Consider the following 144,179-nt stretch of genomic DNA (forward strand, 5'->3'; position numbering starts at 1 on the left):
AAATGAAGGTAAGATGAACTTGAAGCTATCTATTCTATATACACTAATTGAGAAACCTTAAAAATAGAAATAAAAAGAAAAGAAAATAGTAAAGGCGAACGGAGCAGATAAGCAATGGGCTCTTGGCCTGAGGAACCTGCACTACATGCTGCTGCTCCATTGCTACTATTTTACAGAATATAATGAAAGTTATAGTGGGCAAGTTGGAAAGAGGAGTCAAAATTACTGTCAAATCAAACATGATCTTATTGAATGACAAGTGGAACAGGCTTGAAGGGCTGAACAGCCTCCTCTTGCCCAGGTTTCTTATATTCTTATTATTGAATAGAAATGGACTGGACACTATGAGAACATTTGATCCAGGCTTTTAAAAATATTACAGAGTATTGATAATGGAGATGTACATTAATGTGTGGTTATGGATATGTAGTAAAAAGATTGATAAGATTCAAAAGGTCCTGGTAGTTTGAGGATTTCTCCCCCATGGATTGATATCTGTGTGGTATAAAGGTCAAGTTACCATAGTCCCACTCTCTCATTAGAGAGAGAGAAAGAGATGATTGGTGGTGGTTTAAACCTGAGGGTCACCACTCCTCAGGTGAGGGGAGAGGTTGAGTAGGAGAGTCCTTCGTAGGAACCCCAGCTGGTGTGGAATCATACCCACATCGTTGATATCATTCTGCATTGAAACCCAGCTGTCCAGCAAACTGAGCTGACCAACATTCCAGGATAGACACCCTTGGGAAAGATTTCAGTCAAAATGGTTCCAATAAACAGTCTAGCTTTACTCACTAACTCTCTGTCTTTCTACAGATGCTACCAGACCTGCTGAGTGTCAGAGAGTTGTATAGCATTGAAACAGTTTCTTCAGTCCAACTCCTCTGTGCCAACCAGATATCCTAACCTCATCTAGTCCCATTTTCCAGCACTTGGCCCATATCCCTGTAAACCCTTCCCATTCATATATTATCAAGATGCCTTTTAAATGTTGTAATTGTACCAGTCTCCACCACTTCCTCTGGCAGCACATTCCATACACGCACCACCCTCTGTGTGAAAAAGTTGCTTCTTAGGTCCCATTTAAAACTTCCTCTGCTCACTTTGAACCTATGGTCTCTAGTTTTGGACTCCCTCACCCCAGGAAAAACAACTTTGCTATTCACCCCATCCATGCCCCTTATGATTTTATGAACCTCTATAAGGTCACCCCTCAGCCTCCAATGCTCCAGGAAAAACAGCCCTAGCCTATTCAGCCGCTCCCTATAGCTCAAACCCTCCAATCCCAGCAGAATCCTATAGCAGGAAGACCAGAATTGAACACAGTATTCCAAAAGTGTTGTAACCAAAGTCCTATACAGCTGCAGCATGACCTCCCAACTCCTATACTTAATGCACTAATCAATAAGGGCAAGGATACCAAATGCTTTCTTTACTATTCTGTCTACCTGTGACTCCACCTTCCAGTAACTCTGAACCTGCACCACAAGATCTCTTTATTTGGCAACACCCCTCACAACCTTACCACCAAGTGTATAAATCCTGCCTTGACTTGCCCCACCAAAATGTAGCACCTCATATTTATCTAAATTAAACTCCACCTGCCACTCCTTGGCCCATCAAATCCTGAAGAAGGGCTTATGGCCGAAACGTCGATTCTCCTGTTCCTTGGATGCTTCCTGACCTGCTGCGCTTTTCCAGCAACACATTTTCAGCTCTGATCTCCAGCATCTGCAGTCCTCACTTTCTCCATCAAATCAAGGTCCCATTGTACTCTGAGATTACCTTCTTCACTGTCCACTACACCTCCAATTTTGGTGTCATCTGCAAACTTACTAACCATACCTCTTATATTCATAACCAAATCATTTATATAAATGACAAAAAGCAGTGGGCCCAGTACCAATCCAAATGGCAAACCGCCTGTTGGTTTCCCAAGTCCTTCTTTGTTTCTATCACTACAATGAGGCTTGGTAGCCTCCATCTATCTGTACCTTAACACTAAATGCAGCTGTGCATTTATTGAATAAGCAATGAATGGTGACAAAAGGTTATGATCTCATAACAATTAAGACAGTTAAAGCCACTGACAAAAGCTAAGCAGTGACTCTAAAATTGTGATTGAATTGAGAAGCAAAAGAATGGGCTTTGGCTGTGCACCTATCTGGTCAAACAGCTTATTGATGTCCAATGCAAGCCTCAAATGCAATGAAAGACCACTTGCTTCTCTAGCAATGGCTGCAAGAAATTGACAAACTGGAGCTCAGCATCAACCAACACATAAAGGAGAGAAGGTGGCAAGATAGATGTGTTAGTGGGTGTGGGGCTGGGTGGGATGGAGAGGAAAGGTAGACAACAGAATTTGGTAACTAGATGTTAGAGCTCGGTGTATTGAATAGAATTTGGGGCCTAGTTTCCTTTAATCCAGCTTTTCAGTTAAACCATGAAATAAATTTTCAAAAATGTTTGAAATCAAGCCTCCCACGGTTTCCTAAATTCCTTGATTCCAAACGCCATACGCATGGTGCACATGTATCTAATTAAGGTGATTTATAGAGCAGTTTTGGTAAAAAAGGAAATTATGTTGCAATATATCATGGTTAATGTCAGTCTTTATTACTCCACATTTCCTTTCTATGAAGACACAGGAGAGTCTGTTAATCAGCAGTGAACTTAAAATTGGTAAAGAAATAGGATTAAAAAAGGAGTAAGATTTCTTTATCTGTAAATATTACTTCAGGTACAGATGGCAGGGGTAAAGGCAAGCATAGTGTTTTATTGATAAACCTCATAGAGCTGAATAGTCACCATATCAAGAACCTTCATCATCAGCACCAGTGTTCAAGGATTTAGGTTTAGTTGGAATATACATCCATTTTTTAAATTTCATTTTTCTCTATTCCTCTATCATTTTCTTCCTTTTTGCCTTGTTCATTGTATTGGTTTTTATATTGTTCAGTCTCCAAAGTCTGCTGTAAGCAACCTTTATTCACCCAGCAGTCTGCATTAGCAGATTATTTGGCCAGAGGGAGGCTGAGTGTTAAATTCAATCCTGTCTCATTCAATGTTCACAAGCCCACTATCAGCTAACGAGACATGGAGAGTAGTCAGGAGTCAGGATTCAGTTCCATATTCCCCATTTGGACCCCTCCTGTACTGAGAGTCATTGTAGTGAACCCCACCTAACCCCCAGCAACCACCCCACTCCCACCACCAACCTGCCCCAGTTAGTCAGCTCAGCAGAAACCCTGGACTGAAATTGGGAGTGAGAACCTGTCGGCAGAATAATGGCAAGTTTATCGGTCATCACAGTTATTGCTTTGAACATGGAGCAGCTAATGACAGGGAAGAAATATGTCACATGTTGTCAATCGCCACAAATTGCTGGATAATGTTTGCTGCTCCACCCCCTCCACCAGTTCCACAAATAAGGCACATCACCCTCTATGTCCTCTTGATTTTCAACAACTTGCTCTATTAAAACAACTTGTGTAAAATTCATGCACACATTGTGGTCATTAAGCACTTATTACCTTCCATTATTGACATTAAGGTTGTGGAGAACTGGCTCCTTGAACTGCTGCAATCCATGTGGTCCCATTGTGCTGCTAGGGAGGGAGGTCCAGGGTTGTATGCCAGTTACAGTCAAAGATATAATACATTCCCAAGACAGGATGGTGTATGTCACAGAGGTTGCATTATTACCAATCTCATGGCAGAAAGTTTGACATTTGTACTTAATTTCACTCTAATTCATCTTTATTCTTCTCTGTTCTGCTATTTCTTTCTCTTTCCTTATACCTAATTGGATAAAGAGTTAGAATGCTGACTCTTTCAACAACTTTTAGTGCAAGTTTGTTGACAGAGCTGAAGGGTGATGAGCAAATTGAACAAATGGGAGATGCTGCAAGATGCCTGATACAAGCAAATTCGAAGTCTTGTATCTTGACTTCAGAGTCTTTAGTGTATGGAGGGAATCGACCAGCTATTAATGTACATTGCTGATATGATTCTCTGAATTTCTAGTGTAATAACTTGTTAAATCACAACAATGGCATTTTAGGCAAGACATCAATCCATGCCCCATACTTTATGAGACTGCTCTATGGAGAAAGCAGCAGCATCAAAGTAATGTTAATAGCCAACTGCCCATGGAGTGAGGATACTGAGAAAGAAGTTAAACCAGGCAGTACATGAATCGTTGAGGCACTCATTGGTCTTTTTGTGGTCTAATGTTTTCTTCCCACTCTGAGCAGTCAGGAAGAAGCAAAGTGCAGGGAAAACAAGAGAACATTTTTCTCTCAATTGGGAACAAGAGTCTCACTAATACCCAGCCTGCTAATGTAACCTTGCCTTATTGAGAAAGACCCTGGAGAACTAATTAACTCACAATTTTGAAATCCACTCCTGTTAATGGCTGAGAAAATGTTTGTAAAGTTACACCCTACCTGGAGAGTTGGAATCGAAATAAAATGATTATATTACAAATGAGTCACTGTCAGGGCCCTGTTAAAGAATCATTTTCACTGATTAGAATTTCCTGATCTTGGTGTTGTGCTCACTGTTCATAGCAATAGAAAGAAGATTGACTAAAATGTAGAGTGTGCAGGCAATGCAGACAGGCTCCCAACAGTGCTTAAGGAAATCAATCATAACATAATACTGATTAACATCCTTTAAATCATTTAAACATAGTTTAACTAATTCAGTATATGTGAATGGTAATATTGGATTTAAATATCCATGGTGCCAGAAATACCATTAGCAAAGCGTGGTACAGATATTTTCTAATCAAACGTCTCTGGAGCGGATGGGACTTGAACCCAGGCTTCTTAATCCAAAGGTAGGGACATTACCACAAGAATCCGAAAGTCTACTGCTCTTGGCATTCTCAGGCAGACTCCCATCCAACCACTAACCAGGCTCGACTCTGCTTAGTTGTCAAAAGCAGATTACATCAGACATTTTTAGACTAATATAGCCGTAGGCAGCAAAGTATGCTGGAAACTCTGGGATGACTGAATAACAACTCAGTCTGTTAGTTGTGATCCATTGACTGATTCAACCCTGCAGTCTTTCCAAGTCAGCAACACTACGCGCCTCAACTGCACATTTCCAATACACCCATATTTTGGAACAAACACACATGCACACTCTTCAGAAACAAAGACATATAAATACATACTCAAAGCCAAAGACACGCATAGCAGAATGCATAATAGTGCTTACCTGAGATGGAGGCAGATTTACAAACACATTCTCACACTACAGGATCAAATAACTCTTCTTCCCAAAAATATAAAACTTATATTTTGGTGATAACATTTCTAAGAATATATTCCAAAATAATTGACTTGAAAATTGCAGAAATGGCAGTAAAATTCAGTGTGTCTCCATGTAGAATGTTTTACTTTTATGTGCTTTAATATAATTGTAATTCTTTCAATATGTACAACATAGATTCCACATCAGGTATACAATCCAAGGGCATAACTTTTCAATTTGAAATTAGAGTGCAATAAAAATAAGCTTTTAATACACCATGTTCTGAATTGCTTCAATACAGTGTTAAAACTCTTCATGTCTACAATGTATATTTTTTGTCAAGTAAATGGTTTGCCGTTCCCAACCTTCTACAGAATCTCACACACGCCAAGAAGCAGAGACATATAGACACAATAGGAATATACACCACAGAAAAATACAGGGACACACACATTCATATACTCATATTACAGAAACAGACATGCATACATGAACTAGGGGGACACTCATATACATGTCACACATATATACATACAAATATAAATACTCTTTCTAAATAACAGGTTTTCAAAAGTTAACAAAGTTAGATGGAATGCAAGAGAATATTGCTATTAATTATAATTACTTTGATCAAGTTTAAAACACTCCCACTTTCCAAAAACTGGCATACGAATTATTTCTTCAGTTGCCTGTGTAACTGTAAAGGGTTATCTTCACAAGACTGTTCAAATGCCCCAGTGGTGAAGCCCATCCTCCCTCCTTCAGTTTAAAACTATAATTTTCCAGTCACACTCAGAGCCCTGTGGACAGTCAGGGTATCAAAGATAAGCCAGTTATTTCCACAGCGAAGAGAAAGATCAAAGAAGAATGAGAATAATTTCATTGAATGTGTGCTTATTCTCTCATATAATTACAACACCATTAGGACAAGGCACATGAAACTTTCAAATCACTGAGGGAGGTCTAAGGAAGGAATCAGAATAATATATTTTAGAAAATAGAAAATTCAGTTATAACTACATCTATTTTGCAGATGTCAGATGATGGAAACCATGCAGAGTTGAAGAGCTGGAGAGGAAATTCCATATCTTACTGCTCAAGTGTGTAAAGATCACAATTCACCCTATTACATCAGTGCTAAAAAAATCCAGTCTTAACATCAAGCTGAATTAGGGTCGCCAGCTTCCCAGTCTTGCCCTGGAGAGTCTATAAAATAGAAGTTATTCTCTAGCAACAGTGCCACAAACAACTTTTGAGGAAAGGGGATAAAGTCACAGGAAAAAGTTTTTTAAAAATTGGGATCTTTTTTCATTTTTTTCATGTTTATTGAAATATATTGGAGATTAAATGAAAAAATCCATGGAAGTATTATTAAAGTTTGTTTTCAGTTTGATTGGTCCCAGGAAAGTGGGATTCTGCAGGATAGTCATGTTGGGTGACCAATGACCAGAAGGTAAGAGCAGGGCTGTTGGAAGAAGGATGTCTAGGACAGAAGGCATAGTATCAGAATAAAGATTAGATTACTTAGTGTGGAAACAGGCCCCTCGGCCCAACAAGTCCACACCGACCCTCCAAAGAGCAACCCACCCAGACCCATTCCCCTACACCTAACACTACAGGCAATTTAGCTTGGCCAATTCACCTAACCTGCACATTTTTGGCTGTGGGAGGAAACCAGTGCACCTGGAGGAAATTCACGCAGACCCAGGGAGAATGTGCAAACTCCACACAGACAGTTGCCTGAGGTGGGAACTGAACCCGGGTCTCTGGCGCTGTGAGGCAGTAGTGCTAACCATGGTGCCACTGTGCCACCCAAAGGGCACCAATTTAAGACTTGAGATGAGGAAGAATTTCTTCGCTCAGAGGGTTGTGAGTCTTTGGAACTCCTTGTCACAGACAGCCAGTCTTTGTATAGTTTCAGACTGAGATAGATAAATTCTTGATCAATAAGGGAATCAAAGATTTTGGGGAATAGGCAGGAAAGTGGACTTGAGGAAAGTCAGATCAGTCATGATCTCATTGAATACCACAGCAGGTCACCTGATGCAATCTCTCAGAATACTTGGAACAAGAAAGTACTGGGAAAACTTCATTGTGAACACTTCATAATCCAAGCAAGATGACATTCCCGTAGAAAATGTTGGAAAACCAATTGCTATTTTCGGAGATCCTGATTAAAGCAAAGTTTTTGCCCTTTTGTTCAAAGTTCAGAGTCCTGGGTGAAAGGTCACGGATGGAAGGCAGAAACCAGATTGAAAAGAGTAGGATAAAGCACATCAGCAAGCAATGGACTAACCTTGGGTTTTAAAAGTCTGTAGCTGATTGTGAGAAAGAAAACAAGACTTCCGCAGGTAAGGAGGTGTGAGGTCAAGCAAGTGCTTTTTATTAAGCCTCTTATGCGCTATCTGAGATCGATGGTTTATTATTTGATTTGTTAAGCCAGAAAGATTTAATACCAATTAAAACACCAATGAACATTCTATTGCTGATTTTGCTGATTTCAGCCAGAAAAGGAATGAGTTAGCTCTGCATCAAATTAACGACCCAGTCCAGGAAATAAGTAGCCTGATTTGCCTCACCCCTTCACTGTCCATCTGCCACTCTTGTAGGTGTAAATCATACAGTACTGAAAAGGTCCTTCACACCATCAAGTCTGCACTGACAAAATCTGCTCTAATGAAGGTTTCTGCCTCGATCAGCCTTTCAGGCAATGAGTTCCAGATTCCCACCACCTTCTTGGTGCAAACATTTTTCCTCACATTCCCTCTAAACCTCCTGCCCCTTGCCTTAAATCTATATCCTCTGGTCATTGATCCCTCCATTAAGGGAAAAATTCTCTTCCTATTTACCCAGTCTATGCTCCCCATAATTTTATACATCTCAATCATGCCCCCCTCAATCTCCCCTTTTTTTAAGGAAAATGACCCCAGTCTATCCAATCTCTCTTTGTAACTAAAACTCTCCAAACCAGGCAACATCCTGGTAAATTTCCTTCCCCTACACTCTCTCCAGTGCAAACACATCCCTTCTATAATATATGTTCCTGAACTACTCACTATCATTTAGTGGTGGCTTGCCTAACCAAGGTTTTATGCAGTTCCAGCATCACCTCCCTTCTCCTAAACTCTATGCCTCAGATAATAAAGGCAAATATCCAATATGTCCTCTTAACCGCTTTATTAACTTGTCCCAAAACCTTAAGGGAATGGTGAACATGAACATCAAGGTCCCTCTGATTTTCAGTGTACCCTAGGGTCCTAATGCCTATCTTGCATTTCCCATCCCTTGTTTGTCCTGCCCAAGTGCATCACTGCACGTTTATCCAGATTGAATTCTATTTGCCTTGATCAGCTCATCTGACCAGCTCATCTTGGTTCTCCTGTAATCTAAGGCTATTCTCCTCACTCTTTTCCACCCCACCAGTTTTCATATTACATGCAAATTTCTACTTTCAAGTCTAATTGATTTATGTATACAAGTCAGATATTTGATATGCCAGATGATGCTTACTGACTCTGTTACATTTTGAAGGATGTATAATGTGTTAGCATGTGATTCAGAATAGCACCAACATCATGAGTTCATTTTCCATTCTGGTTGAAGGAAACTTGGGCCCTCACTCCTCAGCCTGCTGCTAAGAGTGGAAAGTAATGCTAAAACAGAATGTGAAAGAAACTGGCATGGAAATAGCTCACGATAAACTGTCAGCTGACAACAAGCCAAGGACCTGACATTTGGCACAGCACATACAGACATTGAGTCATACAACATGGAAACAGACCCTTTGGTCCACCCAGTCTATGCCGACCATAATTCCAAACTAAACTAGTCCCACTTACCTGCTTTTGGCTCATATCCCTTCAAATATTTCTGCTTTGAAAATACATTATTCTGTGTATATTCTGATGGAATATTCCCAAAGATTGTTGATACTAATGTAGAAATCTGCTGAATGTTTTGTCACAAATAGCCTTAAATCTGATGAACAGAATAAGTACTCGATTGTTCTCATCTCAGACATATTTAGAAAGAAACAGGTTCAGAAGCTCATGCTGCGAAGAGCTGCAATATGATTTCTTCAGAGTTCAATGCTGACAATAATAGATTTTCTAAGATATTATTAAAACTCTTTGCTGAGTCACTTGTAAACAATACCATGGTAATTGTGAACTTGTGTTGGATTGTGCTTATCCTGGACAGTAGGGATGTGCTTACATTGAGCAAGGGTTATTTTGTGACACCTCTAACTCCAACTCCAACAGATTAAGCGTTATAAAGTTTTTGCAATTTGTGATATCTTGCTATCGTCAAACTGGCTGCTGGATTTCCTATATTTTAGCAACAACAGGGTAGATGCTGAATGGTTGCTTTTTCCTGGCTGGAGAGTCCACAGCTGGAGGTTATGGTTCCAGAATATTTAGCACTAAAATTAGGACAAATGTGTTCATTCTAGAGTTGTGAGTATTTAGAATTCTCTAACCCGAAGATTTGTTCATATTTACACTTTGTGTTTATTCAAGATATAAATCAACAGATATTTGGATTTTGAGGGAATCAAGGAATATAGTGATCTTTGGGGTGGAGTGAGCAGAAGTGGAAGTTCAGTCAAGATCTTATCGAATAGTGGGATAGGCTTGAGGGGCTATATGGATTACTCCAGTAGGGGGGTTCATGTATTCAAGAGCAGTTCATTGATTGCACATTTGATATTAGGTAGGAGGGAGCCTTGGTTTATTACATTACCACAATGACTGCACCTCAAAGATAAAGGGCAGAATGTCAACAATGTTTAATTGAGTTTCATTGAGGATTTCTCTCCATGATGCCTTGCAAGTTTCTCTCCAAGAGGCCTTGCAGGTTTTCTCATCCAATCTTCCCAACCATGCCTCATTAACTTGCTACCCACTCTACCTACCCCACTAGCTGGATTCTCCTACTTGCTGTAGCCGGAGGAACTTGCCGATGGCCAGATATCCCAGAATGCACTAGCATTTGTGGCATTGGTGCCGTCTTTAAAATTCTGCATGACAAAGCAAACTCCCAGATGAAGGGAAATTGGCACTGCGATTTGCCGACGGGGACCTCGCTGTCTCGGTGGACAAGGTGGTGCTGAGGAAGCCTGTCCTCTTCCCCCAGGAGGTGGCCATGACACCCGGTCCTGCCAACTTGGATCAAGGTGGCTACCCGAGTCAATGCAGTCTCAACTGTCTGGTGGAATGCAGGAAGAAGTTGGTCCCTTCAGCTGTTGAAATGCTCTCTGCCTCCACTCCCTACCACTAAGTTGTCCAGTCTCTCTATCACCCCAAGGTAATCCCCTCACCCTTGATATTTTAGTGGACAGACCCAAAAACTCCCCCTCTCCTCCTCAAGATTGACCGTGGCCTACCTCCTTCAGTAACTTTGTCAGACAGACAGTCTGATGCTGAGTAGTCAGCCCCCTGACTGATATCTTGATATCTCCCCAACTATATTCCTACAATTGTCCAGACTAATTGTGCTGGACATACAGAGCTGACTGAGAACCACTTCCTCACTTGAAGAGGTAAGGAAGAGCACCTCAGTCAACACATGATCATGCTCAAGTCTCTGCTCTGACAACTTGAACCAATATGTAGATAGGCCAGCTAGGGGTGGGGAGACCATATTTGATTTGGTGCTAGGCAATGAGCCAGGCCAAGTACCAGATCTTTCCGTGGGAGAGCATTTTGATGACAGTGACCATAGCCGCCTCACCTTTACCATAGCCATGGAGAGGGATAGGAGCAGACAGTATGGGAAGGTATTTAACTAGGGGAGGGGAAATTATACCACTATTAAACTGGAGCTGTGGAGTATAAATTGGGAATAATTGTTCTACTGGAAAGGCAGATGGAGAACAGAATGTGGAGGATGTTTAAGGAGCACTTGTTGCGAGTGTCGGATACCTTTGTCCCACTGAGACAGGCAAGGAATGGTAAGGTGAAGGAGCCTTGGATGACAAGAGTAAAGGAGCTTCTCGTCAAAAGGAAAAAGGAAGCTTATTTAAGGTTAAGGAAGCAAGGATCTGGCACAGCGTCAGAGGATTACAGCGTAGCTAGGAAGGAACTCAAAAATGGACCGAGGAGAGCTGTGGGGGGCACGAAAAAGCCTTGGCAGGAAGGATTAAGGAAAACCCAAAGACATTCTACATGCACATGAGGAACAACAGAATGATCAGAGAGAGGGTAGGGCCAATCAAGGGTAGTGGAGGGAACTTGTGTCTGGAGTCTGAAGAGGTAGGGGAGGCCCTAAATGAGATTTTTGTTTCAGTGTTCACTAGACAGAGAGACCTTGTTGATAGTGAGAACCACCTTAGACCAGGTTAATAGGCTTGAACAGATTGAAATTAAAGAGGTGGATGTGCTGGAAATTCTGGGAAGCATTAAGATAGATAAGTCACTAGAGTTGGACCAGATATATCCGAGGTTACTATAGGAAGCAAGGAATGAGTTGCTGAGCCTTTGGCAATGATCTTTGCATCCTTACTCTCCATGGGAGTAGTAGCGGCTGATTGGAAGGAGGCGAATGTTGTTCCTCTGACCAAGAAAGGGAATAAGGAAATCCCTGGGAATTACAGACCAGTCAGTCTTACGTCTGTGGTAAGCAAAGTACTGGAAAGGATTCTGAGAGATAGAATTTATGACTATTTGGAAAAATGTACTTTGATTAAAGATGGTCAGCATGGCTCTCTGAGGGGCAGGTCATGCCTCACAAGCCTTATTGAGTTCTTTGAGGATGTGATGAGACAAATTGATGAAGGTCGAGCAGTGGATGTTGTATATATGGATTTCAGTAAGGCATTTGATAAGGTTCCCTACTGTAGGTTCATCCAGAAAGTTAGGAGGTATGGGATACAGGGAAAATTGGCTATCTGGATACAGAATTCGCTGGCCAAAAGAAGACACTACGTGGTTTTGGATGAAAAGTATTTTGCCTGGAGGTCACCAACCAGAGACCCGGGTTCAATTCCCGCCTCAGGTGACTGACTGTGTGGAGTTTGCACATTCTCCCCGTGTCTGCGTGGGTTTCCTCCGGGTGCTCCGGTTTCCTCCCACAGTCCAAAGATGTGCCGGTCAGGTGAATTGGCCATCCTAAATTGCCCGTAGTGTAGGTAAGGGGTAGATGTAGGGGTATGGGTGGGTTGCGCTTCGGCGGGGCGGTGTGGACTTGTTGGGCCGAAGGGCCTGTTTCCACACTGTAAGTAATCTAATCATCTGTTCGAATCTAAAAACCAGTGGTGTCCAGCAAGGATCTGTTCTTGGGCCACTGCTGTTTGTAGTTTTTATAAATAACTCGGATGAAGACATGGAAGGGTGGGTTAGTAAGTTTGCCGATGACACAAATGGTTGGTGGTGTTGTAGATAGTGTCAAGGGCTTTTGCAGGCTTCAACATGACATTGACAGGATGCAGAGCTGGGCTGAGAAGTGGCAGATGGAGTTCAACTTGAATAAATGCGAAGTATTCATTTTGGAAGGTCAAATTTGAATGCTGAATACAGGGTTAAAGACAGGGTTCTTGGCAGTGTGAAGAAACAGCAGGATCTTGGGGTCCATGTACATAGATCCCTCAAAGTTGCCACCCAAGTTGATAGGGTTGTTAAGAAGGCGTGTGGTGTTTTAGTTTTCATTAACAGGGGGATTGAGTTTAAGATCTGCAAGGTTTTGCTGAAGCTCTATTAAACCTGGTTAGACCACACTTGGAATATTGTATCCAGTTCTGGTCACCTCCTTATAGGAAGGACGGAGATGCTTTAGAGAGGGTGTAAAGAAGATTTACCTGGATGCTGCCTGGATTGGAGGGCTTGAATTATGAAGAGAGGTTGAGTGAGCTTGGGCTTTTCAACTGGAGAGTAGAAGGAAGAGAGGTGACTTGATAGAGATGTACAGGTAGTGAGAGGCATAGATAGAGTAGTTAAACAGAGACTTTTCTCCAGGGCAGAAATGGCTGTTATGAGGGGTCATAATTTTAAGATGATTGGAGGAAAGTATAGGGGAGATGTTAGAGGTAGGTTCTTTACACAGAGTGTGGTGGGTGCGTAGAATGCACTGCCAGCGGTGGTAGTGGAGTTAGAGACATCAGCGACATTTTAGCAACTGCTGGACAAGTACATGGAGAGGTGTGTAGGTTAAGTTGATTTTAGATTAAGATAAATGCTTGGCACAACATCGTGGGCCAAAGGGGGTTGCACTGTGCTGTACTGTTCTATGATATCACTTGCTTCTTTTGACATACTGAAGGGGGGGGATCCCCTGACCCCTAACTGACACATGCCACCCTGGACATTAGTGAGGACTTTGAGACATGGCCGTTTGTTTGCAGCTGGCACATGGTGCAAGCGTGTAATTAATATAACACAGTGCTGTCCAGCTACATGTCCACCCCCTTGACTGCTGACTGCTAACACCTAAGCTGTCTAAATTCATGTCAGCACTGAGTAGCAAGGTCAAACAGCAGCATCGAGAGCCTTTAAGTTCTTCCTGAAGGGACCTAGCACTAAAAAGCAAAGCAAAGCAAAATGTGTGAGAATCAATGTAGGCGCAAAGTAAGTGAGCAGTAAGAAAGCAGATGAGCAGCCCTGAGATACAAGCTCTGTTAGAGTTGAGTCTTTGCAAGAGCATTTCAATGATAGTTGCCAGCACACTCCATAGTGCAGCATTGAAGTGCAGCAGTGATCTGCAAGTACATGAGCACTGATGGCTTGGAGGTGCTGGTGCATGTTAACTGACAGTGTCTGTAGATGTGGGGTGCATGCAGCTGCTGTCTGGGAGTGTGTTCTGAGACTTTGGTGTCCGATGTCCAAAACAGCAGACCACAAAAGCAAAAGGTGAGCAGAAGTCGCCAGGTACCCATGCAGTCATCCATTTCAGGAACTTTCTACTTTCTATTCATCCCATGGTATGAAGGAAGCTGTATATTAATCAGCCAACATTTCCAATTAATTAGGGTGAGAACAAGTGATAATCCCTGTGAATAGGCCTCTCAGTGCTCATGATTAAGAATCACATCTCAGCATCCAGAACTCTGTTTGGAAATGCAATTAGTTGCTCCCGAAGTTGAGAAAGGCCTCACTGTACTTCTCACGCAATCCTCCCAAATTTATTACCATCACCCAAATCGTTCAGGACCTGATAAGCTTCTGTCCAAAATATCTAAATGAAGTACAAAGCACTTTGGGACATCTAGAGGTCATAAAAGCCACTACTAAAAATTCAAGTTGTTCTCTTTCTTCCACTAAAAAAAGGAGTCATGAGAGAAGCACAAAGTCTATCAGTGTGAAGAGAAGTTATAAAATAATAAACTGTACAGAATAATAATTAAGTGAATAAAACTCTTCACTAACTAATCAGAAATCGTTGACTATTAAGCAGCCTTTAACTTTCTCATCCTCTTTTTTTAAAAATTACTAAGCAGAAATGTTAAAAGGAATAAAGCACAACTTTTTTATTGCTTCTAGATTTTTCTCTTAATTTTGCACACGCAGGTGTCCTAGGAATTAATTTTTAATTCATGAACTCTAATGTAGCCTTTTCTTGATTCTCTGCTCAAGTCTCTGACTTTGGTTTCAAGGGTCACATTATTTGGCGAGAGTGCATAAACTAGGCTCGTTTTCCCTGGAATATGAAGGATTAAGGAATGATTTTGTTGAGCCTATGTGTAAACATAAGATTTAGGTGCAGCAGTAGGCCATTCAGCCACTTGAACCTGCTTTGCCATTCACGGCTGACCGGCTTGTGTTTCAAATTGCACATTCCCACCTACCTGATAACTTTTGATGCACTTGCCTATCAAGAATCTACTTATTTCCATCTTAAAAATATTCACTGACCCTCCCTTCACCGATTTCTGCAGCAGTGTTCTAAAATCACGCAAGCTCCAGACAGGAAAAAAAATTCTCATCTCTGTCTGGAAAGGATGGCTCTTACCTTTTAAAGTATGCTCCCTACTTCTGGACTCACGAAAATGAAGAAGTATCCTGTCCATGTTCATCTTGTCAAGATGTTCAGGATTTTTTACACTTCAATCAAATCACTTTCATTTTCTAAATATCAGTGGTAATAAGCCCAGTCTGTCCAATCTTTCCTCATAAGACAGCACATCAATCCAGATTTCTATCCAGGACCTCTCCCTGAACCACCTCCAACGTACTTACTTCCTTCCTCAGATAATAAGAATAAAACTGCATGCAGTATTTGAGATGTGTCCACCACCACATGTCCTGTATAAAACTTTATTTAATTCACCCTCGGGATGTAGGCATCGCAGGCTGTCAACCTTTATTCCCCAATCTTAGTCACCCTTGAGAAAGTGGTAATGAATTGCTTCATAAAACCCCTTAGTCCATTTCATTTAGGTAGACAGGGTATGCCAGGATCTTGACCCAATGACACTGAAGAAACAGCAATATATTTCCAAGTCAGGAATGTAAGTGGCTTTGAAGGAAAGTTGCAAATAGTGGTGTTCCATGCATCCACTGCCCTTGTCTTTAAGTGCTGTCAAAGGATTCTTAGAACAATTTCTGCACAAATTCACAGAATCCTCTGGAATTCTTCTCATCTCCATCCTGCTTTTATCGTCCTCTAAGAGAGGAATCTCATCGTTATCTCAACATGCTGTTCAGAAAAATAATTTCCAAACACTTACAACTACTCTCCTGACTGTCCACCCACTTATCACCATCAACATGAACTAATTGAAAACTTACCTGCCTTGATCCTTGCTCACATTAAATGCTACTCAACCATCAGCACTATGTTCACTGAGTTGTGTTGTTTCGTCCTACAACAGATCGAGCCCATTTCGGAGTGATGATAGAAAACACTTCTTTATGTAAATGGTGACAGAAATGTGGAATTTCCTCCCACAAACAGTGGTCAGTGTTAAGTTAATCAATTGTTTTAATTCCAGGATTGGTAGTTTTTTTGCGAGCCAAGTGCATTAAAGAAGACAGAACTAAGGAAAGAGGGTGGAGTTCATCTACTGATCAGCCATGATAACAGTGAATGGCAGGACATGCTTGAGGTGTTGAATGGTCACCTTCTGTTCTTATGTTTCTATATTTATCCTTTCCAGACCTGCCTGAATCAGTGTGGAAGGTTCAATGGCCAGGATGTGAATCAGAGTTATCCCGGTTTAACAACATTGCTCGTGATGGACATTCCAAATTATACACACTACTAACTAGATTGATTCCATGGCACTGGGAACCCCAGCACTTAGCAGGTACAATTCTGCATAAAGAGGAAATGACCGATGAAAGGACCAAAATCGCCAACATTAAAACTGGCTGTCTCAGAACCCATTGGCTGATTCTTTAATGTTTCAAAATAATTGTTTCTTTTGTGTGTAATCTTCCTTAGCACCTTAACTGTGACTTAGTCTCCAATAAATCCAATAAGGAATTCAGCAGAAAGTTCTTTACTCAGAAAGTGATTTGAATGTGACACATTTATTGGGGAAGGACTAATAGAAGTGGTCAGGCCATGAGGAAGCCCTCTGTGTTGGTCTGTTGCGGACAGCTCTTGGAGAGAGACTATGATGTCTGTCTTTTAACTTTGCTTCTTGTTTTTCTTTACCTCTGTGTAATTTTTTTCTTCATTTCTCTATTCTGTAACTAAGGATCAGACCCTTGTACCTAAGATGGCGCGTGTGTTGGTGATATTGTTACACTTTAACTAAGTTTTTAATGCAAAAATATACTTTTTTCATAGAAGAAAATCTTTATGTACATACACAGTTAATGAAGCCATTCAGATCTATACTGTCTTCATTTACAGAGAAGAAAACAAACAATGGGATCCAGCTCTCTATATTTACAAATAAACTCTTAGTATTTAGCTGAGGCATCAGGAGAGTCCGATTACTGAATGGACCCCGGGGATGCTTTGGCAGAAAGACCTTAGACAGTGGTCCTTCCCCACTGCAGCTTGACTGAAACTGCCCCAAGCTTTACTACGTCCCTCAGCACATAGCCCTGGACTTTGGAATGTGCCAGTCTACAACACTTGGTTAGGATCAATTCAACCAATCTTTTAACTCAAGAAGCTGTACCTAGGTATCTTTTACCTAAGATGATGCTGTAAGTGGCGACTTATAAACTTTTCACTGTACTCATTTGGTACATGTGACAATAAAGCTAATTAGCAATTCAATTCAATCAGAAAGCAAGCACTCAAAGGGCCAAAAGGTTTCCTTCTGAACTGTAATTATCCTATTCCATGAGTGGTTCAGATGAATAGTAAGGGAAAGTATAAAACACGTGAAGGAGAAAGGCATCAGGAAAAATGCAAACCATGTGGTAGAGTAAGATGGGAGGAGACTGGTGTGGAACTTAAACATCAGAATTAATCTTTTGGGCTGAATAATCTACTCTTCTGTTGCAAATTGTATCATTGGAAATATACTTGTATTTGATGGTGGTCCCACACTTTGGATATTTCCCAATCCTCTCAGATAAGCCCTTTCCAACATCTGTTGGACAATACACATGGGAGTTGAATAGAGCGATACAGGTGGTGGGGGTTGGAGGGCACAATGACACCATGGACTACAGATGGAGGAATCTCTGGTGGTTAAAATACTGATATGTAAATCGCCTTCTCAATTTTTTTTCTTTGTAAATCATTCATCTGACAGTTCCTTGACCTCTGGCAGTTTCCTTTTTTCTTGGCTGTGCACTCTGAGACGGTCTTTGGCTGTTGTAGCTGCTGGTTGACAGGGTTATTACAAACAGCTGACACACTCCTGATGGCAGTCGCAGTCACAGAACATGCTATCCACCTGTTTAAGACTCAATCATGTGCATTTCTCCCTCATACTGGTCCCTTATTCCATCCACATAATTACATTTGTTATGTAAATCTGGTTAACAACAGAGACAAGCTGCTGTCTTCCCTTCGCCAGTATCACAAAGAGATGGGTAGATCTTGGCTACAATTCATACACTGGTTTTTAGTAGTAAGATTCTGCAGCTATAAAAACTCATATATATATATATTTATATATATATAGCATTTATATATTATATGCCCAAGATCGGATCATAGGAAATAGATGCAAGAGGAAGTCATTCAGCCCATTAGCACCACTTCTCCATTCAAAAGAACATAGCTGATCTTCTATGACATTTTCGCAATTATCCACATACCCCTTGATATCTCTAATATCTAGGACCTTATCAACCTCTATCTTGTCTATGTTCAATGACTGAACCTCCACAGCTTTGTATGAACATATAAAATGGGAGCAGAAATAGACCATTCGGCCTGTTGGCCCTTTTCCAATTAGGCCATGACTGATCTGTTTGTATTTTGAAACTCACATTCACATCTACCCAAGATAACCTTTGATATGACTGCCTAACAAGAATTTGTCTGACTTTATCTTTAAAAACATTCAATAACTCTGTCTCCACCACCTTCTGTCCTGCATTTGCCAACCTCTAAGACAGGAGTCTCATCCTCACCTCAACACATTGTTCAGAAAAATAATTTCCCACCACTTTCAAGTATTATCCTGACTGACCAACCATTTAGAGTCATTGAGTCATACAGCATGGAAACAGACCCATTGGTCCAACTCGTCCATGCCAACCAGGTTTCCTAAACTAAACTAATTCTATTTGCCTGTATTTGGTCCATTTCACTTTAAACCTTTCCTATCCATGTACCTACCAAAATGTATTTTAAGTGTTGTAATTGTACACACCTCTATCACTTTCTCTGGCAGCTCATTTCATACATGCACCACCCTGTCTGTGAAAATGTTGCCTCTTATATCCCTTTTAAATCTTTCCCTTCTCAGCTTAAGTGTATGACCTCTACTTCTGGATTTCCCTACACTGGGGAAAGGACCTTGGCTATTCACCTTATCTATGTCCCTCATGATTTTATAAACCTCTATAATGTCATCTGTCAGCCACTTATGCTCCAGGGAATAAAGATCTAGCCTATCCAGCCTCTCCTTATAACTCAAACCTTCCAGTCTCATTAACATCCTTGTAAATTTCTTTCGCACCCTTTCCAGTTTAATCACATTCTTTCTATAGAGGACGACCAGAAATGTACACAGTACTCCAAATATAGCCTTACCAATGTCTCCTACAGCTGTAATATGGTGTCCCAAGTCCTATACTCAATGTTCTGACTGATGAAGGCAAACTTGCCAAATATATTCTTCACCATATACACAAAATTATTAAAAGCTTTCCTGTCCAAGTTTGCACCAAATTCTGTTCACACATCAGCACTGTTCTCACTGACTCATGCTGCTTCTCAAACTGGAAACATGTTGATTTTAAATTCCACATCTTTGTAATCAATCTCACCAGGACACTTGTGCCCATGAGTCAGAAGCTTGGTTGTTCAAGCATCATCTTAGAGATTCAAGCAAAGATATCCAAGCTCATATTCTCAGAACTGCACTGAGAGAGGACCCCTTACTACAGATATTTCTTTTTTTTCACATAAGATGCCCTCGGAGATAAACGTAAAAGAAGACATGGCACTATTTCAAAGACCAGTGCAAAAACAAAATACTTTGTCGGCTGCAAATCTGAAATTAAGATATAAGATGCTGAAAGCACTTAGTAGGTCTGACAACATCTGTGGAAAGTGAAACTGTTAAACATTTCAGGTTGCTGTCTGTTCTGTTGTATGCAACAAATAAATTGGGCCCATAAATTCTCCAGTTTAGAGGAATGAGAGGTAATATAACTGAAATATATAACATTCTTATAAGGTATGCCAGGATAGATACTGAGAAATTGTAGATATTTTAATCAACCTGTTCAGATGTGTTACAATTCACACCATCCTTTTGAAAACTCCTTACACCGTCTGCACAACATACTTTTCTAACAAGGCATTTGGCACATTGGTCTTTATTTGAATGGGGGATTGCAGATTAAGAATGAGGTTACAACTGTACAGAGCTTTGGTAAGACTACATTTTAGAGCACTGCGATCAGTTTTATCTCCATATTTACAGATGTACTTGCATAGGGAAGTGATACAGCGAATGTTCATTTCGAGTTATGGAGTCATAGAGGTGTACAGCATGGAAACAGACACTTTGGCCCAACTCATCCATGTCGACCAGATATCCTAAATTAATCTAGTCCCATTTGGTCTAAATCCCTCTAAACCTTTCCTTTTCATATACCCATCCAGGTGCCTTTTAAATGTTGTAATTGAACCAGCCTCCACCACGTCCTCTGGCAGCTCATTCTATGCATGCACCACCCCATGTGAAAAAGTTGCCCCTTAGATCCCTTTTAAATCTTTCCTCTCTCACCTTAAACTTTTGCCCTCTCTAGTTTTAAACTCTGCTATGCTGGGGAAAAGACCTTGCATATTCACCGTATTCATGCCTCTCATGATTTTATAAACTCCTCACCCGGCAGCCTCTGACACTCCCGGGAAAAAAGCCCCAGCCTTTCAGCCTCTCCCTAAAGCTCAAATCCTCCAAACATGGCAAACAACCAGGATTGTTTCTCCAGCTGGAAAATCTAGAACACAAGGATGCAACCTCAGAATAGAAAGTCAATCATTTAGCACTGTAACGCGAAGAAGTGTTTTTTTTTAACTCAAAGAGTTATGAAGCTTTGTAATTCTCTATCATAAAAGAATGTTGTGGATTGTTAAAAATATGTGAGACTGGGCTTGATAATGAATCAAGGCATTATGGGGAACTGCTGTTCTGATTTTTTCACGTTCCAAAATTATTTTTAGTTTAAAGAACAGCTCACAACTTTTTTTATTGGAGATTCTTGTTTTTTAAAAGTTTCAACTGATTTTGTATAAAATCATTTAGGAGAAAGGGTTAGAGTTAACCATTTAGAGTTAGGCTTCTCATTTGCATTCAGTTTCGGTGCAAACTCATCCCCCGAGGATTCTTTTCTGACTCAGACCGAGAGAACAAGAAAAGGAAACAACAAAGCGGAGGCTCTCGGGAGTTGTAGTCCACCGGCTCCCAGTGTGCGTAATGACAAGGGGGCCGTGGTGCTGGGAAAAACCACAGCCCCCAGCGTGCACCTGGGAGGCAGCGGCTGTCACTTCGCCCTAGCTGCTGGTTTGTGACGGAATCGGCCTCTCATAAAATACAACATTTTCAAGTTTTTTTCAGGAAAAAAACCTGGGCCGGCGGCAGAAAAGTTTGTGTGTTTTTTTTTAAAAGTAAAAAATGGTTCCCCCTCCCTTTTCAAATTTTAGTTAAACTTTGTGATGTGTAAGTGCGTAGTTGCTTGTTAAAGATTCTCCCTTTTGCTTTCAGTTTTTAAACCTGGTGTCAGTCAGCTCTGTTTCGAAGTCTTTACTTCGGTAAGTTTTGCTTCAGTCGGATTTTATTCTCGGTATTATATGGTTACTGACGATAACTTTGTATATCATGATGTTGGGAAGCAGGTTAAGATAAGTTTGAGGTCTGTTCGAGTTCAGATACAATTCTGGTTTTATTTTAAACGGAAGACCGGCTTGTGATGAGCTCCAGGTTGCTATTAAAGACTGATCGACTTGAAAATATGCTATTTTTATTTAATTCTCATCATTTGAAAGCGTTGTCAGTTAATTGGCATACAGTTCCATGGCTTAGTAGTCTTTTCTGGTTTCCAAGCCAATTGCCTTGCTCAGTGCTTATGCTGGAAAGGATCTGTGTATACAAGAGTATATCAAGAATCAATCAGGGCACTTAGTGAGGCAGGGAACGTTGGATCAATATTAGAGTTATAGAGTCGTATAGCATGGAAATAGGCCCTTTGGCCCACATTGTCCATGCCAACCAGTTTTCCTAAACCAAACTAGTCCCATTTGCCTGTGTTTGGCCTATATCTCTCTAAATCTTTTCTGTCTATTGGTTGCTATATCTCACTAGAGTGGTTACTGGGATCAAAAAACAGAAATTGCCAGAAACGTTACTCAACTCAAAATGTGAACTTTTAATTTCTGTCCACAAGACCTACCAGACCTGCTGCACTTCCAGCATTTTCTATTTTAGTTTCTGATTTACAGTATCTGGTTTTACTTTGTTACTGGGATGTTAGAATTGGACTGTGGGGAGAGATTGAGTGGATTGATCTGATTTCCAGGGGTTTAGAGAATGAGCAGTGATATTATTGAATCAGTATTCTAAGGAACTTGACTATACTGCAGGATGCTTCCATGACTAAGAATCAAGATTGTGGGTTTGAAGCTGCAGAAGAAGGTGCTGACCATTTAGGACTGTGATGGAGAAAAATGCCTTTTATTCACAGGTTTGCAAATCTTTTGAACTCTGAAGGCTAGAGAGCTGTGGATGCTTTTTTTTATTTGGATGTGTACATCACTGGCTGTTGCCTTTGATGTTGGTGGTGAGTATGTTTAAGACAAAGTGTCACAGAGCTTTGAGTACTAAGGGATATAGGGTTAGATTATAGGGTGGAATGAGGCAGGAAAATAATCCCTGATCAAGTTGAATGGTGAAGTAGATTGAAAGGGCCAACTGGATAAATTTATCGTGATGAAATCCCATCCATTGTTTGGAGATGCTGGTATTGGACTGGGCTGTACAAAGTTAAAAATCACACAACATTTAGGTTATAGTCCAACAGGTTTAGTTGGAAGTACTAGCTTTTGGAGCGCCACATGATGAAGGAGCAATGCTCCGAAAGCTAGTGCTTCCAATTAAACCTGTTGGACTATAACCTGGTGTTGTGTGGTTTTTAACTTTCCCATCCGTTGTGTGTCAGTATTAAGATATTTATCCTGCTTCGTTATTCTATTAGATTAGGCTGACCTGTGCCTCAACTCTACTTACCTGCCTTGGTTCCAATCTCTTTGATACCTTACCCAACAAATTCCTGTCATTCTTGGACCTGAAAATTTTAATTGACCACTGGTTTTCTGGGTGAATAAATTCCTGGTTACCATGATCCTTTGTGACAGCAGAGTGTTCAACATGTCTTACCTTATCTTCTCCTCATCTAGGTGTACTTCCAGGCAAGGATCACTGGTGCTCGAAGGGCAGAATGGCCTACTCCTGCATCTATTGTCTATTGTCTATTGTCTATTGTCTATTGATCTGGAATTAGATTTTGGGCTTCCCTTCCTTTCACTTCTGTGCAAACTGAATTTCTTTATCCCCAACTGTTTTGTGTTTCTGTATGTAATTCATTGCCACCTCTGCTTTGAATGTTAATACACTCTGTTTCCCAGCCTGACAATGTATTGACATTAAAACTATCATCCTTGTTTTAAGCCCCTCCATGGCCTTCTCCCTGTCTCTGTAAACTTCTCCCAATAACCTCTATAATTCTTTCATTTGTCCACTACTGCACTGCTGCAATTCCTCAGTTTATATTGCACTGCCAATGGCAAGGTCCCTTCATTGCTTATTGTCTAAACTTTAGAATTCTCTCCTTTAAAGATGGTCCTTACATCCTACTTCTTTGATAACCTGCCATTTCTTTTTCTATAGCTTGATGTTAAATTTTCTTGAACAGCTTCCCCTGAAGCATCTTGGAATGTTTTACTATACCAGTGATGCTATAAAAATACAAGTTATTGTTGAATCAAAAATTTCTACATAAATTTGGAGATGCATATTAGTATAATACACTATAATTAATACAAATGTTAGGGATACTCTTATGAACTTTGTTCAGAAACCGTTAACCAGTACTGCTGTGTGCAGTATCATTTTTATACCAGAGTAAGAACATTTCTGTTGAATTAATGGATTTGTTTTTTTCCTCTAGAACCAACTTTGATTCCATGCCAAACCCTCAATCAGGTTGCTGTAATCCCTCAAACTGTTTTTTTTCTTCAATTGTGGATCACAATAGTTCACAATTAGCCTCAAGCCTGTGGAAAAATGGAGTAGAAACCCCAAGGCCCAGGTGGTAGGCATTGACTGGTTTCAAGTGTATTATGTCAGAAGGTTCTTGAGGTGCAGTGTAGCGTCCTGGGTTCAAGTACCACCTGAACAGGTTGATTTAGAAAATATCTGTGTTATGTCAGAATATTGTATGCAATCAGTTTTAAGAATTTTCCTCAACTTATTGTTCAAAGTTTGAGAGAAGATTTGTAGCTCGGGTGCTCGTTGTTGTGGTTCTGTTCGCCGAGCTGGGAATTTGTGTTGCAGACGTTTCATCCCCTGTCTTGGTGACATCCTCCGTGCTTGGGAGCCTCCTGTGAAGCGCTTCTATGTTGTTTCCACCGGCACTTATAGTGGTTTGTCTCTGCCGCTTCCGGTTGTCAGTTCCAGCTGTCCGCTGCAGTGGCCGGTATATTGGGTCCAGGTCGATGTGTTTGTTGATAGAATCTGTGGATGAGTGCCATGCCTCTAGGAATTCCCTAGTGTTGTTCTACTATTATAGGACAAGCCAAACAGAGAACAGCCAGGGAATTCCTAGAGGTGTGGCACTCATCCACAGATTCTATCAACAAACACATCGAACTGGACCCAATATACCGGCCACTGCAGCGGACAGCTGGAACTGACACCCGGAAGCGGCAGAGACAAACCACTATAAATGCCGGAAGAAACAACATAGAAGCGCTTCACAGGAGGCTCCCAAGCACTGAGGATGTCACCTAGACAGGGGATGAAACGTCTGCAACACAAATTCCCAGCTCGACAAACAGAACCGCATCAACTTATTGTATTGTGTCCATCTCTTTACTACAGAAACTTGCCACTGCTCTGACACAATAGACACGTACTGTGATAGACACATTGTCTGTATTCTTTCAGGCTGGCTACCATGAATGAAAATCAAGAAAATCAACAGACCGACATTTCATTGCTGTATTCCAGCACCTTTGCCCAGGTTATCTTTGTCAATGTGGAAAAGGTGTACATGACAGATGTTCCTGTGAAATGCAACTACACACTGACACCCAGGATCATTGCCCATAAGAAAGACTGGATTGGAATTTTCAAGGTAGGTCTAATATCTTATTAGAGCTGGATTCTGACAGTGAAAACTTTAGTTCTATCTTAGAGTGGCAGCCAGGTTTTGGAGTTAAGTCCACTTGAACACATAACCATCTGATCCCAAGGTGAGAGTACTACCACTGAGTGCAAGAAGTAGTTGTGAATTATGAGGGGCATGGATAGGATAAATAGACAGTCTTTTCCCTGGGGTCGGGGAGTCCAGAACTAGAGGGCATAGGTTTAGGGTGAGAGGGGAAAGATATAAACTGCCATCCCAACTGCCATCTTGACCACCTTATTTACCTATTTTGCTGCCTTTTAAGGATCTATGGACATTCACACCAAGAAATTCTCTCTGATCTTCTGTACATCCTTCAGTCCTGCCATTCATTGTCGACTCCCTTGCCTTTTTGGTCCTACCAAAATACAGCACCTCTTAATTTTCAGTATTGAATTCCATATGTCACTGTTCAGCCCATCTGACGAGTCTGTCTATATTGTCCTACAGTCTGAGGCTTTCCTCCTTGCTATTTACCACATTACCAATGTTCATATATGGCAGGAGACATAAAACATAGAATATTACAGCGCAGTACAGGCCTTTCGGCCCTCGATGTTGCACCGTCCTATCATACTAACCTGAAGCCCATCCCACCTACACTATTCCATATACGTCCATATGCCTGTCCAATGACAACTTAAATACACTTAAACTTGGCAAATCTACTACCGTTGCATGCAAAGCATTCCATACCCTTACTACTCTCTGAGTAAAGAAACTACCTCTGACATCTGTCTTATACCTATCTCCCCTCATTTTAAAGTTGTGTCCCCTCGTGTTTGCCGTTCCCATACTCAAATGTATTGACCATACCTGCTGCGTTCGCTCCTATATCATTAGTACCAAAACTTACGGCAGACCATTGGACACAGGCATCAGTGACAAAAATATTCTTTGACCTTTTAACTCCAACTTTTTCCACTAAGCCAGTTTTGGATCCAATTTGACCAATTGCCCTGAATCCCTGGCCTCTTCCTTTCTTAACCAATGTGCAGTTTGAGACTTTGTCAGAGCCTTACTAAAGTTCAAGTATACTACATCAACTGCGCTGTTAAGAGATGATCTTCCCTTTACAAAGCACTGCTGACTATCCTTAATTAATTCAGAATTTTTTCCAATAGTTTTCTACTACGGATGTTAGACTCACTGTCCAGTAGCTTCTTAGGACCGTGTTAGCTGAACTCCAATCCTCTGACACCCCTCCTGTGGTCAGAGGGGGATTTGAAATTAATTTCAGACCACAAACAATCTCTGCTCTTGCCTCCCACAGCAGCCTTGCATACATTTCATCTTGGCCTGGGAATTTATCTACTTTCAAGACTGCTAAAACCGTTAATATATCCTCCCTGTCAATTCTAATTTGTTTAACTGTATCACAGTTCTTCCTCCTTAGTCCTAGATTTATATAGTCCTTCTGTATAGAGAATACAGATGCAAAGTACTCATTTAAAACTCATGTTTTCTGTCTCCACACACAGATTGTCACTAAGGTTCCTGATGCACCCTACTCTTTCCCTGGTTATTCTCTTGCCCCTAATATACTTAGAATGCTTTTGGATTTTCCTTAATGTTATCCACCAGTTTTCTTCATGTTCCTTTCTCACTCTTCTACTTTTATTTAAGCAAGTTTGTGCATTTTAGATTAGATTAGATTACTTGCAGTGTGGAAACAGGCCCTTCGGCCCAACAAGTCCACACCGACCCACCAAAGCACAACCCACCCAGACCCATTCCCCTACATTTATCCCTTCACCTAACACTATGGGCAATTTAGCATGGCCAATTCACCTAGCCTACACATTTTTGGACTGTGGGAGGAAACCCACATTCTTCTAGGGCATTTATTAGAGTCATAGAGATGTACAGCATGGAATCCGACCCTTCGGTCCAACCCGTCCATGCCGACCAGATATCCCAACCCAATCTAGTCCCACCTGCCAGCACCCGGTCCATATCCCTATTCATATACCCATCTAAATGCCTGTTAAATGTTGCAATTGTACCAGCCACCACCACTTCCTCTGGCAGCTCATTCCATACACGTACCACCCTCTGCGTGAAAAAGTTGCCCCTTAGGTCTCTTTTATATCTTTCCCCTCTCACCCTAAACCTATGCCCTCTAGGTCGGGACTCCCCGACCCCAGGGAAAAGACTTTGCCTATTTATCCTATCTGTGCCCCTTATAATTTTGTAAACATCTAGAAGGTCACCCCTCAGCCTCCGACACTCTAGGGAAAACAGTCCCATCCTGTTCAGCCTCTCCCCATAGCTCAAATCCTCCAACCCTGGCAACATCCTTGTAAATCGTTTCTGAACCCTTTCAAGTTTCACAACATCTTTCCGATAGGAAGGAAACCAGAATTGCATGCAATATTCCTACAATGGCCTAACCAATGTCCTGTACAGCTGCAACATGACCTCCCGACTCCTGTACTCAATACTCTGACCAATAAAGGAAAGCATACCAAAAGCTGCCTTCACTATCCTATCTACCTGCGACTCCACTTTCAAGGAGCTATGAACCTGCACTGCAAGGTCTCTTTGTTCAGCAACACACCCTAGGACCTTACCATTAAATGTATGAGTCCTGCTAAGATTTGCTTTCCCAAAATGCAGCACCTCGCATTTATCTGAATTAAACTCCATCTGTCACTTCTCAGCCCATTGGCCCACCTGGTTCAGATCCTGTTGTAATCTGAGGTAACCCTCTTCGCTATCCACTACATCTCCAATTTTGGTGTCATCTGCAAACTTACTAACAGTTCCTCTTAAGCTCGCATCCAAATCATTTATGTAAATGACAAAGGTAGAGGGCCCAGCACCGATCCTTGTGGCACTCCACTGGTCATAGGCCTCCTGTCTGAAAAAGAACACTCCACCACTACCCTCTGTCTTCTTCCTTTGAGTGAATTCTGTATCCAAATGGCTTGTTCTCCCTGTATTCCATGAGATCTAACCTTACTAATCGGTCTCCCATGGGGAACCTTGTCGAACGCCTTACTGAAGTCCATATAGATCACATCTACTGCTCTGCCCTCATCAATCTTCTTTGTTACTTCAAAAAACTCAATCAAGTTTGTGAGACATGATTTCCCACGCACAAAGCCTTGTTGACTATCCTGAATCAGTCCTTGCCTTTCCAAATACATGTACATCCTGTCCCTCAGGATTCTCTCCAACAACTTGCCCACCACCGATGTCAGGCTCACTGGTCTATAGTTCCCTGGCTTGTCTTTACCTCCCTTCTTAAACAGTGGCACCACGTTTGCCAACCTCCAGTCATCCGGCACCTCACCTGTGACTATCGATGATACAATATCTCAGCGAGAGACCCAGCAATCACTTCTCTAGCTTCCCACAGAGTTCTCGAGTACACCTGATCAGGTCCTGGGGATTTATCAACTTTTAACCGTTTCAAGACATCCAGTACTTCCTCCTCTGTAATCTGGACATTTTGCAAGGTGTCACCATCAATTTCCTACTGTCTATATCTTCCATATACTCTTCCACAGTAAATACTGATGCAAAATATTCATTTAGTATCTCCCCCATTTTCTGTGGCTCCACACAAAGGCCGCCTTGCTGATCTTTGAGGGGCCCTATTCTCACACTAGTTACCCTTTTGTCCTCAATATATTTATAAAATCCCTTTGGATTCTCCTTAATTCTGTTTGCCAAAGCTATCTCATGTCCCCGTTTTGCCCTCCTGATTTCCCTCTTAAGTATACTCCTACTTTCTTTATACTCTTCTAAGGATTCACTCGATCTATCCTGTCTATACCTGACATATGCTTCCTTCTTTTTCTTAACCAAACCCTCAATTTCTTTAGTCATCCAGCATTCCTTATACCTACCAGCCTTCCCTTTCACCCTGACAGGAATATACTTTCTCTGGATTCTTGTTATTTCATTTCTGAAGGCTTCCCATTTTCTAGCCATCCCTTTACCTGCGAACATCTGCCTCCAATCAGCTTCGAAAGTTCTTGCCTAATACCGTCAAAATTGGCCTTTCTCCAGTTTAGAACTTCAGCTTTTAGATCTGGTCTATCCTTTTCCATCACTATTTTAAAACGAATAGAATTATGGTTGCTGGCCCCAAAGTGCTACCCACTGCCTTATTTCCCAAGAGTAGGTCAAGTTTTGCACCTTCTCTAGTAGGTACATCCACATACTGAATCAGAAAATTGTCTTGTACACACTTATCTGCTTTACTTGCAAGATTCCTTGCCTTAAAATAAATGCCATCCAGCCTTGCCATGCCCCCTTGTTCCTTAGCCTGACTATATTTTCACTGCCCTTCTAGAATAACAGAATCTGATTTGAGTTACCTCTAGATTCTCATTGAGTTAATGACTGCTTTACAACAATTCAAGCATCACTAATAGTCTTGATTCATTTTGATGTATAGGCACTGTCTGACTCCCCAGCATTTCACTAGAGTAGCCAGTGTTCATGGAAAAGCGCAGCAGGTCAGGCAGCATCCAAGGAGCAGGAAAATCGACATTTTGGGCATAAGCCCTTCTTCAGGTCCTGAAGAAGGGCTTATGCCCGAAACGTCGATTCTCCTGCTCCTTGGATGCTGCCTGACCTGCTGCGCTTTTCTGTCAACACATTTTTCAGCTCTGATCTCCAGTATCTGCAGTCTTCACTTTCACCTAGCCAGTGTTCATGTTTGCTTGAGGTTCAGGGTATGTTAACAGGCTCTGTTACCTATGGGGTCTTGATGACTATCCTCTGTCCTGTAAATTGTGCACTTCCCAAGAGAAGTTATTGTCCAAATTATTGAAGATGCAAATCCAGCTATTTCTTTCACATCAGTTGAACAATCTCTGCTAGGGAGTTTTCGTTCGTCAGCTTAACCTGATACTGAACTTTGCAACGAGTCAGTTGATTCTGAATTTTCAGTGCTATCATTGGGGGACAAATAGCCCAAACCTTCTAATATAGCTCAGAATCTCCCAATTCCAGTGCAGAACAGGCAAAATAGGGTGCATGGTGGCTCAGTGGTTAGCACTGCTTCCTCACAGCACCAGAGACCCGGGTTCAATTCCAGCCTCTGGCAACTGTCTTTGTGGAGTTTGTCTGCATGGGTTTATTCCAGGTACTCCGGTTTCCTCCCACAGCCGAAAGATGTGCAGGTTAAGTGAATTGGCCATGCTAAAAATTGCCCATGTTGTTCAGTGATGTGTAGGTTAGGTGCATTAGTGAGAGGGTAAATATAGAGTAATGGGGAATGGGTTTGGGGGGAGGGGAGGGGGGTGGGGGTGATATTCTTCAGAGGGTCACTGTGGACCTGTTGGACTGAAGGGCCTGTTTCCCCACTCTAGGCATTTCATAATTATTTGCCTCCAGTTTTCTGGCTGATATCAAGTAAAGGATCCTTCGAAACACACGCACCGCACCCCACGCATGCACCGCACCCCACGCACGCACGCATTCCACGCACGCACCCCACACACGCGTGCACCCCGCACGCACCCCACACACGCGTGCACCACGCACGCACCCCACGCACGCACCCCACGCACACACCACGCACCCCACACACGCACCCCACACACGCGTGCACCCCACACACGCGCGTACCCCGCACGCACCCCACCCCACACCCCACACCCCACACCACACACCACACACGCACGCGCGCACCCCGCACCCCACGTACGCACGCACCCCACGTACGCACGCATCCCACACACACCACGCACGCACCCCCCCCCCCCACGCGCACCCCCCCACACACACGTAGATACCATGCTCTCAGTGCCCGGTACTGACTGCCATTGCCACTGCATAAATGCCCAAAGTCTTTTTGAGACACAATGGATAGAAGTTAAAAGTGTCAACTAAATGGTGAAAAGATGGGCGGGCAGGTGCATGGATGAGAGAGTGGGTTTATATGTCGGTAACGCAAATTGGGTTGGATTGAGGAGGTAGCCATGAGACTGTTGGTATTGTTGAACTGTATAAGGGAGTGTTGGGGTAAGGTCAGGTGGTGAGGGGGTGTTACCCAAGCGTTAGAATGGTTTATTATTGTCTAATGGGCAACTATCCAAGCAAATCAACTTGAACCCTCAGAATTCTCTAACTCTATAATTCACAGCTCGAGATGTTTTTGAAGGGTTTTGAACGCAGAGTAATTGCCCATTGGAAGTTTAAACTTCTTGGGCAGTTTCCATGTGGCTATTGCACAGGGACTTTTGAGAGCTGTACCTTTGTGGGTTATATCCTATTTCCAACTGCACAGAAACCAGAAGATCCGGCTGATGATTTAGGTGTCACATACCTCAGATAAGCTTAGTCTTTTGAACACCATAATCAGGTTTACGGAAATAGAAGCAGGAGTAGGCCATCAGGCCCCTCGAGCCTACTCCACCACTATTCAGTAAGATAATGGCTGATCTTTTTGTGGACTCAGCTCCACTTACCCAGCTGCTCGCCATAAGCTTTAATTCCATACTTTTCAAAAATCTATCTTTGCCTTAGAAACATTCAGTGAGATAGCCTCAACTGTTTCTCTGAGCAAGGAATTCCATAGATTCACAACCCTTCAGGTGAAGAAGTTCCTCCTCAATGCAGTCCTAAATCTGCTCCCCTTTAGTTTGAGGCTATGCCCCTTAGTTCTAGTTTCACCCTCCCTGCTTCTAGCTTATCTATTCCCTTCATAATTTTACATGTTTCTATAAGAGCCCCCCCATTCTTCTTAATTTTTATGAATACAAGGATAAGAATATTCCAATAGTTGAATCTTTTGACCCACAATCTCAACGATTGTCGGCAATAATGAAAAGCTGTCTGAATTCCCACTGCTCGCAGCAAATCTTGAACCTCAAAGTTAATTTGTTAAGAAACACTATATTGATCAAGAAGGCTAATTTTATATTTTAAAGAAAGGAGGGTTGGGGGAATCTTGAATGAAATAATGATACCCCCCTGCTTGTTACACTTCCCAGACTTTGGATTTATTTCCAACTCAATGTTTTCACAAGGTAAAAGCAAATTTCTGCAGGATCAGGAAATTTGAGGTGAAATCAGAAAATGCTGGAGAAATTCAACAATCTGGCAGTATTTGTGGAGACAGAAACAATTAACGTTTTGAGTCCAAATGATTCTCTTTGAAACAATCTTTATTAATATGCTTTTGTTGCTAATTTTGGGCATGTTTAATACAGATTGGAAAGAAAGTCTTACAAAAATCCCTAGAGCGTCGGAGGCTGAGGGGTGACCTTATAGAGGTTTACAAAATTATGAGGGGCATGGTCAAAGTCTTTTCCCTGGGGTCAGGGAGTCCAGAACTAGAGGGCATAGGTTTAGGGTGAGAGGGGAAAGATATAAAAGAGACCAAAGGGGCAACTTTTTCACGCAGAGGGTGGTACGTGTATGGAATGAGCTGCCAGAGGATGTGGTGGAGGCTGATACAATTGCAACATTTAAGCAACATTTGGATGGGTATATGAATAGGAAGGGTTTGGAGGGATATGGGCTGGGTGCTGGCAGGTGGGACTAGATTGGGTTGGGATATCTGGACGGCATGGACGGGTTGGACCGAAGGGTCTGTTTCCATGCTGTACATCTCTATGACTCTAAAAACCTTAGTTATCTACTCTAAAGTAAGCTCAACTTAATCTTGGTTAGATTCTATTATGTGACTAATTTGACAGAAATTCTTTAACTTCTATGGTGGGTTTAGAGGTTTCATTTATCAGCTATATCTACCTGTCTTTCTCATAATGCAGCTATCCATTATCTGTCTTGTACCCATTATGAATTTATCCTGGGTGCAATTCAAGTTATATTAAGATGATGCTGTAAGACCAGAGGTGCTGTTCTTTTTATGAGATTTTAAACTGTGGCCCTGAATATCTAATTACTAGTAATTAGTTTTGAAATGTCATCGTAATTACAAAGTGGGAAACATAGCAGTCAGTTTGCACACAGTAAGGTGCCACAATGTGGTAATCACCAGATAATTCGTTTTAGTGAATTGGGACTAGCCCCTCTTCACCTACGGTCTCATTCTCCTTACCTCTTCAACTGTTGAGTTTTCTGAGAAGGTAATAAACCTTAAGGAAACAAATTGCCTTTGGCATTCCTATTTTTGTTACCTGGATACATTTTGACAGCTGTTTGCAGTGAGACTATTTTAGCAATGTGGTTCTTTTAATCAAGGTTGGTTGGAGTACAGCTCGTGATTACCACACTTTTGTTTGGGCTCCCCTCCCAAAGGAAGACAATCAGGTGGAGCGACAGCAGCAAGTGACATTTGAAGGTAATTTTCTTTTTACAAAAAAACTGGAACAAATGTGTGCATTTACCGAATCGTGCAGTCTTCCAGTATTATGAAATCAGAGTTCCAGATTCTTTTAAAACAAGTTAATGTTTCCAAACTGCCTGCGATGGGATTTAAGCTCACGTTACTTGATAATAAATTTGTGTCATGGTCTCTGGAGAAATTTATGTCTAGACCTATGAGGGGAAAAGAAAGTAAATGTGTTCTCTCACAAGATTTCTCATCCTCCTGCTCACGATGGAAGGCTGCTGCCTAAGACCCTTTGATAATAGGATTGGACTGCAAGTTGAACCAACCAACTAACTGGTGTAATCTTTGAAACACAAATGCATAAAACTTGAAAGATGCTGCTCTCACACCACCACCCTGTAGGAGGACCAATAGGTATGGCTCCTACATGGAGGCAGTGAAAAATTGTTTCCCTGCAGGAGGATCAGTTACCAAGAGATGCATTGAAAAGGTAATGAGAGGAGGTCTCATTGAGGTATATAAAATGATTGAAGAGGATTAACAAAATAGACATGAAGTGAATGTTTTCCCATGTGGGAAAGTCTAGAATGAGAGGTCAGAATTATAGGTTGAGGGATGGCAGATTTAAAACAGGTGAAGCATAATTTATTTCAAAGAGTTGTGAATCTGTGGAACTCACTAGCCCAAAATGCAATGGACAGTGGGATGTTGAGTAAATAGACAGACTTTTAATTAGTAATGGGCGAAAAGATTATGGGAAGCAGGCAACAAAGTAGAATTGAGGCTTCGATGAGATCAGCCCTGATCACATTATCTGGAAGAACAGGCTTCAGTGGTTGAAATAGGCAGAAGTGGGTACTGCAGATGCTGGAGATCAGAGTCAAGATTAGAGTGGTGCTGGAAAAGCACAGCAGGTCAGGCAGCATCCGAGGAGAAAAAAATCGATGTTTTGGGCAAAAGTCCTTAATCAGGAATGCTTCTTCGGGGGCTGAATTGCCTATTCCTGCTTCTAGTTCTGATAGGAATTTCTTTGCAGCCACCTCCACTTATTGTCGATAAACTGGTCAAAAACGTAACCGGTTTGAATAAGAGTTGATTGGCTGCTTTCACCTACGACACTCCATGGTCTTATTTGATTGTAAAATTGGAAAGGAGTTGAAAGAAAAAAAATGGGTGTTGATGCTAGTTGGAAGAATTGAGAAGAGATGGTGTTTGGATTCTTGGCTTTTGAAAAAGATTTTAATTCAAAGTAAATGATTAACATAAACTATATTTCTTAATTGTGTCAAATGATGGAGCAGGCTTGAAGGGCTGAATTGCCTACTTTAGCTCTTAGTTCTTAGGTGCTTAAACAGATATGCACAAGCCTGACAATATTTTCCTTCTGTTCTAGCTTACTACCTTCCAAAGGACTATAATGACTTTTACCAGTTTTGCTATGTTACTCAGAAGGGGGAAATTCGTGGAGCCAGTACACCTTTTGGATTCAAACAGGCTCATTCTAACTTGTCTGACCACCTGGACAATGATTTCAGTCAGGAAATGCTCATCATCACAACCCAAGTGAGTCGCCTTTACGATAGTACGCACTCCATCTAGTTTTGAAGCTTTTTATATGTAAGTAGGGTTATTATGAGGAGAGCTCCACGTGGTACAAATGATTTGATCTCTTAAAGGATAAAATCACCAAATTGTTAATTATATTCAAGAGAATTATTATTTTTGAGATCAAATTTTGCGATCCAGGCTGAGAACCCTCCAAGAGCTCTATATCTCTCCACTTTTGTTTCCTTGTGCATTCCCAATTTATGTTGGTCTGACATTGATCCTGCCTACAAATGCCAAGGCTCTAAACACTGCAAGTCTTAACCTTATATACCAATGTCTGACTACTTCACTCTTTCATACCTATCTCTTTCAGTCATCTCTTCTAGTATTTTCTCCTCTGGATCAGTGTCAGATCTTGATTTCCTTTGTTTTCACTGAATCTTGGAGGTGTATGATTATCTAATATGTGCATTCTAATGTGTGTTTGGAGTTCAATTGCAGATGAAAATAGCTTTTTGCAGTGTGGGCAAGGATGGATTGATTAGTTTTGTTGGGACTGCCTGGTCTTTTCAGCTTGCTTTCTGTCCTTGTTAGACAGGTAGGAGGCTGGAAGAACACAGCAAGCCAGGAGCATCAGGATGTGGAGAAGTTGATGTTTTGTGTGTAATCCTTCTTCAGGACTGGAGATGGGTGTAAGGGGAGCTGCAGATAAAGGGGGTGGTGGGGGCAGGGTGGTGAAGTGGGGATAGGTGAAGACAGGCAGAAGGTACGACCTGGTTGATCAGTGAGAGGAATGAATCCAGTTGGTGGCTGGGAGCATAGAAGGGAGAGGGAGGGGCTGGGAAGGAAGGGAGGGGAGGTTATTTGAAATTGGGGAACTCTGTGTTGAGTCCTCACGCTGTAGTCTGTCAGGTGGAAGATGAGGTGTTGTTTCTTCACTTTGCAGTTTGGTACATTATGGCAATGGAGGACGCCAAGGATGGTCATGTCGGAAAAGGAGTGGGAAGGGGAATTGAAATGGGCAGTGACTGGGAGGTTGGTCCAGGCTGAGATGCTTGGTGAACCGTTCCCTGAGTTTGTGTTTGGTCTCCCAAAGTACAGAAGACCACATTGGGAGCACATGATGCAGTAAACTAGGTTAGAGAAGAGGCAGGTGAACCTCTTTCACACCTAAACGGATTATTCGGGCCCCTGGATTGTGGTGTGCTGGCAGGTTTTGCATCTTTTCCAGTTGCAGGGAAAGGAACCTGGGGGTTCAGGAGGGTTGGTAGGGAGAGTAGTGCAAACCAAGAACTGTGGAAGGGAACAGTCCTTGCAGAAGGCAGACAGGGGTGGGGAGGGGAAGATTTTCTTGGTGGTGGGGTCTAGTTGGAGTTGGTGGAAGTTTTTAAGGATGATGCGTTGGATGCGGAGACTGGTGGGGTGGTAGGTGAGGACAAGGGCACCCTGTCTTTATTGTGTTTGAAGGGGGCTTGGTTTAGAGCAATGGAATGGGGAATGGAGGTGGTGCGGTGGAGGACTGTTTGGATGACCAAGGGGGAAAAGCATGTTGTTTGAAATAGGTGGACAGCCAAGATGCTTAGAAGTGGAATGACTCATTGTCTGAGCAGATGCGGCAGAGGCAGACGATTTGGGAGAATGGGATAGAGTTGTTCCAGGATGCTGGGTGGGAGGAGGTGTAGTCCAGGTAGTTATGGCAGTCTGTGGGTTTGTAGTAAATATCCGTATGGAGACTGATGCTGGAAATGGAGAGGTCAAGAAAGGGGAGGGAGGTGTTTGAGATGGACCAAGTGAATTTGAGAGCGAGGTTTTCTGTCCTTAGCTACTTGTATCCTTCAAAGGAAACAGTATAGTTAGTTGATATTGGTGTCCAGGTAAGTTCCAACCTGTATTTTTCTCCTAATCTGTGGTGGAAATCTACATTGCTGGAGGCTCACCTTCAAGAAACCATGAATGTTCATCTTGTCCGACCTGACAAAAGGTGTCCACATTTATGATCTCCCCAGCTGTACAAGCTAGAAAAACACTTTTCCATCTGAGCTGGACTATGATTATGAGTGCTTCAGTTTCAGACATTTCTGCTCTTCAAAGGACCTTAGTCTTGACCACTTTGAGTTCATATTGAATACCTATGATGTTTCAGCACATTTCCTGTATATCTGCTGAAGATGGCTGAAGTTGATATAATGTGTCTATGCATGGAGGAGGATAGACATTACTGTAACTGTACATAGCAAGACTGATACCTCTTTTCATTCACCATCTCTTGCATAAATGAGCAAATACAGATCTTGCTGTGGAAATTCTATTTTCCATCTTGCTGCCAATTATGACATTTATGGAGATTACATCTGGGGTAATTTCATCTAACAACAACTTTCAGGATTGTGCCGTTAGTAGTTACAGAACCTGGTGGTGGGGTTGTTGGGGTTTCTGTCTTCCTGCAGCTGATGATTAGTCTACAGTTGCCCATCACTTTTGAAAGTCAGTCCATGATCTGTTCAACACATGAAGAGCTTGTGGTAATGGATTTAGTTCTCCATCTCACGCCAACCTTAACCTGTCCTTGACCTCCTACACTGTTACAATGAAATTTAATGTTGGCTGAAGGGTGATAGACAATAGGTGCAGGAGTAGGCCATTCTGCCCTTCGAGCCAACACCACCATTCATTATGATCATGGCTGATCATCCTCAATCAGTATCCTGTTCCTACCTTATCTCCATAACCCTTGATTCCACTATCCTTAAGAGCTCTATCCAACTCTTTCTTGAAAGTATCCAGAGACTTGACCTCCACAGCCTTCTGGGGCAGAGCATTCCACACATTCACCACTCTCTGGATGAAAAAGTTTCTCCTCAACTCTGTTCTAAATGTCCTACCCCTTATTTTTAAACTGTGTCCTCTGGTTCAGGACTCATCAGCGGAAACCTGCTTCCTGCCTCCAGAGTGTCCAATCCTTTAATAATCTTATACGTCTCAATCAGATCCCCTCTCAGTTTTCTAAACTCAAGGGTATACAAGCCCAGTCGCTCCAATCTTTCAGCGTAAGATAGTCCTGCCATTCCGGGAATAGACCTCGTGAACCTACGCTGCACTCCCTCAATAGCCAAAATGTCTTTCCTCAAATTTGGAGACCAAAACTGCACACAGTATTCCAGGTGCGGCCTCACGAGGGCCCTGTACAGCTGCAGAAGAACCTCTTTGCTTCTATACTCAATTCCTCTTGTTATGAAGGCCAGCGTGCTATTAGCTTTCTTCACTGCCTGCTGTACCTGCATGCTCGCCAGCGCAGAACCTGGTGGTGGGGTTGTTGGGGTTTCTGTCTTCCTGCAACTGAAGATTAGTCTACAGTTGCCCATCGCTTTTGAAAATCAGTCCATGATATGTTCAACACATGAAGAGCTTGTGATATTGGATTTAGTTCTCCATCTCACCACTGCATGCTCACCACTTATTTTTTGATTATGCACTTTTACAGCCTTCAAAGTCTTATTGTTGAGTTTCTATAATTTCCAATAACAACCACCACGCTGCTCCTTTTATTTTCCAAATGCCTTCTTTACTATCCTATCTACCTGCGACTCCACTTTCAAGGAGCTATGAACCTGCACTCCAAGGTCTCTTTGTTCAGCAACACTCCCTAGGACCTTACCATTAAGTGTAGAAGTCCTCCTAAGATTTGCTTTCCCAAAATGCAGCAGCTCGCATTTATCTGAATTAAACTCCATCTGCCACTTCTCAGCCCATTGGCCCATCTGATCAAGATCGTGTTGTAATCTGAGGTAACCTTCTTCGCTGACCCTTACACCTCCAATTTTGGTGTCATCTGCAAACTTACTAACTGTACGTCTTATGCTCACCTCCAAATAATTTATGTAAATGACAAAAGGTAGTGGACTCAGCACCGATACTTGTGGCACTCCACTGGTCACAGGCCTCCAGTCTGAAAAACAACCCTCCCACCACCACCCTCTGTCTTCTACCTTTGAGCCAGTTCTGTATCCAAATGGCCAGTTCTCCCTGTATTCCATGAGATCTAACCTTGTTAACCAATCTCCTATGGGGAACCTTGTCGAACACCTTACTGAAGTCCATATAGATCACATCTACTGCTGTGCCCTCAATCGTTCAGAGTATTGAGTACAGGAGTTGGGAGGTCATGTTGCAGCTGTACAGGACATTGGTTAGGCCACTGTTGGAATATTGCATGCAATTCTGGTCTCCTTCCTATCAGAAAAATGTTGTGAAACTTGAAAGGGTTCAGAAAAGATTTACAAGGATGTTGCTAGGGTTGGAGGATTTGAGCAATAGTGAGAAGCTGACCAGGCTGGGACTGTTTTCCCTGGAGCGTCGGAGGCTGAGGGGTGACCTTCTAGATGTTTACAAAATTATAAGGGGCACAGATAGGATAAATAGGCAAAGTCTTTTCCCTAGGGTGGGGGAGTCCAGAACTAGAGGGTGTAGGTTTAGGGTGAGAGGGGAAAGATCTAAAAGAGACCTAAGGGACAACTTTTTCACTTGGAGGGTGGTACGTGTATGGAATGAGCTGCCAGAGGAAGTGATGGAGGCTGGTACAATTGCAACATTTAAGAGGCATTTGGGGGAGTATATGAATAGGAAGGATTTGGAGGGATATGAGCCGGGTACTGGCAGATGGGACCAGATTGGATTGGGATATCTGATAGGCACGGATGGGTTGGACTGAAGGGTCTGTTTCTGTGCTGTACATCTCTATGACTCAATAAGCACACATCTTGTGGTAGTTCTGTTATGCTCAATTATGTTGCTTCTAGTAGCATTTTTAATTTTCTTTATTTCTTCGTTTTATTTAATAGATTAAACTTTTTTTATAGCATCTTTCAAGGACACCAAACTTCTCAAAGCACTTTGCAGTTTCTGAAATACTTTTGCCACTTTTTTTAATGTGCACAAAATGGCAGCCACTTTGCACTTGGTAAACTCCCACAACTGTGCAGTGTGATGATAACCTGATCGTCTGTTTTGATGATATTGGTTGACTGAGGGATGCAGGACAATGAGGAGAACTGTTCTGCTCTTCTTCCAAGCATTGCAATGGGTTCTTTACGTCCATCTCTGAGGACTCCAAAGGGATTTTGTCTGACAGACAGCATCTCCCTTCCTGAGTTTCAAAAAACTCAGTTGCTTTTTGCACTTAAGTCTGGAATGGAACTTGATCTCAGATTTTCAACACTCGGGCAACAGTTCAACTAATTAAGTTGCAGCTGCCACCATTGACAGTCTCTTTTGTTTTTATCAACCCTCTTATTTTTTTCCACTCTCATTTCACTGTATCACAAACCTTCCATTTATTTCTTCTTTTCCCACTGCCTTTTCCCTAACCCTATGTTCTAGCTTGATGACTTCTCTCACTAACGTTTTTTCCAATTCTGTGAAACAACATCAAACTGAAACCTCAACCTTTTCACTCCCCGCAGATGCTGCAAAACCTGCTGAGTTTTCCAGTGTTTTATGTTGTCATTTCTGATTCCCAGCATCTGCAATAATTTGCTTTTGATGTTGTAACGGGGAGTAGTTGAAGTTCCGAAGAGCAGTGGCTCTGGTACTGGAATGGCCATCCAGGGCAGAGACAAGACATTGTTTTTAAAAAATACCTGAGCAGGCTTTGCTTTGTTTAGTACTGTAGGGGACTTCTGATTTTAACAGGGTGTGGCTTATTAAACTAATTAGGATCAGGAGTTAGCTGTGGTAGCACTGAATAATTTCAGTGTCCATGAACTGTGACATGCTAGCGTTTGAGCATTTAGATTTATTGCAGTAATTAAAGTCACCTGGGTCCTCAAGTCGGAATTTGTACAATGCATCCCTTCGAAACCCTTCCAGTCACATTGCTGACACTTTGTAGACTGGTTGTTTTAAGAGCTGGGGGATTACTTTTTGACGTTTGCTGGAAGTTAGATTAGACTGCAGGGCTTCTTGGTGTGACTGTTAAGACTGCACTTTTATCTGTCGGGAGTCAAAGGTGCAAATGTTTTGAATCAGTGATGCTCATAAAAGAGTCTTGCAGCCCACATTTCCTTTATCTATGACTCTCAGCATGATGGCTACTCCCATATGTTTCTCAGCCTCCATTCGTAGATCTTGCTGTGGAATGTTCATGGTGCTCCCTCACTTTTTCTCTCCAGTAAAACAAATCCAAGGAATGCTGAAATGTTGTTAGGAGACTTCCATTACCATAGAGCAGGCAGGAAGATCCTAGTAAAATGGAATGGTTGCTCTTGTGCATTCCATGTTTGCTGTGAGGAAGCAGCTGGGCATTGTTTGGCATTTTGGTCTTTGTGGAATGATGGAATTTGGTTGGTTACCATGTGAGTGGTTCCTAATTAGGCAGAAGTCCCATGCTGTATTCCTGAGAGCAGCTTTCCAGACATTGGATGGGAGTGTGGCACAACAGCAAGTCAGTAACACTATTATATGCTGGGAATTCACCGTTGCTTTGTGCACAGGGGATATTACAGTCTCTCAAACCTGGAATAACCTGCTTCCTAGTTATTGTCTGTACTTTATCATTCAGTGATTATATCATTACCACTGGAGTGTGGGTTTGAAATAACTGCATGAACCATCTGTAAAAATCTTCAATAAAACAAAGAACTGTGGATGCTGTAGATCTGAATCAAAAACAAATTGTTGGCGAAACTCAGCAAATCTGGCAGCAACTGGACTCGAAAGGTTAACTTTGCTTTCTCCCCACAGATTCTGCCAAACCTGCTGAGCTTCTTCAGCAGTTTCTGTTCTTCTTTTAAATCAGTGCCCTCTGATTCTGCATTCATTTCTCCCTATCCACTGTACCCAGACCCCTTATGATTTTGAAAATTTCAACCAAATCTCAACTTAGCTTTCTCACATCAAGGAGAACAGTCCCAACTTTCTTAATTACCTTCATAATTGAAGTTTGCCATCACTGGAACCATTCTCACAAACTTGTTCTGCACTTTCTCTAATGCATTCACATCCTTCCTACAAAGTGACATGCAGAACTGTACACAATATTCCACCTGAGGTCAAACCAATGACTTTGATAAGTTCATTAGAATCTCCCTGCTCGTGTACTTAGTGCCCCAATTATAAGGTCTGGAATACTATATGCTTTATTAACAGCTCCCTCTACCTGTCTTACCACCTTTAACTTATGTATATAATACCCAGATCTCTCTGCTTTTGCACACAGTTTAGAGTAATACTCCTTGTTTTATACTGTTGGCCTCTAGCAACTGACCAAAGTTACCCGGGTGAGGCATGAAGCACTTGTTGGTTGCTGGTATCCTTTAAACCATAAATCAATTGTCAGCTCCTTCAGAAGAGGTGGTGTGAAATCTGAGTACAATTTCAGGAGCTGCATATGGCATTGCTTGGACCTTGGTTTTATGACAATATAAAAACTTGTTTCGTGATAAAAACCTCTCCAGATTCCGATTACTCAAATATTTAATGCAGAACCAGTCGAGAGTCACCAGGGTTTCTATTTAGCTTTTAATACCTAAGATTTTCACAGTGCGATTCAAAGGGGGATGGGGATGATATTCTTGAAAACTTTGCAATGATTCCAACATTCCCAAATATGTCTCATGCTTTTCCTTTTTGTCTGAAATACATCTGCAATAGGACAAACTTGAAGAAACAGAAAGAGAGAAAGATGATTTGAAGGCCAGCAATGTGAAACTAGTGGAGGAAAACACAGCCCTGAAAGAAAAGATCAAAGAGTTTGAAACACAGGCACAACAAGACAAGGAAGAATATTTTAGAGCATTGGAGATAAATAAGGTACATTAAAACTTTCCTAATCGCTGCGTAGGTAATGACCTTGGGCATAGTCATTGGATCTCATGCGTCAGAATTATTCCTGTGAAATAGAGACCAGCAGTTAAATTTGAAACATTACACGTGAATTTAAAAGCTTTTCTTCTCTTAAAAAAAATTCTGCAAAGTTTTGTATATCCATGAGATGAATCAGAACCCCATTTACCGAGGCTTGTAAATATTGAGTTGTCCTGCTCTTACTAGATCCTGATCCCTCATATAGCATTACCAAACAGTTCTAGATATTTCTATATTATTATGCCTTTGGCTACTGGCTAATGCAGGCTTGTTTGTAGCTAATGGCAGCTGCAGATGAAACTCGCTGGATGTTTTTAGAACAGTAGCCAGTAAGAGCTTTTTGTTTTTAACTGGCTCTTGCTGTTTGCTAGTGATCCTCCTGGGGTCCAGGTTGTCCTGAATGTGATTGATTCCTAAACTGACATAACATTGGAACAGTAGTAGGCCATTCAGCCCCTTGAGTCTGTTCCATCATTCAATGAGGTCACAGCCATCTGTGCCCTAACTTCATATATGTGCCTTTGGTTCACATCTCTTAATACATTTGCTTAACATAAAACTATTTATCTCAGATTTAAAATTAACAACTAATCCAGCATCCACTGCTATGTGTGGAAGAGAGTTCCAAACATTTACCGCTCTCTGTGTATAGAAGTGCTTCTTAACATCTATCCTGAGTGATCTGACCCTAATTCTTAGACTGTGTCCCCCTAGTTCTAGAGTCCCTAACCTGTGGAAACAGCTTATCTACCCTCCCTTTCCTGTTGTTGTATTGAAGACTTTGATCAGATCACCCCTTAACCTTCCAAATTCTATTGAAAACAGATCTATTTTGTGTAATCTCTCATCAAACTTTAGCCTCTAAAGTTACATTGATAAAAACTCACTCTGTTCAAACTTCTTCATAAGACAAGCCCTCTGTCCTAGGAAGAGACAAACTCTCAGAATGGCTACTAGTGCAATATCCTTTTAAAGTAAGGAGACTAAAATTCTGCAGTTCTCCACATGTTATCTCATCAAAGCTTCACATTATGCAGTTAAACTTCCCATTCCTATGTTCTTTTCCTCTTGAAATAAGCACCAATATTTCACTCCATTCCATCAATATTCCGAATTATATGCAAACTAAGATTTTGTGAGTCTGTACCAGGGCACCCAGATTCCTCTGAAACTTTTGAATTCTACAGCCTCTTGCTATTTAAGTAGGATAATGCTTTTGCATTCTTCCTGTGAAAGTAGGCAAGGTTACATTTACCCACATTATATTTCATCTGCCAAATTTTGGCCTAGTTGTTTAACTGTTGTCTACATCCTTTTTACTCAATTTCTTAGTGATCTTGATGCCACCAATAAATTTAGCTGCAGTACATTCAGTCCCCACAGTCCAGTTTTGACTGAGATTGCAATTAGTTGAAGACCCAGCCATACTCCCTGAAGCACTGCAGTGGATACAATTTGCCAACCTGAAAAAGATTCATGAATTCCTACTTTCTGCTTCCTGTTAGCTAACCAATCCTTTAATCGTGTTGCCACCGATACCATGAACTTTGTGTAGTAAACTTGGATTTCTAAAAGGCACTTAATAAGGTGCTACATCAAAGTACAACAAAACCTTGAGATTCCCTGCTCCCCCTCCATTTATTGTTACTGATGACTACAGCAGTGTTCCTTGAATTAAATATTGTGAAGACTATACTCCACATTTAACCCCCACCAAAACTAACCTGAGACCACTGTGAAAATTAACTGACCTTGTTGAGGAAAGGTTCTTCAAATAAATGAAACGTACATAGATTATCTTTTGTGAAGTTTTGTAAGGCCTCACCATATTGCCCTAAAGAGCAGAAACTCTGGGGTGGCATGGTGGCTCAGTGGTTAGCACTGCTGCCTCACAGCGCCAGGGACCCAGGTTCGATTCTAGCTTCATGTGGAGTTTGTACATTCTCCCCATGTCTGCATGGGTTTTCCCCAATGTAGGGTAATGGGCCTGGGTGGGATACTCTTCTGAGCAGCGATGAGAACTTGTTCCGCCAAAGGTCCTGTTTCCACACTGTAGGAGTTCTAATTCTAATTCAAACTTGAGATCTGGATACTTGTAAAACGTTTCAGCTGGTCTTTGTGAACCAAGTCATGTTTCTCATTGTGAAATGAATAATTGGTTTTAAGCCAGAATGTTTTACAGAGCTCTCTACTTAGTGCAGAGGTGGTTAGCTCAGTTGGTTAGATAATGAGAGTGTGGTGCAGAATAAAACCAGTAGAGTCTGATCCATCCCCATGCCAGATGTGATATTTTAGGGAGGCCTTGCCTTCTCTCCCCAGCTCCACTTTGTGGACTGATGCCGTTTGAGCTATAAATAACAATTGTCTTTCTCTAATCGAGAGAGATACCTATAGTTCTTTTGTAATGATGGCTCTGTACCATCTAGTAAGCAGACAGATACTCTAGTGTAATCTTTTCACAATTTAAAAAACTCTTTCACAAATGGAAATCAGAAATAAAAATGAAATCTGTTCACAAAACCAGATTTCTGTGGTTTTGGGGTTGGATCTTACATAAGTGTGAATCTAGCAAATAGTCTGTAGACCCCAAATGTAAATCTGTCTTCTCACTTGACTGTGTGCTGTACAGTATTTCCAGCATATTTTGCTGTTGCCTGTCCTATCCCATTATGGACTCAATATGCAATGGATGTAATTCCATGCTAGAATAATTATTCCTTCCCTCTTGTTATTTTTATTCAACAGAAGCACATGATGGCATTAGAGAAACAAATGTTGGAACAGAAGGTGGATAATGAGGTGGAATTAAAGGCACAGAGTGAAAAGACTGAACAACTTAGAAGGGAATTAGCTGAGAGAGACACAATGTTCTTAAAAGTACAAAAGGAAAATCAGGTAATTATGGTGTGATGCTATTTTTAAATGTGATTTGAGATTTTTGACTCTAAAACCACTCAGTTGCTGGCTACAAAGTATTCTTAAAGCTTGGTATAAAACTGCTGAAAGCATTTTAGTAAAACATCAAGATCACATCATGGTGCGTGAAAAACATTCTCCCGGTTCCTCTTCAAATAGGGCAGTGGGTTCTTTTATGTTGAGCTGAGCGAGTAGACGGGACCTTGAATCAATGTCTCATTCAAGAGGTGGCACCTCTGACAATACCGCTGCCTGTTGATACCACAAGAGTGTCAGTTGCACTTTGTGTTCCCAAGCTCTGGACTTGGAGTCTAGCTCAAAGATGAGTTTTCTACCTGTTAACTCGTGGATGTGCTGCTTGAAGTAAAACATAAGTGTTTCTCACAGGACTGTATTTGAGATTTTTTAATCACTGACATGTTATGGTTGCAGTCTGTATCCCAGAACTCCATTTTGTAGGTGTCTGGAAAGCTTTGGGAATCCTCATGCCTGAATAACAAAACACTAGCCTACATGTTCAGCAGGTAATAGGGAAGGCCAACGGAAATATGGCCTTATTCCAAAGAGAAGGATGGAGTATAAAAATAGTGAAGTCTTGCTGAACCTGTCCCAGCCTTTAGTTAGACCAAAGCTGGAATATTGTGTCAGTTTTGGGCCTCTTGTCTATGAAAAATGTTCTAGCATTGGGGACAGTCCAGAGAATGAGCTGTTGGTTGATCAAGTCTATGGAGGGATTTTCTTATAAGGAGAGGGCTGACTAGGTTGGGCCTGTATTCTTCTGAGTTCAGAAGAATGAAAAGTGATCTTAGGAGACTTGATAGGGTAGATACAGAAAGGTTATTTCTCCCTGTACAGGAGTCTAGACCCAGAGGGCATATTCTCAGAATAAAGGATGGTACACACAAGGCCATCATCTTTCAGAGGGTAGTGACTCTGTGGAAGTCTTTAACGTGGTTGGGCCTTTAAAAACCTGAGACAGGCAGGTTTTTAATCCATGTGGGACTTGAAGGATATGAAAAAAGCAGGAAAGTGGATTTGAGAATTATTAGATCAGTCACAATCTTGTTGAATAATGCAGCAGACACTGTGGCCGAATGGTGTACTTCGGCTCCGACATCTTTTGATCTCATGCTGTTTGCATCGCTCTTTATTAAGACGACATCCTTCCAACTCCATGCATTGCACACTTATCTCTGTCCCTCCCACATCAGTCAATTCCTTCATTACAGACAAAATCCACACATTTGTTGGTCTTCTCACACTCCTTCATTTCTCTAACATTTACAAACCACAGCTAAACCAGAAATGCTGATGCCAGAATCTGCTTCTGCACAGTCTATCACTTGCAGTTGGTTTCAAAGTCTCTGATCTAATTTTCAAACCTGTCTAAATCCTTGTTTCTCCTGACTGAGCAAACTGCGATAGCCTGAACCACTTGGCCAGAGGAAGAGGAGGAAGGCATTCAGCCTTAATGTGACAAAGTATTTCCTTCTTTCGTTCTTGAATGTCTGGTTCTATTTGTTTAACAGTTCTGCTCCTTGTAGACTGCGTAATTAGCCCTCAAATTCTTTAACTTTGGATGACTGTTGGACTGGACCGAAGAGTCCATGCTGTATGTCTTTATGACTGCATTCCGCCAGTTTTGCCATCAGACACTGGCTTGCAGTCACTGCTCAGCTTCTCCCTGAATTTCTCGTCCAAAGTGATCTTTGCTTTGCTTACTATCCCCACTCTTTATGAAAATTACTTTCCCACTGCATTCCTGTCACCATGCCTTTAGTCTCATCAAACATCCCTAACTCTTCCTTGTCCTGTAAATATTGTCATTATTTTTTGTAAAATTCATGACTGTGTGTCACAGCAGAGTTACCTCTAGTAGGCTGAATTTTGACATTTAGTTTGCTACATCTGTTTAATTTTTCTTTGTTTAAGGACTTGCAGGCAAAGTTGGAGTCGGCACAGGTCTCTGTTGAGCAGATAAAACAGAACAATGACAAAGCTGCAGATAAAACAAAACATTTCCAGCAAGAAGCCAAGACACTGAGAATGGAGATCAGCACAAAGGAGACTGAGCTAACAAAGTAATGGGAAAAAGAAACTTGTATTTATGTAGTATCTTTTGGAGTCTACAGCAATTTCAATATTTTTAAGTGTAATTGTACTAGTATGGAAAGTTGACAGCCAATTTGCACTCTGGAAAATCCCACAAACAGCAATGAAGTGAAATACCACACGACCTGTTTTCAGGGACTTTGGTTGGGGGCTATATACTGACTGGCACCCTAGAGTAGTGGAAACCATTTTTCTTGCTGTTCATATTCACCTCAGAGGGCAGATGGCTCTCCAGTTTAACATCTGTTTAACATTTCATCCAACTACGATAACATTCCCTCAGTCTTGCACTAGGAGTGTCAGTCTGAATTTTGTGCTCTGGGTTCTGGAAAGGGATTTAGATCCTAAATGTTCTGCTGTATCAGTAAGAATGCCAACACTAAACTGTGGTTAATATCTATGGTACGTTTCATGCAATGATGTAAACCTTGTGCCCAGCAGTGTTGTGTTTAAAAGGACAAATATCAGGATAAGGAGTTCTGTGCCTCTCTTCACTAATCGACAAGAATCTTTGTGAACATTTGACTTAATCTAGACTGGATTTTTTAATATCAGTTCAACTGCCGAGTTCCTGATTTGTGTTGCAGCAAGCAATAGTTATTGTACCCATTCAGAAGAAGGGAAATTAATTAAGCAACCAGTATGATGGTTAATATCTTCTAGCTGGACAGAGGGATTATAGGAGAGATAGGGCACACTTTTTGAGCAGGATTAGCCTAGTAAAGAGATTTGTCTGGGTGCTAAAATATTGAACTCCTACAGATCCAATGCAATTTGCACAGCCTAGAAAATGCTGTGCACCATGTGACTAAATCCCTAACTTTTGAGCTTTTAAGGCTGAGATAAGTACATTTTTAATCAGCAGGGAATCGGGGGAATCTGGGGATAATGCAGGAAAGTAGAGCTAATGATTATCAGATCGGCTATGATGTCATTAAATGGCAGCATAGACTCTGGGTGGAGTGGCCTGCATTTGTTCCAGTGTCTTATGTTTTGGAAAGATAGATTTACGCTGATAAAAATATTTCAAGCTATATAAAATGTGAATCCTCACATTTTGCACAAGGGCCGTTCATTTCATCATCCTTTTCTGAATGAATATTCTAAATGGATATACTCAAACTTAATGAATAGTTTATTTTTCAAAAGAGCATACAAGGGAAAGTGTTTCTTTCTGACTCCTCACTGTACTTGGACTTGCAGCCTGGCAGAAACCAAGAATCAGATTGCCAAAGAGTTGGAAGTTTCACTGGACAACATCAAACACCTTCAGGTAAGGCAGTTTCCACTGAGTTAAGGGCTTTTGCTGATTCCTGAGGGAACACCTTGAGATTGTAGCTTCTGGAAGGGTAGCAGTCTCTTCAGCTCAGATCTCCACTCAAACACATTTCATCCACAAAAATGGGATCTCCAACTTCTCATGCTCAGTCCAAATCGGTTTCCATACATCAACTCCAGGAAAAATAGGTGTGTTGCCTTTGAACCACCTTAGAAGATTCGCAAAGAGTAAACTCAAGTAAAATATTAGCAGTGCTATTCCTGATGGGTTTTTTTTTGGTGATAATTGTCCTGTCTTAAGATGGTATTAAACAACTGAGGTACCTTTTCTCTTCTGTGCTAGGTTTCCTGCCTTCACTACCCCTCACCCACCCAGTAGAAACCATTAGCCCCTTGTTTAAGATAGAATTCCACAAGTTTGTGTCTCCTTGGGCAGCTTGACAAATGGCCATTTCATACATGTGATTCCTCACAACAACTATTAAGCAAGTAAAGATTGTGAGGATGGCAGATGACCTTGATTCTCCCTTTTCACCCAGTCCTTGACCGAGCACCTTTTCTGAGGTTGGTAAGGGCTCCACCTGCAATTCTGGTGTAGCCAACTTTGTAAATTTTCTCATTGTTGCTGAACGAAGCTAAACTGTAACAGGAAACACCACCCACAGCTGAGATCAGTTAGCCATCCTAGTCGAGAAATTGAATCTTGAACCTTCCTCACCTGGAATGCCTGCACAATGTTATCCAGCATAGAGTCGACAAATGAGAGGAGGTGGAACAAATTAAGGACCTTCGTTATGCAATTGGTATTCTTTGCTAAAAGATTGTAATCTATTCTTACTTTCTTTTTCTAGTCTGAACTCGATTACCAGAAAAAAGAAAACAGGAAGTTAGCAGAAGGTCTGAAGAAGATGTCTGGAATGGAGATAGAACTGCAGAAGCAAACAGCCGAGGTTCTGCACTTGCAACAAGCCTTATCCGACTGTGAGAAACTGAAGGCAGCCAGTCTAACTACTGAAAGACAGGTACCGTCACCTCCAACTCCTCCTAGTCCCAGACTACAATCTCCATGTTCTTCACATTCATTCTTCCCTGTCTTTGATTTTTTATTTAAAAAGTGCTGTGTTTATTAGGGATGGGAGTCCACAAATTCTGTGTGTCCACTCAACCTTCTCAATTATTCTTCACTTGGAAGCTAAAGCAAGAGTTGGATATTTTACAGTTGACTGCATTGTATTTGTGCATAACCTTGGTGTGGGCTGAACAGTGAATTAGAATATGAGCCTGAGATGAATTTCTTTTCTTTTTCTTTAAGTCTAAAGGCTCTAACGGTAGCAGTCTGGCTGCAGTAGCTTAACTCTGCAAAGAGAAGAGTGGCCAAATATGTTTCCAATAGTAATCACAATGCTTAGGATTAAGATAGTTGACAAAAAAAAATTGGAAGGAAATGAGTAGAAATAATTTTTGTTTAACAAATCAAGTTGTTCTAATCAGGAATTCACTACAAGAAAGGCCACAGAAGAGAGTTCAATAGTACCTTTTCAAAAGAGGAATTGGAAGAAATACTTAAAAAGAAAATCACTGTCTGGGGATGAAACAGGGAAAGTGGGATTAATTGAACTACTCTTTGAAAGATACAAATGGCTTCATTCTGTAATGTAGGATTCTAGCTTGTGACATTCTTTGTAAGTACCACTCTTTTTATAACTCAAACCTTCACGTTTTGGATACACTGGGGCTATATTCCCTGGAATGTAGGAGGCTGACAGGTGAACTTAGAGGTTTATAAAATCATGAGGGGCATGGCTAAGGTGAATAGCCAAGGTCTTTTCCCCTGGGTAGGGGAGTCCAAAACTAGAGGGCATAGGTTAAGCTGAGAGGGAAAAAATTTAAAGGAGACCTGAGAGGTAATTTTTCACACAAAGGATGGTGTGTGTATTGAACGAGCTGCCAGAGAAAGTGGTAGAGGGGGGTATAATTCCAACATTAAAAGACATTTGGACAGGTACATAGGAAAAGTTTAGAGGAATATGGGTCAAATGCAGGAAAGTGGGGCTAGTTCAGTTTAGGAAACCTGGTCATCATGGCTGAGTTGGAACGAAGGGCCTGTTTCTGTGCTGTATATTTCTATGACTATGTTTCATATGTACAGGACTTAGCGTAGTCATACTTTTAAACAAAATGATGTTGTCATTGGTCTGGTTCTCATTTGTACTGATAGCTGCAAGAGCAAGTAGTGAATCTCCAACAACGTCTGACGGCCATGGAAGAGCAGTTGCAGCAGGCTAAAGAGCAGCAGGTTCAAACCGTTGTGGAGCTGAAAGCAGCTAAGGCTGAATACGAGAAGAGTAACACCAATCTCCGAGAAGCACATGAAGAAATTCAGCACTGGAAAAGCAAATTTGAAACATTGGACCAAATTGTTTCTAAGAATGAGGTAAGCGTGACCCGAAAATCATTGTTAAATAGCCACAACAATAACAACTTACACCTTTCTCAATGTAATTACATAGCTCATGTTTGACATTGAGCCACATAATGAATTGTTCGGGTGGATAACTAAAAGCTTGGTCAAAGGGAGAAATTTTAAGGAGCGTTGTAAAAGAGGACACAGCAATAGAAAGGCAAGGAGATCTAGGTAATGAATTCAGAGCTTAGAGTTCCAAGTTGTTTGAAAGCAGTATTTGTAATTCCAAATTTAGACTGTTGGATTTTCAATTCATGTTTCAATTCTGCTTCCTTGTTGATTGTGTACCTTTTAGTCCTTTCACTGAAGAGTTCACTGTCCTTGTTGAAGAGGTGGGGAAAGTGGGTGGGATGATTCATAAAGCACTTTGTGTTTTAAAGCATTTGAAATTTTAATTTGTGTGTCAACTACTTAGTTCACACATATTAATTGTTCCACTAAAAATTGTGATAAACTGCTGCCCATAGCACAATTTCTGCCTAGATTTGTACTTGTCCTCTCAAGTCTGCTCTGCCATTCTGTAAGATCATGGCTCATCTGTTTGTGGTTTTAGTTCCACGTTCCAAGCTGCACTGATAACCTTTAACTCCATTGCCTAAGAGGAATCTATTTCTTTCCACCTTTAAAAATATTCAATGTGCCCCCACCTGAACTGCCTCCTGAGGCACAGAGTTCCAAAGTCATTTCTAAAAGAATGTGATTCCAATGATTTTATTAAAATGTTGAAATTAAGGGGAATGAATGTTATAAGTTGAAACCCTTTTAATAATGCATGACCAAAGTATCAGGAAAACATAGACAATAATTGAAATCTGTTTCTCCAAGTAATGATAAAATTCATGAGTTTTTATGCTTGATTTGTAAACCAATTGATTAGATTAGATTACTTACAGTGTGGAAACAGGCCCTTCGGCCCAACAAGTCGACACCGCCCCGCCGAAGCGTAACCCACCCATACCCCTACATCTACATTTACCCCTTACCTAACACTATGGGCAATTTAGCATGGCCAATTCACCTGGCCTGCACATCTTTGGACTGTGGGAGGAAACCGAAGAACCCGGAGGAAACCCACGCAGACACGGGGAGAACGTGCAAACTCCACACAGTCAGTCGCCTGAGGCGGGAATTGAACCCGGGTCTCAGGCGCTGTGAGGCAGCAGTGCTAACCACTGTGCCACCGTGCCGCCCACAACAGAAATAGAATCCCTACAGTGTGGAAACAGGCCCTTCGGCCCAGCAAGTCCACACCCACCCTCCGAAGGGTATCCCACGCTGACCAATGCACCTAACCTACACGCCCCTGAACACTTGAAGGCAATTTAACAGAAGGGAAACCCACTATGACAGCGTGCAAACTCCACACAGACAGTCGCCCGTGGCTGGAATCGAACCCGGGACCCTGGGGCTGTGAGGCAGCAGTGCTAACCACTGAGCCACCATGCCACCCCATCAGATAGCAATGAGAAATTGAGTTGCAGAAATAGTCACAATTTTTATAGGGAGTCTGTTTTTGTTAAATAAGATTAAATTCAAAGTTTGTGAGAAGATTTGTAGCTCGGGTGCTCGTTGTTGTGGTTCTGTTCGCCGAGCTGAGAATTTGTGTTGCAGACATTTCGTCCCCTGTCTAAGTGATATCCTCAGTGCTTGGGAGCCTCCTGTGAAGCGCTTCTGTGATCTTTCCTCCGGCATTTGTAGTGGTTTGAATCTGCCGCTTCTGGCTGTCAGTTCTAGCTGTCCGCTGCAGTGGTCGGTATATTGGGTCCAGGTCGATGTGCTTATTGATTGAATCTGTGGATGAGTGCCATGCTTCTAGGAATTGCCTGGCTGTTCTCTGTTTGGCTTGTCCTATAATGGTAGTGTTGTCCCAGTTGAATTCGTGTTGCTTGTCATCTGCGTGTGTGGCTACTAAGGTTAGCTGGTCGTGTCGTTTCGTGGCTAGTTGGTGTTCATGGATGCGGATTGTTAGCTGTCTTCCTGTTTGTCCCATGTTTTGTGTTTTGTGCTGTCCTTGCATGGGATTTTGTACACTACATTGGTTTTGCTCATGCTGGGTATCGGGTCCTTCGTCCTGGTGAGTTGTTGTTTGAGAGTGGCTGTTGGTTTGTGTGCTGTTATGAGTCCTAGTGGTCACAGTAGTCTAGCTGTCAGTTCGGAAATACTCTTGATGTATGGTAGTGTGGCTAGTCCTTTGGGTTGTGGCATGTCCTCATTTCCCTTAGGCATCTGTTGATGAAATTGCGTGGCTATCCGTGTTTGGCGAATACATTGTATTGGTGTTCTTCTTCCTCTTTTTGCAGTTCTGGTGCACTGCAGTGTGTTGTGGCCCTTTTTGAAAAGTGTCTTGATGCAACTTCGTTTGTGTGTGTTGGGGTGGTTGCTTTCATAGTTTAGGACTTGGTCTGTGTGTGTGGCTTTCCTGTATACCTTTGTGGTGAATTCTCCATTCGGTGTTCTCTGTACCATCACGGCTAGGAATGGGAGTTGGTTGTCCTTTCTTCCTCTCTAGTGAATCTGATTCCTGTGAGTGTGGCGTTGATGATCCGGTGTGTGTTCTCTATTTCTGTGTTTTTAACACAACAGACTTCACAATACAGACAAGAAATTGCGCACCAAAAATCGTTAATTTCAAAAACGACCAATCAGAAATGGACCCGGACCATAGAACAGGCCATCGCCATAGGACAGAACAGGACCACACACCGCAAAAAAATGGCACTAAAAGAAAAAAATAGCCAAACTAACACACAATAGAGAGGACACCACAACACACACCTGGGTTAGAAACCTCTCCCACAGACAGCTCACAGACACGGAAAGAACAATACTGGCTAAGGGGCTCCACTACAACCACAGGGACGCCAAGACAGCAGACTTCCTAGCAGCACTAGAATGCACACTCAGGAACAATGGACTGACAGAAGAGACACAACAAACAGTGAGACAAAGTATCGTACCTCTGATAACAAGGAAAAGACAAACACATAACATCAACACCGAGGAGAGAGAAGCACTAAAATCACTAAGAAACGATAAGAACATAGTCATACTACCAGCAGACAAAGGCAGAATGACGGTCATCCTGAACAAAGCAGACTACATCCAAAAAGCGCAACAACTACTTGCAGATACCAACACCTACCAAAAGAGGGAGTTTGACCCCACCCCACAGCTCACCAATAGGATAAACAACACACTGAGGAACCTACAAAAAAACGGACAGAACCAGGTTTGACCTATAGAGAATGAAACCTGAAAGCAACAACACCGCCAGATTCTATGGACTACCTAAAGTGCACAAACCAGACATCCCACTCAGATCCATAGTATCACTACGAGGGACGCCATCACACAAACTGGCTAAAGAACTACAGCAGAAACTGAAACACTTGATCAGCGGATCCAGACAATCTATACAATCGACACAGGAATTCTTGGACATCATCAGAAATATACACAAGGAAGAAACCCTGGTCTCATTCGATGTAACGGCACTGTTCACCTCTATCGACGAAACAATAGCCAACCTGCTGGACATACAGAACAGACAACAGGACATTGAACCTATCCACAAAGAAGGCATACTCAAAACTACTGGGCCTGTGCCTCACAACACACTTCACATTCAACAACCAAATATATGAACAAATCAACGGCACACCCATGGGCTCACCCATCTCTGGACTCATAGCAGAAGCGGTAATGCAAAGGTTACAACAAACAGTCTTACCGTAAATTCAACCCAAACTCTGGGTCAGATATGTGGATGACACCTTTTGTAATCATTACAAACACAGAAATAGCGAACACACACTGGATCATCAACGCCACACTCACAGGAATCAGATTTACTAGAGAGGAAGGAAAGGACAACCAACTCCCATTCCTAGACGTGATGGTACAGAGAACACCGAATGGAGAATTCACCAAAAAAGTATACAGGAAAGCCACACACACAGACCAAGTCCTGAACTACGAAAGCAACCACCCTAACACACAAAAGACGTTGCATCAAGACACTATTCAAAAGGGCCACAACACACTGCAGTACACCAGAACTGCAAAAAGAGGAAGAACACCTCTACAATGTATTCGCCAAAAACGGATACCCGCGTAATTTCATCAACAGATGCCTAAGGGAAATGAGGACATGCCACAACCCAAAGGACTAGCCACACTACCATACATCAAGAGCATTTCCGAACTGACAGCCAGACTACTGCGACAACTAGGACTCATAACAGCACACAAACCAACAGCCACTCTCAAACAACAACTCACCAGAACGAAGGACCTGATACCCAGCATGAGCAAAACCAATGTAGTGTACAAAATCCCATGCAAGGACTGCACAAAACACTACATAGGACAAACAGGAAGACAGCTAACAATCCGCATCCATGAACACCAACGAGCCACGAAACGACACGACCAGCTAACCTTAGTAGCCACACACGCAGATGACAAGCAACACTAATTCGACTGGGACAACACTACTATTATAGGACAAGCCAAACAGAGAACAGCCAGGCAATTCCTAGAGGCATGGCACTCATCCACAGATTCAATCAATAAGCACATCGACCTGGACCCAATATACCGACCACTGCAGCAGACAGCTAGAACTGACAGCCAGAAGTGGCAGATTCAAACCACTACAAATGCCGGAGGAAAGATCACAGAAGCGCTTCACAGGAGGCTCCCAAGCACTGAGGATGTCACCTAGACAGGGGACAAAACGTCTGCAACACAAATTCTCAGCTCGGCGAACAGAACCACAAGAAGATTAAATTCATTACATCTTCGAATGGAAGGAGTGAATTGTGTTTGTGTAACTTTCCTTTTGATTGTTCTAGGAGATCCTGTGAGCTCACCAACAACCAATCTCATTTTCATTCCAAATTCGTAATTGTTGGTCAACACCAGCAGAACAGGCAAATAGCTCCTTCTGTGCTGGATCATTTCATGATTAAATCCTAAGTAGGAGGTCTGATAAGTGGACAGGATTCTGACTCCATTAAGTGACTATTGACATGGAAACGTTATTAATTACAAAGAACTCTATGAATATAAAGCATTCAGCTCCAAGCCCTCTATCTTAGCCACATCTGTTGACTTCAATTTTCTTCCCACTTTGTTCTTCCTGGTTTGCTAAATTAAAGGCTGGTTTGCTTTCTTCTCATTAGGGAAGAACAAGTTCTCTTTGTTTTTGTTTGTGTTGCGAGGCTTTGTGCTTCACAGCTGCCTTGGTCTGTTGGTGATCTTTTGATAGAATTGGTAAAAATTTATAGATTCAGTGATTGGAAAGAAGAACGATCTTCCATGTTGTGGAAAGCTTTGTGAATCTGTGGAATTCCCTGCTCAGTGAAGCAGTTGAGGCTACCTTGTTGAATGTTTTAGGGCAAAGAAAGATAGACTTTTGAATAATAAAGGAATTTAGAGTGATGGTGAGTGGGTGGGTAAGTGGCACTGAGTCTACAAAAAGACCAGCCACGATCTTATTGAATAGCGTAGCAGGCTTGATGGGCCAGATGATCTACTTGTGCTCCTGTTTCTTATGATCGCATGTCTTGGGATCCTATCTTTGTAGCCCTGTTTCATAAAGGTTTACAAATGATCTGCCAGTTGGTCCATCAACTTGTGTTACACTCCACAGGAGTCTCTTTCCACCCCTCTCCAACTAGTCCCACCCATTTATTCTTCTATTTCTTTCTCCTTGTTTCTCCCTCATGTATTTGTCCAGCTTACCCAGAAGTGGATCTGTGATATTCATTGCACTTGTTCTTTGTGGTAGCATATTTCACACTCTTGCCGCTCCCTAGATTAAAAGATTTTTTTTCCTGAATTACCTTTTGGCTTTACTAATCACCTATCTTCAGAGTATTTGAAGAAGATGGTGGAGAGTCATATTAAGGGGAAGCTAGACAGGTACGGGATGGGAAAAGATATTCTGTAAGGGTTAGAAATGTTAGATGGGAGGAGGCCCAAATGCATCCTAAAGCAGTCAGTATGGACCAGAGGGGCTCTTACTGTGTTGTAAACATAAGACCATAAGACATAGGAGTGGAAGTAAGGTCATTCGGCCCATCGAGTCCACTCCGCCATTCAGTCATGGCTGCTGGGCACTTCAACTCCACTTACCCGCATTCTCCCCGTAGCCCTTAATTCCCCAAGACAACAAGAATCTATCAATCTCTGCCTTGAAGACATTTAGCATCCCGGCCTCCACTGCACTCTGCGGCAATGAATTCCACAGGCCCACCACTCTCTGGCTGAAGAAATGTCTCCGCATTTCTGTTCTGAATTTACCCCCTCTAATTCTAAGGCTGTGTCCACGGGTCCTAATCTCCTCGCCTAACGGAAACAATTTCCTAGCATCCACCCTTTCCAAGCCATGTATTATCTTGTACGCCTCTATTAAGTCTCCCCTTAATCTTCTAAACTCCAATGAATACAATCCCAAGATCCTCAGCCGTTCCTCATATGCTAGACCTACCATTCCAGGGATCATCCGTGTGAATCTCTGCTGGATACGTTCCAGTGCCAGTATGTCCTTCCTGAGGTGTGGGGACCAAAACTGGACGCAGTACTCCAAATGGGGCCTAACCAGAGCTTTATAAAGTCTCAGTAGCACAATGGTGTTTTTATATTCCAACCCTTTTGAGATAAGTGACAACATCGCATTCGCTTTCTTAATCACAGACTCAACCTGCATGTTGACCTTTTAGAGAATCCTCGACTAGCACTCCCAGATCCCTTTGTACTTTGGCTTTACGAATTTTCTCACCGTTTAGAAAGTAGTCTGTGCTTTTATTCTTTTTGCCAAAGTGCAAGACCTCGCATTTGTTCACGTTGAATTCCATCAGCCATTTCCTGGACCACTCTCCCAAACTGTCTAGATCCTTCTGCAGCCTCCCCACTTCCTCAGTACTACCTGCCTGTCCACCTATCTTCGTATCATCGGCAAACTTCGCTAGAATGCCCCCAGTCCCTTCATCCAGATCATTAATATATAATGCGAACAGCTGTGGCCCCAACACTGAACCCTGCGGGACACCGCTCGTCGCCGGCTGCCATTCTGAAAGAGAACCTTTTATCTCAACTCGCTGCCTTCTGTCAGACAGCCAATCCTCAAACCATCCCAGTAGCTCACCTCGAACACCATGGGCCCTCACCTTGCTCAGCAGCCTCCCGTGTGGCACCTTATCAAAGGCCTTTTGGAAGTCTAGATAGACCACATCCACTGGGTCTCCCTGGTCTAACCTGCTTGTCACCTCTTCAAAGAATACCATGTCAGGCATGACCTCCCCTTAGTAAATCCATGTTGAGTTGTTCTAATCAGACTCTGCTCTTCTAAGAATTTAGAAACCTCATCCTTAACAATGGATTCTAGAATTTTACCAACAACCGAGGTTAGGCTAATTGGCCTATAATTTTCCATCTTTTGTCTTGATCCTTTCTTGAACAATGGGGTTACAACCGCGATCTTCCAATCATCCGGGACTTTCCGTGACTCCAGTGACTCTTGAAAGATCTCAACCAATGCCTCCGCTATTTCCTCAGCCACCTCTTTCAGAACTCTAGGATGTATCCCATCGGGGCCAGGAGATTTATCAATTTTAAGACTTTTTAGCTTTTCTAGCACTATCTCTTTTGTAATGACAACCATACTCAACTCATCCTCCTGACTCCCTTTAATTGTTGGGATATTACTCCTGTCTTCCACTGTGAAAACTGACGCAAAGTACTTGTTAAGTTCTCCTGCTATTTCCTTATCTCCCATCACTAGGCTTCCAGCATCAGTTTGAAGTGGCCCAATGTCTACTTTTGTCTGTCGTTTGTTTCTTATGTATTGAAAGAAACTTTTACTATCGTTTCTAATATTACTGGCTAACCTACCTTCATATTTGATCCTCTCCTTTCTTATTACTCTCTTTGTTATCCTCTGTTTGTTTTTGTAGCCTTCCCAATCTTCTGATTTCCCACTGCTCTTGGCCACTTTATAGGATTTCTCTTTTTCTTTAATACATTTCCTGACTTCCTTTGTCAGCCATGGCTGTCTAATCCCTCCCTGGATAATCTTTCTTTTCTTGGGGATGAACTTCTGTACAATGTCCTTAATTATACCCACAAACTCCTGCCATTTTTGCTCTACTGTCTTTCCCGCAAGCCTCTGCTTCCAGTCTATTTTTGTCAGTTCCTCTCTCATGCCCTCATAATTACCTTTATTTAACTGTAACACCATTACATCCGATTTTGCCTTCTCTCTTTCAAACTCCAGACTGGACTCTACCATATTATGATCGCTGCTTCCTAAGGGTTCCCTTACTTTAAGATCTTTTATAAAGTCTGGTTCATTGCAAAGCACTAGGTCCAGAATAGCCTGCTCCCTTGTGGGCTCCATGACAAGCTGTTCCAAAAAGCTATCCTATAAGCATTCCATGCAGTTTCTGGGAGGATTTGATTTAAGTTAACAATTCTAAAGTGGCTTTAGATCTACCCATGTTTTGACTTTTAAACCCAGGACCCTGTTCAGAGGCAGCTATGACTTGGAGTTGTGCCAGCAACAAAACCCCTTTTTAAATACTTGCTCTTTTTGACGGAGGAGGCCGATTGGATTTCTTTGCAATGCCTAAAGCTGCAAAACATAAACTTACTACAGGAAAAAAAATGAATACCTGCTTTTTCAACAACCTATGTTCCACTCCTGTTCCCCCACCCCCACCTCACTGCTGCTGCCACTACTTGTGAGAAGCCGTGCATTTCTACAATTATAACAATGGCATCTGCCAACCAATGTGGAAAATGAACAGGTATGTCCTAAACATAAAATGATGGGAGAATTACAGTCCAGCCATCACTGCCACATCAGTCCCAATCATTGGTAAAGTGGTGGTCAACAACACTATCAAGCAGCACTTGCTCAACAGTAATCTGCTTAGTGATGCCAGGATGGGGTTCCATCGGACCCTCCCATCTTGTGACCTCATTATGGTCTTAGTCAAAAGATGGACAAAAGATCTGAACTCTAGAGGGTGATGCAAGTGGTTGCCCTTCACATCAAGGCTACATTAGACCAATTGGGACGTAGAGGACCCTTGTGGAACTGGAGTCAATAGGAATCCAGGAGAACACTCAGCTGGTTGGAGTCATACTTTGCACAAAGGAAAATAGTTGTCGAGGTTAATCATCTCCGCTCTAGGATATTTGCAGGAGTTCCTCAGGATAATGTGCTTAGCCCAATCATTTTCAGCTGCTCCATCAATGACTGTCTTTCTACATAAAATCAGAAGTAGAGATATTCGCTGACTGCACAATATTCAGCACCATTTGTGACTCCTCAGATACTGAAGAAGTCTGTGACCATTTGCAAGCAAGACTTGGACAATATCCAGGCCTGGGCTGAAAAGTGCCTGTAATATCTGTGTCACTCAAATGACATAAAATGACTATCTCCCATGAGAAAGAATGCAACCATCTTTCTTTGAAATTTGATGACGCAACCATTACTGAATATCCCTCCCACCTCCCTCCGCTATCAATAATATGATGGGGTGGGGGGTTATCTTTGTCCACAAACTGAATTGGACCAGCTGTATGCATGCTTTGGCCCCAAAGGCAGGCCAGAGGTTAGGAATTGTGCAGTGGACAACTCATTCCCTGAATCCCCAAAGCCTCTATCACCACCTACAAGACATAATTCAGGAGTGTAATGGAATGTTCCCAACTTATCTGGATGTGCAGCTCAAGCAACACCAAGAAGGTTGACAGCATCCAGCACAAAGTATCCTACTTCATTGGCATCTTATCCACCCCCTTCAATAATTACTCCCTTCAGCACATCACCTTTATAAATGCATGATCTCTACCAGCTCTAGGAACAAGGGCACCACCTTGCATGTTCTCCTCTGAGCATGATCCCATCCTGACTTGGAGCTACATTGCTGTTCCTTCAGTGTTGCTGGGTTACAATCCTGGAACTTCCTCCCTGACAGCATTGTGGATGTACTGACACCACATGGACTGCATTGGTTCAAAAAGGCTGGCTTAAAGGTGGACAGATCCTCAAGTCTGAATGAATTGGATCTCAGGCTTCTATGGAAGACAAAGGAGGAAAATACAGGGATTCTGACCCAAATTTTCAATTCATGTCTGGACACTGGAGAGGTGCCAGAGGATGGGAGGATAGCTAACGTGGGTCCACTTTTCATTTTGAGAGGCACAGTTTAGTCAGAAGGAGGTAATGCCTAACGAATTTGATTGAATCTTTGGAGGACATGCTGTGTAGGTGAGGATAGTACGTTCGATGTAGATAATATAGATTTCAGGAAAGCCTTTGACAAGACTAGATATGGGATACTGATTTTTTTTAAAGTAAAGCACATGAGATCCAGGCTAACTTGGCAATTGTTGGCTTAGTGACAAGCAACACTGTAGTGGTAGAAGGCTTTTTGTGTGACTGAGACCAGTGTCCAATGGTATATCACAGGGATCAATGCTGGGTCAGTAGGATATCGAGGGATTAGTTACATGGGCAGATCAGTGGCAGATAGAACCTAACCCTGAGAAGTGTGAGGTAACAAGATGAGGGAATATCAATGAATGGCAGCACACTGGGAAGTTCGGAGGAACTATGAAATCTTGGAATGCATGTTTACATGTCCCTAAGTGCAGAAGGGCAAGTTAATAGGGTAGTTGATAAGGCAGTCGAAAAGTGTGGTGCTGGAAAAGCACAGCAGGTCAGGCAGCGTCCAAGGAGCAGGAGAGTCGACATAAACCCTTCAGGAATGGCTTCATAGCAGTTTAGCTATGAAGAAAGGCTGGGTATGTTTGAGTTGTTTTCTTTAGAGCAAAGAAGGCTGAGAGGAGACTGATAGAGATGTACAAGATCAAGAGGGGCATAGGCAGGGTGGATAGAAAGCAGCTGTTGCCCTTGGGTGAAGGATCAATAACAAGCAGGATCATTTTAAGGTGAACGGCTGGAGGTTTAGAGGGAATTTGAATAAAAATATTTTCACCCAGAGCTTGATGGTAATCTGAAGTGCACTGCCTGGGAGGACAGTAGAAACCTCACAACCTCAAAAACTAAATGTCACAACATTCAGTGTATTGAGCCAAGTGCTGGAAACTGGGTCTTGTGTAGGGTTTAGAGTGGTTCTATTGCTGGTGCAGACTCAATGGGCCAAAGGGCCTTTCCACTATTCTGATTTTAAGGCAGCTCACCTCCACCTTCCAGGGCATTTATTGATGGACAATACATTCTTCTGGTTTAGCTAGCAATGTCCACATCTTGTCAACAAATATATCTTTAAAAAGTGAGACTTTAATATATACCACACCTTCCGCCACCGTACTACACATCCAATTAAATACATTTCAAGTGTACTCATTGTTTTGTAATACAGCAAAGACATTATGCAATTTGTGTACTGCAAGTTCACACAAACAGCAGTATGATAATGAACAATCAATTTGTTGGTGCTTTTGAATGAAGGGTGTATATTGGTGAAGACATTGGGAATATGTTTTCTTTCCTTTTTCTCCCCCAACTCCGTAATAGGCATCATGGTGATTCCGTGGTTAGCACTGCTGCCTCACTGCACTAGAGATGCAGGTTCAAATCCAGCCTTGGACAACTGTCTGTGTGGATTTTGTGCATTCTCCCAGTGTCTGCATGGGTTTCCTCAAAGTGTTCCAGTTTTCTCCCATAGTCCAAAGATGTGCACGTTAGGTGGAATGGCCATGCTAAATTACCCGTCATGTCCAGGAATGTGGAGGTTACATGAGTTAGCCATGAGAAATGCAGGGTTACAGGGATAGGGGAGTGGATCAGGGTGGGATGCTCTTCAGAGGGTCGAAGTGGACTCGATGGCCTGTTTCCACAGTGTAGGGATTCTGTAATCCTATGAACTCCTATGCTCTTGCTGGAAATGAGAACGCGATGATACCTGGGTTTACTGTCTTGTCCGAACGTTGTCATCACCAGCAGCGCAGCAGACCCTCAGTCTGCATGACAGTCGAGGTTTTATCATGAGAAAGTAAAGCCCAGGGGAGCAGTGAGAAGAGAAGGGTCCACTGTGCTGCTATCAGGTCCTTGATGTCATGTCATTCCAGAAATATAAACCACCCGCAATCAGCTGACCCTGTTTAGCAAATTAATTGTCCTGCTATAACCTTGTGACAATGCATGTGCTGAGAATCACTGCAGCATCACTGTGGATAATGCCATCACTGAACTAGAACTAACAGGCTTTTTATTAATAATAAAAAAAAGTGCACAATTTAGAGATGTCTGCTTCATCAGTTCAAATTACACTTGCAGTATATATTTCTGCATAACTGAAGTAGCAACAAGCGTGGCTGGTTTTACAGGATGACAATGTCTGCTGAATGATCCATGTGCCGATTTAAATCATATGATGGAATCATTATTTTTTTTCTCTTGTGTGAATCATCTTGTACACAGCAGCATTGTCTCCAGAGTAGACCTTTGTTGTGCTGTGTAATAACTTCTCCCTTTATTTGTAGGGTATTACCTAATCTCTCATTAACATATCAAAATCTGCTTTGTGTTGGGTCACTTGCCTTTAATACATTTTAGGAATAATATTTCATTAGATAACTTTACAGTTATGAGTTTGTTTGACATGTTATTATTTTATATTACATTGTATGCGATTCCGTATCTTTGGCATCATTTTTAAGAATTCTAATTTGGTAAGACTGATTTCAAATAGGATAATTACAAAAGAAATCATTGACCATTATCTTGGCCATTTCGACACCTTTTTCTGAATTAGTGTTGTTTGAATTTTTTATCCTGTTTTAAGAATATTTGCAATTTGTGACTGCCTGGTGACTTAACTGAATGCAGAATGTTATGGTGATTATAATTAGCATAGAACCTTGCCTTTGTACCCGTAACCTGTATTTCTGAGACATGTTGCCATGTGCTGTTCGAGAAGCAAACAGCCATTTGCACACCATGCTGATGCTTGCTGTTTGAAAGAAGATTTCAGTTCGCCCTGTTCTCTTGCTCTTTGCTTTGTTGCCCTGTGAATATTTCCAATTCTATCGCATGAATGTTTTTAACCTTTATATTATAGGGCTATATTCAAACTCCAATGCTGATTCACAATATAAAAATAAGTTACAAGAATTCTTTCCTATCCTGCTGCCCTGAGACATGTTAGGATGATATTCCCAACTTTATCTGCTGCTTTGAGAAGCCCTCATTCTTGCATGATCAAAGACTGTAACCCAATAGCCTATTGAAATGCAAGGGGATGAAGGCAGGCAATGTCTACATAATGATCAATAACAGCTTATTTTTATATTATTTTTCTTCCACAATGAAGTTAACTAGTTTGATGTTCTGCAAGCTTGGCTGAACAGAATGCAATAGAGATATGCTCATATAAAAAGTGATGGATAAGAATAGCCAGGTCTAAACCATGATTGCTGGCACATTGTGATTAACTCTAACACACACACACACACAATGACTGAAACTCATCCTTGAGATCCCATGGGCCAAGTGTTATTTTTAACGACCAATGTAGTCTCAGCCCCAGTCAAGAACTGATTCATCTCCCTCTTGAAGACAACAGAGAGAGTCAGACCCTCTCAATCAGCTGGATTTATCTAGTTCCCTTTTTAACTGGAGTCTGCAAAATACAGTGTACCTATCGGCTGAGCCATTGGAGTGTCTATTGTCACATTGTGTACTTATGACAATATGTTGAATAGGAGCTAGATAAAAACCCTGGTTAAAGCTGTAGAAATATATCCATTTGTGTCTATTGTGCATTATAGGGTTGTACTGAGGGGGGCAGCACTGGAGACCATCCACTCCAGAAGGAGATTGCAAGTTTAAAGGCTAAGCTACTAACAGGAAAGTCTTGCTATGTACAAAAATACAAGGAGTGCCAGAGGCTGCACAAACAGATCGACAAGTTGAAAGCATTATTGGTACGTTAGTAGGATCTCTCTGTTTGGGAATAAGTAGTTTAAGTGGGAGTTATAGGATGAAGGCACCATATTTTAATTAAAAACAAAAGCTGCGCATGCTTCTGGTACATGTAAAAAAAACTCAACAACAAAGCTGTGGTGATATACTTGACATAAATTGTTCAGCACAATACCCTGTTGTGGAATGTTCGCTGTATTATTGTCTCCAAATTCATGGAAATTCCTGACTTAAGTTCAATCTGTTATTTATCATAAGGAATTGGAACACTTTCCATTTCAGGCTCCTGAGGTCAGTTGGTAATTTTGAGATCTGGTGTGGCAAAATTAGGCATAATCATAAAACCTTTCCATTTTACCCTCCCTTTTGAGCCACCACCAGAGTAGACCAGTTTCTCCTGTGCTATTGTGATGATTTCCATTACTCAACAGGCAATTGATTTTACGTTCATCACTGACTTAAGGGGTGATAAGTGGACTGAGTCCATATCTATTACGAACAGAGCTAAGGCTGGCTTGGCATTAGGTTCAATGAACAAATGCTGATGTATATCTATATATTTGGTAACAATTTGGAAGAGGGAAAGGCCTGTGTTGTTTCCATTCTTGGGATCGGCATTGCTAGAGGGGTGCTGATCCTTCACAGGAGATATTCTTGCATCAGCAGAAATTTCCTGTTGTGAGAAGTCTGAAGAACAAAGCCTTTGAGTGACTTCTGGCACTATTCTCTCCCACCCAGAGTCTCTGGTCTGATGGCCCCAAAGATGTTTGGGCCTCATATTTGTACACCTGAGTCCAGAGGGCAGCAAAGGGCATGAGTACAAAATTATCAGATTGGGATGGAAGGATCATGCTTTGAAAAGTAAACATCTTGTGGATAGAATCAAAGCAGCAAAATGTTCCTTTTCCTTGTGCTAACATAATTATCCTCCCCACCACTGCTTTTTAATAAGATGAACTGTGAGTTAGTTTTGATGAAATCGTACTCTGAAGCTTTTGATTCGAAGCTTTCTCTTAGTTGTATGAAAATCCGAAAGTTGACTGATCCTTTTGCTTTCCATATAATATTGTTCTAAGGATTCCTAATGTCAGGAATATGTGCAAGTGAACTAGGCAGGAAGGGCAGCTCTGTTAGAAAGTCTTTACAGAGCCCATCAGTGTTGCTCCTGGTTCAGTGTTCAAATTAGTTCATGACTCAGTTTGCTTCCTTCCACTTGGCTGACAAGACAGGGATAAAATTATTGAAATGTTCAGCTGATCTAAAAACCTTATACTGTTGTACCATGATTTGCTCACAATTTCAGTTTTAAGCTTTTTTGGGTGGCTGTCTTACCAGGTGTGATGAGACCATTTTTGATCTTGGGTCCTGCAACCAGATGGAATGATTCAGCAGCAAACCTGCCCTTCCTCCTGACTATAGTGATGTGTATTTGAATATGTGAATATCTTTCATTGGAAGAACTCTTTTTGCAGTTGTAAAAGTTATAAACCAATAACTGTTCTCTGTGCAACAGGAAGACAAGAATAAATGCCACTCTCCAATCAAGGAGATAGTTGAGATCACAGAAAGTGCAGAGACAGGTAGAGGAATGGAATAGTTGGAGAAAAAGAACTGGAAATTAAAGCAGAACAGCTGGAATTTCAAATGTATCTAGGAAGAGTGCTGCAAAGCACATGGTATTGGATCAAGCATCTGTTCAGCACAGCATCCGATGGTCCATTTCATTGCAAGCAAAGGAATTAAACATCACATGCTGGTGGAACAAGTGGGGAATCCAATATCAGCCACTTTGCACCACTGCATAAGTCAAACCTCTCTTTAGCTTTTAATTATTTCAAATACCTTCCACACTCTTATGGTAATATATCTGCCACAATCAGTCCTGTTCCACAGTAATCTCAAACATAAATTTCCTTGGCTTAGATTTAACAAGATTCCCAGGTTTTTAATAATATTGGATCTATTTTTGAAGTTCTGACCATGGGTGGTTGGACTATCGACTAAGTTGAAATACTGTAAAGACTTCTGTTTCTTTTTAACACTGCAGTATTTGTTTAGCTCACTGAGTACCCCTGATGGCAAAAACCTGGTACTGGAGTAATGCAAAAGAAAATGGACCATGCACTATATTGAACATGGTTCTGTTACAACTCTGTCCTGCCTACAAAGTTAAATTGTAAAATTACTTTCAAAATTGGACTGTTGTGTAGAGGCAGTGTAGCGCAGATGAAGTCTAGTTTCATCACAGATCCTGATTCTTTTTAAAAAAAGATATTTACAGAGTGCTTTTCATAAGTTCAGGACGTCCCAAGGCATTTGGCAAGCAATGAAGTAGTTTTGAAACATAGACACTGTTCTATTGTAGGAAAAACATTGAACAATTTCTGCACAGCATGCCCTCATAAACAAATTTGTTGATTTTTGTTTTAAAGCTGTTGGCTGAGGGAAAAATATTGGCAAATGTTTTCAGACGAATCTGCTGCTGTCCTTAGAAAGTGCTATGGCTGTTTTGTTTTGAGAAACCAGCAAAAATGCAGCACTCCCTCACTTCAGCAGCCTAACTTATGCACCTTGGATGGAACACACAACTTTCTGACACTAAGATGCAAGTGATGGCATATGGTCAGTTGAGGACTTTGTCCCAAAGGTTTAAAAAAACTGTTTGATCCTTACAGTGGATAAGAAACAGTGATTAAGATTTAAAGTTTTAAATTTCCAAGTGTTTACTTTAGTAAAACAAAATGCTTCCACATTTGAATGAAAGCACGGCAACAAACATTGCAGGGAAATTTCATTGAGAAATTTACTTAACACATGATCACTGTTTTTACTGAAAGAATGGGATGTGTGCACAGCAGAGGCTCTGAAATTGACTGCCAGCTCCACACTTCCCTATTTTCCCCTCGCCGTACTCAAATGATTTTTTTGAGTCTTAAGGTGCATTGACCTATCCTCTTCTTTCCAAACAAGTGCATTACCTGAATTTTAAATAATTTTTTTTCATGAAAGGACTTCTGGAATTTTCAAAGAATAGCAGAAAGTATTGGAGATGCACATCTAGAACTGGACCAGTTCTCCTGGGAGCCTAAATGCAGAGAGTTATCAATCATCTCTCCCTTTCCAAATTTGAGTTAGCCTCTATGTTTCCAGTGATTGGTGGCAGATTTGAATTGGATTAGTTTTAGTTTCACTGTATATTTGGAGAACACAGCAGATGCTGTCACTAAAAGTTTAAGACTACAGTAGAGTCCTGCTTTGCAAACTGTTTTCTTGTCTCTGTTTCCTTACCTGTGTTTTTTTTTACTTTATGAAAAGCAGCCAGTTCAGGGGGGGTGTCTGTGCAGCAGCCTGGGACTGAATTAGCAGAAATAAAGTCAAAGCTTGGGGACAGAGCAGAGAAAGCACTGGTGAGTGGCTTACACACTGCTGAGTTTATGAAGATATTGCCGATTTTACATTGGTTTTCAGGTTGGTGTGTTTGGGCTCTTTATTTTTGCAGCGGCAAATATAATCTCACAACACAGAAGGAGGTCTCTGCCTGCCCTATGAAAGAGCTATCTAATTTACCACTGTTCTCTCTCGCTATCCCATCCCATCCCATCCCCCAATATCAGTTGTTTCCTCATAGCATTGCAAATTTCTCCTTTTCAACAATTTAACTAAATCCCTTTTGAACATTACTGTCTCTGCTTGACAGGTTGTAACAGATCACAATGTAACACTTTTGTTCATGGTATCTAAGTGCCACTCATTAAGCCAGTATTGCCCATTCCTGATTGCTTAGAGGGCAGTTAGGGTTAACCACTTAGTTGTGTCTGTCTAGAGTCAAATGAGTAAGGATGGCAGATTCCTTTCCCTGCAGGGAATCAATGTACCAGATGAATCTTTACCACAATCAATAGCTGTTACATGGTTACCATTAGGCCAGTCTTTTATTTCAGACTTTTTTTCACTTGAGTACAAATTTCATCAGCTGACATAATAATATTCAAGAGTAGGGTGCTGGAAAAGCACACAGGTCAGGCAGCATCCAAAGAACAAGAGAATTGATGTTTCGGGCAAGAGCCCTTCATCAGGAATTCCTGAAACACCGATTCTCCTACTCCTCAGATGCTGCATGACCTGCTGTGCTTTTCCAGCACCCCACTCTCGACTGTGATCTCCAGCACCTGCAGTCCTCACTTTCTAATAGTAATATTTAAACCCTGTCACCAAAGCATTAGCGTGGAGTTCTGGATTCCTGGTCCAGTGACACTATCACTGCATCATATCCATGCCCAGCCCTAATTACCGAGGAGGGGTGGTGTTACTGATCTGCCTTCTGAACCACTGCAGTCATGTGGTGTAGATACACCGACAGTGCTGTTACAGAGAGAATTCCTGAAGTTGAGGATAATTTGTTAAAAATCACACAACACCAGGTTATAGTCCAAAAGGTTTATTTGGAAGCACTAGCTTTCAGAGCGCTGCTCCTTCATCAGGTGGTTGTGGAGTATAAGATTGTAAGACACAGAATTGATAGCAAAAGTTTACAGTGTGATGGAACCAAAATTATATATTAAAAAAGACCTGGATTGTTTCTGAAGTCTCTCATCTTTTAGAATGACCATGCTGGTTTCAGTTCTTTCATATGTAAATCCCAGAGCTTTTGTTAAAGTTACATTCTAAAGTAAACTTTAACAATTGGTGCCATGTTGTCCCAGATAATGCATTGAAGGTGTGAGGTGCCCTGTGTGAGGCTGTCTGTGGCCTAGTGTTCAGACTGATTCCATTTCTCAGAAAGGGATTTAAAGAACCTTACATGGATTCATGCAGTTTTTGAGCAAAATAAAATGTAATTGTGCAAGTACAAATTCATCTCACAACCATATATGTGGGTGTGTATGTGCTTGGTGGAATTGGGGAGGGGGGGGTAGTATGAGTTTCTGACTGTCTGTGAGAGAGTGTGTGTGAGTGTAATGGATATAAGTCTGTAGGAGTGTGTGTATATGTGAGAATGTGTAATGCAGAGGGGTCACCTGACATGAACCGAAAGGTCCCAGTTGAGGCCATCCCCATGTGTACTGAACTTGGCTATCAGTCTCTGCTCGGACACTTAGCATTGTTGCCTGTCCTGAAGTCCACCTTGGAGGATGGTAACCCGAAGGTCCGAGGTCTAATGTCCCGGACCGCTGAAGTGTTCTCTGACTGGGATTGGACACTCCTGTCTGTTGATTGTTTTGCAGTGTCCATTCATCCGTTGCTGTAGCCTTTGCTCAGTCTCGTAAATGAACCGTGACTCAGGACAGTGTTACCTGCCAGTCGGAGAACACTTGCATTATCTGGGCAGACATAGCACCTATTGTTAAAGTTCATTTGAGAATGTATGTTTAAGAAAAAGGTCTGGCATTTATATATGAAAGAACAGAAACCAACATGGTCATTCTAAAAGATGAGAGACTTAACAAACAATCCAGGTCTTTTTCAAGATACAATTTTGGTTGCATCACAGTGTAAACTTTTGCTATAAATTCTGTATCTTGTGATCTTGTACTCCACAATCACCTGATGAAGGAGCAGCGCACAGAAAGCTAGTGCTTCCAAGTAAACCTGTTGGACTATAACCTGGTGTTGCGATTTTTAACTTTGTACACCCCAGTCCAACACCAGCACCTCCAAGTCAGGATTATTTGTGTTTATATTTAATTCAGATGTTTGTTGTATTTCACGTGATTTTGTTTTATGGTTATTTGTTTGTATTATGGTCTTTTGAAAATTTTACTGAGATATCTCTATAGTAACTTGTATTTATGTAACAATATTTCACAACATAATCAGACAAAAATTTATCATTGAACTATATAAAGACACATTACAACAGGTGACTGAAAGCTTTTTCAAAGCTGTGAGCTTTAAAGAGCAAATTATAGGAAGAAAAAGAGAAGCAAAGTGGGAGAGAGGGTTAAACTGTGAAGTCTAGAGCACAGTGTCTACACATTTGTGATCATTGGTTGAACAAGGTATTCCTCATCTTGATAAACAATAAGTTGTTACGACTTGCCTGGACGATTGCAACACTTGAGAAACTTGGCAAAGCAGGATGAAGCAGCCCACTTATTGGCATCACATCCACAAACATTCATTCCCTCTACCATTGATGCTCAATAGCAGCAGTGCGCACTATCTACAAGATGTACTGCAGAAATTCTCCAAAGTTCCTTCAACAGCACCATCCAAATCCACAAACATCACCATCTAGAAGGACAAGGGTAGCAATACATGGGAACACCAACAGCTGTACATTTCTCCCCAAAGCCCCCCTCATCCCAATCATTCCTTCAGTGTCGCTGTGTCAAAAACCTCGAACTCTGTGTCTCCAACAAATGGATAGCAGCGATTCCAAATGGCAACTAACCACCATCTTCTGGAGGACAACTTGGGATAGGGAAAACTTTCTGACCCAGCCAGTGACACCAAGCATCCTGCAAATTAATTTTTAACAGCTTATTAGACTTTCCTTTGTAAATGTGCATTGTTTGTTAATGTATTTTATCAGGCAGCCCTTTTCTGTGTAAATAATCGAATGTTACTCCGCTTCTTTTAGATTAGGTTTAAAGAAATCGAGCATGAACTTGATAATAAGACCCATCTTGTGGACCTTCGCACCATGGAAGTGGCTGATTTACAAGAAGAGGTCAAGGTGTGTGGATTCAGTGCTGTATTTGTGTTAACACCAAGGCCTTGCATTTATATGTAGACACTTTAATACAGTAAAACTTCCCAAAGGGTTCATAGGAATGTTGTCAAACAATCTAGACACAGAGTTGTATAAGGAACTATTAGGACATAAGCAGTATGTATCATCACTGTATTTGGTAGCTGTTGTGCTATCAGATACTTTGGGGCGAAGGTTTCTAAGACTACAGGACAGGAGCAGGACTGTGGGACCAACTGGATCTCTGCTTTTAAAAGCCAGTACAGGGATGATGGAAAGAACGGCCTCCCGTAGTTTACTTATATGAATTAATCCAGATTTGACAAGTATGATCCTGATAAATTCTTAGCGCAGAAATTTTGTTGTTTTGGGTCTTTTCCTGTGAAATGGTTACAACAATTTGATTTGCGTTCACAGAAGCTGAATAGGAAGATTGACAATTTGAGGGTGGGTTCAAACCACCGAAATGGAACGTTTCAGCTGGAGCATCCTAACCCCTACAGCTTGACTGTTCCAAAAGTCCATCCTGGACATTCTGGACTCCTGTTTGGCAACCCATACTCCGAATGTGGTAGGTGATATCGAATTTCATGCTCCGTGTCCCTTTGTTTTTCCTCATGCTCCTGCTTGTACCTCAGTCTGATCTGGGTTTTGGTTCAAAGTCTGTGTCTTTCAAAAACATGATTTTCACGAGGACGTTTTTAACATGAGACAACATTCAATAAGCTTCACAGCATTATCAAACAAAATAAGGACTCTTAAGTTTAAAGAAGGATCTTGGAAGTGGGAACCACAAGCTTGATTAAAGAGGAAGATTTTAAGAAGTGTCTTGCAGGAGAATAGAGAGACATTGAGGTTTAAGAAGGGAACTCCAAAGCTTAGGACATTTGAAGCTCGAGACACAACTGCTACTGGCAGGCAATGAAAATAGCCGGGAGTGGGGTGGAGGGAATACGCATAGGCTTTGGTTCGAGCAATATGGTATTCCCAGGGAGGAGTTAGCTTGGAAGAGATTAAAGATAGGAAGGGACGAAGCTATGGAGGGATCTGAATGTAAGAGTGAGAACTCTTAAAAGCCATGTGGGTTGTCAAACACACAAGACTTGGGTGAGCAAGACTTGCTGTGAGTAAGGGTATGGGCAGCAGAGATTTGAATGAGCACAAGTTTATGAAGGGTGAGCAAGGAAGATCAGTCAGGAGTTTTTGGGATGGTTGAATCTACAGGTTACAAAAGTACGAGGGTTTTATCAGCTGGTGGCGTGAGGAAGAGCAGTTATAGGTGTGAAAATAGATACCTAGGTCAGTGCTGAACTTTGGAGTGGGAGATTTAAGAATTGAGATGAAAGTCTTGATTAATAACAATAATTTTGACGTTCAGTAAAGATGGAAGTTTTCAGAGAAGGCATTCACAATCTGATATTTCCTTGTTTCTAATCTCCTCTTTTCTGTAGTATGGAATGTGACCCTTCACTTGAAATTTTTATTCGGAAATAGCGGAAATTTAAATTCGGAAATTTAAGGGCGGCACGGTGGTACAGTGGTTAGCACTGCTTCCTCACAGCGCCAGAGACCCGGGTTCAATTCCCGCCTCAGTCTGTGTGGAGTTTGCACATTCTCCCCATGTCTGCGTGGGTTTCCTCCGGGTGCTCTGGTTTCCTCCCACAATCCAAAAATGTGCAGGTTGGGTGAATTGGCCATGCTAAATTGACTGTAGTGTTAGGTGAAGGGTAACTGTAGGAGAATGGGTCTGGGTGGGTTGCTCTTTGGAGGGTCGGTGTGGACTTGTTGGACCGAAGGGCCTGTTTCCACACTGTAAGTAATCTAATCTAATAGCAACACCATGGTTAGATTAGCATTTCTGTTCAAGGAGAAGAAATAAAGAAAAAATCTTCCATTTACAAATCACCTTTCACAGCTTCAGGACATCCCAAAGTGCTTCACAGCTAACAAAGTATTTTTGAAGTGTAATCATTGTTGTAATATTAGAAAGACAGTGGCCCAAGTAACAGAGCAAGATCCTTCAAAACACAATTTTCTGACTAGCAATAATCTGATGTAACTGGTGGATAGAGGGTAAATATTGGCCTGGCCTGGACACCAGGCAAAATGACCTTAATCTTCTTTGAAATTATTGTCTTGAAATACTGCCTTCAGGATTTGATAATCAAAATAGTTAATATGTTTCAGGAAAGCCATCATTTAAGTGTCTGATGAGTATTCCCTGCAAGTGAGTGTAACTTTTCAATGGAATACTGTATATAAAAATGGTAAATGAAATTTCTACACGGAATGGAAGTGCCTAAAGTTTTCATTTTCATTTTCATGGAAGATATAGACGTGTACCCTGGATCAAATTATTCAGTGACTTCTCTATGTTTAAATCTTTATCCATATTAATTCTGTGCATTTCAATTCGAGTATTGCCAAAAGAAGACATTTTATCTAAGTTTATCATCTTGCAGTCATTAGGACAATTCAAAGAATCACCAAGTCAAGGGGAAACCCAATATTTACACTGCAGAATAATACTGATTGGTAAAAATGATGCCATGAAGGCTGCACCAGTTAATAATGATTGTCCGTGAACTGTCAGACTTTGTTTACATTTTAAAGCAGGCAAGTTGCCACCGTGATTCTTTACACTCTCTGGATCATCCACTAAATGTTCAATTGCAGAATTACATCTAATATTGGAGATGGTAATACGCGTTTTGCAAGTGTGGGTTGATTTGGATATGGTCGGTATCTTGTTTGTTGTGAACAGCGGAAGGTCAATGTTGTTTAATATGATTGTCAGCCCTTGAACTGAATGACCTACATTTCTGACATCATGTTTGGCATTGATATTCACATGGCTTATTTGTGTAATAGACAGAACATCTTTTTGGCTTGATGACAGCATCCTGAGAGTGGCAACTATCACTTTGTGTTCCTCCTGCATCGTAGCAACATGAAAACATATCGAAACTTTTGAGATATCTTACCCTTCCAGTGTAATTTGGCTTAGATTAGATGCTTTTCAGGATCAGTTTAGGAGGTGTTATGAGTTTGTACAAGAAGGAAATAAATTGATCAGGATAGCTGTTACCACACAAGATGGCTTTGATAACTATTTCAGCATTAGGTTTGCACGATAAACAAAGAGTTGGCCATTATTTATGAGGTTTCTGATTAATGCCAATCTTCTATTAACCAGTGAAGGTAGGTTTGCAGTAGACAAGTAGTAGAGATCTCCCAGGCTGATTTCTTAACTCAAACATCAAGAAAAGGGAACTTATTTGACTGTTCCATTTCAAATGTCAATTTCAGCACACGAGACAGTTCATTAAGATATTTAAGGAAATTCCTATGATGATACTCATGTATCATCTACATATCAGAAATCTGAAAGGTGTAAATTACTTTTCATTCCATAAAAGATACATTTTTTTCATGGAATCTAACAAGGGCTAGGCCTAATGGGGCTTTCATGACAACATCATCCATTTGTGGTATTGTTAAAACTGAACTCAACCACAAGAACTCCTGAGTTCATACGTCCAATGGATACTGTTTCACACACTGTCAGGGCTGGATTGCCTGGATACAGTGCTGCACTGCAGATGTCTGTAGCTTCCTTGAGATGCACATTGATAAATAGATTAACGATGTCAAATTGCACATGGACACTGCATTGTTATTGATATAGTCCTTCACGATCTTCACCTTCTAAGTGGAAATCCTGCTCACAGCAGGTTATACCAACTAACTCAACTGTTTGGTCAGTTCACGTCATACAGAAGCTGTTGTGCATAAGAGGAGCAGGAAAGCATATCATTGTGCATTGGGCAGTCTTCATGTATATGAATGCTGTGAGCCATGAGGACAGACCCTGTTGTTTCTATCACCCAGCAGCTCATTGTTGTTATGTGGGTTCAGCATTTTTTTCAAGCTTGCTTTTGATAAGGACTGTCGAAGCATCAATTGGACAACATTTGCTGCATATTCCCAAATGTGTGAAGAATTATGCTGACAACCAATTTATGATTGCTCATTGAGCTTTGTGTGGTACCCTTGTATGTATTGGAAGCTACTTGGATTAACACAGAGTTCTGAGCTGACAGACAGAAAGAACAGGTGTACACACTACACCTGTTTTAACTCAACAGATATGTGACAGCTATTTGCTAATTGGTCAGTGCATTGCCCCAAGAAATCAGTCACTTGGTTGACCTTATTAAGAAGCCTGCAGTTAACTGTCAATCATAATTAATTGGTGTATTCTCTATGGTAATATCTTTACTAATCAAAGTCCACTTGTCAACCAATCAGTATTCTTCTTCCGTGCAAATATAAATATTGGTTTTCATGTTAAATTAATATTGTACAAATTGTCCTGTTGAGTACTGCAGCACTCAAATTCTACCAAATTAAATCTCACTTTGTTCATACTGACAGGTCTTGGGACTTTGATTTAGGAACCAGTGAGGGTACTGAACTAAGAGCAGCCTTTGCAAAGTTCCACGCCCATGAAATTCAGACAGAACAAACCAGGCTAGTGGAACAGTTCCTTGGGCTTCAAGTACCATGTGGGACTAAAGCCATTGTTTTGAGAAACCCAAATAGCTGAGGTGTAGATCAGATGTGCTGTCAGTGAACAACAAAGCAGAGGCAGAATGGCCTAGTGCTAAAGTTCCAAAACACAGAAAAAAGATAATCTACCTGTCGTACCTGATTTTGAATTTTAGTGATTTGAATTTAATGAGTGATATGTATGTATGTGTGCGTGTTTTTTTTTTCTTTTCCTCCTTCATGCAGGGTTGGGGAGATGGGGCTCTCCTGCAAGATAGAGGGTGGGGGAAGGAAAGGCTGGAGTAATGGTGGAGTCGCATGCAGAGGCAGCAAGACAACAAGGAACTGTTCATCCTGTTATAAACGTGACCAGTGAGGAGAGGGGAGACAGCTCGCTGTGTGATTATTTCAATAAAGAGTCCAAACTTTGACATATCTGTCTCTGCACTGTTGTGTTCTTCATGTTTCTACTTTCACCAAAGTCGCCACTTTCCAAGTGACAGGATTTCCAGTTTATATTGAAAGCTATGTGACTTAGAACGTTATCGCTAAAAGCTAATAAAATAATGGGCAAAATTTAAACACTTTGGATGGTGGAACTCTGAACCAAAACCAAAAAGTTGTCAGAAATATCAGATCAGGTAGTATCTGTGAAAGAGAGTTGATGTTTCAGGGTGATGCATTTGCTCCAGCATTGGAAAATTTTGGAATGAAACTGGATTTAAGAAATGTGAAGGGAGGGAGAAGGGAAAAAAAACAAAAGACATGATGGTGCAAGGCCAGAAACAGGCAACAGTGATGGAGCATGGAAAGAAACAAAAATAGGACTGGAGGAATTGTGAATGGAAATAGCAGAACCGTCCACAACTGCCACTCAAAAGAACAATGAGGGCAGAGATTATATGATTTGAAATTTTGAAGTCAATAAATCTGGAAGGCTGTAATCAAAACAAAAGAACTGCAGATGCTGGAAATCAGAAACAGAAATTGCTGGGGGAAAAGGGGAGTTAACATTTTGGGTCCAATTAATTCTGCTTTCTTTCCCCAGATACTGCCAGACCTACTGAGGCTTTTTTCCTCCAGCAATTTCTGTTTTTGTTCATGTGCTTAATCAAACTTACTTTGAGTTTCTTTGTAACTTTGTAGGAGACTGAGGACAGTGAAGCTGGAGTGGTAATGGAAGGAGAATTAAAATGACAGAGTCAGAAGTTTCAGGGTCACACCTATAGATTGAATGGAGGTGTTCACCAAACAATTAGTCAATCTGCGATTGGTTTTTCCAATTGGAAGAGACTGCAACATGAGCAGCAACTTCAGTATTGTAGATTGAATGAAGTGCAAGGAAATCGCTGTTTCACTTGTTGGGTGTTTGGAGATGCTGATGGGAGGTTTGATTTTCGAGTTGAACCGGAGAGTATGGATTGCTGAAATACAAAGTGTTGAAGAAACTCAGCAGGTCTGACAGCATCTGTGGAGAGAGAAACAATTGATGTTTCGAGTGTGTTTTACTCTTCCTTGGAACTGAATGTGCTGCAAGTTCAGATAGGTTAAGAGAGGATTGAGGGAAATTGAGATAATAAGTATTCATGGGAGTTCTCAATTAAACAGTTTAGAGAGGGTAAGACACCAGAGGCAGAGATCTAGACAGAACAAAAACTTTAAGGATGGGAGAAGGGATCCACCAGATGAAGGGGACAGCATATGATTGTCATTTATTCTCTGCTGTTTTGTGCCCACCCACCTTTTGTGTTTTGCCTTCTTCCCTGCTTTTGTATTTGTAAACTGGGAACAACTTTACAAAGTGGAATTCCCTCTTGAACGTATGTACCCCTGCACATCCCCAACCCATGGAAACACCATCTGATTAGCGACACCATCACTTATCAGTGTCTCTAGAGTTTGTAATTTGCTTGGGACCATTCTTTCAAAGGTCTTCAAAATTTTGATTTGGAGATGCCGGTGTTGGACTGGGGTGTACAAAGTTAAAAATCACACAACAATTGTGCTTCCAATTAAACCTATTGGACTACAACCTGGCGTTATGTGATTTTTAACTTCAAAATTTTGATCTTTATTCAGAAGCTATTTTTTGAATATCATGATGAATGATTATGTTCTGACGGTTTCCAAGTAAATCACTGAATTAAACCCATCTGACATTCTGTTTAAAACTCCAGTATTGGAGATTGAGACTGGGTTACCCTAAAATTTGAAGGAACAATTCCAAGTCTCCAGAAACTCTGTTGGGTGAATCCCAAAAGGCCACATCACAATGTCTCCTTGGAGAGTTGAAGTTTTGCTGTTTAAAATGTAAGGTTATGTGGGAATGATGTGCCCTCATTGTGCAAAAACTATGCAATAGACCAGAAGTGTTTAAATTTTATTGGCACAGAGGGGAGAGCCTCCTTCAGCATTGCTGTACACTCCAGAGTTCGGCATATTGCCCAGCGTGAAGCCAGGATCTCTTTGGATCCTGCATGTTTCTGTAACTAAGCTTGGAGAGGTGCTCTTTTGTATCCAGTATCTCCAATTTAATGTTTTGGTGTTGATGGGTCAGTGTTTTGACATTTTATTTTCATTTCGTTTCTGTACGTCATACCATTTGGCTAACATGAAGACCAAACTGCAGCCACCTGTGTTTAGTCAAAAACCAATTGCTGTAATTCAGCTTCCTTCCACAGTCTGGGGATGTGCGGGACAGGTGAATTGGCCATGCTAAATTGCCCATAGTGTTGGGTGCATTAGTCAGAGGGAAATGGGTCTGGGTGGGTTGCTGTTCAGAGGGTCGGTGTGGACTTATTGGGCAGCAGGGCCTGTTTTCACACTGTGGGGAATCTAATCTAATCTAATCTTTCTGAACTGGTTAATCCTTCAACAGTCCCTCAATTATAAAGATCCAATTTGTCTAGCCTGTATTTTTTTTTGCTTTTGATTTGTCTTTATTTTCTAATGCTCCAGATGCCAATGATTCACAGACTGGTGGAAGCCTTGACGCTGTACAAAACCTGGATGGCACGGTAAATCATTCCACTTTCAAACTAACTCTTTAAAACTTATTTCCTGTTCTGGAGAAGCACTTGATCTCATGGCAACCGCTTGGTATGAAATGGGATTTGATCCCTCTCAACACTTTCACTATTGAGCAAAGTGGAAACTTATTGGACATGCATGAGGTGCTATTAATCTCAGCTAGACTATGCAGTTGTATAAATTCAATTGAGACAGGCACTTGGAACAAATCAGATAGGAATACATGAGGACAAACTGAAGCTTGACTTTGTTCTTCATGTATCCAATTCCCTGCACTTGCCCCCAAGCTTGAGCCAGCAATTTCTATTTAAGTGCAAAACTTGGAAGATGAAAATGAAATGAAAATGTGAGAATGTTGACCACCTTCACTCGCCTTGACTAAATCATTGATTCAAATTGTACAGACTCCTGTGGCCCTTCGCTTGTCACTTCTGTCAAGTCAAAGACCCAATTATATTAAGCCTTTGCTTTCTACCAGTCAGCCACTTTTCAATCCATGACCATTTGCTCCCCCCACACCATGTGCTTTTACCTTACACAATAGTTTTTGATGTGACACGTTATCAAATATCTCTGGAAATTGTCTGCAGGCTCACTTTATCTGCAGTGTAGTTAGTTTTTTTAATACTCAATCGTAGGACGTGTGTATTGCTGACCCGGCCAGCATTTGCTGACCGAGTTAGTTGCCCTTGAGAAGGTGGTGGTGAGTTACCTTCAATTAACTCCAGTGCATTGATTAAGCATGATGTGTCTTTTGACAAAACAATCCTGATTTCTCCCAACTACCTTGACTTTTTCTAAATGTGCAGCCCTAGTCTCTTCAATAATCAGTTGTAACATCTTCCCATTGACAGACATCAAGCAAACTAGCCTCCTGTTTCCTGTTTTCTGACTTTCTCCCTTTTTGAACGTTTTCTACTTTAAGTTCAATACATCCTTTCGGGAGTTTTGGAAAATGAATACTGACGCATGTACTCATAACAACCTCTCTTAAGACTCTAGGATGATGTCTGTCAGGACCAGCAGAATTGTCACCTCACAGCTCCATCAGTTTACTAAGCTATTTTCCTCAAAATTGGAGTTTCATTGAGGACCTCTTCCTTGTCAACCTCCTAATTTACAGCTATTACTGAAAGGTTTTTTTGTTTCCACTATAGTGAAGACAGAAGCAAAATAGTTAATTAATCTGTCTTGAGAAATCTTAATGTAATTCCATCTCTGTGCTGAAGCAGGTGAGTTATTCTGAATGACAGCAGTCCTGAAGTATGTACAGGGACATCTTATGCATTATTCACAAGATATAGAGCACACTGGTAAGGACAACATTCATTTTCCATCCCTCTTTGTCCTTCAGGAGGTGGAAGGGAATTGCCTTCCTGAAACACTTCAGTTCTTGAGATTTTGGAATCAGTTTGGTAAAACTGAGTATCTTGTTGGGTAATTGCCAAGAGTGGTGGTGGAGGCAGTTACATTAGGGGCATTGAAAGGATTTTTAGGTAAGCACATGAATATGCAAGGCGTGGAGGGATGTGGACCAAGGCCAAGTAGAAGGATTAGTTTAATTTGTTGACATGTTCGGCACAACATTGTGGGCCCAAGGGCCCGTTCCTGTGCTGTACTCTTCTATGTTCTGTGTTGTATTCATTAGTACAAGCCTCTAGATTGCTAGCCAACAAGGCTACTGTGGCCCACGGGCTTTTGCCCGAAACATCGATTTTACTGCTCCTCGGATGCTGCCTGACCTGCTGTGCTCTTCCAGCACCACTAATCCACTCTGAGTATGCAAATCTATACGAATTACAGTGGCTGTTTTAGTGACCGTGAAGGACTATTGCTGCCAATCCTGGCTCTGCCTTGCCATAGATCATTGGCAGTCGGGAGCAGGATCCTTGGTTCATTCCCACCATTTCCTTTTTTAAATCTGCAAACAAGTACCAGGTTTGTATTTGCACCCCTCCTGTGTAATAGTGGTTCAGTAGTTGCATGATTTGTGCACAGCCATTGCAGTTTAGTAATTCTTTAAGAGGATAAACAAATCACTTTAATTTGACAGTACAATCTTAGAAATTGTTTCAGTGATGCTTTTTCTTTCTCATTGAACAAATTATTGTGGACATGCAATATTTTGAGATAGGGTGCGGAGAGAAAGAAGGACTCCTGGTGTATTCAAATTTTCAAAATTTGGATCAACCCAAGATCAAATCCTGGAGCACAGTGTCAGTCTGAGCATAGGTACAATCAATGGTGATTTGTGCTGAGGGAGCTCGTATTACAAGGCATACTTGTGGAGTGGACTAACTGTTCATTTCAATACACAGGAGGACACTCCGATCAGGGAAGACTCTATTCCTGCTGACTGGTAAGGGCACGTTGTTGTGATGTTTCTCTTTTTTTAAAAGAAAGTTACATTACCTGACATTAAATGAAGTTAAATGTAATTGTGTTTTGTCTGTTCATGAAATCCCATTCTTACATTTAAACAATGTGAAATCTTACAGCCAAAAGTGTCCAGTATGTGAAGTCCTATTCCCGCTCCACATGGAGGATTTTGACTTCGAGCAACACGTTCAGAAACACTTTTTGTTCAATTGCCCTGTTTGCCAAGAACACTTTGCAGATAACCAACAACAGGCTTTTGAAGCTCATGTTCAGTCCCACTTTTTGGACTTTTGAGGGGCAAGTAACAAAACTAGTTTGACTTCTGCTTTATAAAGGTAGTACCACTTTTCAGTCTGAATTTTATTTTTTAATTTTGGCTCTTATCTTATTTTATTAATTAAAATCTTATTACTGTTCACCCAAATATGACACAGTTGAAGGGATGAACAGGGAGCTTGTTGCCTCATCCGATTAATATTACTCTTGCATGAGCCCTGCAGAGTGACTTGAGAATAGTGTGTGTGATTTTCCTCATGGGTGAGTGCCTGAGTACGTGTGACTTACTGATTGCATTGGGATTCAGTCCAAAGATGGACTGGTATCCAACAGTGACCTTTTGAAAGGCTTTTTCACTTGAGCTAATTGCAGATCTTAGAACACACTTATTCTTTAGGTCCAGTTGCAAAAATTACATACATATGGCTCAATGCAAATTTTGTTTTTAAAATGATAAGTACTGGGTGTTTTTGAACCAAAATCTGAAACTAGCAACCATTTACAAATCTGCAAAGTCTCTGATCTAACAACCATAAAACTTGACACTAATTAGTACGTTGTGGAAAAATCCTGTCCTAAACCATACTATCCCACAACTTGCTTTGCATATATACTTCATACATAAATAAATCTCTAGAGTTATGCTTCAAACTTATAGCTACACAATTCACCTCAAATGCTGTCAGTCTGCAAACCGAACATCACATACAAATCTCTCTTATTAGCAGAACATGATATAGTATGTGCATAGCAATACCCTCCTCAGTAAGTAATCTGGTATCCAAGTACGGTTTAAAAACACGAGGAGGTCTGTTGATATCTCGATAATTTTTGACATTTCCATCCTCGTTTGAATGGATTACATTTCCAGGAAATAAAATAGTTCTGAATTTCATGTGATTTAAATTGGAATTGTGCATTGTCGGAAATAATTATCAAGTTGGTTAACTTGAGATTTATGGAGTTGCTACAAAGAGGCCTTTCTTCCTGGTTTTTTTATTTAAAAGCGTTATGGAATTTCCATCATACTTGTAGAATATCAAATGTAGCGTACATTCTATACAAGTTTATTCCTAATGATTGTGAGAATGATGGATACTTGGTTTGACTGTTGGAATTAAAATGTGCCTGTTACAAATTTAATTTTAGTGTACAACACCTATGTTGTAATTTCAATTAATGAAAAATGGAATTGTATTGCTACACATTAAAGATGCTCACATTATGACATTGGATTGTTCTTTTTTTTTCTCAACAATGAGCCTAATTTTGTGAATCCTGATTGTTCATAGAGCTACTTTAGATCAAAGCTTTCCCTAACATCAAGCTGAGTAGTTGTGTAAAGGATCTGTTTAAAATTAGTTATTATTTCCCTCTCCATTCTACTCACAGATCTGTCCTTACTCAGTGGCAGCTCTTGTGCCATTCTACATTGTGGTCTTTGAGGAATGTTGATGTTTTCTCCTCCACTTCCATTCCCACAGTCAAGTCTGATTCTGTCTTCAGATCCACAGATTAATACATCTCAGCAAGGACCCTTTTATGGTCCACCCCCATCTCACAGCCCAGGGAGCTTTGGACCCAGTTGTAGCTGTACAGTGGCAAAAGTGAGGACTGCAGATGCAGGAGATCAGAGTCAAGATTAGAGTGGTGCTGGAAAAGCACAGCAGGTCAGGCAGCATCCAAGGAGGAGGAAAATTGACATTTCAAGTAGGAGCCCTTCAGGTGTACAGTTGCCACCTGGAGGTTGACATATTCACTCAGCACACATCACACATAGAAAATGATGTCTGTTTTGGAAAATGACAATTAATTTTACCAAGAATATGTTTGTTCTTAAACTTGAATATTGTCCTAAGTCATTCAACAAAACAAAATGATTTCAAAGAGATCTGCTGAGTCCTCCTTGTCATCATTTTTTGCAGTCTGGTAGCAAATAACTCAGAAGAATTGATGTGAGAACTGATATAATGTCCCTTAGGATTGAGTTAATCTCAAAATTGTGACTGAAATTTCAATTTAACTTTAAAGACAGTCTGGTTCAGAGGTTCCTTCATTATCAAATACCTCCATTTTCAAGCCGTATTTCTTCTTAATTATCAAAACAGCTGGACTGTTAATCATTGTATACCACAGAATATTAATCATTGGGATATTAATCATTGATGTCTCTTAACAGAAAAGTTTTTGATGATTCAGTGACAGAAATTGAAATAATTGAAATTTTAATGAGATCTATCTGTAACTGAGTTATAGGAAAGTGGCTACACTATACATGGGAATGGATTGGAATTTTATTTTTAAATGTAACAAGCAGTACATTTTGCTTTTGGTTCTTCTTGTGAACTGCCCAGGATCCTTTAATGTGTTGAGCTGTTCCTTGAAGCCAGGCTGGGTGCAGAGCTCCCTCTGCTGTAACATCATAGAGATCTGTCCATAGGGTTCAGCCCTCCTCCACATAATTTGGAGATGCCGGTGTTGGACCGGGGTGTACAAAGTTAAAAATCACACAACACTAGGTTATAGTCCAACAGGTTTAATTGGAAGCACACTAGCTTTCGGAGCGACGCTCCTTCATCAGGTGATTGTCACCTCCTCCACATAGGGTTGCATCAAAGAGGTTGTAATTACATCGGTTGGGCCGTGCCTTCTCTGATCAGTCATTCAAAGCAACAGCTTCAGGTGATTGGCCCCAGCAATATACGGATATTTCCATTCATAATGCTTAACTATTTGTCCTATAATTGGTGAAACAGGCTTTCCCCTAAATTGTTTTCTTGTGATGATAACAGCTTTTAGGACCATATGAACAATAGGCAATCATCTAGCCCTTTGAGCCTGCCATGTCATTTCCCAGACTGAAAAAAACCTAGAAAACCAAAAATACTGGAGCACTGTTCTGCGGTATACAATGGACCAGTCAATGTTATCAACAAGTTTTACTGGTTTTTCCTTCTGGGTTGAATCATGTAGTATTTTACCTCTTTTTAGTTTGTATCCCCAACACCATTGTCTAATGAAAATTTCCACCACCCCTCCTCCTCTTTGAAAAGTTGATATAATGCTCAGCTTCAGCAGCTTTCTGCTTGGGTTGGCAGATATTTGCTTGTCCCCTGTTGTGCAGTTGTACTTCCTGACATCAGTCTGAAACAGCCTGGCTCTAATTTTTAATGTTCTGATCTCCCAACACCCATAAATAGTTTCTCCATCATATCACATGATCTTAAAACCCCTTTACACCTTCAGAACATCCTTTTAATCTTCTCTCCTCTAAGAAGTACAACACTCAACTCAGCAAACTGTTCTGACAATTCAACCCTTCTAGTCTCAATAACATTCTGGTGACCTTGTGCCTCCAACCCTTTGAAAAGTCAGTTAATCCTTCCTGACAGGAGGCCCCTGAATGCACAGGCACAACACAGATATGGAATATCCTCACCTCGAGGCGAGACAGTTGTGGCTTTAAGCCCTTCATAACAGGGTTTGAAAGCCTCATCTGAATTGACATGCCAGTGCACTACTGAGCTAGTCAGACCATCATCACAATTGATTGCTTCACATTGGGGGGAGGTGATAGTGTCATGGTATTATCGCTGGACTATTAATTCAGAAACTCAGGTAATGTTCTGTGGACCCAGGTTCAAATCCTGCCATGGTAGATGGTTGAGTTTGAATTCAATAATAATCTGGAATTCCAAATCTACTAATGACTGTGAAACTACTGTTGGAAAATTCCATCTGGTTCACTAATGTCCTTCATGGAAGGAAATCTGCCATCCCCACCTAGTCTGGCCTACATATGACTCCCGACACACAGCATTGTGGTTGACTCTCAACTGCCCTCTGAAATGGCCTAGCAAGCCATTCCGTTCAAAGGCAACAGGCAATAGATGCTGGCCATCCAGTGACTCGCATGAATGAATTTTTTAAAAATCCAAGGTAGGGCAGCAGCACCCAGGATGTCTCCCTAAATGGCCATACTGAGTTCAGACTCACAGATTAAAGAGTCCATGAGTGAGTGGAATACATGATGGCTGTTTCACTTTATCCATATGCTTATTCTTTTCTTGTAAGTGAAGATAGTGAATGTCAAGTCATTTGGTAACAAGAGGTTTCACAATCACTTTCAACTGTATCCTTGTTCATTACCCAGTCTCGGTCATAAATTGTTGGATTATAGTCCAAACCAGAATGCAGTCTTTACTTGACCCGACTGAGCTGAGAAGCCAGCCCAATTATAGACTCCACTGCCATCACCTTTCCACAGTAGTGTCCTCCAGAAGAAGTCAGCTAATTTTGCACAAACTGAGTACTAAATGTGGAAAGTTATCTCTAATTTCCACATTGCCACATGAAGTATTGACCAACCTGTTGAGCTACAGATATACCATGTTCTTGTGATGTTAATCAGTCTGTTTTATAGTGCATTTTGGAAAAAATCTTAGCATCGTTCACATTGTCAATGCATCCCAAACCATTTACCAGCCAATTGCTTTTTTGAAACGTTAGTCAATATTGCAATGTTCAATACATAATCAGTTTGCACCCAGGAATCATAAACAGCAATGTGATGAACAACCAGCCATGCTGGTTCAGTGATAAATATTAGTCAGATCACGAGGAAGAACCTCCCTCCTCCTCCTCCTCCTCCTCCTCCTCCTCCTCTTCAAACATTACAGTGACATGCTGAGCCTGAGAGGGCAACAAACCAGCTCGACTTGAGCTGTCACTTCTCACTATGTCATACTCCCTCAGTACTGGTAGTTGATGTTCTTGAGCCTCGGGACTGGGATTTAAGTGCACAGTCTACAGATTCTAAGGTGAAAACTTTTCCAATTTAGCCACTTCTAATGCCATTGCACATCTACATTCACCACATATTTTACACCTATTTTTCCACAGCTGAACACAGAAGCCAATATATTATTATAGCACTCGTTACATCATATCTGATCTTCCCATGGGTTATGGCTCATTGTCAGTGTGTCCATGTACCTTTAAGAGGTATGCACATGATATCACTGTCATAGCTTGTGACCTGAGGATGTAAAGATTGCAGACTCCACCTTAACTCTGATCAGTATGACACACTAATGGAGGTATACTGTTGTTTTATAACCTGGTAGTTTGAGGTGATCCCAGACACTGATGTGCCTGTGAATGTATTACTTAGTAGGCTGGAATATATCTGTAAGGTCTTTCAATACATTCTCTGCCTTTTTCTGCTGTGAAGAATAACATAGGTGTTGCTGTCTCAGGTAAAGAAAGGAAGTAATGTTCACACCATTAACTCCACGGAAACCAGGTTTTGCTCACTGCATTTTTGCAAAGTCATCATTACATGCATATGCACATGTTGGATCTTTAAATTTAAACCCTGTATGACATCAAGTTCATAAGTACAGGCTTTCATAACACATACATTTGTTAAGTGGGGACACCCTGCATACTCCATTTGCAATTTCCCCATTTGTGTACAGTGCTCCATATCTATTCTGCAGTGCGATATAATCTGTATTCAATGCAATGCAACCTACCAGAGAAAAAGACTTGCACTTGTAAATGCCTTTCATGATCTCAGGACATCCCAAAGTAGTTCACTGCTGCAGAGGTTTTTTTTTTGGAACGTGTGTTTTCTGCATCAAAGGAGTATTGAATGCCTAATTTTGGTACAGGAGAATTCCACAAACTCATCTTTAAATATTGGTTGCATGTTTAGCTCTTCGGTATAGTGCAGTGGGATTTTTTTCTAAAGTGCCTGCGGGAAGATGGGACTTTCTTAAAAGTGTAATCTCAAAGGCAGCTGAACTAACTATATGTTTCATAGTCTGTGTACAAATCTCTAAACAGATCATGCTGTATTCAAATCCCGCTTCATCTATTTACATTTTTCATGGTATTTCCCTGCTCCACTAACTTGCCAATTTAATCACAACAAAACTTCAGTAGAGATGAAAATGATATAAGTAACCGCTTTGGTTAATGTTATAAAAAGGACAGCAAGGAACAAGAGTGGATAATTATGAGTTTTGCTTGCAACTGGTAGCAAATATGTCCATTTTAGTTATTGTATGCTTCATTGTCAAGTGAAAAGGTTGCACTAAGCGTTTCATGTATTTTTTCTCTCCCAGCTTCCAGTGCAATGCAAGTAGACTAACTTCAAACACAGCCTGGAAATTCTGGCTAAATCCCTTCCAGTAAAAAGGTGGGCCTTTAAGTGCATCTGCAGATGCCACTGCCTCAGATAAGAACCAGACAGCTTTCTGTCACAGTTTTTAATTGGATTGCAGGGAAAAGAGGAGGCAATAAACTCCATCTTTTGTCAAGCTGTAGAAAAAAGTTTTTAAAAACCTCAACTTTTTGTGTGTGAATTAACCTGGCCATTCTTTGGGGGGCCTGTGGAGTGTTAAAGACAGCTGGCTGTGACAGCTGTTTATAGAAATGCTTTATGTTTTAGCGTGACTACTCTGTATAACACATACTGAGAGAAAGAAATTCATAGAAGTGCTTGTTTTAAGTGGGAATTTGTAATTCCAAATTTGGGAAGTGGAGTCTAAAGAATTTTCCCAAGTTTACCTGTGAGCTGAGCGTTATTCCTGCTGAATGCCTGTTGTGCCTGCACATTGTCACAGGTTTGTTAATGGGGCATTAATACAAGACTGAAGTACAGACACTGTTATCACCATTTTTGAGAATTATTACCCACCCAGCTTAAGATAGTCGAATGGGAAATGCCAACCTATCCTTATAACCCAAACATTCAACATGCTCCCTGGATTGGAATAGACAAAATGTAATGTCTTAATGAATTTATGCATCTTTTCTTTCCTTTCTCCATTCCTCTTTGTCTCTGCTATTATTTTCTCTCTCGCCATTTATCCTCTTACTGCTGAACTGATCACACAAGCAAGAGAACAGATAAGATTTCTCAGGATGTTTCTAGGGCTGGGGAGCTTCAGTTTTTTTTAAAAAAAACTTTTTGGGATGTGCGTGATGCTGGAAAGGTCTTGCTAGGTCATTTCAGAGGGTTGTCAGAGTTGACCCCACACTTGTGGGTTTGGAGTTACATATAAGCCAGTCTGGGTGAGGATGGCAGATTTCCTTCCCTAAAGGACACTAGTGAGCTAGATGGATTTTTATGACAATTGATAATAATTTTGTTCTCAGTATTACTGAGACTAGCTTTCAATTCCAGCGTCTTATTCATTTGAATTTATATTCCACTACCTACTATGCTGGGCCGTGAACCCACACCACAGGGGTTAGGCAGGTCTGCTGGATTACCAGGCTGGTGAAGTTACCCCGTTGCGACCAATTCCACCCCCCCCCCCCCCTCCCAGTTTTGCTGTATGAGGAGAGATTGGAGAGAGCTGTCTCCTTGAAACAGAAGAAGTTGCAGAATATTTGACACTTTATAAAATTATGAGTGACCAAGATGGAGTGAATAGGATGGACTGATTTCCTTTAGTGGAGAGATTAATAAGCAATGGGCAAAGTTTTAGTGTAACCAGGAGGTGGTTTTGGTGGGAGTTCAGAAACAGTAGGGGTCTGTAACTGCTTGAAAACCGATCTTTATTACATGGCAAAAAAAAACTGAGATGCACTTGAAATGCTGTAAGTAAGAGGGCTGGAGACTAAGAGCTGGAATGTGGCATTGGATTCAGCCTGCACAGACACAGAGTCAGTGGTCGTTCTGCGAGCTGTCATGTCAGTAATTTATCTTCAACTATTTTCCTAGTTCCTTGGAAGACTTGATCAGGAAATCTAGTTCAGTACACACAGTGCGGTACTAAGATTATTACACTGTCTAAAGGTGCCATCTCCCAGATGGGGCATGAAACCAAAGTCTTTTATGCTTTTTTTTTCTAATGGATGTCAATGATTTCATGATAGTATTTCAAAAAATGCCCTTTGTCAATAATCATCCCTCAGTCAAAGTCAGAGCCAGATTATTGGGTTGTCAACATGTTTTTTAGGAGCTTGCTATGTGCAAATTGCCTGTTTTCACATATTATAAAGAGTAGCTGAACTTTAGAATGTCCTGACATGAAGGTTGCTATATAAATACAAACTCTCACTAATTTCCTCTTTCTCTCCAATGCTGTTGTTAATTTTCAACTTCTCTTTCAACCTCTGCTATATTCTGTTTTTTTAACTCATCCTCTCTCACCCTTTCTTAATGCTGCACATTCTCTCTCTCTCTCTCTCTCTCTCTCTCTCTCTCTCTGTATGTCTGTGTGTGTGTGTGTGTGTCTCTCTCTCTCTCTCTCTCTTCTCCTATCTCCCGAAGTTTTTATAACCCTTTTCTGCCTCCTCACTTCCAACCATTCTTTTAACTGAGAAAATACGGTTTGTGTGCACTGTTCAAGGACTCCTATACTCAGTCAAACGTTATCATTCCTCCTCAGTGTAGAATAATCTGCAGATTTGTCACCCAAAATTTGCTCTGTGGGGTGAGGCAGATTTTATTTTTGACTATTTCACAAATTTGGTACTCTCCTTGTTATATCTGTATGCTCATCCTGGACAGACAGGTCATCAGATTTCACCACTGTTCCCAGTGTACTTTATCCAAGATAGTGTTCTAGTGTTTCAACATTTGGTAAAGAGCCCTTGATTCTATCAAGATTACTGTCAAGTGGCTGGACTGTAAAGGAAGGATTTATTGAATGGACACTTTGTGTCTTTTTGCATTTGATGCTCTTTGAGGAATCATTAATCTTGAAGGATCTTTTAAACAAAAGCCATGCTTGCTTTTGAAGTCTCCTGTCATCTGTTCTGAACATTTTAAACCCAAATGTCCCCTCCAGGTGGATGAACCTCTAAACAGTGAACAGACAAAGAAACGGTTTGAGAAAAATGCCGATTCATAATTTCCTCAATCTCAATATTTATTTGTAAGTTTAAAAAAAATCTAAACTTCCAGTGCACCTCTTACAAATTGACGCCATCACTCAGTGCATCATAGCCAATTATAGGATTTCAAGTGTAATGATTTAGGAAATATAGCAGCTAATTTTGGCACAGTAATCATCATGTAATCATTTTTAGTGATTTTTGGCTGAATGGTAAATATTGGTCAGGACACCATCACTGATTCTCTTTGAATGTGTTAGATCTTTTGTTTCTACCAGCGAGGATTGATGTGGCCTCAGTTTAGCTCACAGCACCTGGGACAGTGCAGCATTCCCTCAGTACTGCACTGGGATTATCAAACTAGTTTTCATGCTGCCGTGTTGCAGTGGAACTTGAAGCTATTGACCTTTTTCACTCAGAGGGAGCGTGCTACCCACTAAGCCACAAACAGACGTGTGCTTGCTAAAGCTCCCTACCATTTGCAGTGGTATTCAGGAGGCTGTTGGCCAGGCAAAACGTGAAGCCTACAGAAAAAGTAAAATCAACACTTTTCTCTGTATCATGTATTAAAACAACAGCTGGTACAACACCAAATTTTAAAAAATTCTCCTTGTTGCTGGAATTCTAAAGACTTTTTCTTCCAGTAATATTTCCAGGCAATATTGTGCTGCTTAGAATATGTAACAAATCCCCAGGTCAGATACTTCAAGGGTTAACTGTCTTGTCTATCTGCGTAAGTGGATCCACAGTGAAAAGCTTCTTCTCTGCCTGACGTTTAGAGCCTGGAGTTTTGCTAAAAGCTGAGGCCCAGGCTATAACCCATCCCTTGGTAAACAAGTGGATAGAACCTTGACTCTCCCTCTATCCATTAGCTGCAGTCTTTTTCTTTCACTCCAGGCTTCAGACAACACCATGGATCATTAATTCCTATCATGTCTGGCTATCTCGCCATTATTGTCGGGATGATGCACCACTGGGATTGTCCCTCACTTAAGGCACAGGAGTCCTCTTAATGAGAAAAGATATAGGGGGATTCACTTCCCTTTTAAGGGAGTAAATCCCCTTGTCTTTAAATGCAGCCATTTTTAACATAAGATTCATTCAGCAGCACCTGAAGGTTCCAGTGACCCCATAATGAAGTCAGTTTCTTTTTAAAAGCAGGTAACTGTGCAAAACATCAAACTGTATGTTCAAAGAACATCGCTCACGGAAAGTGCTTCATAAACAATGAATTGCTTTGAAGTGTACTCACTGTCATTACATCAGCAAACACAGAGGGATCCCAGACACAGTAATCGCCACATTGATCAGCTAATTTATTTGCTGGGATTGGAATGAATACTGAGGACAATGAATAGCTCCCCGGTTTCCCCTACACTGTGTGCTCCATTTTGGTGAAGACAGCTGATTTTGAGGTGCCTCTTTAAGAGGCAGAGAGGTTTAGTGAAGAAATTCCAGAGTCTAGAGCCTAAGCCCCCACTGGTGGAGTGATTAAAATCAGGAATGTTCAGAGATGCATGGATTTCTTGGAGGTTAGTGGACCGGGACAGATTACAGACTTATGTGACAAATAGCCCATGTACTGGTGAGAAGTTTACACGACTGAAACTGGTTAGTAGTCAATGAGCAGTACTGGAGACTGTTGGCTGATGAATTATATAAGCAAGAGTACGCACACAGGAAATATTGCAGGATGAAAACTGGACAAGTGAAAAGGACTTAGGATGCAGAAGGGGCAAAACTTACATTTACATGGTACCTTACACATCCTCCGCGCATGCCAAACACTGCAGCTAATCTGCGCTCGGCAAAATCCCAAAGCAGCAAATCAGATCATGGATAGTTCGGGTTGAGGGATAGCCTAACATCATGGAACTTCTTTAAGTATTGTCATTGGACTTTCTGTATTAATGAAGTAGAACATATGGTACAGAAGCAGTTAAGCCATTCCCACCCAAGCCAGTGTTTGTAATTTCACAAAAACCTATTCATTTCACCCAAATCAACACATCCTCCTGTTGCTCTCTTGTCCTTATCCACCTTCCTCTTAAATGTATCCATGACATTTGCCTCACCTGTTGCTTGTGGTCACAACTTCGACATACCAACAACAGCCTGAATATGTTTGTTAGTAATTGGTTATTAGTAATTAGTAATGCCTTATAATTGATGCTAGTTTTGGTTTCACCACTACTGGAAGCAACTTCTCAGTATCTACCCTATCAAACTACTTCTGAAATATTCTTGAGCTCGATCTTTAATCTTTCCGTGACCTGAATAGGTAGATGGGCCTGGATTTATCACCTCTTAAAATGTTCACCAAATACAAACATGTTTTGCTAGATGGTATGCTCAAGTGGTGAAGGTGTGTGTGGGGGTGGTTGGGGGAGGAGGGGGGTGCGTTGGTTTTAAACTGATAAACTTAAATCCATGAGCTTACTTTCACACAATCTGGGCTAGCTGTTGGACACTATAAAGTGAAGAAATCTATTTTGCACAAAATGCATGCTTAAAAACATCCTTGCAAATTTTCATCTCTGTGCTACTGAAGTGTGAATCTATTAAACTAATTCAGAAACTGCAGAGTTTGCTGAAGTGTTTTAAGTGATTCAGGCAACGATTCTGAATATAATGAGCTGAGAAGATTGCACATATGGGTTCCTGCCTAGTGTCAGCAAAGTTTCCATTTCCCCCAGGAGTATTCACAATCTTTCTGTTTTCACGGATTGTTTAGAATTGTGTGAAGGATCTTTTTAAATGGATGGTCACGTTATAGAATCTGTATAGGATTAATCTGTACATATCCTGGTTTAAAGTTCTGATTATGGATTTATCCAATAATGGGATTTAGCAGCTTCATGATCAAAGTCCATGTTAAACTGTTGAGCCCCACTCAAATGAGGTAAAACACAGTAAGTGAGAAATAAAGCTGTTTGAGTCAGATTGCCATGGTCCAAATCCCTACGATTCTTTCATGTTGGGCCTGGTAGAATGGCCATTACTCGACTCACCCAGTGTTCACAACTTGAGGTGGAGATGGGGCTCACAAGGGCAAAAGGATTATTTCTTTAAGATATTTCACCTGAAATAGGCTGTTAAAATGTAGCTCTACACCTGATTAATGCGTTCAGTCATGATTTTTGGATGATCATTTGGATGAACATAAACTAGTAAATAGTTTAAAATCACTTTCCATTTCCACTGAGTTTGGTTGATTTTCTGTCTGGCTATTCAAATCATGATAGTGCATTACCAACAACAGAATGAGGAAATACTCTCTTACTTCACCTTGAGCAACACCTGCAGCTGGGCCTGAGTTCCGAACCAAGCTGCAAATGGATTGTGATGTTCGAGAAAAAGATCTTTTGAGAAGCTTCTCAAAGGCAAACAGCATTGTGCAATAATGCAGGGATATCTGCACCCAGAGAATTCATTCCAAAATTGCTACCTTTGTAAAGATCCTATTCCTTGAATCAGATGTTAAATTGGGGCCCCACTGTCTATACGTGGCTATATTCAAAGCACAACACCAGGAAGATCTCCGCGCCCTGCTCAACATTTTTTCCCAAGCCAAGAACAGATAAATTGGTCATAAAAATAGAAGCAGGAAAAGGCCATTCAGCCCTCAAGCCATTCAGTATGATCATTGTTGATCTTCCATCTCAACACAACTTTGTAGCCATCTCCACACCCCTTTGTCCCTTAAAATTCCTCCGAATCTAACACACTCAATCTTAATTATCTTCAATAACTTAGCATGCAGAGGCTCCTGAGGTCAGGAATTACAGAGTTCCACAACAATCAAAATGAGCAAATTTCTCCTAATCTTAGTCCTAAATGGCTACCCTCTCACCTTGATACCATGGCCCAATGTTCTAACCAAAACCTTTCTGCACTGCTCGTTTATCTCAATGCTATTTGCAAGGTTTTCTATTTAAACGGCTGTGTACTTGTTGACATACAAACAGTTGCTACACCTCAAAGTATCTCTGTGGGTATAGCGTTTTGGGACATTTCAGAGAGCTGAGACAAAAAGCTGTATAAATGCAAATGTTTTAATTTCATTAAAGGGGTTAATGAGGAGTGAGAATGTCCCAAGCAAATTTTTAATAAATCTGTGACTTAGCCAAAGAAATGTTGGAGATGATGTAAACTAAGAGGTACAAAGCTTGAATTCAAAGAGACCAGATTAATAAATCAATACTCTGCATGAGCTAATTTAATAAATTGGGATTTAAAGTTTTAATATCTTAATGTTCAAAGTCAAAGAATTATTTATGAAAGGTGGAGTGATTAAGGGAATATTGTCCAAAGCTGGATAGGATTTATCTACAAGTTCAATTTTAGAAAATGATGGCATCTTTAAGGGTCTGGAAAATTGATGCCATAAATCTGGAAAGGGCTTTGTGCTGGAACCAGGAGGACTTTATTACACACTTTTATCTCTAAGGACTTCCAACTATTGAAACTGTGAAGGTTTGGATCTTGAATCGCTTTGAAATTTGCTCAATAGATCCAGCAGAAGGACATACTGCAACAGATTGCCCACATTATTCTTGTAGTTTTCCCTCTTTTCTCTAGAGGAAGTTATTCATGGGTTAGAGTAATGGAAAATATGTTACCACTTGAAAGAAAGTCAGAATTGCAATTCTGTAACATCTTTCTTAAACTCTGGACATCTCAAAGTATTTTACAGCCAATCAAGTAATTAAAGTTGGATGCACACATCAATTTTGCTGAAATAACAATGTGATAATGAATGCATTTCTTTTTGTCTGAGTTCAATTGAGGGATAAATAGCAGGACCTGAGGAAGAACTTGCTTACGCTTCTTCAAACTCGAGCTATTGGATCATTAAATCCCCCTGAGAAGGCAGGTGGGGTCTTAAGAATGCAGCACTCCCTCAGCACTCACCCTCCCGACAGTGTGGCGCTTCCTCAGCACTGACCCACCGACAGTGCGGCATTCCCTTCGTAATGGCTCTGTAACAGCGCAGCACTCCCTCAGTACTAACCCTCCGACAGGGCAGCGTTCCCTCAGCACTGACCCTCCAACAGTGCAGCACTCCCTCAGCATTGACCCTCCAACAGTGCGGTGCTCCCTCAGCACTGACCATCCGACAGTGTGGCGCTCCCTCAGTACTGATCCTCTGACAGTGTGGCACTCCCTCAGTACTGTACTGAACTGTGAAATCAAGTTTTAGAAGTGACACTTGAATCCACAGCCTGCTTGCTGCAGTGAACTGTGGCTGACACGTGCAGTGGTAACCTTTGAGGATGAGTCAAGATTAGAGTGGAAAAGCACAGCAGGTCGGGCAGCATCCAAGGAGCAGAAAAATTGACGTTTTGGGCAAAAGAATCTTCATTAGGAAACCGAGGAACAGGAAAATCGACGTTTTGGGCAAAGGACCTTTCCTGCTCCTTGGATGCTGCCTGACATGCTGCGCTTTTCCAGCACCATTCTAATCTTGACTCTGATCTGCAGCATCTGCAGTCCTAATTTTCACCTTTGAAGATGAATTTGCCGACTGATATTGGGAGATAACATGGCAACAGGTTACAACATGGCCTTTAATGGAATAAGACCCAACTGGATTGTCAGTGCAAGTTAACTGGCCACAAGACAAGGGAGTCTAGTTCATAAGCAAAGCACAACCACGGCTGCTAATGTTTTTAAACTTTGTTTGTTTGTTTGGGTATATTTGCTTTTCAGTAGAGACACGCTATGCTTCTGGAACGTTCTGGTGAAAACATAGTTGGGAATTGAATTCAGCAACAATATACAGAAGATTTGAGCTGGCCCTAAGGGCTAAAGTGGAGAGGAAATACAAAACTAGTTGTGGAAGTCTGAAGGGAGAAACCTTGCCCCAACCCCCCACTCCAATCCACATTGCCCTCAGAATCACAGGACGCTGCAGGACAAACAGGAGCAAGTCCAATGAGAAAATAAAAGCCGCTTTCAGAGACTAGCTTCGTAAAAAGAAACAGCAACTTTAGGTGGCCCAGCACGCTCACCCCTCCTCCAGCCTCTTATCTAACTTCTAAGAGGGCCATAAGAGTTGCTTTTCCTTTTGAACCTTGAAACCACAAGGGCTGCCTGTTGGTGAACATTGTTCAAGCACCGTTTCAGCTGCGACCTTGACCCTCCCGTTTGGGAAAGGAGCTTCCCAGCTGAAATAAAATATAAATTCAGATTGCCAAGTGCAAAGTAGCTATCTTTTAATCAACTCAGTTGAAACTTTGCCTCATAAAACTACCAACAACACACACGTTTAGCTAACTCTCAATGCAGCAAATCTGATGCTATTGTCAGTATTTGAGAAATTGTACGATTGCTATACCTTTACACATTTTCTTCCTCTGTTGTGTGTGTGTGTGCCATGCCTGGCGTAGTGGTCGAGGTGATTGTGAAAAGTTCCACCGAAAGGAAGGAAACACCTTCTAATCAATGTTTCTCTCAAACCATTGTCAATTCTATCATGCCTATTGATTGGGATCTTGCTGTGCCCTACTTATGGGAACATAGCATTTAGGAGCAAAAGTAGGCCATTGAGCCCATCAAACCTTCTCCATCATTCAGTAAGATCACGTCTGATCCAGATGTTTGTCTGACATAACCCTTCACCCCCTCTTTATGAAAAATATAGAACATGTCCTATCAGGTTGTACATCAGGAATCAGTCACAGTTCATTGGGTAACACTCCCATTTCTGAATCAATAATGCTCTTGAATTAAATCCTACTCCATAGACTTGACCACAGAAATCAAAGCTGGTGCTCCAGTGCAGCACTGAGGGAATGCACCATCGTTTAGATGAGACTTTAAACCTAGATCCTAACCAACATTTATCCTTCAGCATCACATGTGCAGATTGTTTGGTCATTCTCACACTGAAGTTTAATGAGAGCTTGATGTGTAAAAATTAAATCTGAAAAATGACCAAACTTCAAAAGTATGCAAAGCAATTTGAGAGGTCCGTGCTAATGAAAGGTGCTATATAAATGTATGTATTTCTATTGACGTAAAAGGTGTCTCAGCATCTCAAGATAATTGATTAAAAGTGATTATACTTTGAGATGGATTTGGAAAGCCTTATTCAATTTTTTCTCTTCTCATTATTGCAATTTGACTGATGAGTGTCCCCCAGCTGGATCATCAATGTGGTGATATGGCTAGGTTGGTGACAGTAGGACACAGGTTTGTGGAATTATGGGAATTGTAAGTAGCAAAAGGCAAACATCTACTCAGCTCGTCTTCTGAAAGGTAAAGTCACCATAGTTTCCGAGGACCGCTGTCTGATTACAGAGTGGAATGGTAGCGGATTGCCACACCTCAGGTGAGGGGAGAGGTTGAGAAGGCAAGTCTCTCAAGGTCACCTCAGGCGGTGTGGAAACTGAACCCACACTGTTGGTGTCACTGCATCACAAATTAGCCGTCCAATCAACTGAGCTCGCATCTCATCATCCTGGTAGCCTCAAGAACATCAGTAAGAGAGTCTTTGACAGTCAATCTCTCAAACGTTCTGCGAAATCAAGAGCCACGAATAATAGAAATGTATTTATTCATTCAGTAGGGAATCAAGATATATTTCTTTCCTCAAGGGGTTGTTGAATGTAGAACTTAGTACAGCAAGGAAGTTGCTGAGACAAAGAATTTGATGCTTTCAAATGGAAACTTGATGACTGGAGAAAAAAGGCAATAAAGAGATTTTTTAATTCATTCCTTAGATGTGGACATTTGACCCATGTCAAAGGAACATCACTATTGCTGATGGCAGCTCTGCCCAATCTGCTATCTGGGCACTGGTAGATAAAGGGCCCAATTAACAACAACTTCCATTGTAATATCACCTTTAAAATCGCCCAACGCTATTCACAGCAGAGTTTCCATCTGACATTTCACATTGAGCGTCACAGGGAGATACCAAGTCAGGTGAACAAAAGCTTAGTCAAAAAGGGGAAGAAGGTCGAGGCTGACAGAGTTCCGGGGAGGAATACCAGAGCTCAGGGCACAAGCAGCTGAAGACATGTCTGCCAAAGTTAGAATGTTACAGTCACAAATCAGGACAGCACAGGAAGAGGCTCTTCAGCCCATCGTGTCTACATCAATCATTAAGCACCTTACTCTAGTCCCACTTTCCAGCCCATATTCAATGGCGAGTTCAGTGTTCATCTAAATTCTTCTTAAATATTGTGACGGTTCCTGCTTCTACTGGAGGCAGTAAATTCCAGAAACCCATCATCTCCTGGATGAAAGGATTCTTCCCAAATCCCTTCTAAACCTCCTGCCCCTTGCATTAAATCTATGCCCCTTGTGACCCTCTACTAAGGGAAAAACGGTTTCTTCCTGTCTACTATATCTATGTCCCTCATAAATTTGTACACCTCAATCAGGTCCCACCTCAGCTTTCTCCGCTGAAAGTGTGATTAAAACAAGAAAGAGGAGCATTGCATGGGCAGTAAAAGTAGAAATAAAGAAAACAAAACTGGCCTTTATTTTGGCTCTTTAGTGCTTCAGGGTATCCCAGCCACAGTGCCTTACAGCTACTGAGACTTTTAGAAATGTAGGTAGTGTTCTAATGAGGAAATGTCACAGTCGATTTGCACACAGTAAGCACCGACAAACAGAAACTTGAGAAAGCCCAAATCTGTGTTTATGTTGATGAGGGATAAATATTTACCAGGATACCAGGGCAAATTGTTCTTCTTTGAAGTGGTTCCTCAAAATATTTTACATCATTTGAGGAGCAGACAGGGCATTTGCTTTAACATATGAGGAGTTTTGAGGACTCTGGGACTATACTCAGTGGAGTTTAGAAGGATGAGAGGGTTGAAAATGTGTTGCTGGAAAAGCGCAGCAGGTCAGGCAGCATCCAAGGAACAGGAGAATCGACGTTTCGGGCATCAGCCCTTCTTCAGGAATGAGGAGAGTGTGTCCAGCAGGCTAAGATAAAAGGTAGGGAGGATGGACTTGGGGGAGGGGCGTTGGGAATGAGGGAGGTCAAGGTGAGGGTGATAGGCCGGAGTGGGGTGGGGCGGAGAGGTCAGGAAGAAGATTGCAGATTAGGAAGGCGGTGCTGAGTTTGAGGTATTTGACTGAGACAAGGTGGGGGGAGGGGAAATGAGGAAACTGGAGAAATCTGAGTTCATCCCTTGTGGTTGGAGGGTTCCCAGGCGGAATATGAGGCGCACTTCCTCCAACCGTCGTGTTGCCATGGTCTGGCGATGGAGGAGTCCAAGGACCTGATGAGAGGGTATCTAATTGAACCATCCAGAATCCAGTTCCCTCCGTGACTACCTGGTCAGGTCCACGCCCACCTACAACCCACCGTCCCATCCTGGCACTTCCCCTGCCACCACAGGAATTGCAAAACCTGCGCCCACACCTCCTCCCTCACCTCCATCCAAGGCCCTAAAGGAGCCTTCCACACCCATCAAAGTTTTACCTGCACATCCACCAATATCATTTATTGTATCCGTTGCTCCCGATGTGGTCTCCTCTACGTTGGGGAGACTGGACGCCTCCTAGCAGAGACCTTTAGGGAACATCTCTGGGACACCCGCACCAATCAACCACACCACCCTGTGGCCCAACATTTCAACTCCCCTTCCCACTCTGCCTACAACAAACTTCAGCCATCCAGAATACTGAATGGCCTGGACAGAGTGGATGTTGGGAAGATGTTTCCATTGGTAGGAGAGATTAGGACCCGAGGGCATAGCCTTCGAGTAAATGGAAGACCTTTTAGAACAGAGATAAGGGGAAACTTCTTCAGCCAGAGAGTGGGAAATCTATGGAATTCATGGCCACAGAAGGCTGTGGAGACCAGGTCATTGAGTATATTTAATACAGAGAGAGATAGGCTTTTGAGTATCAAAGGGATCAAAGGTCAAGGGGAGAAAGCAGGAAAATGGGATTGAGAAACTTATCAGCCATGATTGAATGGCAGAACAGACTCAATGGGCTGAATGGCCTAATTTCTTCTCCTATGTCTTATGGTCTTATAAGGCTGCATATCTGAGTGTGCAGCACTCCCTCAGTACCACCAGGAGGCCTGTCCACTGAGATCCTGAGGTGATGTTGCCAGAATGGGACTGAACCCACAACATTCTAAATGAGAGGGAAGTGTGCGCTCCACTGAGAGTCAGTGATCTCTAGGGCTTCTTTTTAAATGCTGGTTTTAAACTGTAATACTTTTAATTATGAGGATTTAATAGCAGTCTATTTCAGAAACAAGATTCTGGCCTGAATATGTTGTCAGTCCTTCTGAAGTTGTTTTGTGGTCTTGTAATGCAAGAATAAAAAAATCGGAACCATAATTCAGCATATGTTTCACAGCTCCTTTAACACTGGGAATAAAAGCCAGGCCACACTGTACTTTCCATCCCATCCCCCATGGCAGGTTGGAGCTGCAGGATGGATGGCACTGTGGGGAGGTGGAGCCCTCTCCTGGCAATACCTGGATCCACATAAAGGTGAAGACTTGGTCTAAACCCTTTCACTACCATCACGGTTTAGTCATTTTAATTCGTGTCAACTTTGCATCTCTCTCAGTTGTTTTTTTTAACCGTTGTTAATTCGTTAGTAGGTTAGACCTTTAGTGAGTTAGTTAACTGATGTTTTTAATCATTCACAGGATGTGGATGTCGCTGGCTCAACTTGTACCACCTCCGTAATTGTCCAGAGACCAGTTGTGAGTGAGCCACATTTTATAAAAGGTCTGGAGTCACATGTAGGGCAGACCAAGTTAGTATGGCAGATTTCAAAGCACTTGATTAAAGGACTTTGCTGCCAATGAGGTGAGATGAGAGTGACTGTCCTTGACATCAAGACAACATTTGAGCAAGTGTGGCATTAAGGAGCAAAATTCTTGACTGGTTAGAGTGACACCTAGCGCAAAAGAAGATGGTTGTTGGACAACCATCATCTCAGCTCCAGAACATCTCTGCAGGAGTTCCTCAGGGGGGGTGTCCTTGGCCCAACCATCTTCAGCTGCTACATCAATGACCTTCCCTCCATCCTAAGGTCAGAAGTGGGGATGTTCGCCAGTGACTGTACAATGTTCAGCAATGTTCACGACGTTTCAGATACTAAAGCATCTGTGTCCATGTGCAGTAAGACCTCACTCATATCCAGGCTTGCGCTGGCATGTGCCAAGTAACATTTAAGCCACACAATCACCAGGTAATAGAGTCATAGAGGCATAGAGGTGTACAGCATAGAAACAGACCCTTCCATTCAACTCTTCCATGCCAACCAGATATCCTAAATTAATCTAGCCCCATTTGCCAGCATGTGGCCATATCCCTCTAAACCTTTCCTATTCATATACCCATCCAGATGTCCTTTAAATGTTGTAATTGCACCAGCCTTTACCACTTCCTCTGGCAGCTCATTCCATAAGTGCACCTCTGCATGAAAATATTGCCCCTTAGATCCCTTTGAAGTCTGTCCACTTTCACCTTAAACATATGCCCTCTAGTTTTGGACTCCCCACCCCAGGGAAAAGACCTTGGTTATTCATCCTGTCCATGCCCCTCAAAATTTTATAAACCTCTGTAAGGTCACCCCTCAGCGTCCAACACTCCAGGGAAAACAGCCCCAGCCTATTCAGCCACTCCCTGTAGCTCAAACCCTCCAACCTGGCAACAGACTAGTAAATCTTTTCTGAACCCTTTTAAGTTTTACAACATCCTTCCTATTGCAAGGAGACCAGAATTACATGCAATATTCTAAAAGTGGTCTAACATCCTATACAGCCACAATATGACCTCTCAGCTTCTATACTCAGTGCTCTGACCAATAAAAGAAAGCATACCAAACGCTGCCTTCACTATTCTAGCTACCTGTGACTCCACTTTCAAGGAACTATGAACCTGCACTCCAAGGTCTCTTTGTTCAGCAACACTCCCTAGGACCTAACTATTAAGTAATGACCACCCCCAGCTAGCAACCTAACCAGTGGCTCAGCAGTTGGCACTGTTGCCTCAAGGCACCAGGGGCTTGGGTTCAATTCCATCCTCAGGCAACTGTCTGTGTGGACCTTGTACATGCTCCTCATGTCTATGTGGATTTCTTCTGGGTGCTCTGTTTTTTTCTCCCACAGTCCACAGATATGCAGGTTAGGTGAACTGGCCATGCTAAATTGCCCATAGTGTCCAGGGATGTGCTGGCTAGGTGGATTAGCCATGGGAAATACAGGGTTACAGGAAAAGGGTAGGGAAAGGGTTTAGGTTGGCTGCCCTTCTGAAGGTCAGTGTGGACTTGATGGACCAAATGGCCTGCCTCCACACTCTAGGGATTTTAACAATGTAACAATTACCCTCTGACATTTAATGGCATTGTCATCACTGAATTCCCCCACAATTAACATCCTGGAGGTTACCATTGACTAGAAACTGAACTGGGTTAGCTATGTAAGTACTGTGGTTACAAGACAAGGTGAGAAACTAGGTCTTGGGAATCCTAATTCCACAATCTCCAATTCCTGACTCTTCAAAGCCTGTCCACCATCTGCAAGGCATGAGTCAGGAGTGTGATGGATTACTCCTCACTTGCCCTGGATGAATGCAGCTCCAACAACACTCAAGAAGCTTGAAACCATCCAGGAAGAAGCAGCCCACGTGACTGGCACCGCATTCACAAATATTCGTTCATCCTCTCCACCACTGATCTTCAATAGCAGTATCATGTATTCTATAGAATGTCTCCCTAGACAGCAGCTTCCAAGTCACTACTATCCAGAAGGACAAGGACAGCAGTTATCCAGGAACACCGTAACCTGCAAATTTTCCTCCATCACCGTCCTGACTTGGAAATATATCACCATTCTTTCACTGTCGCTGGGTCAAACTCCTGGAATTCACTCCCTAAGGGCATTGTGAGTCTACCCACAGCAAAGCGACCTCAGCAATTCATGAAGGCAGCTCACCCCCATCTTCTCAAGGGGCAACTAGGGATAGGCAGCCAGCAAAGCCCACTTTATAAAAACATGAAGAATTTTGAACTTGTTTTCATTCTAGTAGAACATAAAAATGCTGCAGAGTCTAGAATGTGATGCTGGAAAAGCACAGCAGGTCAGGCACCATCCAAGGAGCAGGAGAGTCGACGTTTCAGGCAAAAGCCATTTCCTGATGAAGGGTTTATGCCCAAAACGTCAATTCTCCTGCTCCCTGGATGCTGCTTGACCTGCTGTGCTTTTCCAGCATCACACTCTCGACTCTGATCTCCAGCATCTGCAGCCCTCACTTTCTCCATAAAAATGCTGCAGCCATTACATGCATAGCAAGGTCCCACAAGCAGCTGTGTGATCATGATTGGTTAATCTGGATTTTTTGTTTTGGTTATGTTGGTTGAGAATAGATTTTGGCCAGACGCTAGGAAGAATGCAAGTGTTTTTCTTTGACAAAGGTCCTTGGGGTCTTTAAGAAGTTAGGCCGAACTTCCATTTAATGTCTCATTCAAATGATGACACTTCTGACAATGCAGCAGATCCTCAGGCTGCACTGGAATATCGGCCTAGCCTTTTGCACTCAGGTCTCTGGAGTGAGTCTTGAACCAGCAACCTGTAACTTAGAGGGAAGAGTGCTTTCCAGTGAGCATCACCAACACTACCGCAACATCTGATAGGTCAGTGCTCTCATCCTTCACAGCCAAAACTTTATTAGCTATAAATCTGATTACTAACAACAGAAAAAAGATGACTATAACTGCTGGAGGTGGCAGGGAAAAGCAGTAAAAAGCTATAATAAAAGGATCTGACTGAACAGAGGCAGACAGCAGTTTGTCTTAATGGGCGAGGAAGCTTAGGGCCAGGAATCTGCTCCGCAATAAATTAATAAATTAGAAACATATCTACTTCTGTTTCTTTTCCCCTTTGTCTGCAGAATGAAATATAGAATGTTAGTGTTGGGATGCAATGGAGACAGAGGCTGACATTCAGCCGTAGCTCAATCAATGTTGGTGGATAATGTACGAGCCCGGATAAACGAGGGGAAGTGTGTTCTAGTGGGTGAGTGCTGATGTGCAGACAGCGACTCAGGTGGTTATGACTGATGTGGCCTGTGCTGGAGAGGGCACAAAGCTAATTAAACCAGGAGGCAGGGACTTTAATTAAAATCAGCCCCCGTCCCTCCTCGGCATTACCCACTAATGTGTTGTTCACATGGCAGCTAGGTACATGATTTATAATCGTTGAACGTGTCAGGACTGCAAAGCTAACCTGTTCGAAGTGATGAGCTAGGGTTTTGTCAAACATTTTTATTTTAAAAGTAGTTTTTTTTTCCTTTAGCAGTGGAGAGATCTCCTCCCCTGGTTCCCAACTCCTCTGGCATATTTTTCTGGAGATACATGACATGCCATCACCACTCCCCCAGTCCCCCCGACCCTTCCCTCACATTCCCACCAAACGCATCCATCTTTCTAGTTTCTGACTCCCTTGACCAAATGGAAAGTGAATGGATGCATCATCATCTTTGAAGAGCCTTATATTTTTAATTTTCTCCACATTCAATACTTCCATTACAAGCAGAACATTGAAAGATTTTTTCTGAATTGCCCGGTAGTATTTTCTGCAGCTCAGAACCTGCAGTATCCTAGACATTAATCTTCATGGAGACTCCAGTATGGTCCTGGAGTATTGGCAGCCCTATGGCCCACTCCACACAACCCCAGCTAACTGATGGACTTCATATCTCAAGGTGGTACAGTACTCCTGTGTCTCACTCATATTGATGTGGAGGACATGTTGCACTAATGGTGCCTCAGTGGAAAGCCTCCCTGCTCAGAGAATTGGGTGTTCACAACCCTCTCCACAGGTTTTAACATCAAATGTAGACTGATAATCCCAAAGCAGCACTGTGCTGCACTGTCAGAGGGTCAGTACTATACGAATGCTGCATTGTCGGAGGATCATTGCTTAGGGAATGCCGCACTGTCAGAGGGTCAGTACTGAGGGAATGTCACACTGTGAGACAGTCAGTGCTGAGGGAGTGCCGTATTGTCAGAGAGTCAGTACTGAGGGAATGCTGCTGTTAAAGGGTCAGTGCTGAGGGAGTGCCACACTGTCAGAGGGTCAGTACTGAGGAAGGGCTGCATTGTCAGAGGGTTAGTGCTGTGGGAGTGCAGCATTGTTGGAGGGTCAGTGCCGAGGGAGTGCCACACTGTCAGAGGGTCAGTGCTGAGGGAGTGCTGCATTGTTGGAGGTTCAGTGCTGAGGGAGTGCCACACTGTCAGAGGGTCAGTGCTGTGGGAGTGCCGCATTATTAGAGGATCAGTACTGAGGGAGCGCTGCACTATCAGAGAGTCAGTATTGAGGGAGTGCCGCGTTGTTGGAGGGTCAGTGCTGAGGGAGTGCAGCACTGTCGGGGGATCAATACTGAGGGATCCCTGCACTATCACAAGGATGTGATCAGGGAACACTACACTGTCGGAGAGACTTTTTAAATTTCAAATTTATATTATATTCATAAAAACATGTTTATGAATGTACATAGTCACTGAAGCAGTTTGGTTCTGTGCAGTAGCATATGAAGAAACAAACATACATTGGAGTTTGACTCTATCCAGCAAACAAACCCAAGGCATTTATTATTTGTTCAGGCTTTATTTACATACATTTGAGGCACCGGGATGGTCCAATAACTGAATGGACCACCTTCAGCAGGAAGACCTCAGACTGCTCTCTCTCCCTACTGTGTCTTGACAGCAGCTGCCCTGAACTTTAGCGCATCCCTCAGCACATAAACCTAGACCTTGGAATGTGCCAGTCCGCAACACTTGGTAAGGGCCAATACTTTGTTCTGGAAGACCAACAAATTTCGGGCAGACCAAAGAGCATCTTTCACTGCGTTGATGGTCCTCCAGGCACAGTTAGTGTCTGTCTTGGTGTGCATCCCAAGGAACAGACTGTAGGGTATAGACTCGTGTCACAGAGCTGCTCGGGATGAACCTTGACAAAAGCCATCACTTCTTCCTCCAGACTTCAGTTGTAAAGGCACATTCTAGTAGGAGATGTGTGACAATCTGAACTTCCTCACAGTCACTTTGAGGTTAGCATGTGGTGGCACAGACAGCCCGGGCGTATGTTAAGGATCTCACAGGTAATGACCTGCTCAGCACCAGCCAAGTGATGTCTTGGTGCTTGTTGGAAGGTTCTGGTGATATTGTGGAGGGGCACTGCACAAAGGAAGGATAGTGTGGAGAGTGCTCTATTATCAGAAGGTCAGTACCAAGCGTGTGAGGCACTGTCAGAGGAACAGAGCTGAGGCATTTGACAGAGATTTATTTTAATATTATGGTAACCTTCCTCCCAAAAAGCTGTTGAGGTCAATTGATCAAGAGTTAGAGACCAAGCAGGTACTTGGGAGGTAAGATACAGATCAGATATTGAAATGTGGAAAACACTTCAGGGGCTGAATTGCCTCAGCCCAGTGTTGGATTGTTATGGATGTATTCTTTGGTTCTCCCATCATGTAGAGTAAATCAAAGAGAATAGCCGATCAGTCTAGACATCAGGAAATAGGCTAGAGAGGGTTGTTCATAAAATTAAGGATGAGGTGAGATCATTTAAAGAGCAAACAGATCCAAGAAGTAAAAAGGAACCTTGTTAAACAGTTATTGGGAGGCATTTGTGAGTTAGAGATTGGAGCACACTGTGTATGCAGAATGAGACATGGAGCAGACTGGACCAGTTGAAGAATCAGTTTGTTCATTTGCTGCCATCACTAGCAACACAGTGGCTTAGTGGTTAGTACTGCTGCCTCACAGACCTAGGGACCTGGATTCGCATTCCATCCTCGGGTAACTGCCTAGCTGGACTATTGGATGCAATGTTAAACTGAGAGTCTGTCTGCCCTCTCAGGTGGATGTAAAAAAATCTCATGGCACTGTTCAAAGAAGAGCAAAAGAGTTCTCTTCAGTGATTTATCTCTCATCCAACGTCAAGGAACTGGCTTTGGGGCAACTCCATTAGTGCTGAACGAGAGGGAATTGAGCCTATTATTCTTGACAATTTGAAGTCTGCTTCACCTTATCTCATTTTCCTGTCTCATCCACACTTGCTGTCAGTCCAAACTTCCTGCCCTATAGTGAGACAAAGCATCAGTGATGCTCATTTATTTAGTGTTTAGGCACCAGATGAAAGGGAGGAAGAGGGTTCTGGAAGGGACACTATACTTCCTGTGATCTAAGAGTGTGTTCTGTGGCAGAACAATATGCTCATTTTGTCTCTGTGTTTATAACAAGTTCCTGGCATTAATCTTTGATATTTGTGATGCTCATTTCCAGTCGAGATTTCGATAAAAAGTCTTTGAAGACCTATAAGAGAAGTTACGACACAGAATGTGTTTTTTAAGTAAAATAAAACACACTTCTCGAATATTCTTTCTGTGTTGACCATTTTGTCTTCCTAGTTTTATCGTCCAATGGAATAAATTCAGACGACAACCTGTAACTATGGGGGATTGTCACTTGCTGTAATTTCCCTACATTATGAGAATATTGAAGATTCTGAAGCAGGTTTCTGCTCTGTACTGCCCTCATCTCCTCTTGGTATTGTCCATGCTGAGTGACGTAGGAAGATTTTCGATTATCCAGACACAGCGCAGCTCAGTATATCATGAAATTGTACATTGGTTACTTGTGATGTTCGATCTATTAAAATCGCAGGCCAGCGAGGTCAATTTTCTATCTACTGACACAATGTGAACCCAGACAATTGTGACTATCTTTGTGTCAGATCTTTGACAATTTAACCCAGTACGCACACCTCATGTGTGACCTGAGACAGCCATGGCCAGGGGAATATTTAAAAAAAACAACTTTAATTTAAATAGCATCTTTTGGCAAAATTCTGTAAGGTGCTTACAAGCAAAATGAAACAAATTATAAGGCATCAATCCAGATAAAGGAACATTTTAGAGTATAGGAATCATAATGATTATAGCCCCAGCCTAGTAATCCAGAGGAGGGGACTAATGATTTATAAACAATGAGTTCAAATCGTGGTACAGCACGATTCAGAATTACAATTCACTTTATTCAATAAATCTTCAATAAAATGTCACAAATGACCACATTGTTGTAAAACCTCATCCAGTTCACTAATGACAGGGTGGATAGCAAGAAGCTTTTTCCCAGAGTGGAGGAATCAATTACTAGGGGTCACAAGTTCAAGTTGAGGGAAAAAGTTTAAGGGAGATATGCGTGGAAAGTCCTTTACGCAGAGGGTGTTGGGTGCCTGGAACACATTGCCATCAGAGGTGGTAGAGGCGGGCACAATAGCATCACTTAAGATGTACTAGACAGATACATGAATGGGCAGGGAGCAGAGGGATACAGATCCTTAGAAAAAAGGTGACAGGTTTAGATAGAGGATCTGGATTGGCACAGGATTCGAGGGCCGAAGTGTCTGTTCCTGTGCTGTAATTTCCTTGTACTTTGTTCTTAGGTTAGAAAATCTGCCATCCTTATCCAATCTGGCTTCTTAACTGACCTCAGACACAGAGCAATAATTTTCTCAACAGTAATCAGGGATAGGCACTAAATGCTGGTCTTGTCAGAAATATCCATGTACCATAAACATATTAAACAACAGATATGTACATAAGTATGGCAGTACTGTACACACACAATTTCAATCATACACACATACCTTTATGAACATGCATAGCAACAAACCAATGCATGTTGTCATAAATGTACAAATTGTTTCTTAAGTTATCATTCCTGTGGATGTGTGAAGAGCTGTGCACTTAGCAGAGGGAGTATAGCTCAGTGATAGAGCATTTGACTACAGATCACGAGGTCCCTGATTCAAATCTGGGTGTCCCCTCAATGACTTTGGGGTGGCACGGTCACTTGTAGGTTAGCACTGCTGCCTCATAGTGCAAGGGACCCGGGTTCAATTCTAGCCTTGGGCAACTGACTGTGTGGAGGTTACACATTCTCCCCATGTCTGTATGGGTTTTATCTGCATGGCTTTCTTCTGGGTGCTCTGGTTTCCTCCCACAACCCAAAAATGTGCAGGTTAGGTGGATTAGCCATGCTACATTGTCCATAGTGTTCAGGGATGTGTAGGTTAGGTGGATTAGTCAGAGGTAAATGGAGCATAATAGGGTGGGAGAATGGGTCTGGGTGGGTTACTCTTGGAGGTTTGGTGTGGACTTATTGGATTGAAGGGCCTGTTTCCACACTGTAGGGATTCTCTGTTTTGCCCTAGTACTGAAAGCAGGCAGCTATGTGGGCACTTTGGAGAACAATCCCAGAAACAGAGGGTGAATCCAAGCCTTCGACTGAATATAAAGTCCAAAATCCCAATCGTGATATTATGGGATTGAATTATGAAGAAAGGGTGCAGGAGTTCTTCATCCCTGGAAGGAGCCAAGTAAGGGCAGACCTTGGTATTATAGCAATAGAAAGCAGTGCAATGATGTGTAAATTAGGGTGGATTGAAATCATGGCAAATCCCCCATCGTGTACAGGGATGTGCAGGCTACGTGGACCAGCCTGGGTGGGATGCTCTTCGGAGGGTCAGTGTGGACTTAGTGGGCAGAATGATTTCTTTGCACCCAGTAGGGATTCTCTGAGACTATGATAGGGCAGCTGGTCATGAAGAAATTGTTTGCTCTGGCTAGAAAGTCATAAATTGGGGTTCACAGTCTCAGAATAAAGAGTTTGTCATTTCAGACAGAGATGAGGAGAAATTTCTTCACTCAACAGTGTTGTGATTCTTTGGAATTCCTTCTGACACTGCTATGAATTCTTGGTTGTGAGCATTTTTGAGACTGAGATTGACAGGTTTTTGCTACTGACAGAATTAATGGAAATGTGAAATGGACTTGAGAGTAAGTTTGCAGATGACACCAAACTTGGAGGTGCAATGGAGAGCAAGGAAGATTACCTCAGATTACAATGGGATCTTGATCAGATGGGCCAATGGGCTGAGAAGTGGCAGATGGAGTTTAATGTAGATAAATGTGAGGTGCTGTATTTTGGGAAAGCAAATCTTAGCAGGACTTATACACTTAAAGGTAAGGTCCTGGGGAATGTTGCTGAACAAAGGGACCTTGGAGTGCAGGTTCATAGCTCCCTGAAAGTGCGGTTGCAGGTAGATAGAATAGTGAAGAAGGTGGTATGTTTTCCTTTATTGGTCAAAATATTGAGTACAGGAGTTGGGAGGTCATGTTGCGGCTGACATTGGTTAGGAGAAAGTGAGGACTGCAGATGCTGGAGATCAGAGCTGAAAAATGTGTTGCTGGAAAAGCGCAGCAGGTCAGGCAGCATCCAAGGAGCAGGAGAATCCTGAAGAAGGGCTTATGCCTGAAACGTCGATTCTCCTGCTCCTTGGATGCTGCCTGACCTGCTGCGCTTTTCCAGCAACACATTTTTCAGGACATTGGTTAGGCTACTGTTGTAATATTGCATGCAATTCTGGTCTCCTTCCGATTGGAAAAATGTTGTGAAGCTTGAAAGGGTTCAGAAAAGATTTACAAGAATGTTGCCAGGGTTGGCTGATTTGAGCTATAGGGAGAGGCTCTAGAGGCTGAGGCTGTTTTCCCTGGAGCATTAGAGGCTGAGGGGGTGACCTTATAGAGGTTTATAAAATCATGAAGGGTATGGATAGGATAAATAGACAAAGTCTTTTCCCTGGGGTGGGGAGTCCAGAACTAGAGGGCATAGGTTTAGGGTGAGAGGGAAAAGATATAAAAGAGACCTAAGAGGCAACTTTTTCACACAGAGGGTAGTATGTGTATGGAATGAGCTGCCGGGGAAGTGATGGAGGCTGGTACAATTGCAACATTTAAAAGGCATCTGGATGGGTATATGAATAGGAAGGGTTTGGAGGGATATGGGCCAGGTGCTGGCAGGTGGGACTAGATTGTGTTGGGATATCTGGTTGGCATGGACAAGTTGGATCAAAGAATCTGTTTCCGTGCTATACATCTCTATGACTCTATGGCTGGAGAGTGGAAGATGGATAAGCATAGTCATGATCTGATTGGGTGGCACAGCAGGTTTGATGGGCCAAGTGGTCTCCTCCTGTTGCTATTTTTATCAAACAATCACCAAATTCTGAAATCACTCAAGCTGATTGCGGGGTGGGGTGCGAAGGCTGGGGGAGAGGAAGCTCGCTGATCTTTGAAAGGATGGAGTAGATGTGTCAAACAGCCCTGTGAGCTAGAATGAAGGAACTGTTTCCAATATTTAATTTTAGGAAATAATTCCAAATCCAGTAAATTTGTTATTGGGAAGAAAAGCAACTTCAATAACACAGTAATATTTTCCCACTGCAAATGACAGGGTGATAACCACCAAGAGGAACAAGCCTTTCCTGGGAACTTTATAGGGGTGCAATGCCCCTTTAAATACAGGCCAATAAACTGCCAAGCCGACACTAGAGCCCATAAAGTCAGGCTGGGTTTTTTTAATGTTGATGTTGTGCTGATTGACATCCAGGACAGGAAACAGAAACCATTTCCTTCTATTGAATTATAATGACAGAGCAAATATGTGGATGTCGTTTCTGATTTTATTTTTCATTTGACCAAAGGTGTTCCACTGGGTGTCCGTCTATCAGCATGTGCATTTACCACAAGAGTATAGACGCACTTGACAAAGTGCACCAAATGATTTACAGGCTGACAAACAAAGCTGAGAGGTTGTAGCAACCAGGAAATATTGGGCAGGGTGGAGCTGCTATCCCTTGAAAATAGGAGACCAAACAGAAAACATTGAAATTATAGAAATTTAAATGTAGAGATATTTCCACTTGGGGAGGAGTTCCAAACCAAGGCTCATTAGTGATTGTCACTAATAAGTCCAGAAGGGAATTTGAGAGAAATCCTCCCCAGAGAATGGGAGGAATTTGGAACTCACTACCACAAGGAGTAGTTTTTTTTTAACTTCACCCTTTTGTGGGAAATGGGTGTCAGTGGCAAGGATGATCAGCCATGATCATAATGGATGGTGGTGCAGGCTCGAAGGGCAAAATGGCCTACTCCTGCACCTATTGTCTATTTTTATGGACCACCTTGAACTGAGTCTTTGTGAGGCTTCTTCATAGGGCAGCTAAGATACAGGACCCTAACCCATGGGAATTCCATTTCTAATCCTCTCTGCCTCTCTTCCCTCCTGAAGACATTCCTTTAAACCTATCTCTTTGATAATATTTCTGGTCAATTGTCCTAAAATCTTCTTATGTGGCTTGGTGCCAAATTTTGCTTTATAATGTGCTACTATGTTAAAGGTGGTATATAAAGATAACCTATGTGCATTCTTGTACTGGTCTGTCTCCAATAAGTGCTTACAGTCTCAGGATTATTGTCATCAATTAACTTATCGATTCAATGTGTTTACAAATGAATGCTTGGGGTAAATTTAATTGATTTTAAATTATGCAGCAAAAGTTTGAAAGTGGAAGATGAGTGCAACGGATTAGACAAAAGGGGAAGCAATTTTTGTCTTCCAGTTCTGTCCTCTCCTCTCTAATAATTGATATGCCTGTACCAAATGCTGTCCTGTAACTCCTCCAAGCTTTCCTGGGTCAGCACACACAGCACCTGAGACAAAGGTCTGCTATCATCCACTCAGTTGAATAGCCTCTCAACACTAAATAAAAACCAAAAGGACTGCGGATGATGTAAATCAGAAACAAAACTAGGAAAAGCAGGAAAAGCTCAGCAGGTCTAACAGTATCTGTGCAGAGAAATCAGAGTTATCATTTCGGGTGCAGTGTCCCTTCCTCAGAACTGTTAACTCTGATTTCTCTCCAGAGATGCTGCCAAACCTACTGAGCTGTTCTAGCATTTCCGTTTTTTTGTTTTAGCCTCTCAGCACTGAACTAATAAGTGACAACAGCTTCAGGGGTCAAGCATTGTGAATGCACAATATAAAAGGAGAAAGTGAGGACTGCAGATGCTGGAGATCAGAGCTGAAAATGTGTTGCTGGAGAAGCGCAGCAGGTCAGGCAGCATCCAAGGAGCAGGAGAATCGACGTTTCGGACATCGACGTTTCCTGCAATTTCCTGAAGAAGGGCTCATGCCCGAAACGTCGATTATCCTGCTCCTTGGATGCTGCCTGACCTGCTGTGCTTTTCCAGCAACACATTTTCAGCACAATATAAAAGGCAAAGATCAGAGAATAAGACCATTAAAAATGCTGAGAAATAAAATTCTGTTTTCTTTTAATTATTTAAAGGGACCTTGTCAGTAAACCTTGATCAGGAGTGTTTTTAAGTAGACTTTTGACAGTGAGGTACACCTTTGCCTCAGAATTGGGAGGTGTGTGTTTCAGAGTCACTCCAGCATAAAATCCAGGTTAACAATACCTGTGCAGTACTGATGAAGTGCTGCACTGTCAGGCGAACATAAAAGATCCCTTATCACTATTCTGAAGAAATGTAGGTGATTTCTCCCCTGCCCTGGGCCAATATCTATTCCACAGTCACTACAGAAAAAGGGTATTTCTGGATGTTATCACACTGCTGTTTGTGAGAGTCTTCTGTGTATAAATTGGCTGCTCCAACCTTACAATAGTAACAACACTTCAAAAGTACTTCATTAGCACTTTGGGACATGCTGAGATTGTGAAATATAAATGTAACCTCTTCTATTATTTAGTGAGCAAAGTCATTTTCCATTTCCAATTATTTAATATTTGATTCGTTTATTGAGTATATTCCTCCTGCCACCAGTGGTGAAGTAATACTCAACTTTCTTTTGAATATACCTGCTGCTTCCAATCAATATTTCACGTCAGCATTACCTCCAAATTAACACTCTCCATTTCATCCTCCAAGGGCTTTTTAGTTTTATTGGCTTCCCAGACTAAGAAGCTAAAATCATTGCGCCTTCACCGTTTTAAAAGCTCTTTGATTTATTTTTATACTGCGAGTGTCTAGCATTCTTTTTTAAATGCACAGATGTTCTCTATTAGTTATATGGGCCAGTAGAACCCCTATGTTAAAGAGCTAAATTTGCAGAAATACACAATGATATACTCCAGCAGTGGCTCGGTTGTTCAGTTTGAATGGCCTGTTGCAACATAACATTCTTCGTGCCCAGCAAAGGTTTAGGTTTCATTCATGAACTTTTCTCATCCCAGCTGTGGAATCCAGCGGACAAACAGAACGTTTTCAGTTCTCCCACACTGTGATTGGGAAAAATCAGCTGCTGTTCCTACTCTGATTCTTATCCAGAAGGTTCCTGCTGAAGGTCGAGCTGCCAACTCTGGCTGTGTGTTTTCCTGAAGGTTTCATCTTGTGACCCATTCATGCCAGTGTCCCCGAAGCTGTCCACCGTCTCTATCCTCTTAATACCCTGCCTTCCCAATCAGGAAGCAAACAGACATTTTCTTATCCAATGTGAACCAACTGCACAGAGGACAGTATCCTGTCACCAACTCATCCTTTATTTACATGAGCAATATACATGGGCTCTGACCAACTAGCTCAGAGCCAGTCACTACAGCGAGGAAACTCTCTGAGAGTCCTGTTTATAGATACTCCTAATAAACCTGTTCAGAAATGTTATCACACACATATCCCAAGCTGATGGGATTTGAACCTGGACCTCAAGCTTGGGCATCCTGGCTCACAGGCAGGGACACTACCACTTCACCACAAGAGCCACTTAATGATACTGTGCAACATTAAATCCATGGCTGGAAGCCTGCAGTCTTGATCAATATGGGGACTGAATCCATGATCTGGGCATTACTAGCACCACGCTCTAACCATTGGAGCTAACTGACCAACACGAGATTCCTGTTCATATCTGTTAGCCAGGGCTCAATCCAGGATCTCATACTCATTGAGATTTACCTGGCCAACTTTGTTCCAATCACTACACAAAATGATGATTTCAGCTCTCGGTTCTTCCCATTACCAAATTGTTTTAAAGTATTTTTTGACGCAGTGACCTGTTGTGATCCACATTTGGGTAAATTCTATCATTTCCTTTTCCAGCTGTTTGATTTGAGCTGTTAGCAAAATGGCTAATGCTGAATTCTCCCCAACAAAACAACAGCAGACAGATGAGTGAATGTTGCCTCTTTTTCCCTCTTGTCCAAAGTTCAAATTATCCCAAAGTCCTCAAGATGAATGACAGAAACTGCTAGCTTTACCATCGGCTTGGGTGGGAAATGAATGATGTCACTAAGCTATGTTGTGGTCCTCAGTCTTTTCTATTTGGAGAAATTCCTTACAAATGAAATAATCACAGAATTCCCTCCACCCTTCGTTGAAATTATAGTGCAGTAAAGTTCTTGCACATTTACATTCCTGAGTTTCTTATTCCTGAGTAAAGTTTCTTATTGCTATGTTAAAGGAATTTGCATGGAATTTTGCCAAGGACTATGCAATGTAGTGACCATTAACGTCTGAGTACTGTCTGGTATAATGACCACTGATGTCCAAAAACTATCTAATATCGTGATCATTGATGTCTAAGGAATGTCCAATGCAGTGATGTGATTATTCCTTTGAGGCAAGAGGCAACTGATCACATTGTCACATTCCGATCACATAATCTGAACCATCAACATCCTTTCTCTCCCAGCACTCTGGCCCCCTCACCCCCAACTTTAGCATAAATGCTGCCCCCTCCACACTTCACATCAGCTCTGATGAAGTTAATCTAGACTCAGAATGTTAGCTTGCTCTCTCTCTATGAATGCTGCCTGACTCACTGTGATCTCCAGCATTTGTTGTTTTCAGTATAGATTCCAGCATCTGCAGTAACTTGCTCCTAAATGTTCAGCAATGTACCTGGCAGTGATTTCACCACAGGACAACTCCCTGCTCTTGCAGGGTGGAATCATGCTCAGTGTCTCCAGTAGGCAACACTGATAATGTTTCAGATGTGTAGGCTTCCATCTCCCTCCCACTGAGTGTGGCCTTTCTGCCATTTGATACCATTGGTAACTGTGATGCCCCACAACACTGACCCAATCCAAACCAACACAGTAACATCACCCGTTCCCTACCTCATTCCCTACAGAACATCAACAAATGCCTAAGACTTCACGGATACCAGTCTGTGTCACACTGATCTGTGCAGTTCACAAAAATGCCACATTAATAGCCTCAGAGCCCTGGGCTATGTCAGACAGACTCCATCCCCCCTCCACCCGTAGGCCAACTTCTGCTAGATGTTGACCATAACAGAATCCATGACAGATTGGCTCTCCTTGATTAAAAATAAATTAAAAATTCAGAAGAAGCCTATGCTTAAACATGAAGAACAGTGACATGAGGCTGCTCTCAATAAAGGAACTGATAAGCTAATGTAGTCATTGTATGACAGGCTACTAATCCAGGAGGTTTGAGATCATAGACTCTCTGCAGAATGAAACAGAGCTCGAATTCTGTTTTAATAAAAGTAAATCTGGTATGAGTTAAAAAGAAGTGAGGCTATCAGATGGCCATAAATCCCAACTGGTTCATTATGCGTGACTCCAGTGTTACGCCAATGAGGTACACCAACAAACCTTTCAGTTTTATCAAACCAAGGCAACTAAAGGCAGGCAGTGGTTGTTGTCTGCGTCCACATCACAAGAATAAATAACACAGAAATGAAATTGCTGAGAAACGTTAACTTGAGCAAAAGGGAGGGAGAATTGTGGAACAAGCTTTCAAAATTAGTAAGGTGTTTGAAAATGTGATCCAGACAAATACATATTGGTGAGGGATTCGGACATTAAAACGTATCCTTTTAAAATTAGGAGTGAACGGGGAACTTAGGTGGAAGTGGTTCGCACAACTAAACATGTGGATTAAGTTACCAGGGAAAGAGCGAAGGTCACTTAAGGTAATTATTATAAATAGGTTCATAAGACTGCTACATGCACTTCCAGAGAGAGAGGGGATTGGTGAGGCGCCGGAAGTTAGGGTTGAGATTGACCGAAAGGAGACAGACTGATTAAACCAAATGGTCTTTGCTAGTACTTGCAATGTATTAATCGACAAGGTTCTATATTGACAGAGGGAGCGAGGGAGTGAATAACAGGAAATTCATGAAGGGTGTGCAGACTTTGCCCAGATTCCTGATTTGTGTTCCCTTCGTACACTGAACTCCCTGTTCAAATTCCTGCCATGTGTTTCAAGACCTTCTTTGCATTGAGGAATTACTGGATTGTTTTGTTCAACATTTTGCACAGTAGGGCAGAGAGAATTGCCAATGAATTTTGTTAAACTTTGATGCTTTTGAAAATTCAGGACAAAATTAAATGGAGAGGCTGGGTAAATATTTTTTTCTAAAATCATCCACAGGATATGAGCATCACTGACTGGGTCAGCATTTATTGCCCAGAAGGCAGTTAAGAATCAACTACATTGCTGTGGATCTGGAGTCACAGGTAGGCCAGGTAAGGACAGTAGTTTCTTACAACAGGGAAGGTTGAGAAGGGGAGGTTTACCAGGTCTTCCAAATTATGAGGGTTTTGGGAGAGTAAATGAAAAAGAACCTCAGGTTAGCACCATTTTAGAACAAGAGACAGATTGGATGGAAACATTAACTGTAGGCAGAATCTTACTTTTTTGACTAATGTTCACATTGCATTCAGTTTTGTGAAGAGTTTCCTGCTGCCAGGCCCAGTAAGATTGATCATGGTATTTTACCAAACAACCTACCCTACCCCCTGGCATCCCTCACATACAATTCTTTCCCCATTGTACCATGCACCATTCCCAAAACAACTCAACTCGCCACTCACCAGATATCCGCTGAGAGACCAGCATCCTTGGCACCCTGCCATCTTTAAAAGCCCATTGAAAACCCAAATGAGCCCAGAGCTGCCCTACATGGTTGCTGACATTTGCCCCCTACAGCTCCAATTTCTGGAGGTCCTGTTGGATGGGGTGGTGCAAATGTGGGACTCCTTCTTCCACTAGGACCAGCAGTTGGAGGCCACAGCATCAGCCTGTGCTGAGCTTACCACCCAGGTGAGCCCAGTCTCAGTCACCAGAAGTGCCCAGCAATGTAAGAATATCAATGACTGTCTCTACACCGCCAGAGCAAGTGCCACCATCTTCTCTCCAATGCATCACTCAGTCTAACTCTGCCATTGTATCCACTTCTCACTAAGACTCATGCTCTAACACCCTCACTATTGCTTGCAACATTGTCCTTCACTGTCATTCACTCCAACTCCTGACACTATTCCCTCTGTGCCTTGATTGATACATCATCCTGTCTACATAAATGCCAGCTGTACCACACACTTTCATCTGCCTTCATACTTGCCTCTCCAGGAGGGAAGTAGCACCCCCCTGCCCCCCGAGTCATACAGAATCAAATTGGATGATGGGCTGCTTAACATCTGGCTCCTCGTCCCTTGTACGGAGAGGATCCTGACACTGACTGCACCAAGGTGGCTGCCTGATGATATCCAAACTCCAGGATTGGTTTCAAAGGTTGTCCTTGACTTACTGTTCTGGGAGCCTCCGGAGAGGACTGAGATCTGCTGACAACCACAACAAGCTTCCTGTATTTGCATCTGTGTTAAATAGTGTAATAGTGAGATGAGTCTGGTGGCTGAGGTGTAAAGCTCAAAAAGGCAATGTATTGCAAGGCAGATGGGCTCTGAGCGAGTGAGCATTATGATTTTTTTTATTTCAAAAATATACTTTATTCATAAAATATTTTGATGATCTGTACAATTGGTCATGCCATACATCCGTAAACATTCCATTTCTTGGTATACAGAGACAGAGTAATCATTCCTATTTACAGGTCTGTACGCTTACATATTTAGCTGAGGCATCAGCAGAGCCCAAATGACTGTGTGGGCCCCCTGTTCTTCTTTAGGCAGGCAGATGTTACACGGTGGTCTTTCCCCACTATATCTTGGAGGCAGCTGCCCCAAGCTTCAGCGCATCCCTCAACACGTAGTCCTGGACCTTGGAATGTGCCAGTCTGCAACACTCAGTTGTGGTCAACTCCTTCAGCTGGAAGATCAACAGGTTTCAGACCGCCCAGAGAGCGTCCTTCACCGAGTTGATGATCCTCCAGGCACAGTTGATGTTCGTCTCGGTGTGCCTCCCTGGGAACAGGCCGTAGAGCATGGAGTCCCATGTCACAGTGCTGCTCGGGACGAACCTCAACAAACACCACTGCATTCCTCTCCAGACGTCTTCTGCGTAGGCACATTCCAGAAGGAGGTGTGTGACAGTCTCGTCCCCCTGCAGCCGCTTCGAGGGCAGCGTGCGGTGCGGCTGAGAGTCCGGGCGTACATAAAGGATCTCACAGGCAGAGCCCTTCTCACCACCAGCCAAGCCATGTCTTGGTGCTTGTTGGAAAGTTCTGGCGATGAGGCATTCTGCCAAATGACTTTGACAGTCTGCTCAGGGAACCGCTCGATCGGATCCGCCCTCTCCTTTTCCCGAAGGGTCTCAAGGACACTACGTGCTGACCACTTCCTGATGGACTTGTGGTCAAAGGTGTTTTTCTTCATAAACTTCTCCACGAAGGACAGGTGATACGGAACGGTCCAACTACTCGGAGAGTTCCGCGGCAGCGAGGCCAGGCCCATCCTCCGCAACACCAGGAACAGGTAGAACCTCAGTACGTAGTGACACTTGGTGTTTGCGTACCGGGGATCCACGCACAGCTTGATGCAGCCACACACAAAGGTGGCCATCAGGGTGAGGGTGGCATTGGGTGTATTTTCTCCCCCCGTTGCCCAGATCTTTGTACAGCGAGTCCCTTCGGACCCGGTCCATCTTTGACCTCCATATAAATTGGAAGATGGCCCGGGTGACTGCAGCGGCACAGGTTCTGGGAACAGACCAGACCCGTGCCACGTATAACAGCAATGACAGTGCCTCACACCTGATAACCAGGTTTTTTCCCGCGATGGAGAGCGACCGTAGCTTCCATCTGCCCAGTTTCTGCTTCACTTTGCTGATACGCTCCCCCCAAGACTTGGCGCATGGCCCAGCCCCCCCCAAACCAAATACCCAGCACCTTCAGGTGGTCGGTCCTGACGGTGAAGGGGATCGAGGATTGGTCGGCCTAGTTCTCGAAGAGCATGACCTCGCTCTTGCCTCGATTTACCTTTGCCCTCGAGACCCGTTCAAACTGGTCACATATGCACATGAGTCTGCGCACGGACAGCGGATCCGAGCAGAAAACGGCGACGTCATCCATGTACAGGGAGGCCCTAACCTGCAGGCCCCCGCTGCCAGGAATAGTCACCCCTCTCAGGCTCGCATCCTTCCTGATGGACTTGGCAAATGGCTCTATGCAGCACACAAACAAGGCGGGTGAGAGAGGGCAGCCCTGCCTGACTCCAGATCTGACTGGGAAGCTATCTGATTCCCACCCATTGATTGAGACTGCACTGACAATGTTGGTGTAGAGCAGTCTGATCCAATTGCAGATTCCCTCCCCAAAGCTCATTTTGGAGACAACATCTCTCATATACCTGTGTGATATCCTGTCAAAGGCTTTCTCCTGGTCCAGGCTGATCAGGCAGGTGTCCAACCCTCTGTCCTGCACATAGGCGATCGTATCCCTGAGGAGTGCGAGACTCTCAGCGATCATCCTGCACGGTACAGCACAGGTTTGGTCAGGGTGAATCACCGACCCCAGAGCAGACCTGACCCGGTTGGCGATTACCTTTGACAGAATTTTGTAATCTGCATTCAACAGTGAGATTGGTCTCCAATTTTTGAGTTCCTCCCTCTCCCCCTTCTGCTTATAGATGAGGGTGATGATGCTTTTCCTCATGGATTCACTCAGGGTACCTGCCCAAAGCATACTGACATACACCTCCTGCAGGTCCTGGCCAATCAAGTCCCACATAGCGGAATAGAGCTCGACCGGTAAGCCGTCGCTTCCAGGAGTTTTATTCTTTTTGAAGGACTCGAGGGCCTTCGTCAGCTCATCCAGAGATAGCGGCTGGTCCAGCCTCTCGCGTGTTCTGTCGTCTAAGACCTCCGTGATAGAGGACAGGAACGACTGGGAGGCCGCGCTGTCGGTTGGCTTCACGTCATACAGACTGGCATAGAAGGATTTACTGATCCTCATGACGTCAGCCTGAGATGACGTTACCGAGCCATCTTCTTCCTTCAGGCTGCTGAGCACGGAGCTCTCTTTGTGCACCTTCTTGAAGAAGAAACGTGAGCACGTCTCGTCCTGCTCCACCGAGCGGACCCTGGACCGGAAGATTACCTTGGAGGCCTCTGAGGCAAAGAGCGAGGCTTGCTGGCCCTTCACCTCCTTGAGGTCCTCTGTGACATCCACCCCCACCGTCTGCAGCAGGAGCAGGTACTGCATACTTTCCTGGAGCTGGGACAGTTTTCCCCACCTCTCTCTCGCCTCCTGAGCACCTTTGAGGATGAAGAACCTCTTGATGTTCCCTTTTACTGTTTCCCACCAGTCCGCTAGGGACTCAAAGAGGGGCTTCACGGTTCTGCGTAGTCCCTCCTGAGCTCCTCAATGTTTCCTGGGGTCAACAGCTTTGTGTTCAGTTTCCACGTTCCCTTGCCCGCCCGCTGCTCATCCTGTAGGTGACAGTCAGCCAGCAGGAGGCAGTGGTCAGAGAAGTACACGGGCTTGACGTTGGTGGATCTGACCAAGAGCATTCGGGACACAAACAGGTAATCTATCCTTGAGTGGATAGACCCGTCTGCCCGTGACCAGGTGTATCTACGCTGCGCTCCGTCTGCAGGGGTGCTGAAGACGTCGTGCAGCTTGGCATCTTTTACCGTGTCCATCAGGGCTCTGGACGTGGCGTCCAGTTTACTGTCCCCCCCGCCGGATCGTCCATCTGCATCAATGATACAGTTGAAGTCTCCGGCCAGAATGACCGGCCTGGATGTAGTCAGCAACAGTGGAAGCTGCTGCAGGACGGCCAACCGTTCCCTCTTACCCACTGGGGCGTACACATTAATCAGTCTCAGGGGAGCATTCCTGTACATGACGTTGGTGACGAGGAGGCGCCCGCCCACCACCTCCTTAACCTCGGAGATGGTGAAGTTGCCTCCCCGCAACAGGATACCCAGGCTGGAGGTGCGGCTATCGTTGCCCCCCGACCAAACTGACGGCCCATGGGCCCACAAGTTCAACCATCTCCTGTAGCTGCTGAGGTGTGGTATCCCACACTCCTGCAGAAATAGGACATCGGCTTTCACGTTGGCCAGGAAGGCCATGGTAGAAACACATCGCGTAGCCGATTTGATGCTACACACATTGATGCTGGCAATTTTTATCCCCATTTTAACAGTTTATGAGGTTACCAGTGTCCATTTGCTGCTGGTCTTGCCTCTCTGGGGTAGCTGTGTGCATCCCCGTGGTGACAGCAAACTGCTGGACCCTCCCAGGGCTGAGGTAGCTGTCCACTCTGGTGTCTTCGGGTTGGGCCCAGGTCCGCACAGTCCAGTTCTCCATCTGATGGCGGGGCTGTCACAGGACCGCTGCTCCCAGTTACCTGGAGCTATGGGCCGGTGGGTACCTCTTGGTTCTCACCGGGTGGGGGGAGGCCTTTACCCATCCCCTCAGAGGGATCGTCTTTTCCTGCTTGGGAGGTGCTGCCCTCCTTTTTCCCCGCGGCACTCTGTCTCTTCCTCTGGTGATGACCCTCCTTGCGCCCGTCCTCACCATCGGAAGAGCTGCCTGTACCTCATCATGTAGGTGTTGCTTCCCCCTTTGCTGGTGGGTTTGGGGGCCTGGTGAGGTTTCCTCTTCCTGCTTTTGACAGTAACCCAATCCTCTGCCTCCTTTGTTCCCTCCTCTTCCATTTCCTCCGTCTGTCTTGAAGGAGCTTGGATTGGCTGCTGCACCTCCAGGCACAGTTGCATGATAACAAACAAAGAGCCTGAATGTACAGCCCAGAGCGGTCCATGAACTGGGGTCTGTCTCTGAAGGCAGTGGTCTTGCTGTAGCATTACAATGAGAGTTAACAATACAGCCTGAGATACATGGAGCATCCTGTACATGGATCAGAGAAGTGCCATGAGGGTTCTTGGATGCTGACAGAGGTCGGATGCCAATGTCCACGGGCAGGAGTTATATTTGGCTGCTGACTGTGGAGCATGTTTGAGATACATATCAAAAATGGAAGCTGTTTGGACAAACCAATGAGCTGAAGCCATCAGATGCTTGCTCTTATTTCCACTTTGAGATAACTTGTTTTTGGCATTTGGTGAGATAAGAAGTAGAATATTAATAAGCTGCATCGTGCAATTATTAAGGCATTTGACAAGCTTTATTGCAAGCACCAATCCCTCTTAATTGGCAACTTGTCCTTGCTTCAAGAGGAATCTGCTGCTTTGCTTGGAAATGTGTATAAAATGGAGCAAGGTGCTCCTGATGTTGAGATAGACCTCACCTGACTTCTTGTCTGATTCTGCCACACACCTTGCCACCAGCTCCACCAGCTGTAGCAAGGTTCAGAAGCATCTGAGCAACTGGCAGGGGCAGGAGAGATTAGTTTAGTTTGGGATTATGTTTAGCAAGGACTGGTTGGACCGAAGGGTCTGTTTCCATGCCGTATGACTCTATAACTGAATCTCAGGACCAAATCTTCATCTTCCTGGTGAGGGGAGGCTGTTATTAAAAGGGGGTAGGACCAGGTTTGCATGGAGCAAAATCGCTGATGCCAACGTGTTGGAAACAATCTGTTTCTGTCTGAATGTTCTATGTCATTTCCATGAATATTCTGTGAACATTTTGTCTTGCATTATGGAGATGTTCTGGAACTAAATTGTCGGGGAGTTACAATGGAAACCAGATGCTTGTTAACATAAGCTTTATAACTGCCAGCAGTTTCTGTATGAGCTTAATTTTTGCCAGAAGAAGCGATATTAAATAATGCCAGAGAATACACAGAGAAATATGTAGGCAAATGCATTCCTGAAGGAACATGTTTTCTTTGCTTTAAAAGGTATACCTCAACATTTCATCACTAATAATCCATATATAACATTGGAAGGAAATAGTTGTTAAATACCATGAAAGCCCATCGTGGTTCCTCCTGGCTTCGGTAAAATCGATAAACAGACCACATCAGATTTAACTGAGATGTATTTGAAACAGATGTGACATAAATTGGGGAGATTACAGAACTGAGGCAGCATTTACATCCTGATAGTCAATCAGAAAGAGGGTCCCACGGTGTCCAACAGTCCAGTCCCATGGGATGTTAACTATGTTTGAAATTAAATTGATTCATAACTTTTAAAAGAAAATATTTTAAAATCCAGACCCAAATGCAGCAAGGTGAGGAAAAGGTCTCATGATTATGGGATGCCTTAGCTTCTCACTCATTGTGATGGCTGCTCAGTAGTGGATTGTAGCCTGTAGGGTCCTCCAATTGCAGTGATAACCCCACAGAGGCCAGCATCCTGTCACCAAGTCACCCTTTATTTACACATGGAGAGTCCCTGACACTGATCCAGCTCCCTCAGAGCCAGCTCTCAGATTGAACAGAACCTCTGACATCCTTGTTTATGTCTGTCAGCCAGGGCTCCCTGATTGGACCAGATTAACAGCCCCAATCAGGGAATTCATACTGTAAGAGGACCACTTGGTTGAGCTTGTTACAGCCACTATAAAAAGCTTTGGCCGATCGTCAATCCCACATCGAGGGAGAATACTCACTGTACTCTAAGGAAGCACATGTGGATTGTTCAGAGCAGGTTTGTGAGACATAAGCAAGATATTTATAAAATAAAATTATAACAAAAATAAAGAAAACAAATTTAAAATTGTATCCAAATCACTTCTAAAGGCCTGCTTTGCTATTCAATAAGATCTTGAAATTAAAATTAAGGGGATACAACAGAGGATCCAGAACCTTCTGGGGGATACAACATTTCAAAGGATCATAACCCTCTGAGTGAGAAAATTTCCCTCATCACAGTCCAAAATGGCTGACATTTAACAATTTTTCCGATGGAATTCCTCTGGATTTTTCACCTCAACTCCCTGTCTTCTGGTCCTTTTGATGGTCTGAATGTGAGATAACTACTATTAAACAAGGAAGACAGGTTTCACACTCAACTTACCTGGAGTAATGAACCATTAAGGGTTATTTGTTAGAATCATTTATTTGTAAGCTTGATAGTTCCTCTGGTGGAAGAAGTCCAGCACATGGACTTATATCTTTAAAATGAGAGTCAAGTTATCAGGAAGCACATCTTCACAATAAGGTGATTTAAAATCTGGAACATTCTCCCCATAGGACTTAATTGGAAATGTTAAAATTATGTTTTTTTTTTATTAAGGAAGGGCATTAAGAAATACAAAAGGGAGGTTCATGGAGTTATTATACAGATTGGCTGTAAGCCAATTGGATGATGGAACAGGCTCAAGGGACTAAATGGCTATTCATATTTTCAAATTCTTCTAATATCATAGCAGGCATATGCTGGAATTAAATGTACTTTTTTGGTCCATTTAACCTGGAAAGCCTCTCATTCTAGTGGTCATTTTATTGCATTGTACTGAGCTTAATTTCATGACATGACTTTAATCCTGCTTCCTGTTGTACGACAAAGCCAACAATAACCTTTGGTGTACCATGCTTTGGTATTCAATGGACAAATTGTTCCTGCAATCAGTCACAGTAAGAGCATTGTAATGTTAAAATAGGTCCAGCAATGTTATCAATATAAAGCTCTCTCTGATGATTCAATGTGGAACCCAGTTATATTGCTCGCTTAGGGAGCTATAGGGTGGTGGTCAATCAAGATCAGAGACAGGCTTGTGAAGAATTCACATGGAGCTTGAAGGACATCAACCTACTTTATGAAAAGCAGAATTTATACAATACAATTTATAAATTATTTTTGTTTCTTAATATTGCTCACTGTAAGTGAAATAATTCATGTTGTCCTAGAGTATAACAGCAGAAGAGTTACTGGGAAATAACAAGGGGCACAGGAACATAGCAATCAGCCACAATTAGATTTGGTGATAGCTTCCTGGGGAATTCGTGCTGAGATACCTGGGCGACACCAATGTTTTCATAATTAGTAGATGCACAAAAGGACCAGATTGAAAGGGAATACTGAAAGAAACATTACTCCCACCCCAGTGTATTTCTATAATTGTGCAGCTCCTTTTTACTCAGCATTCTCATGCCTGACCTTGCCTTATTGGTTTGCCTGACCTGCATTTTAACTGAGTGGCTTTTACATGAACAGAGCACATATGGCATCTTCTGGTTAGGTCAGGAACTACACCGGAAGTGATTTTAAGTCAGTGCAGAGTTCAGACTGAACATTGCTCCTGCATTCTGGGAAATCAAGGCTCCTTTAGGTACGTATATTGCTTCCGGCAATTTTAACAATTCGTTCATCTGAATGCATGAGCAAGCACTCGGGTTAGGATGACTGGGGCTGACAATCAAGTACGGGCCTTTGTCTCATACTAGTCCATTGCTCATTGTCCAGAGATCAATCAAATTAGCTCTTTTACCATTTCTCACAAGTCACAAACCCAGAAATTCTCATTCTCCTCTACCTCTTGGGGTTTTCCTTTTTTTTTGGAGAACAAAACTTCCTGTTAACAGCCTCACCTTGAAAAGGAAGAAAAAATAGCTTGCCTTGTTGTTGCCTCCTTTAAATGAACTCAAGATGTCCACAATGTTTACATCCAAGAAAATACTTCTGAAATGTAGTTTCTGTTGTAAAGACAGTAATGCAGTTGGGTTGGGACATGTTATCCCTGTCTGCACAGCAGAGTCTGGACTCCAATCTCAGTTATTGCTGTCCCTGGACAAAGACCTTGTTCCACCATGACAGTGTAGTAGGCAGTGTGGAACAGCCACTCCATACTAGAAATATCCTCAGCTTCAACCCCATCAAAATGACTCACCAGTCCAGTTGAAGTAAGTCATTCTTGGTCTGAAGGGACGTCTAAGAAGTAGTAGTAAAGGCAGCATTAATCAAACTTCCACACACAGCAATGTGATAGTGGCCAGGGGAGTCCAGAACTAGAGGGCATAAGTTTAGGGTGAGGGGAAAAAAAATTAAAAGGGACCTAAGGGGCAACTTTTTCATGCAGAGGGTGATGCATGTATAGAATGGCTGCCAGAGGGAGTGGTGGATGCTGATACAATTACAATATCTAAAAGGCATCTGGATAGGTATATGAACAGCAAGGGTTTAGAGGGGTATGGGCCAAATACTGGTAAATGGGACTAGATTAGTTTAGGATATCTGGTCAGCATGAACAAGTTGGACTGAAGGGTATGTTTCTGTGCTGTAGATATGTATGACTCCATCAATTGATTGATGGGTATTCGGCCCCTATTGAAATCGTGAATGAGCAATTTACTAGCCATTGATGGACCAAATTGTATCTCTGACAGTGCAGCACTTCCTCAATACTACACTGGGATTTTCAACATGGTAGCTGTGCTCACAAGTGGGACTGTCACTGAATTCACGTAGCAACATAGAAATCTGCTCAAACAAAACTGAACCGTAGCAACTTGAGAATATCATTGGGGTGGGAACATAAGTCATTAATTAAATTTTCAGCAAGCAAAGACAGAGTCTGAATGGATGAATCCAAGATCGCAAACATGAAATGAAGGTACATCAAAAATCATTTAGTATTGTTAACATAAATCACTTTTATCTAAGTGTTATTTCACTCTGTGCAAATACAACTCACTGTTGAGGTACCTTAACTCTGTCACAGTTATCCCAATTGTATGATAGATAAGTACAGGGAAGGGTCACTTTGACAGCTACTGGTGCAGTAGAAATTAGGACAATAATTTTCTCTTGTTAGTAACTTTTTTATTTTCACACCCAAAGGGTGACAATTTATAATATCATGAATGATGTTCACTGATCACCATTGTCAAAAATTGTCTTTTTTTGATTTTATACATTTGTTCTTAGAGTTATGGTCCCAATTTGTACACTGTGGAAGAATCTTTTTATCTGTGGTTTCTATTCTGTTTGTGATCCATTTTTAGGATAACAGATATCAGATATTAAATCCCAACAATTCTCATCATTCTCATTTGATCGTATTCACATGTTAACAAATTCATTTCTTGATGCACATTTTTTCCCCTTTACTCATTTCACTCACTCCTCGGGTTATTTCCTTTTTGCTGTTTTGACCTCCATGGCTGCTGAAGTTTGCTTGTAGCTCAACCCAGCAAACACTCATGGTTTCCAGTGCTGGATAGAGAGTACTGACCAACAATTTTATTGTCAGAGCTAACAGCAGCTTGGACTAATGCTGTTCTCAGCCAACGCCTTTTTTGTTAGTTGTTCATTTATCGTTTGATATGGGTGTCACTGGCTAGGCCAGCATTTGTTGCCCAACCCTAATTTCCCACAGAGCAGTTAACAGTCAAGCACATTATAGACAATTGAAAATAGGTGCAGGAGTAGGCCATTTGGCCCTTCGAGCCAGCACCACCATTCATTATGATCATGGCTGATCATCCACAAACAGTATCCTGTTCCGGCCTTATCCCCATAACCCTTGATTCCACTATCTTTAAGAGCTCTATCCATCTCTTTCCTGAATGTATCCAGAGACTTGGCCTCCTTCCTTCTGGGGCAGAACATTCCATATATCCACCACTCTCTGAGTGAAGAAGTTTCTCCTCAACTCTGTTCTAAATGGCCTACCCCTTATTTTTAAACAGTGTCCTTTGGTCTGGACTCACCCATCAGCAGAAACATGCTTCCTGCCTCCAGAGTGTCCAATCATTTAATAATCTTATACATCTCAATCAGATCCCCTCTCATCTTTTTAAACTGATGTGTATACAAGCCCAGTCGCTCCAATCTTTCAACATATGATAGTCCTGCCATTCTGGAAATTGACCTTGTGAACCACACTGCACTCCCTCAATTACCATAATGTCCTTCCTCAAATTTGGAAATCAAAACTGCACACAATACTCCAGGTGTGGTCTCACCAGGGCCCTGTACAGCTGCAGAAGGACCTCTTTGCTCCTATACTCAATTCCTCTTGTTACGAAGGCCAGCATGCAATTAGCTTTCTTCACTACCTGCATGCTCGCTTTCATTGACTGATGTACAAAAAAACCTAGATCTTGTTGTACTTCCCTTTACCTAACTTGACTCCATTTAGATAGTAATCTGCCTTCCTGTTCTTGCCACCAAAGTGGATAACCATACATTTATCCACATTAAACTGCATCTGCCATGCATCTGTCCACTCACCTTGTCTGTACAAGTCACCCTGCATTCTCATAACATCCTCCTCACATTTCACCCTGCCATCCAGCTTTGTGTCATGAGCAAATTTGCTAATATTACTTTTAATACCTTCATCTATATCATTAATGTATATTCTAAACAGTTGCAGTCCCAGCACCTAAACTTTATGGTACCTCACTGGTCACCACCTGCCATTCTGAAAGGGACCCGTTTATCACTACTCTTTGCTTCCTGTCAGCCAGCCAATTTTCAATCCAAGTCAGTATTTTGCCCCCAATACTGTGTGCCCTAATTTTGCTCACGAATCTCCTATGTGGAACTTTATCAAAGGCTTTCTGAAATTCCAGGTACACTATATCCACTGGCTCTCCCTTGTCCATCTTCATAGTTACATCCTCAAAAAATTCCAGAAGATTAGTCAAGCACGATTTCCCCTTCATAAATCCATTCTGACTCTGATCTATCCTGTTACTGCTATCCAAATGAGTACTAATTTCATGTTTTATAATTGACTCCAGCATCTTTCCCACCACTGATGTCAGGCCAACTGGTCTATAATTCCCTGTTTTCTCTCTCCCTCCTTTCTTGAAAAGTGGGACATTAGCCATTAGCCACCCTCCAATCCACAGGAATTGATCCTGAATCTACAGAATATTGGAAAATGATTACCAATGCGTCCATGATTTCTAAAGCCACCTCCTTAAGTACCCTAGAATGCAGACCATCAGGTCCCAGGGACTTATCAACCTTCAGACCTAACAGTCTATCCAACACCATTTCCTGCCTAATGTTAATTCCCTTCAGTTCATCCATTACCCTAGGTCCTTCATTACATCTGGGAGATTGCTTGTGTCTTCCCCAGTGAAGACAGATCCAAAATACCTATTCAACTCTTCTGCGATAGGTGTAGAGTAACATGTAGGCCACACCAGGTAAGGATGGCAGATTTCTTTCTCCAAATGGGACTAGATTAATTTAGGATATCTGGTTGGCATGAACAAGTTGGAGTGAAGGGACTGTGTCCGTGCTGTACATCTCTATGACTCCAGCAAACCAGATCGGGTTTTATGACAGGGTCACCATGAGACTAGTTTTTAATTCCAGATTTTATTAATTGAATTCAAAATTCAGAATTTCACATGGTAGAATTTGAACTCTTGCTCCCAGGACATTATCCTGGTGTTCTAGATTACTAGTCCAGTAACATTACTGCTCCACCACCATCTCCCCTATGAGGTTATTTGACTTACATAATCACCGAATGGCAGCTGCCCCTCCTCTTCGGCCCCTGGCTGACTTTCCCCAGTCTATACCTAATTCTCACGGAGGTCAAAATCAAATAAAAACTGAATGAACTGTGGATGCTGTATATCAGGAACAAAAACAGAAATTGCAAGAGAAGCTCAACAGGTCTGGCAGTATTTGTGAAAAGAAATCAGAGTCAATGTTTTGGGTCCAGTTCTGAACAAGGGTCACTGGACCCAAAATGTGAATTCTGATTTCTCTTCACAGATGCTGCCACACCTTTTCAGCTTTTTCAGCAATTTCTGTCTTTGTCCCACTTCAGTCAATTGACTCCATGCAGACCAGGGAACAAAGTTAGGTCATTCTTTGAGTGAGCAGAAACAACTCATTACTTTAATCAAGCAAATCATCATGTTAGCAACAGGAATATCAATCCTGATATGCTTGTTGTTAAGTTTACTGATGTAATTCTTTCAATAACTGTCCAATTTTCCCAATCACCTTGCAAGTTAGAAATCTTTCATCATGCCCTATTGTCTTTTGAAAGAAATGTATTTCTGACACGCTTTCAAATCATGCAATTGCAGATTTTTAACAACCCCCTTTGAAGAAATTCACATAGACACAACCTGGTGAGTTTCTGCAGCCCCTCCAAGGCCTGGTCATCCTCCCTCGTCACCCCTAACCTAGGTCTGTGCGGGTGATTGTAAAACCTGGAGGCAGTAAACGACACTAACTCCCCTGTAGTGGAATTTCTGCCAGTTCTGCAAGAAGGTCACCTTGACTGGGCAGGTTTGAGAGAAGGTGGCCTTTCATCCCCAGTGCAGGCACTATCATCCTCCCAGCCGCTAGGTGGGGGGGGGGGGTAGTAAAAGTCGGCGCCGGTGGGTAGCGGCCGCGGGGTTCCTTCCTGCCCAAGACCCGGTCCCGGCTCGTTGGTGGGGGCGCAGCTATTGGCAGGATAGAGTGCCAGCCAAGACGGAAGGCCAATTAGAGGCGAGAGATTCGGCTGGTTGGGCGGGACTTCCGGCTGCGGGGGCGGGGTGTGGCCAATCAGCGGCGGCGAGGTTGGAGGTGACTTTAAGGAGAAGGTGAGTGAGCGGCGCCGCCATTGAGGAGCGTGGCGGAGAGAAGGAGAGGCAGAGGAAAAAAAAGGGGGCGGCTGGAATCTGAGACCGGGTAAAGCCGCTTTAGTAGCAGCAGCGTGGGGGCCATCGCCCTGCTCGTGACCCGAGCACGCGGGGGGCGCGCGGCTTCATCTCTGGGGCCTGCTAGGCCTCGAAGCCTGGGCCTCGAGTTCGGAGTCGGGGCGAAGGTGGACCACGCCCGTTCGCCTGACCTTCCTCACCCGCACTCGCTTTACTAATAACCATCAATATTAATGATTATAATCACAGTTATGACTTTTTTTTTGCTGGCACGTTTACGCATTATTTATTTTCTGGAACCCGGGTGGAGTCTGTTGAAGCTGAAGTTTCTCCAGGTCACTTCTCCTGGTTTGTTTGCAATGGGTTTTAATCCAAGGCTGCCTTCCCCGCGGGCTCCTGTCTCTTTGCTGGGTCAGTCTGGATATTGACCACAAGCATTGGTTCAGTGGAGTCTGTGGGTGCAAATGCTCCCAAGGGTTTCTGAAGCTCCTTGTGTTGTCGTCTGGTTTTCACCGTTACAGGAATGTTCTTAAAATGACCGTGCTGGCATTTTTGTTTTCCTTATTTTAATGCATTCGCTGTTGTGCCTTGACCTCCAGATTGCAGGAGGGTCACTCCTCTGGACGGCACCTTGCTAAGGGACTGAAGCAATTGGGGCCCGTTGTGCATGTGTCGTCGATTTCCTCGATGTTTAGTTATTTGCAAATAGCAGATCAAGGCACTGCACTAGCTGTCAGTTCAAACTAGCTATACTGCAGATTAGAATTTGTAATCCTATTTGTAACTAGATTTTTCTTCTTTCTTATAAGGTCTAATCATGATGTATGCTTGTGCTAAGTTTGTCTCCTGCCCAGCTGTGGTGAGTATTTGTAAAAAGTATCTCATTTTCTGCCCTTGAGTCTGGATTAGGACTATTTGTGGGCATTTGGGGAAATTGTGATTGTCTTTATCTACAAAATGAGGAAAATGTACAAATGAGCCCCTCCTAGATATCTAGTAGTAATCTACTGAGTGACCTTACCCCCCCCTTCTCTTCTCCTCCCTTCCCCCCCCCCCCCCCCCCCCCCCCCCCTTATATACTGCTGCTTGCTCTGCTTAGAGATTTGATAAAACTGGACATCTGGAGGTCGTAGTCCAAAAAAATTGGGTAATCTGTTAACTTGTTTTCTGTACAGTATATTCAGTAGAATTGAAAAGGATGGGAGGTCTTTACAGTTGTGGACATGTACAAATTATTTCTAAAATAATGCATTTTTTGTACATGGGGCCAGTATTGTTGAGTGACCTGCACGAACAGATGGGCCAGCCTGATTTGCTGTGGGCTGCAATTTTTAAGCAATTCTTCTTCTCTAGGTTCGCAGCACTTCGAGGACATTCCTTCGACCAATGTCGGCCTCCGTCTTCAGACCAGAGATCAGAAATGAACAAGTAAGCTTGTTTGAAATATCCTGTGGCATTTTGTGGAAATCCAATTAATGGTGGGTTGTGTTATGAGTGCCTCCTGACTGCAGTAAGTTGGTCAAGCGTACAGTCAGAGACAGGGTAAAGATCATTGCCAAGTGGACACTGCATGTTTAATTGGGGAAGATAATGACCATCAGTTGGGTTGGGCAGCTTTGTCACAAATTAGAAGGGACATGTGCCTTTTTGCCCACTCCTAAATTTGGGGGTGTTTTCCATCCCTTGCTGTTGTGATCCATATGCATTTATACTAGAGCTGGTTGATTAAGTTTTGTTGATCAAAGGTCTGGAATTTGAATCTAGGTCTGCAATGATCTAATTGAATGGTGGTACAGGCATGGGCTCTGGGTGGTTGTCTGCTGTATTTATTTTCTTCTTCCAGGAATTGTAATGTGCTAGACACATCCTGAATGCTCAGAGTCCTCTAACGTTTTGAGTGAAACCAGAAGCGTCTGACAGGAACAGGCCACATTTGTTTTGTGGGCCAGTTCTGCTATTTAGTGAGATCTGTATCCATGTGACATGTCCTGTACATTGCCAAGTAAAAGTCCATCTCCTTCTGAGTTGAGTTAAAGTCCTTTCTCTGCGGAGAATGTTCATACCTCTGTCAGCTTTTGGTTCTGAATTTATATCCCCTTGCAGACAGTCCCAGCAGCAGACTAGTTTCTGTACCCAACAATTCATTTCAAAATCCTAAAAACTTCACTCATGTCACCTTTAACTTTGTATGAGCTTAGTTTACTTAATCTCTACTTGTACTTTAACTATTGGAACCCTGCTAACATTCTGATTCTGTTCTTTACTCTATTACAAGGTCAGTATATCCTTTGTAAAGGAGAGCACCTAGAACTGTGTACTAATTCAAATGGAGCTGAAGGGGAGCTCAGCAAAACATCTTCATTCCATTTTAACTTTGTATTTCTACAAGGTTCTGCAATCACATTGGACTTCTGCTTGTCACCATGTGAGGCTACAAGCTATCCTTATTAAATTTAGTGAATGACTGCATTCTTGCAAGTATTGAATTCTGTCAACTTTTCCCACTCATATCATCAACGTTGTCTCTCTGATCCAATTTTACTCAGTATGTGCTTTACAGAAGGAGTTGCTAGCTCAGGAGCTGAAATCCTGAGTCTGGTCTCCACTTAAGTTTGGGGTTATCTTGCTGCAAAGTTCCTTCTGAGTTCAGCTACTAGCACATGTGATGCAAGTCTTGCTGTAACCTACAGCAAGTGATGAAATTTCAGAACATGATCCCTTCTGAAATGGAAGACCACCTAAAGAAATTAGGTTTTGGGGTTTTTTGTTTTGGAAATCCTCTAAAGGCCATCTTTTATCTTCAGGCACAGCTCCTCCCTGCACCAGGAAATGCACTAGTGCAGACTGGAAGGCGGGACCTCCAGACCAGTGTCACCTCCAGGGACATCGATACTGCTGCTAAGTTCATCGGTGCTGGTGCTGCTACTGTTGGAGTGGCAGGCTCTGGTGCTGGTATTGGGACGGTATTCGGCAGCTTGATCATTGGTTATGCCAGGTAACAATCCGTATAAATCTGAGATTTTGCCTCCGTCTTGATTCACCAAATGGCATGGAATCTTCAAGCACAGAAATAGATTGATCAGTTCGACTGAGATTTTTAGAGGCTCTGAAGATAATGGGAGGCTTGATTATATTGATAGAAAAGTTTTTCTGTCTGGCTAGTAGAAATGTAGATTAGAAATTAGTGTAGATGAGAGTTTTACACTTGATCAGGATTTGAAACACTGCACCTGTGAAGGTGGTGGAAGCCGATTCTATCTTGCTAGAAGGAAGTTTAGCAGATAAGTGTCTACAATTCTGATTCTGTATTTGCTCGATTGTACAGTTTCCTCCATAGCTCAGTGGTAGCCCAAATTAATGGGATTGAACTTTAGCTGTTTGAGTCTATTGCTGCTACCAGAGTAAGTTACATGTCAAGGGCAGAGTTGGAGCAGCTAACTATATCCAGAAAATTCCATTCTAATGTTGAAACTGTGGAGGAATCATTGAATTCCTCAACATTAATCAAAGCATGAAAAGTGTCTTTTTTAATCCCACATGGGATGTGGGTATCACTAGCTATGCTAATATTTATTGACCATTATTGGTCAAAGGATATTTGAGTCAGCCATGTTCCTATGGGTCTTGTAGACCAGAACAGGTAAAGATATCAGATTTCCTTCTCTGAAGGGCATTAGTGAACCAGGTGAGTTTTACTGCCAATGGCAGTGGTTTATTGGTCATTATTGGACCCTCATGTCCATATTATTGTTTATTTCAAATTTGGGCACTGGCCTCATAACCTGGATCTCTGCAAGTGTTGCTGCAACTGTACACGGCATTAGTGAGACCTCACTTGCATACAGTTTAGACTCCTTACTATAGGACATTTATTCATTCACATGATATGGGTGTTGCTGGTTAGACCAGCATTTACTGCCCAGAACGCAGTTAAGAGTTAATTCCACCATCTGCCATGAAAGGAATTGAACACCGGTCCTGAGGATGTTGCCTCAATCTTTGGCTCAGTAGTCTAGTGATAATACCATGTGGCTATTCCTTATCCCTACTTTAATGAATGTTGAGGCTATTTGTACTATTTACCAAATTATTTATTGATTTTTATAAATAGTTACATTCTTAAGTGTTCAGCCTCCAATACCTACTGAATAATGGCCTTCCTTGGCCAAGTATGCTCAATTTTGAAATGTTAATATAGTTGTAGAAACTTGAATCTGTTTTGAATGTTTATCTTTTACAGGAACCCTTCCCTGAAACAGCAGCTTTTCTCTTATGCGATCTTGGGATTTGCCCTGTCTGAAGCTATGGGTCTCTTCTGTCTGATGGTTGCCTTCCTGATCCTGTTTGCCATGTAAATTCCTGTGGGAGAATCCGGAAGATGGCTGGGGAAGAGTAAATTATTGTAGTGTGTGGCTTTGGCCTCTGTCACCACGAAGTATTCAAATAGGATTATTTTTTCAATCCAATTGTGTAAGATCTCTTCTGATAGAGCTGAATAAAATGGTTAAACAAGTGTTTTGTCTCAGTTTAATTATTCTTTCTAATGAGTTGGCATATCTGCCCAATTGAATTTATTTATCTGCTCTGGTATTTATTGCGACGCTTTCCCCTTTGAATTTCAGAATTTCTTTTCTCTGTATCCAAATGTGGTCTTGATTCTAATACTTTGACTAAATTTCATCAGTACATATTCAGTGTGATCAATTCTCAACTAATTTGTAGTTCTGCAATACACCAGACAATCCAAATGCTAAAGGAAGCCATTTGAAACCAATTAGTCACACTGTCCCTGTTCTGCATAGCCCTGCAAATGATTCAATTTTTACATCCAATTCTTTCACATTTGTTCTGGATTGAAACAAACAAACCCTTTGGTCCAATTTGTCCATGCTGACCAGATATCCTAAATTAACTAGTCCCATTTGCCAGTATTTGGCCTATATCCTTCTTAAACCCTTCTTATTCATAAGACCCATCTGGATGCCTTTTTAAATGTTGTAATTGTCAGCTTCCACCACTTCCTCTGACAGCTCATTCCATACATGCACCACCCTCCACGTGAAAGTTGCCCTGAGCTCCCTTTTAAATCTTTCCTCTCTCACCTTCAACCTATGTCCTCCAGTTTTGGACTGTCCATTTTCCACACACACACAGGGAAAGACTGATTATTCACCCTATCCATGTGCCTCATGACCTTTAACTTCTCTAAGGTCACCCCTCAGCTTCTGACACTCAGGGTGATGACCCTGACCTATTCAGCTTCTCCCGATAGCTTAAACCCTCCAACTTTGGTAACATTCTTGTAAATCTTTTCTGGATCCCTTTATTTAGCAACAGCTTTCCTATAGCAGGTAGACCAATCTCCGCTGTCTTTTGGTGACAGGCATGTTGAACAGACAGTCAAGGAATGTGCCCTATGACTAACAGAAATTTATTCTCTTGATGTATGTGCTGTAAACAAATTACCAATTTCAAGGGGTTTCCATTTCAGAATGAGTTTAGAAACTTTTTCATGGTTTGATGAGGCTTTAGAATTCTCTACAGCTCTGGGTGCTCTTAGTCTATTCAAGGCAGGGATTCATGACACCTTTGGTCCCTAAGGGGAATACTCTTGAAAGGAGAGTTCAGATGGAGGGAGTTAGTATGGGATGGCAGAGCCAACTCAAATTGGTTTAATCTTATGAAGGGCTAAAATAAGCAAGGTCCATTTCACCATCTGGAATCTCTTTGTAATTTATTTTTGTGCTGTGGGTATCAATGGCAGACATTCCATTATGTCTTTAAGACTGTGATGAGTGAACTACAACACTTGTTGCAGTCTTTGAAGGCGTTCCAGGTTTTTGATCCTATGCTGAAGGAAATGTAGCACACGTTGAAATCAGGTGTGGTATGTCAGTTGATTTTGTAACAAATAATTCAGCACCATCCGAGTGCAATGCTGCATTATCTGCCATCTTTGGCACTTCAATTTATGACTACTAAAGTCTGGTGAGCATTATACTGTTAAGTCAGGTTTGTACAGTGTATATTGTTCCTGTGTAGTTTTGTTTGAACCATCATTGGTGTTCTACATGTCCACAATGTGTCTTCCAAAAAATAATCACCCCCCATTGCCCATTATTTCATCCAGATGTTGAATGGTTTATAATCCCTTCATGACCTCATCCCTCCTTATCCCTGTTCTAACTTTCAGTTCAATGATCCACCGAGCTGTCTGCACTTTTATTTTGGCTGCTTTAACATCCTCCGTTTGTTCCACTTCACTATTGCCAGTCATGTCTTAAGCCTTCTAGATCTGAATATTCCATTCCTAACCCCTCACATTTCAGACTTCCTTTAAGACTCCTTAAAATCAACCCCTCTCATTAGGCTTTTTGTCACCTGCCTAGTGTCTGCTTAGCTGGCGTTCTGTCCAGTTTTGTTGCTCACTGATTTGAGGTCCCTTGGGTCAATTTATTAAATGAACAAAAAGTTGTATAGTTTATTAATCTAAAATTATACAAGTGTAAAATATGGGGATGGGGTTAGTGTGTTGCACTAGTAGTGTCCCTGAGACTTTAATAAAAATTAAGGGATATGGCCCAAAGGTGGGTTAATGGAGTTAGACCATAGATCAGCCATGATCTTGTTGAATGGTGAAATGGGTTTGAGGGGCTGAATGGCTTCCTCTTGTTCCTACATTCTGAGTCAGGAGACCTTGGATCAAGTCTCACCTGCCCCAGAGGTGTGTAATAACATCTTTGAACAGGTTGATTAGAAAAAAAACATGTTTTTGCTGGGTTGCATTTTGTAACCCAAACTTACTGTTATTTTAGGGGAACTGGGAGCTTTGTGAGGCGTTTACCTTGCATGAAAACAATTACTATTTGCAGTTTTGAGCAGTGAAGATGCAGAGATCTGTTTTTGTCAGTGCTGGTTTCTTGAGCATCATAGTTTTTGAACTGTGATAACGTAAAGGCCTTCACCTAATGATCAATCTGTCGGACATTATTCCATTGAAGTTCTATCATGATTTGTACTTTCTAATCCACTTGATATGTTCAATTACAAAACTCATTTTGTTTTGGCCTTTGGACATGACTGAAGTTGGTTTTCAAATAAATAGAGCTTTGAAAATGTTTACTTCCTGTCATGAACATTGAGTCTCTGAGTGAGGTATTGCTGTTACACAATTAAAGACAGGCCATTCCAACAATATCATTGATTTTCCAAAGTACTAAAGTTAACCCAGAGATATGAAGATACAAAGACTTACATTGATATGGCAACTTTCACATCTAAGTGAATCCTAAAGCTATTTACAGCCAATTAAGTACTTTTGAAGTGTAGTTATTGTTGTGCGATAGGAAATGTGGCAGTCGTGCATCCATAGTCATTACTGATACAACAAGCTCTCAAAAAAGCAATGTGTTAAAAATATGACACAACCACCATTTGAAATGAGGCAGACTTTGAACAACAGGTCTTGCAACTTAAAACTGGACATCCATGAAGCACTGTGCACCAGAATTACAGTCAACCACAATAACCTCATGGTCTGGCCTATTCCCCCCCCCCAACTCTACCATTACCAACGTGCTGGGCAATCAACCCTAATTCAATTTTTTAAAAAGTCAGATGACATGCTGAGAGCTGCACCACAGATTTCTTCAAATGAAATATCGATCTAGTAAAGCCACATCGTATAGGCCAAATGGTGGACATAGCATGCAATAGACCAGGTTATGATGGTGGATGAAAAAAACAAAATGGATTTCATCAGGGACACTCAGCTCCTGACTTAATTACCTTACTTCAAATGTGCACAAAAGTGCCAAATTCTGGAGGTGGGTGGCACGGTGGCTCAGTGGTTAGGACTGCTGCTTCACAGCTCCAGGGACTGGGGTTCGATTCCCACCTTGGGTAACGGTGTGGCATTTGCACATTCCACACAGTGGGTTTTCTCTGGGTACTCCAGTTTCCTCCCACAATCCAAAGATGTGCAGGTCATGTAAATTGACCATGTTCAATTGCCCATAGTGTTAGGTGCGGTGTGGACTTGTTGGGCCAAATGGCCTGTTTCCATACTGTAGGGAATCGAATCCAATCTAATCTATGGCGTGAGAGTGACTGTCCTTAATGTAAAAACTGCAGTTGACCGAAGTGTGGTATGAAAGAGCCCTGGGGAAACTAGTGTCAATGGAATAGGAGGGGAGTCCTCTCAGCTCAACCATCTTCAGCTGTTTCATCAATGACCTTTCCTCCATCATAAGATCAGAAGCGGGAACTTTTGCTGATGATTGCAAACCCACTACCTCTAGCATCTCATTAGACAGGGGCAGCAGATACATGGGAGCCTCACCACCTGATGTTGACTTGACTTCCTCTTCAAGTCAACACCATCCTGATTGGAACTGTGTCTCCATTCCTTCACTATTGCTGAGTCAAAATCTTGGAGCACCCTCCATTAAAGCGTGAACCTGTGCCCCCGAAGACTGCGGTGGTTCAAAAAACAGCAATTCCCCTTTACCTCACTGAGGACACTGAATGAATGCCAGCCTAGCCAGCGATGTCCACATCCCAAAAACATTTTATTTTAAATCTGGTTAGCTGTTTCAGTGGGACAACATTCCTCCCCTCTTTGAAATATGACATGAGGTCACCAAAAAATAAACAGAACGTACTGGGATAGTAGAAATCTGAAACACTGGAAGTATTGGAGAAATGGAGCAGGTCTGTCAGTATCTCTGGCAGGAGAAACAGAATTAACGTTCCGGGTCTGAAGACTCTTATCGAATTTGAAACATTAATCATGGGATCTTTAGTCCTTGCAATGGCTGATAATTCCTCAGTTTAGCATCATATTTTCTAGCAAGGTAGTGCTTCCTCAATAAAAATCCTAATGTCAACAGAGATAATGTGCATGAGTCTTTGGAGTGTGACTTAAATCCAGAAACCTACAATTCAGATGATTCCTGCCTGTGAGGTTTGGCAGCGAATGCACATAATTGCATAATTGCAGCTATGAATTGATGTCTGATTCCACACACTCCCAAATACGTGACATTTGTTGCCTAAAACCAAATTGTCTAATTTATCACAGCAAAATTCTGCCAAAGCTGGAGAATCTGATTTATTGTGATTGTTGGTTTGTCGGCTGAGTTTCGTCACCCTGCTAGGTTACACCATCAGTGCCCCTTCCGATGAAGCGTTGTTGTACTACTTCATTCATTCTTTATCTGACCCAATCTGTTATGGTCAGTTGTGTCATGCTCCGCAATGGCTTGTATACGGACCGTAGGACATCGGAGCAGAAATTAGGCCATTCTGCCTATCAAGTCTGGCTGATAAGTTTCTCAACCCCATTCTCCTGCTTTCTCCCTGGAACTCTTGATCCCTTTGATACTCAAGCACCTATCTATCTCAGTCTTAAACATACTCAGTGACCTGGCTTCCACAGCCTTTTGTGGCAATGAATTCCATAGATTCACCACCCTCTAGCTGAAGAAGTTCCTCCTTATCTCTGTTCTAAATTCCCTTTACTCTAAGGCTGTGCCCTCGGGTCCTAGTCCCTTCTATGAATGGAAACATCTTCCCAACACCCCACTCTGACCAGGCCATTCAGTATTTTGTATGTTTCAATTAGATTCCCCCTCATCTTTCTAAACCTCATTGAGTATAGATCCAGAGTCCTCACACATTCCTCATATGTTAAGCTTTTCATTCCTGGGACCATTCTCGTGAACCTTCTCTGAACATGCTCCAGGGCCAATACATCCTTCCTGAGATATGGGGGCCCAAAACTGCAGGACAATACTCCAAATGTGGTCTAAACAGAGCCTTATATAGTCAAAAAGTATAGTAATCAGGAATGATTCCTGATGAAGGGTTTATGCTCGAAACATCAATTCACCTGCTCCTCGGATGCTGTCTGACCTGTTGTGCTTTTCCAGCACCACACTTTTTGACTCTGATTTCCAGCATCTGCAGTCCTCATTTTCTCCTCAGAGCCTTATATAGCCTCAGAAATACATCCCTGTTTTTATATTCAATAAAATATAGGATACATTTCTACATGTCTGTTGATAACTTTCCAGGTTGAGAACCAGGCCTCTAGAAGTTCCTGTGTGTGTCTTTGGTTAGCTTGTTATCCCAGTCAAACTGATGGCCCTCCTTGTCTGAGTGTATAGGGACAAGCTAACTAAAGATACATATGAGAGTTCCTAGAAGCCTGTTTCTCAACCCGGAACACCATCCACAGACATGTAGAAATGGATCCTATATTCAAGCCACTGAAGAGCAGGATCAGAAATGACACAACCCACCATAACTGACCGGGTCAGATAAAAAATAAGAAAAGTATTACAAACAATGCTTCATTGGAAGGCACATTGATAATGTTACCCAGGAAGGTGATAAAAAGTCTGCATACAAACCAACTAGCTTGGTGGGGCAAACAAGCTACAAATTTTTCTCAAAAACCTTATATCTTGTATTTATTATACATTTAATTTCTGTTCCTTGGACGGGCTGGTGCAATGAGTGACTTGTTATAGGTGGCAGGGCATTAAAGACAGCATGGAATATTGGGGCAGGAGCAGAATTGAATGAAATCTGGAACATTGGCCATTTTCATTACAGTACCATAGAATAGCCGATTGGCGGCGCATCTTGGATTCCTCGCTGAGGGCGGCCGTGTTTGTGGCGTGATGCTATCATTAGATGGCGCTAGTTGGCGGCGTGTGATTCCCGGAAGTTACCGAGTGGGCGGCGTGTGATTCCCGGAGTTCCCGGTGGGCGGCGTGTGATTCCCGGAGTTACCGGCGGGCGGCGCTGTGGGCGGCGTGTGATTCCCGGAGTTCCCGGCGGGCGGCGCTGTTGGCGGCGTGTGATTCCCAGAGTTACCGGCGGGCGCGCGTGTTGGTGGCGTGTGATTCCCGGAGTTCCCGGCGGGCGGCGCTGTTGGTGGCGTGTGATTCCCGGAGTTTCCGGCGGGCGGCGCTGTTGGTGGGGGTTTCGACCGCCCAAGTGCGCAGTGCGGGCCGGAGTCGGCGGGAATATGGCGGAAGCTCCGGTGGAGGAGAGCGTGAGCCCGATCCTGTTACCAGGCACCGGCTCGGTAGCAACCCGGCCTCCTGAGCCAACTCCAAGCAACATCCTGGACCCGACACTCAGCACGGACTGGGATAGCGGAGAAAAC

The 144,179-nt window shown here is 42.2% G+C and overlaps 3 protein-coding genes across 5 annotated transcripts in view; all 3 read left to right on the forward strand.

Moving 5' to 3' along the window:
* Nucleotides 1-21,291: 21,291 nt before the first annotated feature.
* LOC140465678 (uncharacterized) lies at nucleotides 21,292-83,817 on the forward strand. 2 transcript variants are annotated; one of them, XM_072561275.1, is made up of 16 exons: nucleotides 21,292-21,431; nucleotides 21,551-21,597; nucleotides 25,007-25,196; nucleotides 33,420-33,519; nucleotides 34,904-35,073; nucleotides 42,706-42,864; nucleotides 45,664-45,813; nucleotides 47,767-47,915; nucleotides 49,150-49,219; nucleotides 50,076-50,246; nucleotides 51,443-51,658; nucleotides 72,241-72,336; nucleotides 72,769-72,922; nucleotides 79,861-79,919; nucleotides 82,251-82,291; nucleotides 82,431-83,817. In XM_072561275.1, the coding sequence occupies exons 3-16, from the start codon at nucleotides 25,017-25,019 to the stop codon at nucleotides 82,603-82,605; spliced, it is 1,890 nt and encodes a 629-aa protein (XP_072417376.1). In that variant the 5' UTR covers nucleotides 21,292-21,431; nucleotides 21,551-21,597; nucleotides 25,007-25,016; the 3' UTR covers nucleotides 82,606-83,817. The 2 variants fall into 2 exon arrangements, with proteins under 2 accessions (XP_072417376.1, XP_072417375.1); XM_072561274.1 differs by having other exon boundaries at nucleotides 21,308-21,435.
* A 49,065-nt stretch (nucleotides 83,818-132,882) lies between these two features.
* On the forward strand, nucleotides 132,883-137,513 carry atp5mc1 (ATP synthase membrane subunit c locus 1). Of its 2 annotated transcripts, none has more exons than XM_072561277.1 (5): nucleotides 132,883-132,943; nucleotides 133,810-133,859; nucleotides 134,354-134,428; nucleotides 135,805-135,995; nucleotides 137,241-137,513. In XM_072561277.1, exons 2-5 carry the CDS (start codon nucleotides 133,818-133,820, stop codon nucleotides 137,353-137,355), a joined length of 423 nt encoding a protein of 140 aa, XP_072417378.1. In that variant the 5' UTR covers nucleotides 132,883-132,943; nucleotides 133,810-133,817; the 3' UTR covers nucleotides 137,356-137,513. The 2 variants fall into 2 exon arrangements, with proteins under 2 accessions (XP_072417378.1, XP_072417377.1); XM_072561276.1 differs by having other exon boundaries at nucleotides 132,931-133,031.
* Nucleotides 137,514-144,027: 6,514 nt separating this feature from the next.
* ube2z (ubiquitin-conjugating enzyme E2Z) overlaps nucleotides 144,028-144,179 on the forward strand; it is a 40,336-nt gene continuing 40,184 nt past the window's right edge. The window contains exon 1 of the mRNA XM_072561279.1: nucleotides 144,028-144,179. This exon is cut by the window's right edge and continues 32 nt beyond it. Coding sequence (XP_072417380.1) covers nucleotides 144,039-144,179 — 141 coding nt within the window. The 5' untranslated portion in view covers nucleotides 144,028-144,038.

This window comes from Chiloscyllium punctatum, chromosome 42, assembly GCF_047496795.1.
Source record: "Chiloscyllium punctatum isolate Juve2018m chromosome 42, sChiPun1.3, whole genome shotgun sequence".
In the NCBI taxonomy this organism is placed as follows: Eukaryota; Metazoa; Chordata; class Chondrichthyes; order Orectolobiformes; family Hemiscylliidae; genus Chiloscyllium; species Chiloscyllium punctatum.

Excerpts from the sequence above, each read along its gene's own strand:
- LOC140465678 (XM_072561275.1), top strand. The coding sequence starts at position 25,017 with ATGAATGAAAATCAAGAAAATCAACAGACCGACATTTCATTGCTGTAT. Across the intron at positions 45,814-47,766 it reads AAGTACAAAAGGAAAATCAG|GACTTGCAGGCAAAGTTGGA; the intron begins GTAATTATGGTG and ends TCTTTGTTTAAG. Across the intron at positions 51,659-72,240 it reads AAATTGTTTCTAAGAATGAG|ATTAGGTTTAAAGAAATCGA; the intron begins GTAAGCGTGACC and ends CGCTTCTTTTAG.
- atp5mc1 (XM_072561277.1), top strand. The coding sequence starts at position 133,818 with ATGATGTATGCTTGTGCTAAGTTTGTCTCCTGCCCAGCTGTG. Across the intron at positions 133,860-134,353 it reads TTGTCTCCTGCCCAGCTGTG|GTTCGCAGCACTTCGAGGAC; the intron begins GTGAGTATTTGT and ends CTTCTTCTCTAG. Across the intron at positions 135,996-137,240 it reads TTGATCATTGGTTATGCCAG|GAACCCTTCCCTGAAACAGC; the intron begins GTAACAATCCGT and ends TATCTTTTACAG.